This window comes from Caretta caretta, chromosome 2 (genome assembly GCF_965140235.1).
Source record: "Caretta caretta isolate rCarCar2 chromosome 2, rCarCar1.hap1, whole genome shotgun sequence".
Taxonomy (NCBI): domain Eukaryota; kingdom Metazoa; phylum Chordata; order Testudines; family Cheloniidae; genus Caretta; species Caretta caretta.
Window position 1 is genome coordinate 100603401 of NC_134207.1, and position 113016 is coordinate 100716416.

The 113016-nt window shown below is 44.5% G+C and overlaps 3 protein-coding genes across 4 annotated transcripts; 2 read left to right on the plus strand and 1 right to left on the minus strand.

The window, feature by feature from the left end:
- Positions 1-8981: 8981 nt before the first annotated feature.
- CYB5A (cytochrome b5 type A) lies at positions 8982-37477 on the minus strand. Of its 2 annotated transcripts, XM_048840110.2 has the most exons (5): positions 37258-37475; positions 28958-29086; positions 15445-15474; positions 11552-11586; positions 8982-10295 (listed from the first exon to the last, which is right to left on the minus strand). In XM_048840110.2, exons 1-5 carry the CDS (start codon positions 37390-37392, stop codon positions 10217-10219), a joined length of 408 nt encoding a protein of 135 aa, XP_048696067.1. In that variant the 5' UTR covers positions 37393-37475; the 3' UTR covers positions 8982-10216. The 2 variants fall into 2 exon arrangements, with proteins under 2 accessions (XP_048696067.1, XP_048696066.1); XM_048840109.2 differs by lacking the exon at positions 11552-11586 and having other exon boundaries at positions 37258-37477.
- A 12326-nt stretch (positions 37478-49803) lies between these two features.
- Positions 49804-86877, plus strand: C2H18orf63 (chromosome 2 C18orf63 homolog). Its single transcript, XM_075125336.1, has 12 exons — positions 49804-49967; positions 50713-50791; positions 53085-53141; positions 54341-54452; positions 63946-63987; positions 65583-65659; positions 70305-70414; positions 70523-70619; positions 70737-70822; positions 72237-72420; positions 74325-75449; positions 86801-86877. The coding sequence occupies exons 1-12, from the start codon at positions 49834-49836 to the stop codon at positions 86858-86860; spliced, it is 2163 nt and encodes a 720-aa protein (XP_074981437.1). The 5' UTR covers positions 49804-49833; the 3' UTR covers positions 86861-86877.
- LOC142071057 (myb/SANT-like DNA-binding domain-containing protein 7) lies at positions 78176-80328 on the plus strand. Its single transcript, XM_075125337.1, has 2 exons — positions 78176-79102; positions 79690-80328. The coding sequence occupies exons 1-2, from the start codon at positions 78519-78521 to the stop codon at positions 79745-79747; spliced, it is 642 nt and encodes a 213-aa protein (XP_074981438.1). The 5' UTR covers positions 78176-78518; the 3' UTR covers positions 79748-80328.
- Positions 86878-113016: the final 26139 nt, after the last annotated feature.

Genomic DNA, 113016 nt, shown 5'->3' on the forward strand with positions numbered 1-113016 from the left:
CGTCCCACCAACTCCTTTCTTGGGGGTCTGGAGCGGGAGGCCGACGGTGCTTCTGAAGCTCCAGCCACTGAGCGAGCTCCCACTGGGGGCTGTGCCGGAGGCCATGTTGCCCACTGGTACTGTTGGGCCAGCCATGACACACGGTGCCACTGCACCTGCTGTGCCGAGAGTCCCTAGCCAGACAGTCTAGTTGGCGTCGAGGGCAATCCACATGGACTCTGTCCCGAACGGTCACTGGGCGGTGAACAGTGTCAGGAACGTTCCATCAACCAAGACTGGTACTGGGCCGGAGGCGACTGCGGAGATCCGAGCGGCGGCTTGCCTCTGGAGCGTGGGGCCGACATCAATAGCGTTCCGGGCACCGGCATGGACATAACATCCCTGGCCACCTGAAGGGCTTCAGGCGTGGATGGCATCTGGACATCCGGAGAGGCCTCTTCTCAGGACTATATTCACCCCTTAATTACAGCCACTTTGCACTGCCCTAGTGGCACACTGGGACCCTAAAAATGTCAGAGCTTGTCACAGGAGGATGATCCCAACATAAAGGGATTCTCAGATGGCATAAAACCAGCATAGCTGCTCTTAAACCACACATCATATGGGATGTGCAGGGGGTGTCATCCATACTCCGCTGCATCCCATCAATGTCTGACTCCTGTTACTCCCCATCTGGCCACTGGCTTCCAGCGTTATTCAAAGCAGCTTCTAACTTAGGTGGGAAGAGCATAAAGGGGACTTAAAGGCAGCTTCAGACACACCCCTTTTAAGCTGCACTGTGCATTGCTTGGGATGAGGCCATTAGTTCTGTATTTGTGAAGCCACTAGACTGTTCTGTCAAGAGTCACAGAATGTTCTGTCAAGAGTCACAGAAGTTCTTTTCTATCCGTTATCACAATTGATGCAAGTGAATAAAAACCACTTTAATTCTGTTCTGAAAAGAAACGAGAGGCTTCAAGCAGGAAGTGATGCACACAGACTCAAGTCGTGGAGGTGCTCTAGAGCGGCTGTTCTCAACCTATTTACCATTGTGGGCCACATATGCTTTTGATCTGAAGTTAGTTCTGTAGTTTGAAATAGCTAAAAACACGTAAGATCTTTCCACTCACCAAACTCTGTGGGCCATGGCTGCCTGAGTACCAGCTACCCTTTATTACCAAAAGTTCATTTATTCATGTTGTTCTTTTTTCTCTTAACATTAATGCAGGATATTTTACTTTGAAATACAGTTCAACTTTGAAAAGAGACTCTAGAAAAATGGTATGTTGGCACTCTAGATTTACTACATTTACAAATAAAGATATTTTTACTCATTATGAGCCCTACAAACTGCTTCTGAGCTCCAAGAGTCAAGCTAGGGTAATTCTTTCCTTCCTGCCCACCATCCCTAGAATAAGGATTCCACAGGCCTGATTATGCTCTCAGTTTCACCTGCAGAAACCTGATTCTCATCTACTAGCAGGGCCAGCTCTAGATTTTTTGCCACCCCAAGCTCCAAGAGCGCAACTGCCCAAGCAAAAAAAAATAAAATAAAAAAAAATGGTGGCCGGAATGCTCGTGCTTGCTTTGCTGGTGCCTAGAACCCGTCCTGTCTACTAGAGTTGTGCAGGTGTATCTGAGGGCATAATTTGGCCTGGACAGTCTTTATTAATGCTGATTACATGTGAAAAGAGAAGACTCCATCTTAAATTGTGGAGTGCTGGCTGAGTTTGAAGGAATGACAGTCAAGAAAAACTTCTTCTCTCTTCACTGCTTACTTCTGTGCACTCACTACTTCTTCCTGTTTTTCTAAGGGGTTCATTTAAGAGTTTAAGTTTAAGAGTTATCTTCCCAAAGCTATAGAAATGTAACCTAGTCAGTTCAAAAATAACATAGAGCCAAATTCAGCTCTTACAAAAGCAGGTACAAATCTACTGAGGTCATTGGAGCTGTACCTGCTTGTGTTAAAACCAATCAGCCACTCAGCCAGAGGTATTGATTAGCACCACTGGAAGAGGTGGCTGGTTATTTTAGGGACTGAGCAATTCCCATTGACTTTGTTGGACTACTCCAGAGATTTCTGTGGTGCTGTGCCTACTTACACCAATGCTCCGTCCTAGTTTTGCCCTGTACAAATTGTTAGTTAGCCTTTTTACCTTGCAGTGGTTTGCATTTTCCAATTTTCTCACAGCAGACAAAACAAAGATGAGCTTTTTTGGCTACATTGTGTGCGTGAGTACAGCAAAACCACATGGCTCAGGCAAAGAAATGACACAACAAGGGATAATAATATTAATTCTCGAGGCAGGGACTGTTGTTATTCCGGGCACAGCCTCAAATGATGAACTCTGTATTTTATTATTTGGATGTCCCTGAAGACTAATGGTTCTAATCTACTTATGTTTTCCAGCTGTAGAAAAAAAGATGGAAAGATTAAGAAACTCTCAAGTCTTATTACAGTGAAATTGTTAAATGGAGGATTAAGAACAGGTCTGGCCAGTGCTCAGAGTGAACAGAAAATTGTACATTAAATTCCTATTGTGAACTGAGTACCAAATACTTCTGAATAAAGAGAAGTTGGCTGTTTCACCAACATAAGGAGAGGGTCATTCAAAGACTGAATGTGTAATATAATAGGAATGAAAACTAATGTAATATAATATGAAAGACAGGCCTATTTCTGCAGTGCTCAGGTCTTGCTTCAGGTCTTGTCCATGCTAGAAACATGAGCACTACCCCTTCACTTTTGCTTCTGAAACGCCTTTAAATTCAAGATACTGCTCTCCATAATACACCAGGAATTCATTTACAATGGACTACGGATTTAATAATCTTCAACCCTAATCCTTGGAACAAAAGACTAGTAGAAAGTATTGTGAACTGGAAGGCAATGGCCTTGTTTGTCAAGCCCAAGAAATGACTGCCATTTATTTATGTCTCATCTTCAAGAGGGCATTTTATAACATTCAGAAAATAATCTGATTGTATTTTTTATCGCCTTCATTTTTTCCTGCACTACTGTATCACATTTTGCAAAACTTTGACCCTTAGTCCCACCCCACTCTTCTACAGCAGAACCTCAAATATGTGAGCACCAGAGTTACAGACTGACTGGTCAACTGGACACCATGTGAAACCGGAAGTAACCAAATAGGCAGCAGCAGAGACCCGCCCCTTCCCCCCCCCCCACACCCGGCCAGTATTGCATCTTAAAGGTAGGCACAGCTGGGCTGCCTATTCCCACCCCTACTCCCGTGCACAGGGTACCCACTTATAGCTAGGCGTTGAAGACACTGAGATTTGCAGGCAAAGATGTAAGCCCCCCACTGCCAGCCCAAGGCAGCTGGAGCAGCAGCATTGGAGTCTGCACTGCTTTCCTGTAAGTCGTGGGTGGTTTTCACTCCCGCTGCTCTGGCCAGGAAGAGGGGGAGCTGTTTTCACCACCATCCCCTCTTACACTCCCCACCCATGCAGGGAGGGGGACAAGCTTGCCTAACCCAGGAAAGAAGCTGCCTGCAAGGAAACTGCCTAGCTGCCTCTGGAACCTGCCCTGAAGTGTGAACTTCTGGAGCTGGAGCTGCATTTTGTTCAGAGTTACGAACATTTCAGAGTTATGGACAACCTCCATTCCCAAGATGTCTGTAACTCTGAGGTTCTACTGTATTTTCTTAGCCTTTGATCCTGTTGGAGAAAAACTACAGTAAAATCTCAGAAGGCTCTATTTATATTAATGAAATAGGATCCTAACTAAAGACACTGACAACAAGGGAGAAATAACATGCATAGGAGTCAAAAGGGAATTTAATGAGAATCTCAACATGCCAGATGGCAAGGAAAAAAAAATCTGAAGATGAGAGGAAAAAGGAGCAGTACAATGAACAAAACTGACTGACTTTCAACTTAAGAGGGTTTAGCTATGCTGGTTTTGTTCCAATTACCAGAATATTAAAGTATAACTAGGAGTCACAAAATTCACGTTAGCACAGATGTGCCTAGATTTTAACAAGACTACTTAATTGTTAGAACCTCTAATGGAAGATTATAAATTAGTAACTGAATTGTCTTCTATTTGACACTTTAAAAAAATAATTCTAAATAGATGCAAGTTCTAGTAAGAAAGCATTGGTATGCTGGGATGATTAATGGTTTGCTACATAATCAGTAGTTTTAAAAAGTGTACAGGGAGAAATATGTATTAGGTTACTGAAAAATCTTGATTAGGTGACCTTCAGAATTCTTCTTTCCAAAGCAAATATGTAAGGTAAGAAAGGAGGTTTCATCCTGCAAAAGGCTATCCTTTTGGCTTCAGTGGGAGTGGAGGGAGCTCAGCACCTCACAAGATCAATTTCTAACTGCTTACTATTCCTCATGACTATGTCCCAAAGAACAGTTGTTTACACTCTAGGGCCCTGCCTACAAAGCTCTAGACTGAGTGCCTTTCCAGAAAGGACAAGAGTAAAATGGAGATTATTAGCAAGTGGACTAGATCATGCCTCTTTGGATCTGTGCATGGTGATATCCTCCACACACATCTCTCCTCCTCACAAAAGGGGAACTCTGGTGGCAACACTATACAAATTCCTGTGTGTACTGCTGGGATTCATGCAAAACGGGAGGAGGGTAGAACAAGTTGTTTTGGCTTTATGCCACCCTAGGATTCCCTAGGAAACCTCAGTTCTTTTAGGAGAGCTCCTGGCCACTTTGCACTATCTGAGCGATGCAAAGGGGCCAGACAAGAGAGTAAGGATGTGGTACAAAATCTCCAAATTCACCACTTCAGATTCAAATTGCAAACGGAGCAAATCATGAGGAATAATGCATTCAGTGAAAAAAATTTGGAGCTGTCAGGGCAGCAGGCCGGCCCTGTAAACAAATGCAAAAAAATTACCTTTGATTTTTAGCTGTGCACCACTGAAAAGTCCCTGCAAGCAAAAATTGGTACCAACGGTTAAAATGAAACTGTCAGAAGACTAGGGCAGGGATTTTCAGAAGGGCTTAAAGGGTTCAGGTGCTCAACTCTGATTTCCATTAAAGATCAGCTTCCTTTCATTCTCCTGCACATTTTTACAGATAGAATCATAGGACTGGAAAGGACCTTGAGAGTTCATCTAGTCCAGTCCCCTGGTATTTGTCTAACCTGCTCTTAAAAATCCCCAATGATGGATATTCCACAACCTCCCTAGGCAATTTATTCCAGTGCTTAACCACCCTGACAGTTAGGAAGTTTTTCCTAATGTCCAACCTAAACCTCCCTTGCTGCAATTTAAGCCCGTTGCTTTTTGTCCTATCCTCAGAGGTTAAGAAAAACAATGTTTCTCTCTCCTCCTTCCTTGTAACAACCTTCTTTGTACTTTCTTAAAACGGTAATGTCCCCCCTCAGTCTTCTCTTTTTCAGACTAAACAAACCCAATTTTTTCAATCTTCCCTCATAGGTTATGTTTTCTAGACTTTTAATCATTTCTGTCCCTCTTCTCTGGACTCTCTCCAATTAGTCCAAATCCTTTCTGAAATGTGGCGCCCAGAACTGAACACAATACTCCAGTTGAGGCCTAATCAGTGCAGATGGTCTAAAGACTATCACATTTGCTCTTGATTCCAGACTGAATATGCCCTACTTTATTCACCTGCAATTTTACTTTCTTGGCTAATTCTATGATAGCTGAGTAGTCATTCCTTACCGGGTAGTTTCTAAAAGTCAGAATTTAATTAAGATTGCCATTGTTTTTCTTCCATAAACCCTTTAGATATAGATTCAAAAAGAAAGACAGGTAAAAATTCTGACACATATCACAGGTCTACCCAAAAAACACTTCTATTATTCTGTTTACTTTTTGCATCTCACCTTGTACAACAAAAATTTTCAACTCTGCTTCTATAGAGGGACAATTTATACTCCATACCACAGATATGTGTAATTTTCACAGAACAGTGCAAAGAAGGGTTAAAATGCACCAAAACTTAATGTCTCCGTTTCTATTTGTTTTAAGCTTTCTAAAATGTTTTTAAATTTAGTGTGTGTAAAGTGTGACCTGTTCCCCCTAAATTTGCACATAGAACTTAGCTCAGACACAGTAAATATTTGAGTTAGCAGTAATATTTGGCACTTAATGTTGATTGCTTAATTTAGACTCCATATAGGAGATTAAGCTTAAAAACCACCCTCTATAGAATACACAATATGTTAATTTAAAAAAAAAACTGCAACCCAAAAATATTTAATGACTGAATTTCTAGATTTTTTTTTTTTTGAGAGGGGGCATTTTCACAAGGATCTATTTTCAATTGCAGTTTATATTGATACCACAAAGACAATAAGCTTTCAAATAAAAGGGATATTACCACATACTGAAAAGGAGTACTTGTGGCACCTTAGAGACTAACCAATTATTTGAGCATAAGCTTTCGTGAGCAAGTGAGCTGTAGCTCACAAAAGCTTATGATCAAATAAATTGGTTAGTCTCTAAGGTGCCACAAGTCCTCCTTTTCTTTTTGTGAATACAGACTAACACGGCTGTTACTCTGAAACTTACCACATACTGTAAACCATATGCACAACACCTCAGCTTTAAGAATAATTGACACTCGGGCCCTGACTGTCCCCTTTAGATCTGTTGAAGAATCTCTCCACTTATGCAGCACCCTGCCCGCAATTGGCCTGTATCGTAAGGGGCTAGGAACTTGGGAAACATGCATTAGCCCTCTGTTGCTTATTTGAAAATACAGCCTAGGACTATATTATCTCTTCTGTAGAACTAACCTGGGGGCAACTGTTTACAGCATTACTCGAATCCAGCTGAACTACCAGGGACACAGACTATAGGCCTGGGCTCCTGCATATATGCCACATTAGAGGGCAAGCACTGTAGCCCTTCCCCAGGCACCAATGAAATGGGGTAACTTCCAGTAGCAGATCTCCAAATGTTTCTTTTCCCAAAGCTCTTTCATACAGGTTTTTCTGGATGGGCAGGGGCGTGATGCAGGAATTTAAGTTTGACCGCTTTTGGAGAGGCACATTAAACAAACACACACATCATATACATAAACAGCAGGACACATCATTTCAATGAAAATCTCTGCACTGTCGAGCTATCTGAATAAATGTACCCACAAGTTCTTGGATACATTTGGCAGGGTCACAGAGTCAGGGCCATGGCAGCGAGAGAGAGACCGCCTCTGGCACTAGGGCCAGAGAAGTTCTATGCCCTCACCACAACCCCAGGGCTGGAAGAACTCGCTATCCCTGCCAGGGGGAGCTCACACACTATATTATCTTTTAAAGACTTCCAATATGCCTGCACAGCAACATAAGCCTAACCTCTCCTGCGTTCACACACCAATTGTGCTAACTTATGGCTGGAGGGTCCAAGCCTGATTGCTTTCCTGTGTGCACAGTCCCAGCTTGACCTGGGTCCCCAAAATCCTCTTCCTCACTGTGGCACAGAGCTTGCCCAGAGAAGGGAGCAATGCTGACAGGAAGAAAGCAGCTCCCACCTGCCAGGCCATTGGGGGGTGGGGAGGTCATATCTGCCCTGGCTGTGCTGAGTCATGAGCTCTGCTGCTCCTACTCCCTGCAGGTCAGGCACTTGGTCCTGATCTACTCTCTGGCCATTGCTCCCAGGCAAGCACAGCTCGACAGCATGAACTGTCAGGGCATGGAGTAGGAACTAACCCCAAAACCTCACCACATTGAGAAACTAGAGCCATCACCATCACATAAGGCTGCAGATTTTGGGGCTGGTCCCTCTTCACTGCCCAGGAACCCTGCACAAATGGCCCCAGGAAGAGCAGGGGGGACCTAGGGGTGAGAGCGGAGTGGGACCAAGCAGCTACCCTGCAGCGTGGGGTAATGGCAGAGTCCCCAGCTCAGTACAGCGAGGGAAGGGATGATCCAAAGCAGCCTGGCTGCTTCCCCTCTCTGCAGGGCAGCAAGTTGGTCCCGCTCCACTCTCTGGCCCCCACTGCCTTCCCTGGAGCTGCATTGGCAGGGGTGACCAGGCAGTGTGCACTATGAGGGTAGTGAGTGGGGGCTAGCCCCAAAACTTCCCCACAGCCTCCCAGTGGCAGCTCTAGTTCCTCCTTGCTGCTGTGCAGCTTGGCCAAAATAGGAAGAAAAGTTACAGGTGGCTCCTGACTGCCAGGGTGTCCACAGTCATCTCTCCAGCAGCTGTTCTGAGCCAGTAGGTCTACTGTTCACACTTCCTTTAGGACAGCTGCTTGGCCCCTCTTCCGCTGTCTCAGAGGGATAAGGGAGCCCTGGGGAGTGCTGGAGCACACTACACTCCAAGGCCTAGGGATTCATGGTAGCCAGGAAGAGCCAGGCTGGAGTGTGTTTTTTTCCTGGGAAATTTACAATTTATGTCAAACTTAAAAACAGACAAAAATAAATTTAAAACCAAACAAAAACCTTCAGTGCACATCCCATTTTAAAAATGAAGAATTGCAAAGTTTCATTGTAATAGTTGGACAGCCCTGGATAGTGATGTCCTAATTATCCTCAGAACAGGTGCACATCCTGTCAATGTGACTCAGCCTAGTGAAGAATCCAATTCTCAGATTAGATGGCAGGTCAACATAAAGTCTTCTCAAACTGCATTCATTCTACTGAGACAGCCACCAAAAAGAGCTAATTATGCAGTTTATGTGCTCCTTATGAGCACCTGAGTCCCATCAACAGTACCACCAGTTAGAAAACAGGGTGGGCAGTTTTCCCACAATGCAACACATCTGTAAGGCTGAAGTGTCAACACTGGGGGGTACAGGACCCTAAGCACTCTTGGATAGGGTTATTTTGATTGAGGTCTGTACACTGTAGTGTGGATACCAGAGCCCCAGATTCAAGCACAGGTCAGAAAATCCTTAACCTAAGTTAACCAGTGTAGACACTCTAGTCCTGGGTTCTGACACAAGTCAGCTGACTTAAGCCCACTAATCAGAGGCTTATGGTGCTGTGTAGCTTTTTCTGCTGAGTTGGAATTAATACATTTGAGAGACAGAAAATCCAATTTTATAGGAATGTGGAAAGACACTAGGGATGTGCTTTTATTCATGATATTGTACATACGAATAGCACAAGTTAAAAACATCACCCTAGAAAATGCAAACAGCAAGATTCCTCTCCTGAAGAGTTATTTCATGATAAGTACAAGTTGTATGTTCCTTTTTTCCTTAGTACTGAGAATCAGCACAGTAAACTCAGTACAGTAGTTAATCAGTTTCACTTACTAGGAACCATAGCTTTAGGTTGAAGATTTCCTAAAGCTTTAGCTCAAGTTGTAGGATAAGTTACAGTCACATCAGTTCAGAGTTCTGGTTGCTAAAAGTAATATTTTGCTCCACTTAGAAAAGTTACCTGTTGTGGAATTTACATAAAATATTTTCCCCCTAAAAAGCAGAACCAATAAAAGAGCTTTTGAGTTGTATGTTTTTTCAAACTAGACAGGATAATGTTTATATGAGATATCCCAATTGTTTCCTTAAGTTTAATTTCACTATGCTTCAGTGATGCTTTTCCAATAAGCAACTGAATTAAGCACGCTGGCTTTTTTAGGGTAGCACTCTGTACTAGTCCTAAGAGTCAGGAAGGTCTTTGAAGTAGGCCATTGTACAGCCTGACATGTAGATCCACGCATTGTATAGGCTACACTTTACATACATTTACAAGCTTTACTGACCCTTAGACCTACCACCACAGAACTTTCTCCATTTTATTTTTAAATATAAAGTAAAAAAATTGAATTTGTTTCTTTATGTAGAAAGAAAAAACAATTTGAAAGCAGTACTAGACTGAAAGCAAAGAATATAAGATTATGGGTAAAAGGTAAAATGAACATTGTTTTCATAGACACATGCCCACCAATTTTCATAGTTATTTAGGGCTGAAGGATTCATATTAAATTCAGACAGACAGCCTTAACAAACATTAAAGAAGCAAAGTTACAAGTTTCAGGCAGGTACATACATAACATCTGTTGTAATACAGAAATCAGCATTATCTCAAATGGTTCATTAGAGAATAAAACAGTGTTATACAAAAGATAAACACTACCTTTAGCACTTAAGCAGTGAGTAAAAGGTAGAATTAAGAAGAAAGTGCACAGCAGAAAGTTTCCTGGAAAAGTTCAATTTAAAAAATTTCTTTTCAGCTATTATGCTTTTGTCAGGAAGTGTAGTGAGTTAAGATGGCTTCTGTTTTCTTTCCCAAATTCGTCTCTCCTTTTATTGGTTCTCAGTAGCATGCTTACTCTGACATGTAGAAATGATACATCAGGGCCACAATAATTGCTGCTATTGCTGGGATCACCCAACTGGTCCACCAACTAGAAGGAATCACAGTGAGAATTATTTTCATGCAATGTCTAACAGTTGCTAAATTACAGATGAGATTTTACTTGTTATAAAAAAAGTTTACTTTGTAATTCTTTTCCACTCTTCAGTTAAGGACAAGAGAGCCTTTGACTGGGGGAGTGTTTAGGATGGTCTAGAACCAAATGCTGGTAATATGCTCTTGCCAGCCAACATGATTGCATGTACAGTTATAAAAACTTAGACTTTGAAACAAAGTTTGCTGATTGGAGAATAAGATTCCAGCCAAACTTAAAGCCATGGCTTGTCGCAACAGAACAGTGCCATTCACTGAAGAGAAGATACAGGTGAGCTTTCCCAATAAAACTTTTGGTACTTCAGTTCCTCTGTGGGAAGTGATATCGAAGATTCTTGAATCACAGGATTCCTCTAGGTAATGAACAGTATTAATGCATGAAATTCTGGCTGGATTGTGTTGAAATGTGAACATCTGTGCACATTTTAAAATTTTACTACATTGGACCCTCACTAGAACGCATGTCTATATAGCACGAATTCGCATAGAACGCGGACACAGCCATGGATCCCAATTTAATTACTTTAATTGCAATTCATTTTAAAGCGGTACCGCACATGGATCCCAAATCCTGCGTTCTAGCAAGGGTACAGGGTATATGTGCTGCTCTATGTTTATCCCAGAATCCTCCTTATATTTAACTTAGATGCAGCAGCAAAGACTTTTCTGAGTTGATGCTTATCAATAAGGCAGCCAGAGTAGCTAGCGACAGCAGCAGCACTAGTGAGTAAGATCACCAAGCATCTCCTGCATTAGTAGCATACCAGATCTTCTCTAGAAGAAGGTAAACTTAACTTCAAGATGAAGTGTAAAATCTGCATGGTAAGACTACAACATGCCCTGGAGAGTGCTGAGAGCAAACCTGGGATTTACATATGGCAACAACCTTCACATGTCATCCATTCCTAGGGTCTGACTCCATGGGAAGTTATTCCCAGTTATTCCCTGTGTGGACACATTCTAAAATAAAGAGCGTTCACAGAGGGAGTTCATCAGGAATGCTTTCTTGCTTTAAATTCGCTCCTTATCTTACTCCAAATTAACTTCCTAGCATTGATAAGCCCTTAAAATCGACCATCTTATTTGCTAGTAGTTTGAACGGATCAGTATTTTTCCCCCACTTCATGGTTACCCTTCCCTAATTCAATTAAGCACCAGTCTTTTAAATTTATGGCATTACAAGCCATACTATACCTGGAATTAGAGTCCACAGTGGTAAGAAGTGTTTCCTGAAAAACAAAGTCATAACTAAGATACTGAACATGAGTGGCAATTTCCCCCCCACTTCCCCACAGAGGGCTGGCTAAAGGAAATGGATTCACCATAACACTTATTTATATCTTTTCCCAACAACTAGCCAAAGCAAGCCACAAATGCAGCTTTCATGCCTGGATGAAGTCAGCCTTATAGTTAAAAGCTTCAGTAGTAATTTGCTAATCAGAGAACATTCTGATCCCATGTTTCCTGCTGCAATTTATACCTCACTTATAACAAAATGGTTACCTAAAATTGTTGCCAAGTCATTTTTTATGTCCCTCTCTTACTAATTAGTGGTTGCATTAACGTCTGTAGTTAAGGTTATATCAAGACTGTTTACATATTCTTTGTGGCCTAAACTTTCCATGCTTGGTTTCAATCTCAGGTAAACATTTCAAAGGTTTAATTATTGCAGTGGAAAAACAATCATTTTAAGACCAAGACTTTTTGGTTGCCAATAATTCAAACTAAATACTCCAAATTTGTACATAAATACTTCTTATTAAGAACGAGGGTGGAGTGATTAATTCACTTGATTAATTTACATCATATTGAAGCTTTGTGAAACTAATTTGAAGTTTTGTGCTACTGCAACTTTAAAGTCAATAAATTAATTTTTTTTAAATGCCACTACTGTTAGGATGTCTTATTCAAACAAACACTGCTACAGGCAAAAACAAAATATTGAACATATAGCATGTATATAGCTTTACTCACATGAGTAGCCCTATTAACAGTAATGGAACTACCAATGTGCTTGAAGTTAAGCATGTGCATAAGTATTCACAACATCAAGGGTTAACATTGTATTCAACAACTTCATTAGTGACATTAGATTGGTGTCATGTCAAAAGCACATTGCTTTAGTGTTAGATATTTAGGCTTCAATACATTAACAAAGTTACTGTGATTTTGAAATCCGGAGCTTAAACTTAGGCTCCTATAACCCCTGGATAGGCACGTAAGGGTGAGATTTCGAAAAACACTTAAGTGACTTTGGAGCACAAATCCCAGTGACTTCAAACAGCAACTCCTAATGGAGGAGTATAGTCTGGTCAAAACATTTCCGTTTTCTTGATTTATGGTAAGTGCAACACATCAGAAGATAGTGTTGGTTGTAAAGATAGCCTGTGCTATTTGCTTATCAATTTTGTGTTGTTCTCACAGGAAACGAGCTCCCGGACTTGTCGTTCGGCATAGATCTAAAATGTGAAACTTCCTGATAGAAAATTTAAGGAAAACTGAAATCCCACTAACAATTAGGAAACAAGTACAAATTGCTAGTCTTCCTCCTTCAACTAAAACACAGGATGCTGGGGCTGTTCACAAAAGGAATACCAATTCTTATTGAAAGAGTGAACTCTCTCTGTAAATCCTTCAGAAACACAAAGCTTGGTCCCACAAACCTGTATGCACAGAATACACATCTTCAGTGTTTATATTCTTTGATGACATTTTTCAAGTGTGCTGCTGCCCTGTTAACCCAGCCCTTAACAGTTCCTCCAGCCAAACAGGAGTAATTGTGAGAACTCACTTATCCACCATCCCATTTATCTCAGGGACATCTGGACTTCAAGACTTAATCATTTAAAATGCTAACTTGCATTGGCAGTTTGTGTTTTAGTATCTTGTTTTTAAAAACAAAAAGAACTGCAATGCCAAAGTTGCACATTTCAACAGAAAGTCAGAAAATAAAGTTAATGTTCTCATTAAAATCTGCTCAGTGTAGCCGTTAGTTTATGAATTAAACTACTAGTACCTGAAAGTTTGAGTGGTTGCGCAAAGGTAATTCGTAAAGCCATGTGTCTAAAAGCCACTGAGAACTTAAAAATTGGATGGTAACAGACCATGAATCCCAGTGATGATTGAAAACTGGTGATATTCTAAACAAAAAGGTCTCAACTAGGCTTGTAACGGTTTCCATCACTTCACACTAACTCAGACATTTTAGACTTCAGAGAGATATTTAGGATTGTGTATGCTGGTTGTTTTCCTGTGGGTGGTTGTGCTGATTTGTCTATGGGAGAGTAGTATAGATTTGTGGTGAATGAGGGGTTTGTGATGCCATGAGGGGCTGAGAGTCTAGATTGTTGTGTGGGCAGTTGCATTGATTTTTGTCTGGGAGGGTTGTATTGGGAGATTTGTATTGCTTTGTGCAGGAGGCAGTTGGGATAAGTAATCCACTATCTGTACAGTCTCCCCCATACAACCATTGAAATGGCTGTATGCAAATTAACTGTACATTAACTTGGATATCAGGATACTCTAGGAAAGCATTTCTAAAGTGGGGGTCACACAAAGCCCCAGGTGCCCTGTTGGGCTGAAGCCCCAAGGCCTCCCCACTGCTGGGCAGCTGAAGCCCAGAACCCCAAGCTTGCCCCCCTCCCCACTTCTCCCAGCTGAAGCCCTGAGTTTTTATAGCATGTTGGGATGGCCTCAAAGAAAAAAGGTTGAGAATGCCTGCTCTAGGACTCTTGACATGGCATAGATACATGCCTTACTGTAGCTATGCACCACGTGGCTGTAATCTGTAAAGTCAAAATGACGGAAAATTTAAAAACTGGAGGGTAACAGATCGTAAAACCTAGTGATAGTCTGAACAATAGTCTGAACAAAAATATCCTTTGATTATGTTTCTTGCTGTTTCCAGAGCTTCAAGCTGACTCTAGAGACATAACAGGCTTCAGAGTGACACAAAGTGACAATCCTGGAATCTTGTTGTATAGAATACATGATTTAATTGTTAAACATATAGAACAGAGGTGAGCTAATGTTACTAAAGTACTTTTAAAATTTTTAGGGAGTAAGAGGAAATGTATACTTTTTCAAAGCAAATTGGGGGGGGGGGGGGGGGGGGGGAGGCTCTCAAAGTTAATGCTCTCTTTATAATAGCAGCAAGACATCCCTGACTGGGTGGTAAGTCTGCAGGAAACTAAATTTTGGAACAGATAATTATCAAGCAAGATTGCGCAGTTTAATCTAATTGCCTACTGGGCATTCTGCTGCACCTACTACAGGTGTACTAGCATCAGAATCTAAACAAACCCTGGCCCTCATAATTTGCTGCTTACTTCCAACTTGCTGGACCACTTCTACTAATTCCTGTGGCTTCATTTTAATTATAGATGCGTCCATAACAGATGCTTTTGGATGTATGTCCTGTAAATAAAGTAGTACTAAAAAAAATCTGTGGTGGTAATATTCTGTGTTTACCTAATCTAAAATGTTTCAGGGGTTGATAGAAAAGTATAGTAACTCAGACTTGACGCAATTATATTCTAGCTTCAACTTAATTGTTTAGAGGTGTGGTAACTGTCATGCTTGTAATATTTGTGAATTGTGTCCATTTTGCCAAGAGCTATACTGCAAAAGTTGAGGTAATTAGAAACCCTTCAGCTTTGTCCCCAACTGTTCATACAAAACTTAAACAGACAACTTAATAAACTTTTCCTAAAAGTTTAACTTTTACACTTAACACAAGATTATTTTTATATAAAATCTAGAAAAAAATAGTTAATTTGTACATTTGGTGGCACTTTCTATATAGTGAAACAGAGACTGGAATTAATTTCCTATTTTGTTTGGGAGGATTTTTGTTTTGGCAAGAACAGAAGAAAACATTTAGTCAAGAGGAAAGGTTTACTGTAAAGCCACACAGATTGACAGTGAGTCTCAGGGCAAGTACAGTACTTTACTTGAAAAATAAAACCTTAAAGTAGTTTAAACTTGATCTTCATGTCCTTTTGTCTTTAAGTAGGTACACTGTGTGCAAAAAGCCTCAGTGTCCAGATGAAACACTGGATTTGAGATTTCAGAGTGATGACACTTACCGCTGGTTTCTTAATTTTGTCTCTGTCATCCTGCAAGAAAATAAAGGGAAAAAAGGTTAGACAAGAATGAAGTGTATCAAACAGGATTTCTGAGAAGGTCACTAGTTTCAGTTAATGCTGTGCCACTAATTTTCACAGTAGAGACTTATGGTAGTGGAAGGCAGCTGCATGATCTTAAGTTATCTAGTAGGCTGTGGGTCTGGGAACAGAATAGGCCCACTGCTCCTCCTGCATCTCGTAAGAGGCAACTAAAAGGGGGCTGCCTGGAGAGAGACAGGCAAATTTCTAACCTGGCGGAGCCCAAGACACAAACATATGATAAGCAAGTCAACCATGTACATACTGGATTGATCACACCCTGGGTTAATAATGACCACACCATCAGTCTCCCACCAGGGTGGACACGACAAGCATACTACTGGCGTAACCCCAACCAAGAGGATCCGTGGAAGAGATATCGCCACCATAGTCACATGGAATGTAGGGACATTCAGACAAATAGGGAGATTGAAAGAACTCACATATGAAATGGAACAATACACCTGGCACCTCCTAGGAATCTCTGAGGTCTGATGGAAGAACTGTGGAGAGGCACTAACGGAAGAAGGCCACGTACTCTATTACAGTGGAGGACGACAAACATGGCAACAATGTAGGATTTGTGCATAAAGATATCAAGAATTCAGTATTAGGATGCCGCCCAATGTCCACCAGGCTTATTTCCATCCTTCTAAAGTCAGTGCCATTTAATATCACAGTGGTACAAGTCTATGCCCCTACATCAGTATGATGATGAGCAAACTGAAAATTTTTACAATCAGTTCCAAGACATCATTGATACGGTACACAAGAAAGATATCCTGATTGTACAGGGAGATTGGAACGCTAAAGTAGGTACTGCTGCACAGGCAGACTGGTGAGACTGTGGCCCTTCCCGTAATGCAACCACCAATGAGACAGGATTGAGGCTTTTTGAGTTTGTCAGCTATAATCATCTGGTTCTGGCAAACATTAGGAGCACATAAAGCATGCAGGCAATCAACATGGCACACACCTAATAGTCTAAATCACAGCCAGATCGACTACAACATGGTGCAAAACTGATTTAGTTCTGGGATTAACAGAGCTAAAACAAAGAGCTTCCTCAGTGCTGATACTGGAAGTGATCACAACCTTGTGATGCTAAGTTTTTGGCTGAGGCTAAGGAAATTCGGGCCAAAATTCACCAGAACCAAGTTTGACTTGGAAAGACTCAGACTGAAACATTGCAGAGTCATTCCAATGATCAGCAGAAAATTTGCCCTGCTGCTTGCTCTAGAGGACGACGTAGAAGCAACGACCAACAATTTCAACACTAATGAATGAGGCAGCAATGGACATCCTTGGGAAACATCGTAAGACAAACCGATGGGTCATAAATGAAACACTACATGTGTGACATTAGAAGAGAACTTGAGACACAAGAACAGCACTGAGGGAAGCTGATAAATACAGAGCGATTAGCAGAAAGATCAAGAAAGTAATGAAGGTGGACAAGGAGATATGGATTGAAAAACGATGCTCTAAAATTGAAGAGTATCAATAATAAAAATAGCAAACAAGCCTTCCAGGTTGTAAAAGATCTGACGAAGAAAAGATGGACCAAAGCTAAAATTCAAGACAAAGAAGGGAACAGAAGAAAGGGACATCATCAATAGGTGGACAAACTACTGCTCTGATCTATGCAACCACAAGACAAGTGGAGATCTTAGTGTCCGAGACAGCCCAGATTCAACAGAGGAGGAGAACTTTCCAATACAACATGAAGAAGTGCAGATGCTGTGAAATCACTCAAGAATGGAAAAGCTATAGGTATTGACAACATCCCAGCTGCACTGATGAAATTTGGAGGAGAAATAGTAAGATGTACTCACCAAGATCTGCAACAAGATCTGGCAGACCAGTGAGTGGCCCTCCACATGGACACAGTCACTAATCACTCTGACAAAGAAAGACAACCTGCAATTGTGTCAAAATTACCAGACCATAAGTTTAATTAGCCACCCCAGCAAAGTGATGTTGAAAGTCATTGAACAGACTGAAGCCCCACTCAGGGAATATCATCGCTGGCTAGCTTTTGTGTCAGAAGTACCACCACAGAACAGGTTTCAACGTTCATGTTCAATGTGATAAGCACTTACAACACTAACAGGACATTTACCACATCTTTGATTACCTCAATACAGCGTTTGACAGAGTATGGCATGAAGCTATGAGCAACCATGAAGTAGTACAATGTTTGTCATAAGCTTATTGTTACCATTAAAGAACTGGTTTCAGAGTAACAGCCGTGTTAGTCTGTATTCGCAAAAAGAAAAGGAGTACTTGTGGCACCTTAGAGACTAACCAATTTATTTGAGCATAAGCTTTCGTGAGCTACAGCTCACTTCATCAGATGCATACTGTGGAAAGTGTAGAAGATCTTTTATACACACAAAGCATGAAAAAATACCTCCCCCCACCCCACTCTCCTGCTGGCAATAGCTTATCTAAAGTGATCACTCTCCTTACAATGTGTATGATAATCAAGGTGGGCCATTTCCAGCACAAATCCAGGGTTGAACAAGAACGTCTGGGGGGGAGGGGGGGTTAGGAAAAAACAAGGGGAAATAGGTTACCTTGCATAATGACTTGGGCTTAAACAGAGACTGGGAGTGGCTAAGTTAATTGTATCCAATTTGCAAATGAATTCCAATTCAACAGTTTCTCACTGGAGTCTGGATTTGAAGTTTTTTTGTTGAAGAATTGCAACTTTCATGTCTGTAATCGCGTGACCAGAGAGATTGAAGTGTTCTCCAACTGGTTTATGAATGTTAGAATTCTTGACGTCTGATTTGTGTCCATTTATTCTTTTACGTAGAGACTGTCCAGTCTGACCAATGTACATGGCAGAGGGGCATTGCTGGCACATGATGGCATATATCACATTGGTGGATGTGCAGGTGAACGAGCCTCTGATAGTGTGGCTGATGTTATTAGGCCCTGTGATGGTGTCCCCTGAATAGATATGCGGGCACAGTTGGCAACAGGCTTTGTTGCAAGGATAGGTTCCTGGGTTAGTGGTTCTGTTGTGTGGTATGTGGTTGCTGGTGAGTATTTGCTTCAGGTTGCGGGGCTGTCTGTAGGCAAGGACTGGCCTGTCTCCCAGGATTTGTGAGAGTGTTGGGTCGTCCTTCAGGATAGGTTGTAGATCCTTAATAATATGTTGGAGGGGTTTTAGTTGGGGGCTGAAGGTGACTGCTAGTGGCGTTCTGTTATTTTCTTTGTTAGGCCTGTCCTTTTGTAGGAGACTTCTGGGAACTCTTCTGGCTCTGTCAATCTGTTTCTTCACTTCTGCAGGTGGGTATTGTAGTTGTAAGAATGCTTGATAGAGCTCTTGTAGGTGTTTGTCTCTGTCTGAGGGGTTGGAGCAAATGCGGTTGTATCGCAGAGCTTGGCTGTAGACGATGGATCGTGTGGTGTGGTCAGGGTGAAAGCTGGAGACATGTAGGTAGGAATAGCAGTCAGTATGTTTCTGGTATAGGGTGGTGTTTACGTGACCATTGTTTATTAGCACTGTAGTGTCCAGGAAGTAGATCTCTTGTGTGGACTGGACCAGGCTGAGGTTGATGGTGGGATGGAAATCGTTGAAATCATGGTGGAATTCCTCAAGGGCTTCTTTTCCATGGGTCCAGATGATGAAGATGTCATCAATATAGCACAAGTAGAATAGGGGCATTAGGGGATGAGAGCTGAGGAAGCGTTGTTCTAAGTCAGCCATAAAAATGTTGACATACTGTGGGGCCATGCGGGTACCCATAGCAGTGCCGCTGATCTGAAGGTATACATTGTCCCCAAATGTGAAATAGTTATGGGTAAGGACAAAGTCACAAAGTTCAGCCACCAGGTTAGCCGTGACATTATCGGGGATAGTGTTCTTGACGGCTTGTAGTCCATCTTTGTGTGGAATGTTGGTGTAGATGGCTTCTACATCCATAGTGGCCAGGATGGTGTTATCAGGAAGATCACTAATGGATTGTAGTTTCCTCAGGAAGTCAGTGGTGTCTCGAAGGTAGCTGGGAGGGCTGGTAGCATAGGGCCTGAGGAGGGAGTCTACATAGCCAGACAATCCTGCTGTCAGGGTGCCAATGCCTGAGATGATGGTGCGCCCAGGATTTCCAGGTTTATGGATCTTGGGTAGTACAGGTCAGGGTTCCAGGGGTGTATCTGTGCGGATTTGATCTTGTGCTTTTTCAGGGAGTTTCTTGAGCAAATGCTGTAGTTTCTTTTGGTAACTCTCAGTGGGATCAGAGGGTAATGGCTTGTAGAAAGTGGTGTTGGAGAGCTGCCAAGCAGCCTCTTGTTCATATTCTGACCTATTCATGACGACAACAGCACCTCCTTTGTCAGCCTTTTTGATTATGATGTCAGAGTTGTTTCTGAGGCTGTGGATGGCATTGTGTTCCGCACGGCTGAGGTTATGGGGCAAGTGATGCTGCTTTTCCACAATTTCAGCCCGTGCACGTCGGCGGAAGCACTCTATGTAGAAGTCCAGTCTGCTGTTTCGACCTTCAGGAGGAGTCCACCTAGAATCCTTCTTTTTGTAGTGTTGGTAGGGAGGTCTCTGTGGATTAGTATGTTGTTCAGAGGTATGTTGGAAATATTCCCTGAGTCGGAGACATCGAAAATAGGATTCTAGGTCACCACAGAACTGTATCATGTTCGTGGGGGTGGAGGGGCAGAAGGAGAGGCCCCGAGATAGGACAGCTGCTTCTGCTGGGTTGAGAGTATAGTTGGATAGGTTAACAATATTGCTGGGTGGGTTGAGGGAACCATTGCTGTGGCCCCTTGTGGCATGTAGTAGTTTAGAAAGTTTAGTGTCCTTTTTCTTTTGTAGAGAAGCAAAGTGTGTGTTGTAAATGGCTTGTCTAGTTTTAGTAAAGTCCAGCCCCGGGGAAGTTTGTGTGGAAGGTTGGTTTTTTTTATGAGAGTATCCATTTTTGAGAGCTCATTCTTAATCTTTCCCTGTTTGCTGTAGAGGATGTTGATCAGGTGATTCTTCAGTTTCTTTGAGAGCGTGTGGCACAAGCTGTCAGCATGGTCTGTGTGGTATGTAGATTGTAATGGATTTTTTACCTTCAGTCCTTTTGATACGATGTCCATCTGTTTGCATTTGGAAAGGAAAATGTCTGTCTGTATCTATACAAGTTTTTTCATGCAGTTAATAGATTTCCACTCCATACGGCTAAATGCAGTGCCTTGCATAATGACAGGTTTCAGAGTAACAGCCGTGTTAGTCGGTATTCCCACCATCAACCTCAGCCTGGACCAGTCCACACAAGAGATCCACTTCCTGGACACTACAGTGCTAATAAATGATGGTCACATAAACACCACCCTATACCGGAAACCTACTGACTGCTATTCCTACCTACATGCCTCCAGCTTTCACCCTGACCACACCACACGATCCATCGTCTACAGCCAAGCTCTGTGATACAACCGCATTTGCTCCAACCCCTCAGACAGAGACAAACACCTACAAGAGCTCTATCAAGCATTCTTACAACTACAATACCCACCTGCAGAAGTGAAGAAACAGATTGACAGAGCCAGAAGAGTTCCCAGAAGTCTCCTACAAAAGGACAGGCCTAACAAAGAAAATAACAGAACGCCACTAGCAGTCACCTTCAGCCCCCAACTAAAACCCCTCCAACATATTATTAAGGATCTACAACCTATCCTGAAGGACGACCCAACACTCTCACAAATCCTGGGAGACAGGCCAGTCCTTGCCTACAGACAGCCCCGCAACCTGAAGCAAATACTCACCAGCAACCACATACCACACAACAGAACCACTAACCCAGGAACCTATCCTTGCAACAAAGCCTGTTGCCAACTGTGCCCGCATATCTATTCAGGGGACACCATCACAGGGCCTAATAACATCAGCCACACTATCAGAGGCTCGTTCACCTGCACATCCACCAATGTGATATATGCCATCATGTGCCAGCAATGCCCCTCTGCCATGTACATTGATCAGACTGGACAGTCTCTACGTAAAAGAATAAATGGACACAAATCAGACGTCAAGAATTCTAACATTCATAAACCAGTTGGAGAACACTTCAATCTCTCTGGTCACGCGATTACAGACATGAAAGTTGCAATTCTTCAACAAAAAAACTTCAAATCCAGACTCCAGCGAGAAACTGTTGAATTGGAATTCATTTGCAAATTGGATACAATTAACTTAGGCTTGAATAGAGACTGGGAGTGGCTAAGTCATTATGCAAGGTAACCTATTTCCCCTTGTTTTTTCCTAACCCCCCCCCCAAGACGTTCTTGTTCAACCCTATATTTGTGCTGGAAATGGCCCACCTTGATTATCAAACACATTGTAAGGAGAGTGATCACTTTAGATAAGCTATTGCCAGCAGGAGAGTGGGGTGGGGGGAGGTATTTTTTCATGCTTTGTGTGTATAAAAGATCTTCTACACTTTCCACAGTATGCATCCGATGAAGTGAGCTGTAGCTCACGAAAGCTTATGCTCAAATAAATTGGTTAGTCTCTAAGGTGCCACAAGTACTCCTTTTCTTTTTTCATTAAAGAACTGTATGCCAAGGCCAGCAGTGCAGTTCTCAATGGCACAATAGGAGAGTGGTTTCGCACCACTGCTGGAGTCCAGCAAGGTTGCCTTCTTTTGCACACACTGTTCAACATCTATTTGGAGTGCATTATGACTGATGCCCTGGAAGATCACATATGCAGAGTCAGTATTGAGGGGGCGAAAACACTCAGTGGACAAGAGCTGGAGACAGTGAAATAGTTCAAGTATTTGGGGAGAAACACTGATGAATGATCAAAGGCCGAAATTCTGCAAGAACTGTGCAAACAGCAGCAGCACTGACAAAGCTAAAGCCAATTTGGAGGAATAAGAACACCGCCCTGGAATCCAAACTGAAACTGCTGCATGCATTGGTCATCTCCATTTTTCTGTATGGATGTGAGACATGGAGCCTTACAGAAGGAACGGAAAATAAAGATAGTAGAGATGAGATACTTTGGTAAAATCCTGGGCATCTCCTACTTTGACCACATCACTAAGAGGTCTGCAACATCATCACCCAATGCACTGGATCATTTGAAGACCTCCTGGTGAACATGAAGTGCAAGCTGAAGTGGTACAGCCATGTAACAAGATCTGGCCTATCCAAGATCATCCTTCAAGGAACAGTACAGGGGAAGAGAAGAAGAGGGAGACTGAAGAAGAGATGGACTGACAACATAAAAGAGTGGACAGGAATGGACTTTGCGGAGACCTCAAGCACTGACACACAATCCTTAAGGGTGGAGACAATTAGTTGATTGCTCATCAATGATGGTGCCCCAATGACCAGTGCAGTTATGGGAGCGGTGATGACGATGATAACATCATTTGCTTATAAATAATTTCCAGAATGTTTCCTTATTCAACTGAATGCAACTCTCCAATGCATTTCAAAATTCCATCACGAACAGATTCATATTTCCTATGTTCCTAAAAGATACACATTCCTTTAGTAGACTGTAACAAACTGAACAATTACCCTGATTTGATAGCCCCTTCCACCATTCACACATGAACAATACATAGAAGCAAACTAATCAAGGTCCCATGTGCTTTGTGGCATTCTGTTGCAATGGCCTTGAATTCTATAGCACCCTAAGGCAACAGAGGACGTCTGTGACAGTCAGGTTAAGTTTTTAAAAGGCATTTTATAAATGCATAAATTATGAACCACACACAGTATGAAGCCAGTGTTTGTTATACCGCAGATAACTGTATGCATAACAGAATCACAGATGTTGTCAAGTCAACAGAAGCGGGAGATTGGCAGTTAAGTGAAGGACAGCTGGGTCTTTTATGTGACATGGTGAAGCAGTTTAGGGTTAGCACACTGGCTGCATATTTCTACTACAATACCCAAACATAAAATAATTAATGTTGATATTGTCATCTTTGTTTCAGAATCTTCAGTATGAGTTAGTGTGGCAGCTCACCTTAGATTTGTTTTTCCAAATTTTCTCCAGCCTCAGGGAGACATCGGATCATTTTAGTAGTAGTATTACCATAGAAACTAGGAGCCTAGTTATGGACCAGAACCTCATTGTACTAGGTGATGTACAAGTAGAAGCAGAACAAAAAAGAAGGCTCTCAACTCCAAAGTAAATTAAGAGAGACACGAGATGGCTACAGATAAAAGGGGGATTACAAGGAAACAATACTGGTCAACACAATAGGCAGTGGCATCAACACACCAGCGAACCTGAACACTGACCAATTTTTCTGGGCATCAGAGCAAAGGAGAGTTAGGATAGGCAATGAAGGGCCTTGAAAGTAACTTATGTTTGATGTGAAAGAGAAAAGGGAGTCAGTGGAGGGATGTAAACAGGGTGAGATGGTCAAAGCGACAGTGGGCTAGGAAAATGACCTTTGCAGCAGCTTCTGAATGGATATGAATGGGGCACGATTGCATTTGTCTGGGCCAGAGAAAAAGATTGTATTCAGTAACTGAGACATGAGTTGATAAGAGTCTGGAGGAATTTTAGCTGAGTGGATAAACAGGAACGGTTGTATCTTAGCCCTGGTCTACACTACGGGGTTAGGTCAAATTTAGCCGCATTAGGTCGATTTTAAAATGAATGCGTCCACACAACCAACCCTCTTCCATCGACCTAAAGGGCTCTTAAAATCAACTTCTGTACTCCCCCCGGCGAGGGGAGTAGCACTAAAATTGACCTTGCTGGGTCGAATTTTGGATAGTGCAGACACAATTCGATGGTATTGGCATCCGGGAGCTATCCCAGAGTCCTCCAGTGTGACCACTCTGGATAGCGCTTTCAACTCTGAAGCACTAGCCAGATACACAGGAAAAGCCCTGGGAAATTTTGAATTTAATTTCTTGTTTGGTCAGAGTGGCGAGCTCAGCACCACACGTGACCATGCAGTCCCCCCAGAATCGCAAACAAGCTCCAGCATGGACCGAAAGGGAGACAATGGATCTGATTGCTGTATGGGGGGAAGAATCTGTGCAGGCCAAACCCTGATTAAAAAGAAGAAATGTAAACATCTATGCCAAAAATCGCACAGGGCATGGTGGAGAGAGGCTACAACAGGGACACACAGCAGTGATTCATGAAAGTTAAGGCGCTCAAGCAAGCCTACTAAAAGGCAAAAGGAGGCAAATGGTCACTCTGGGTCAGAGCCCCACACATGCTGCTTCTATGATCAGCTGCATGGCATTCTAGGGGGGGACCCTACCATTACCCCACCAGTGTCCATGGACATCTTCAAGGGGGGGGATTCTCACGCAACAGGGAGGAGGATTTTGTGGATGAGGAAGAGGAGGAGGAGAAGAATGTGCAGCAGGCAAGCCATGAATCCATTCTCCCCGGCAGCCAGAATCTTTTCCTCACCCTGGAGCCAATACCTTCCCAAGGCGGGATCCCCAACACTGAAGCCAGAGAAGGCACTTCTGAGTGCATATTTGTAACTACAGTACAGGGTTTAAAAGCAATAGTGTTTAATATTTGCTTTGCCCTGAAGAATTGGGGTGCATTTGCAGCCAGTACAGCTACTGGAAAGGTCTGTTAACATGTCTGGGGACGGAGTGGGAATCCTCTTGGGACATCTCCATGAAGCTCTCCTGGAGGTACTCAGAAAGCCTTTGCAGAATGTTTCTGGGGAGGGCTGCCTTATTTCGTCCTCCATGGTAGGACACTTTACCATGCCAAGCCAGTAGCAAGTAGTCTGGAATCACTGCAGCACAAAGCATGGCAGCGAATGGTCCTGGGATTTGGTCACATTCAAGCAACATTTGGTCTTTATCTTTCTGTGTTAGCCTCAGGAGAGTGATGTCATTCATGGTCACCTGGTTGAAATAGAGTTTTTGTAAAGGAACAGTAAAAGGACCCTGTTCATGTTGGGTTGTTTGCGATTGGCTAAAAGGGCTCATCCCGGAGAATAGCCACGCGGCAGGGGGAGGGGTGAAGGGCTCATCCCAGAGAATAGCCACGCGGCAGGGGGAGGGGTGAAGGGCTCATCCACCCCAAAACCATAGCCCCTCCTTTTAAATGTGAAACCCAAGCAGCATTGCTTGCTATGGGAAAGGATGGCGGTACTGTTTGAAACCATTCCCACATGTTATGAAGGTGGAAGAAGCCAACCCCGCATACCAAAAGGCTTACCATGGCTGCCTAGAAATTGAATTCTGTTGCCCAGCCGTGTGTGATGGTGCCACCATACCAGCAGGCACTCAATATAAAAGGCAAAATGTGACCTTGTAGCTAAAGCACATGTGCTGTGAATTGCTTGATTCACTGTGAAAGTCTCCCTTTTGTTCTCAGAAAGGTATCACATTAAATTTTACTCCCTTTTTATCTCCCCCCAAGTGCAAATTTTTCTATGCTTCCCCTACCATCTCCAACCCTGAGGTTATTGCAGATCAGAAGGTGAAAAAAAAGCACGTGTGATGACATGTTTCAGAGCTCATGCAGTCCTCCTACACTGACAGGGCACAGCTTAACGCATGGAGGCATGCAGTGGCAGAGACCAGTAAAGCATTAAGTGAGCACAAAGAGCAGAGGCAGGAGGCAATACTGAGGCTAATGGGGGAGCAAATGGACATGATGAAGCGTCTGTTGGAGCTGCAGGAAAGCCAACAAGAGCACAGACCCCCGCTGCATCCATTATATAACTGCCTGCCCTCCTCCCCAACTTCCATATCCTTCTCACCCAGATGCCCAAGAACGCAGGCGTGGGAGGCTCCAGGCACCCAGCCAATCCACTCCAGAGGAGGGCCCAAGCAACAGAAGGCTGTCATTTGAACTGTTTTGATTTGTAGTGTGGCTACAATAAGCCATGTGGCCTTGTCATTCCCTCCTCCTGCACCCCAGCCCACCCGAACTACCTTGTCACGAATCTCACTTTTTTTTAATTAATAAAGAAAGAATGCATGGTTTCAAAACAATAGTTACTTTATTTCCTTTGCCAGCTGTGATCAAAGGGGGAGGGTGGTTGGCTTACAGGGAATTAAAATCAACAAAGGGGGCCGGTTTGCAGCAACAACACACATACAGCTGTCACACCGTAGCCTGGCCAGTCATGAAACTGGTTTTCAAAGCCTCTCTGATGCACAGCGCGCCTAGCTGCGCTCTTCTAATAGTCTTGGTGTCTGGCTGCTCAAAATTGGCCACCAGGTGATTTGCCTCAACCTCCCACCCCGCCATAAACGTCTCCCCCTTACTCACAGATATTAAGGAGCATACAGCAAGCAGCAATAACAATGGGAATGTTGGTTGCTCTGAAGTCTAACCTAGTCAGCAAACAGCGCTAGTGAGCTTTTAAACATCCAAAGGCACATTCTACCACCATTCTGTACTTGCTCAGACTATAGTTGAACTGCTCCTTACTACTGTCCAGGCTGCCTGTGTACAGCTTCATGAGCCATGGCATTAAGGGGTAGGCTGGGACCCCAAGGATAACTATTGGCATTTCAACATCCCCAGCGGTTACTGGAGTAAGTCCCTTCTTGCAACTGTTCAAACAGCCCTGAGTTCCTAAAGATCGAGTGCCATGCACGGCCATCCCACATTGATGTTGGTGAAACCTCCCTTGTGATCCACCAGTGCTTGCAGCACCAGTGAGAAGTACCCCTTGCCGTTAATGTACTGGTTGGCAAGGTGGTCTGGTGCCAAGATAAGGATATGCGTTCCATCTATCACCCCACCACCGTTAGGGAACCCCACTGCAGCAAAGCCATCCACTATGACCTGCACATTTCCCAGAGTCACTACCCTTGATAGCAGAATATCAGTGATTGCATTGGCTACTTGGATCACAGCAGTCCCCACAGTAGATTTGCCCACTCCAAATTGATTCCCAACTGACAAGCTTCCACAGGGCTATCGCCACTTGCTTCTCAACGGTCAGGGCAGCTCTCATCTTGGTATTCCTGTGCTTCAGGGTGCGGACAAGCAACTCACAAAGATCAAGAAAAGTGGCCTTACACATGCGAAACTTCGCAGCCACTGGGAATCATCCCATACCTGCAACACTATGAGGTCCCACCAGTCTGTGCTTGTTTGCCGGGCCCAGAATCAGCATTCCACTGTATCAACCAGCCCCACTGCCACCATGATGTCCTAATTGCCACAGCCCATGCTTTCAGGAACGTGTGTCCATGTCCTCCTCACAATCGTCCTCATGCTGGCGTCTCTTAGCCCGGAACTGCACATACTCCAGGATAATGCGCAAGGTGTTTACAATGCTCACAACAGCAGTGGTGAGCTGAGCGGGCTCCATGCTTGCTGTGCTATGGCGTCTGCACAGGTAACTCAGGAAAAAAGGCACGAAACGATTGTCTGCCGTTGCTTTTACGGAGGGAGGGGCGACTGACTACATGTACCCAAAACCACCCTCAACAATGTTTTTGCCCAGGCATTCGGAGCTTAACCCAGAATTCCAACGGGCAGCGGAGACTGCAGAAACTGTGGGATAGCTACCCACAGTGCACCGCTCCTTAAGTCCACAGCATTGAGGACACACTGACTTAATACGCTTGGGGGGACATACACAATCGACTGTATAAAATCAATTTCTAAAAATCGACCTCTATAAAATCGACCTAATTTCGTAGTGTAGACATACCCTTAGAGATGTTATGTAAAAGAATCAGCAAGACTTAAAGATAGCCTGGATGCAAGGAACTAATTAGAGGTCTAAATCAAAGATGATGCCCAGGTTATAGGCCCGAGTGACAGATCGGATGGCAGTGTTTTTCATGGTGATCAAAAAAAGAAGCTGGAGGTGAAGATTTAGAACTCTGTTTTAACAGTTTAATCATTTATAGTCTCCTCATGTTTTCAGTATTATCTTGACAACCAAAGTAACGAAGCATAGATTCTGAAATTCACTTCTGTTCCAATGAATAATGGCACAGATATGGACTACACAAGACCCTGTCCAATTTCAGTTTATATATCCTCTGCAAGAGGTTAATGAAAATTGAATACTTCCTTCAGTACAGTAGATATAAAAGATTTACACAAATTCACAGATATACTATTTTAAAGAATTATATCTTATCTTTAGGGAGATCATGATGTACAGATTGGAGAGTGCAGTATGATTTAGTGTTCTGTAGTGTTATTTGTCAACCTAAGTTAAAACTCCAGCTGTAATGTATTTCAAAGAGGAGATATAAACTGTACCCTTACCATGATTTGATACCACATTATCTGAGCACTTCAGAGTGCTCAACTCTCAGCTTCTGCCTGAGCACGAAAGAGCAGTCTGGCTTCACCCAAAGTTAGCTGCTATGGTGGAATAAGGAGGTCTGCTAGCATGATGGTTACCAGCTCTATTTTTAGTGTGCTTATCACAGAAATGTCTAAACACTGAAAATTGCAGTGACATTAATATTTGTACACTGATAATGTACTCACAGGATGAAGCTCCCCTATAATGAATGTCTCAGACAGTGTTCTGGCATCTGTGGAATGGCCGACATCTTCAAAACTTTCAGTAGCATCTCCTCCAGCTTGTTCCCTTAGGACTTCTTCACCACCTGGATGCTGTGAGAGAATAAAAAATTCAGAACTCATACACCGTTACTGAAAAATCTAGTATTTTCCAGAAGTCACAGAAGGTGGAAGGATTTTTCAGATGTCAAACTGAACGGGGAGACTTTACTGGTTTGCCAAAGTGCCTGAAACCACTATGGATTATTGCTAAAAAGCAGCCAAGTCAGCAAGCTGTAAATTGGACATTCAGCACTCTGTTTGACCAAGGCAGGAGGGGAGGGGGTTTTGGGTGCCACAGAACAGGCAGCTTGACCCCGTGTCCTTCCTGATAAGAATTGTGTTGAAGTTGCTGATACATGCATTTTAGAAGAGCAGGATGTGCCCCAGGGATGACTATTGGGGCCTCAAGGCTGCAAACTCTGGTTAATCGATAATCAGAAGGAATCTCTTGCTTGACCATTGAAAATGCTTACTTAATAAGTTTTCTTTAAGGGACATGTCATTCTATTACTAACGTATAAATAAGGGGAGAAAGTTTGAGGTAGTTGAATTCTTTTTGGACTCTCTCTGGATACATCTTGCAGTCCCACTGACAGACGGAAGATTTGGCCACCGGAAGCCTGCCGCTGTGTCACTTGAGAGGCACACTCAGCTTTGCTAATTATCAAGGGTTGGGGGTGTTTTACTAACCTGTTGAGGACATGTGTAAGTGTTTGAGACTAAGTAAAGTTTAGCTTTAAGTGAAAGCACTCGTGTTGTCCTGTTTGTGCCAGCCATTTATCGGTGGGACGGCCCTGTCTCCCCCGATTTATTTCCTGACACCACCTCGCACAGAGTAAAAGTTACCAAGAGCTTTGGGTTGAAAGAACCCTGGGTAACAAAACCAGACTTTAATTATGAAAAAAAAATGTGTTGGGCATGTTCTAAAGGATATTCAGTTTTCTTCAATATTTTAAAAAGAGCCCCATGGTTTACACACAGTGAAAATAAAATCCTTTCCCTTATTTTTTCCCCCAATTCCCTTTTGCAAAACTGCTTTCTTGCCTACATTCTAAACTATAATTTTTTCATTCAAAACTTCCACTTGGAGGACTACAATTGCTAGAAGCAGCATCTGACATTCCTGACAGAATTAGTCAAGGCATGACAGAAAGTTAAATACATAAGCAAATTAACTTTAAACAATGCTACAACACTTTTCCTACATAGGGATTATTTACACTTCTTATGACAGTTGAAACAAATCCTACCATACTACACGATATGGACTTCAATAATGAGGGCAACAAATGAGTTTTTATTTTATTAAAGCTTTATATATCTTTAGAGTCTCCCTAGTATCTGTAAACCAAAACTAGAAACCTTGCTTTTGAAAATGTTACCTCATAATTCTTATAGCTACACATAATGTAACGCAAAGGAATGCTGGCATTCAAAATGATTACATCTGCTCAATTCTCTCTGCCAATGTGGTTTCACAGCCATATTTTCTTTATGAAAAAAATCTGCTACTGCTGTGTATAAGAGCTATAAAATGCACTAATCATGAAAAAGAGAAGAGTATTCTCTTCTTCGTTATTTCTGAGAACTATAATCAGTACAAGTCAGACCAGTGAGATTTCAGCTGACAGAATCCAAGAACAGCAAGGCAGCGTTAATCTGAAATGCACAATTGATGACACTGTTTTAAAAGCAAAATCAGCGCTCCGATAAGATGTCCACAGGTTACAGGAGAATGAAGCCTTCTACTTATTCATAAGAGGAGTAGCAGAGCCAAAAGCAATACAAGCTTCCTCTCACTTTTCATTTGAACTATACTGGATGTACCACAGGGTTGGAAAGAGAATGAGGAGAACTGTTCTCACAACATCCATTCAACACTTCTCTGCCAATACGGCCAAGTGGACTTGTATGTAATTGATAATTAAGTTACACTGAACCCAAATCATAAACCAGTAAACTAACTGAAAACCTCATCCTATTACCACTCCCCTAAACCAGCCAGTATCTAGGACTAGGGCCCTACCAAATTTACGGCCATGAAAAATATATCACAGACCGTGAAATCTGTTCTCCCCAGTGAAGTCTGTATAGTATAAGGTAAAAGTACAAAAAAAGACCAGATTTCACAGGGGAGACCAGCTTTTCTCAAACTGGGGGTCCTGACCCAAAAGTGGTTTGTGCAGGGATTGCAAGGTTATTGTAGGGGAGTCAGGGTATTGCCACCCTTACTTCTGCACTGCCTTCAGAGCTGGGTGGTGAGAGATCAGTGGCTGCTGACAAGGAGCCCAGCCTCGAAGGTAGCAGTGCAGAAGTAAGGGTAGCAACAACATATCATGCCATCCTTACTTCTGTGCCGCTGCCTTCAGAGCTGAGCTCCCAGCCAGCAGTTGCTGCTCTCTGGCCGCCCAGCTCTGAAGGCAGCGCCGCCACTAGCAGCAGTACAGAAGGAGTCTCTATTTGGGCTCTCAAAACTAGCGAACATTGACAATTTCAGCCTTAATCTCTTTATGTCTTAGTTCCCCAACTATTAAATGGGGGTAATACACCTAATTTCACTGAAGTGTTGTGAAGTTTAATTAACATCTGCATAGTAGTCAGATCCTATGATCAGAGCACCAGAAAAATGCCTATGAGGAAATTATTTTTGAAATCAGCAAAGAGTTTAGGTGATGTGCACTAATTAAAGCCGGAGGCCAAACATTGAATGGGAAGGACAGAAATATGGCATAACAAGCCAGTCACAGAATGAGGCAGGGATGCTGTGAAAAAAATAGTATGTAATCATGTACCATAATGCAAACACACTAGGGAGCCAAATTAAAGTTACATAGGCAATCTAACCTTCAAGCGTTTTACTTGGCAAGCACAATGTTTTTAATGTGGATTCGGGGATATAATTGTATATTATATATATAAGTATGAATTAATAAAAATTAGTGGCAGACAAGTTTCCTCCTGTAATCTAAGTTCAGCCATGCCTGAGCCACGATGGACAGAAAGGCCCTATAGTTGAAGCACAGGAAAAAAAAGCTCTGATTACACACTTGAGCTGCTCTGAACTGTGTGTACAGGCATTATAGCCTGCTGCCCCTGCCCATCTTCTGAAGTTAAGAAAATAATCCCTGCTCACTCTTATCACAAGGAAATAGTTGCTGCTACCAGAGTTTCAAGTAGCGTGGCAGTGCCAAAATGCCCATAAATTGTACTAATTCTCATTATTTTAAATATGTTTATTGTGTAACCTTAGAAGTTCTTTAAAGTCCGATCTATGCTTATCCACAATGACTAAGCAAAAGAGGGAGAGGCTAAACAAGTGCAAAGAGTAAAGATTACACTTAGCAACTGAGCCAAAAAAGGTTAAAAGAGGGTATGCAGAAGAGAGATTACACAAGGCAGATGAGGCACTCGTTACAAATCTGCCCATGAATCAGTTTTGATAACTATGTGGTGAAAGGCCAGGACAAAGGTCTTAATTGAGCACTAAACTTGACTACCTTTAAAATGTACAGTATGTTTAACAAACTGAATCAACAGAACCTGTTGGACAGCAAAGTTACTTGCATAACAAAAAAGTATTCAGAAAGGGTTAATCCAGCTTTAAAGAAATGCTTTGAGTATTTTTACATATACTATGCTTGGAAATAAATAGCCCCCAAATAGAAGAGAAAGCCACTTCAGACAAACATTGTTTCAGAAAACATGAATAGTATTATATCAGCCATTAAGTGAATACATGCTTTCTTGAGAAAGAGGGAAGGAAACAATTAAACTAATTCTCTGCTCAAGATATCAACAAATAATAAAAGGAAATGAAAATATGCTGGCTCTTAACCAATTAGGAGCATGTATATTTATATCCACACATCGGGTCTGATCCAAAGCATGCTGAAGTTAGTGGAAAGACTTCTTAGACTCTAAAAGTAGGATCTCTTATCCACAGCAAGTAACTTAGGCCTTGTCTACATTTAAAAGGGTTTGCCAATACAGATACAATGGAACAGCCCTCCCTAGTAGAGAGACAGCTGATACTAGCCAAAGAGTTCTTTTGCTGGTATAGTTTGAGCCACTTCCCCAAATGTAATAAGTTACACCAGCAAATGGAATTTTTTGCCAGTATAATTGCATCTACCCCGTCATAAACATAAAGGGAAGGGTAAACCCCTTTGAAATCCCTCCTGGCCAGGGGAAAGCTCCTCTCACCTGTAAAGGGTTAAGAAGCTAAAGGTAACCTCGCTGGCACCTGACCAAAATGACCAATGATGAGACAAGATACTTTCAAAAGCTGGGAGGAGGGAGAGAAACAAAGGGTCTCTGTCTGTCTATATGCTGTTTTTGCTGGGGATAGACCAGGAATGAAGTCTTAGAACTTTTAGTAAGTAATCTAGCTAGGTATGTGTTAGATTATGATTTCTTTAAATGGCTGAGAAAAGAATTGTGCTGAATAGAATAACTATTTCTGTCTGTGTATCTTTTTTGTAACTTAAGGTTTTGCCTAGAGGGGTTCTCTATGTTTTTGAATCTAATTACCCTGTAAGGTATCTACCATCGTGATTTTACAGAGGGGATTTCTTTACTTCTATTTACTCCTATTTCTATTAAAAGTCTTCTTGTAAGAAAACTGAATGCTTTTTCATTGTTCTCAGATCCAAGGGTTTGGGTCTGTGGTCACCTATGCAAATTGGTGAGGCTTTTTATCCAACATTTCCCAAGAAAGGGGGGGGGGGTGCAAGTGTTGGGAGGATTGTTCATTGTTCTTAAGATCCAAGGGTCTGGGTCTGTAGTCACCTAGGCAAATTGGTGAGGCTTTTTACCAAACCTTGTCCAGGAAGTGGGGTGCAAAGTTTTGGGAAGTATTTGGGGGGGGAAGACATTTCCAAACAGCTCTTCCCCAGTAACCAGTATTTGTTTGGTGGTGGTAGCGGCCAATCCAAGGACAAAGGGTGGAATATTTTGTACCTTGGGGAAGTTTTTGACCTAAGCTGGTAAAGATAAGCTTAGGAGGTTTTCATGCAGGTCCCCACATCTGTACCCTAGTGTTCAGAGTGGGGGAGGAACCCCCATTAGGGTTGTAATTTTTTCACACTACTGACAGCTATGCTGGTAAAACTTAACAGTAAATCAAAACTTCAGATAGTCATACATACTTGCCAGCCATACAGTAGACAAAATACACAACCCAATGATTTCTTTGTACCTTGACCTGCTAAACATTTACTAAATATAAATGATGTTTCAAAACTTTACATGTCAGTGAAGGTCTTCCCATTTATCTTACTCATTAAATGGACAAACTCACATACCTACAAACATCCCCACTGAAGTGCTCAGTGCTCTGTAGAAGACAAAAAAAGAAAAATAATACTGTACTACACCCTCTTAAATGAAAGTGACAAATGTAAGAACTAGTCAATGGAGATTAGGCTTGAAAGAAATGACTTTTCCATTACAAAGTCATCAAAAGTCAAGTTTCCAAGTTGGGTGAAAATTCTTAGTTTACCTTAATAGCTTAATGCAGGGATCAGCAATCTTTGGCATGTGGCCCGCTCCGGTAAGCCCCCTGGCGGGCAGGGCCGGTTTGTTTACCTGCCACATCCGCAGGTTCAGCAGATTGCGGCTCCCACTGGCCATGGTTCGCCGTTCCAGGCCAATGGGGGCTGCGGAGAGCAGCAGCCAGCATGTCCTTCGGAACGCGCCGCTCTGATATTACTAAAAAAGAAAAGGATGATTTGTGGCACCTTAAGAGACTAACAAATTTATCTGAGCATAAGCTTTCGTGAGCTACTGCTCACTTCATCGGATGCATTCAGTGGAAAAGCTGTAGGTCACGAACGCCTATGCTCAAATAAATTTGTTAGACTCCAAGGTGCCACAAGTTCTCCTTTTCTTTTTGCGGATACAGACTAACACAGCTGCTTCTCTGAAATCTGATATTACCAATTTCAGTAGCTGCATGAAATCTCTTCACCCACAGCATTTTGTTGTCAGTTACACATGGGCCTTGTCTGCACAAGCAAGTATGATGGCCATCATTCACCACAGGTGCAGTTCCACTTGTGATAGCAACAGCAGTAGCTACATTATAGGCAGGTCTCATGTACTCACCACATCTAAGCCTATTCAGATTTATGCTACTTTAATTCAACCCCCATCCCCAACTGGGCAAAGATTTATAGATTAACAAGGCTTGGGTTCTATGTATCATCTAAATTGCAGATGAGATAATTTTTTCTCCTCTAATCTTTTAGTTGATAGTATTTTAAATGTTACCTTCAACAGCAGATAAACCCTTCTTCACACAGAATATGACTCAGTACTCTGTTAAAGGTTACTAATGAATACATGGAACTCAATCCTGCACTTTTGTAAGCCTGAGCATTTTACTTTGCAAGCTTCACATACTTTTATATAGTCCTTAAGTGTCTTTTAAGCCCCCACGTTTCAAATCATAACAATCTGAGTTCTCTATGGCTGTCTCTACACTAGTATGCGTCTCACCAGTAATGCATCACTCATACAGTGGACACTACTGTAGACGTATGACTTGAGCATTTCACATAAATGGTGGCGAAGACAACTACGTTCTGTCTACGCTACAGCTTCTACCAGTAAAGCTGCACCAGCGGTTAGTTAAAGCTACAGGTACTTTGCTGATACAGACTAACAGGGCTAACACTCTGAAACCAGGTACCTTTGTTCTGACAAAACCTTAGAGTACTCGTGCTTTAAATACTTGTGCTTCAGGACATAAGCAATTTAAATTCCAAAGCAGGGTTTTGAAATAATTGGAGGCCTCAGTTCTACAGACCCGCATATTCTGAGCCAAAGTCTATTCAAAGTTACAGTAAATTTGGAATAACTCCCTTGAATTAACTGAAGCCACACCTGTACATATTTTGAATAGCAGAGCAAAATTTTGATCATATATAAATTGAATACTTCACAGTGAATGAACCAAGGATACAAGATGAATGCACTGCCAAATTAGATAATTTAATTTTAAAATCATAATTAAGAAGATTCTTTCAAAAAATTGGTTAGGGAATTTGTACAGTACACAATTGCTCTCTTCATTGCTGCTTTATTAAGTTATTGGAAACAATGTCAATTATGCACCATCACATTCATTCCTAAATAAGTCAAGGGCTCTGAAAAAAGAAAAGGCGTACTTGTGGCACCTTAGAATGACTAACCAATTTATCTGAGCATAAGCTTTCATGAGCTACATCAGAAGTGAGCTGTACAGAAGTGAGCTGTAGCTCATGAAAGTTTATGCTCAGATAAATTGGTTTGTCTCTAAGGTGCCACAAGTACTCCTTTTTGCGAATACAGACTAATAGGGCTGCTACTCTGAAACCTGAAAAAAGAAAAGTGATCATGCAGTTAAAGATTACTCTAACACAAGCCTACAAGCTTAACTGTTGGAAGTTAGTGAGTGAGCATTAACTTTATCACATTAACATTCTCTTAAATGTAACTTTTCCATGCTGTTTAAAGGGACTTTTAAAGGGAAAAAAGGCAAACAGACAGCATTAAAACGCACAGAGTGAAACCAGAGGATATCATATGCCCTGGACATCAAGTTTTCAACACGTCAGGTTTTCAGGAGAATGACTGTGACGTTTTGGGGACCCATGTGTTGAAACCAGCAGGGTCCCGGGCTTCGGAGAGCATGCGCTTAACTGCGCAAAGAATTAGGCAAGGTTATGTTTTTGACCTCTCTACCCCGGCGAGCCGACAAACCTATCGCCCTTTCCCCCTCAGAGGGAAAGACGCTTTCTAGCAAACGCTGCACAAGAACCAACTGCAATTGTCAAGCCCTCCTAACTTGTCCAAACCAACAGCCTCAAAAGCAACGCTGAGCAGCAACTGCCCCCCCCCCACCCCAGTTTAGCCCCTCCTGATCCTCCTCCACACACCGGGTACTTCTTCAAACTGATGTAAAGGGATATCCCCACGTGCTCCCAACGGGGGGACCGCACCCTTCCCCCTACGCGGGGACGCAACCATCTTTGCTCAGGCGCTGACCCCAGAGGCCTACGCGTCAGCGGGACGTTACGATACAGGTGGTCAGAAGTTTCGCCCCCACCCCCCGTCCCCGGCTTGCGAGTGCCCAGCCCGCCCCCAGCACCCCACCCTCCGCCTCGGGGTTCAAACTCTCCAGCAGCCCGGGCGAGCGCCGCCGCCTGCCGATCCCAGCGCGCCCCGGATCCGGCACTCGCCTCCTCCAGGAACTTGGTGAGGTCGTAGATGCGGTGGTGCAGGAGGATCCAGGTGCTTTGGCTGTGGTTGTGCGCCTGGATCTCCTCCAGCCGGTAGTAACGGCCCCGCCAGGCCTCGCAGGCACCCGCCGCCATCGCCCCTGCTCCTCAGCAGCAGCGTGCGCGCGCGCCCCCCCAACTCCTAGCAGCGGCCCTCGGCGGCGGCGGAGTGACTCTCCCCCCCCCCCCCCAGCCCGTCTCGGGGCAGTCTTGTCACCCCGCGCGCAAGCTGATTGGATCTCCGGCAGCGCCCGGCCTATCGGAGCCCGTCTCCCCCGCCTTTCCCCGCCGGCCCCTCATTGGTCGAACGATGAATTAGAGGCTTTTCCCAGTACTACGGGCTGTTTTCTCCTTTAATTCTAAGAAACTGTTGCGTCGCCGTTTGGTTACAACAGGGGCGGGGAAGGGACACAGTCTCGCGCCCTCCGACCAACCCTCCCCCACCAGAGGGCCGTCATCAACCTCGGGGGCACGTGCGGCTGCGAGAGGGAAACGCCCTAAGCAGTACCTAAGACTCTGAGCCCCGCCCCCTTCCCATTCGGCCCTTCCCCCCACTTCCAGCTGACACCTGCCCACGCTGCTGTGTCCGGCAGAGTCCTGTTTTTCACTTCCTCCAAAGGACCCCTCCGCTGGGGAGACCAGAGAGCAAATGTGAAAAATCGGGACTGGAGCGAGGGGTAACAGGTGCCTATATAAGAAAAAGACCCAAAAATCAGGACTGTCCCTATAAAATCGGGACAGCCCCCACCCTCCAGCAAAAGATCTGGCCCTGAGAGCTGCTGCTTCCTAGGGGAACAGTTCCCTGCATCCCACCTACTGTTAATGGGATCCCTGTCTCCAGGACCACCCCCCTCCACAGGTGGTCTCCTCTTGTCAATTGCTCTTGGTGACACCTCACTCCTCAGGCTGCTTTGGAGCTAGAGCTCCCCTTGAAGCTCCCTTTTCCATAGGCCTTGCTGATCTCTCATCTCCCAAGGCCACATCCCAATCATCCTTGTGTACCAGTTCAGTACAGTGTGGTATGCTGACAGTTTGTGCCAAACAGTTCAGTACACCGCATTCATAAAAAATTCCCCTGAAGTATGAGAAGTCCCACTTAACAGGAGAAGCCAGAGAAGGCAAGCAGCGATGTAAGGAGGGAATTCCGCAATGAAATCTGTAAACCAAGAAATCTCACATTAAAAATGGAGAAAAAATGAGCATAACTTCAGAAGAAGTGAAAAAAACAGAATAAATAGTTCAGTATGGGGGCAGCAACCTATTGCCAGTTTAGAAATAGATGTTACCACCAAATAGGCATGTTGTGCAGAATACTACTGCCTAAAATGAAGTCCTATTCTGGGCCCCTAGCTTGAATAAACTGGTTGAAAATGAGGGTAAAATTACATGAAAACATTTTTGTCTGTTTTTCATCAAATTTTTCCAACTATCTGTAACTGTTTAGCTTGGCAAAACTTAAATTTTTAGCCATGCAAATCCGTTTCATTACACTGACTTGTGAATTCTGTACTGATGATTTGATCATCTCCTTAAATGTCATTTTCTTTGCCTCCAAGCCATTCAGTAACCACGTTATGACCCTGGTTATGCCATTTACAACTGTAGCGGGATTGTCACAGCTACACAAATCAGTGAAGTCAAAACTCTTCAGTATCAATTAGCAGTCAACGCTTCAATGAAAAGAGGAAATGCAGTAATCCTAAAATATTGCCACAGAAATATGTAATTCCCCTCCTATCTCATTTTGCTAATTTATTCGGGCAACTTCTATTAATTAAATTCAAGCTATACTTCAGCAACACTAATGGATGGCAATGGCCTTACCTCCAACTTATTATCTACACCTGGCCTGAAGGGAATCCGGCGATTGTAAATTTAATAGTTTCAGCCACGTGGCGATGATTTAACAGTGCCCGGAAGCCCGGCCGTCGCACTGTGCGCATAGTGCAGGCAGCGTTTCGTTTCAGTCTGACGCAGAATGTGCCCCGTGGCCCTTCAGGAAAAATTGGGGGGCTTTAATGTGATTCCTCCTTTCCTGCCAGACATGCCGTGTGGCATGGGACGGCTTGGACTGCAGGGGCGCTGTGTGGTCTACATTGCCCTGGTACCCGGCCTTGGGCGAGGAGAGGGCAAACTCAAATCTTGAAAATTGGCGGGAGAGCAGCGAGGCGGAGCTCCGAAGCGCCACGGCAATGATCTGGGGCGCAAGGTGACAGCCGCAGCAACTTGCTGTTCGCAGGAGGCCGGTTTTCTCGTCATGTGCTGGGCTATATCTACGGCGCATGTTTGGGCCCCATACGCATCTCCCTATTCGGTATATGCTTTGCATAGGGAGGGAACTCAGCGCCTCGCGCTGACACCTGGCCCCATCACCCAGCAGGACGCTGCTGCTGCTGGCGCCCCTCGCAGCCACACTACCTAGACGCTGCTTAGCTGCCCGCGCCAGCTCGGCGCTCACCCCCAGGCGCGCGCGCCCACCAGGCTCCTTAGTCCATCGAGTCCCGAGCGCCCGCATACGCAGCAGCCTCGCGCACCTCGGCGGAGCTGCTCGAAGCCGCGCGCGCTGAAGGCGGGAGGAGGCCGCGGGAGGAAAGGCGCGAAGCGACCGGAGGTGGGCACGCGCGGTTAGAACGCCGAGTCGTACCCTTCCCCCCCCCCGCCCCAGGAGACTAGCGCTGCGCTGAGGCGAGGTTCGGCGTGGGGACAGGGTTTCGGGGCTGCCCTGGCCTGCTTCCGTCCCTGCCCCTCCATCTGACACCCCACCACCCCCGATTCACTTGTCACTAGCAGGAGTGGCCGGCGGCTTGGTCCTTCTCCTCAGCCCCAGGGAAGCTGCTTACCGCAGCTTTATTCCGGGGGAGGGAGGAACAACCCTCCCCCCCCACCCACCCGAACTAACCCCATTCACACTTTGGAGAAAGGGGAGGATCAATAGCCCATCTGATAAATCTCTCAGCAGGTGCCCCCCCTTCCTCATGCTCTAAGTCCGAAGCAAAGCGTCCCAAACGTTGCTCCGGTGGGCTGGAAGTTGCTCTGGGTGGTGGCCAGCGAGGGGCAGTCTTCTCCCCTGTAGAAGGATTTGGGGAAAGAAATAGCTGGGGTGAAATTAAATAGTTGGGGCAAACTAAGCAGTTGTTTGAACTGTATTTGAACGGCATTCTCAAGCTGCCAAACAGCTTCCATCAGTGAACCCTGAGCCACCTTGGAGGTCCGGTGGGGGCAGAGCTTTCCTCTTTGCAAGTGACTCATGAACAAGTGAGTGTTGGGGGAGCGGGGGGGGGACACTGTGTTTTATCTGCAGCTTGTGGTGGTGGCCACCTTTTGGGCCGTGCTTCTCTTCGTATTTGGTATTTATATGGATTATGTGGCCACCTGCAGTTATATTAGGGTACTCTTTTTTTTTAACTGTAATCCAACCACTAGCTGACAGGGGATTGGAAAAAAACATCTCTATTGGCAAGATATACCATAATTGTCTAGTATGGGGTTACTTGTACCTCTCTTTTTTAAGTATTTGATACCAAGAGAGACTGGTTACAGGACTAGCTGGGCCACTGGTCTGATCCAGTAGGGTAAGTTCTATATGCATTGTGACAGGGTCGGGCCAGATGGCTACAGGACAATAATCCTATTGGGATCCAGGAGCTACAGGAGAGTAATTTTTTTTTTTTTGGAAGCAGAAAAGAATTTTATTTTTGTAACACTTACAAAGAATCACCAAAAAGGATCAAGCAAAAACTATGCAACAAAACAAAAGCAAACGCAGGGTATAACCCAGCAGCCTTCAGGAGGGCGAAGTTTTCAGGCTAGCCTGGGCCCAGAGCAGGGGGGCTTCGTCGACACTCGTGGTCTTGCACCCCCTCGAGTTACCTAGTGCCACGCCCAGTGTCACCGATTACTCCTCTCCTGAGAGTGCCTGACAACATGGGCATGGCTGCGGGGTGGGCGGTTTGGGAGTGGAGGGGACGTCCACCCACGTGTGATAGGACCCCTCCTAGGTGACAGTGATGATGGTATCCACAGCAGCAACGGCTGGGGCTGGGGTCTCTCGCTCTTCCCCTCAATCAAAGGGTCAGACGGAGGGAACCAGACGGGGTCACCGAGCAGAGAACCTCGGACAGCGCCCAGCGCTCCTCGAAGGCATCAAGGGAGTCGGTGGACGCCGCCCAGAGGAACTCCGCCCGGATATGTGAATGTACTGAGGATTGGAAAACGGCCCTACAGTCGCAGGACGCTTCATTAGCCAGCCTCCCCTCTCTGGTTTTATAGATGGCTGTTTTAGCTAGGACTAGGAGGAGGTTAACCAGGAGATCCCGCGACTTTGTGGGGCCACGGATGGGGAGTGTGTAGATAAAAATGTGAGGGGAAAAGTGTAGCCAAAAGCATAATAAAATATTCGTGAGGAGCCGGAAAAGGGGCTGCAGCCTGGCACACTCTAAATATATGTGTGCCAGGGTTTCCCTCACGTTGCTAAAAGGGCAAGTATCCGGGATGGGGGTGAACCGCGTCAAAAACACGCCTGTGCTCACAGATCCATGAAGGAGCCGCCAACTAATGTCCCCGACGGGCCTCGGGACCAAGGTGGAATACAGGCTGGCCCACCAGGGCTGCTTACCCTCCAAAGGTGGCAGGAGATCCTGCCACTTTGTATTGGGGCGGGACACCAGGGTGTGGGCGTGAAGGGTGTAAAGCATGAGTGTATATAGATGTTTCCTTGGCGCGGTTTGGAAGCTGACCAGCTGCAGTTCATGCAGCTGGCTCGCAGTGAAAGGCTGAGGGGTTTGTTGGGATCTACAGGGTAGGGGCCCAATTGAAAGGTCCGGCGGGCCTGGGGTAGAGGGTGGGCGGGGTGCGCCCTCGCACAGGGCTCGGTTGAGATAAGCCCGAGCAGCGGGCCTCAAGGCGGCCTTCACCTCCTGAAGTATGCACCGGGGGGTACGAGGTCTGGAGAGCCCCATGCGCCGAGCGAGGGTCAGGGGATCCAGCCAGTCTCCCCGGTCGTAGTCCAGGCGGTCTCCGACTCTCGTGACTTCCACCAGGACCAAACTCTGGCATACCGAGCGGGACTCCGCCACCTGCACACGGAGCTGGGGGTTGTGTAGCAGGGGCTCCGCGAGGAGATCTGCTCCCATGGTGGCCGCCACGGACCTGGTCGTTGAAAACAGTTTCCAGGTCCGGAGGAGGTCCTGGTAGAAGACCGGCCCGGAGAGGTCTCGCGGAAAACCTCTCGGACAAAGATAAAAGAGCTGCCGGTCGTATCGGAGCCCTTGGAAGCGGCGCAGGAAAGTGTGCGTCAATGTGCTCCACGTCGAACTACCTGCACTATAAAGGAGCCTCTGCAGGGCCTGGAGGCGGAAGACACGGACCTGAGTGTGCAGACACTTCAGACCCTGCCCTCCTTCCTTCAGGGGTAGATGAAGAACCCCAACAGGGGCCCAGTGCATTCCTGACTAAAAGAACTCTAGAATCGATGTCCGGAGGTTGGTCAGGAAGCCCGGGGCCGGGACCAGGGTGTTGAGCCAGTACCAGAGCGTGGACAGGACTAGTTGGTTAAGCACCAGTGCTCTCCCTCAGAGGGAGAGACATCGGAGTAGCCTCGTCCATTTCCGGAGCCGCTCTATCACCTCGCCTTCTAAATTTTGCCAGTTCTCTGACGGAGAAGGGTGCGTGGCAGAAAGGTAAATGCCTAGGTAGAGCAGTGGACCCGCGTTCCACCAGATGGTCTGAAGCGCAGGTGGGAGGGAGCTCACCCGCTGTCAGTCCCCCACCGCCAAGCTAGAGCTCTTGACCCAGTTGACTCGGGCGGAGGAGGCTGCCGAATAGATGGTCTGGCAAGCCTCCACTCGCGCCAAGTCACCCGGGTCCTGGACCACGAGGAGCACGTCATTGGCGTACGCCAACAGGACCAGCTGCAGCTCCGGCTCCCGCAGCACCAACCCTGTCAACCTCCTGTGGAGGAGACAGAGGAAGGGCTCGATCGCCAGAGCGTACAGCTGGCCCGAGAGGGGGCACCCCTGCCGTACTCCTTGCCCGAAGCTGACCGGTTCAGTCAGGGTCCAGTTGAGCCTAACCAGACACTCCGCGGAAGCGTGCAGCACCCGGAGAAAACTCACAAACTGAGGTCCAAATCCAAACGCCTGCAGAGTGCCCAGGAGGTACCCATGGTCCACTCTATCGAATGCCTTCTCCTGATCAAGAGACAGGAGGGCGAACGACAGACCATCTGTACGCCCGAGTTCCAAAAGGTCTCGGACTAGAAATAGGTTGTCAAAAATGCTGCGGCCTGGGACAGTGTAGGTCTGGTCTGGGTGGATCACGTCCGCCATCACGGACCCTAGCCGCAGCGAGATTGCTTTCGCTACGATTTTGTAGTCCGTGCTAAGGAGCGAGACGGGACACCAGATTCGTAAATCGCGGAGGTCCCCTTCTTCGGCAACAAGGCGAGCACCGCTCGCCTGCATGAAAGAGGGAGGTCCCCGCCCTGCAAAGACTCGACCCAGACAGTGGCTAGGTCTGGGCCAAGGATGTCCCAGAATGCGCGGCCATGGTCAGCCCATCCATGCCCGGAGATTTATTGGTGGGCATGTGACGGAGGGCTTCCGAGAACTCAGCCAGGGTGAGAGGCAGCTCTAGTCGGTCTCGGTCGCCCACGCTGACCGTGGGGAGTTCCTCCCAGAGCACCCTGCAAGTGCCAGGATCGGTCGGATCTGGGGAGAAAAGGCTTGTGTAGAAGTCACGGGCCCTCCCACACATCTCCACCAGATCCGTGAGGGGGTGCCGTCTTCTGCTAGAAGGCAGGTGACGTGTTTCTTGGCCCCCCTCATTTTCTCCAGGGCGTAGAAGAAATGGGAGCCGCGATCCACCTCCCGAAGGAGGCAGATGCGGGATCGAACAAAGGCACCTCGGGCCCGATGGTCCTCGAGGGCCCGGAGCTCCTCCCGCTTCTCCCGGCATGCTCTGCAGAGGAACAGGTCCTCGAGACTGGCGGCCAGACGCCTCTCCTTCTCTAAGACCTCCCATTCCAACTGCTCTATCGCTGCATTTCTTCATCGGCTGGTGCCCCGGGTGTAGTCACGGCAGAAGAGCTTGGTGCGCACCTTCCCTAGATCCCACCATTGCCGTGCTGAGGGAAAGGCACGCCGCTGCTCTCGCCAGGCCAGCTAGAATTCCCGGAAGGACGTCAGGAAGCCCTCATCCTCCCAACAGGCTGTTGTTAAAGTGCCAATAGGCTGGCCCCGGCCTCTCTGCACAGAGGGAGGCTGTTATGGTGGCTAGATGGTGGTCGGAGAAAGGGGCCGGCCGAATGTTGGAGGGTGGGCTCGTGAAAGATGGAAACGGGATAAATAAATACGGTCCAACCGAGAGTGGTGTGACCGATGGGCCTCCACCCGGACAAAGGTGAAAGTGGAAGTGTCATCTGGGTGGTGGTCACGCCAGACGTCCACTAGGGAGTGATGTTCGACTATTCCTCGGAGAATGTTCGCAGCGGCCGGGCTCAGCTCGGCCCCTGAGCGGTCCTGTTCCTCAAGGGTGGTGTTAAAGTCCCCTCCCAGAACTAAGCACTCATGAGAATCTAGGGTGCTGAGGAAGTCGGACACCCGCTGATAGGATTGCGGCCACTTCGGGCTCGTTGTCGGGGCATAGATGTTAACGAGGTTGACCACGAGCTCCTCCATACAGACTCAGAGATGCAGCAGGTGGCCTGGCATGGCCTCAGTGACCCCTAGCACCTTGGGCCGTAGGTTGGGGGAGAACAGGGTCGCCACTCCAGCTTGTCGAATTGTGAAGTGGCTAAAGTAGACCCTGTCCCCCCACTCCAGCCACCAGCTGTCCTCCGTGGTCGGATCCGTATGGGTCTCCTACAGGAAAACCACAGAGTACCGCCCTTCCCGAAGGTAAGAGAGCACCTGAGACCTGCGGAGAGCCATCCTACAGCCCCTAGTGTTCAAAGTTGCGATAATGAGAGGCGTCATGCGGAGGGCTGGGGGGAGGGTGGGGATTCCTTGTTGGCGGGGGTGTTGCGGCCCCCAGCGGGTTGCGCAACAATCCGTGACCCATCCCGTAAGTGAGTAAACCATCACGGAAGCTGCAGGCCCGCCCATAGGCCGCAGCACCATGCCTTCTTTTCCCTCTACCCTCCTTTATAAGGGCCCTTGTGGCCTGGAGGATTTGATCAAAGTCCCCCCATAGCTGGAGAGCTAGCCATACCCTGTTGCGGGAGCCACGGATGTCTTCTAAAAATTCCCACAACGCTTTTCGCAGCTCATTTGGGGGCGGGGGGGTTGCGATTTCCCAGTTATTCGCTGGTGGGGCTCTTGATGCAGCCTCGTGGTCCGCTGAGGCGGGCAGACAGGGTGCAGACCACCGACAGGGCGTCTGACAGGCTAAAGTTATTACGTCCGTCTCAAGCCTTGGGGTAGAAGGGGATGGGGGAGGGAAAATTGCAGCTCCTAATGGGTCATGGCAAGAAAATGCAAAGGCTGCTCCTTGGGGGGGATCCGCAAAAAAGGGAAAGAAATAACCCCAGGGGCAGCAATAGCATTGCAGGAGGAGGTGGATTGGGCAGGGACAGGGGTGGGGCGGGGTCAGACGCGAGGCTCTGGGCTTCGGGAGGCAAGCAGCTGAAAGGTGGCGCCTCCCGAGCAGAGTCGAGGGTTAAGTGGGGGGGGCTCCCAGTGATACTAGGCGCAGGCTCGGGTAGTGGATTTGGCAGCCACGGCATCAGGTGGTGGACCACCTTCTGTGGGGTGCCCGCCCGGGAAGGTGGTTAGGTGGAGGGAGCATGGGGAAAGGGAGACTGGGGTGAGGTTGCCCAGATCGAGGCCGGCTGGCAGTAGGTCATCCTCTCCCTGGTGACTGGGATCAAACCTAGGGCCTCGATCTCCTCATACATGGAGGAGAGGTCGCCTTCCGCCACCCTGGGGGTCTCCCCTGTGGCGCCCGCTTCGACGGTCGCTTCGGGGTTTGCGGGGGGTTCGGGTGATATTCGGGCAGAAGGGGCTTCCTCAGGAGTCTCGGAGGGGAGGGTCTCCCGTGGAGGGGAGATCCTACCTTCCAATGCTATTTTGTCTTCCCCTCCCGACACCAGTGGATGGATCTCACTCGTGGGCATAGCGGAAGGCTCAGTATCAGTGTCTCCCTTCCTGGTCTTCCGGGGGGCCTCCGCATCGGATAGGTGCAGCGGAGCTCGAGCCTTCCGCTTGCCTCGCTTCCTGTGGACTAGGGTCCAGCCCTCCATAGCATCGTCTGGGGGCTGGTTAGCAGGGGTCTTGTCGGGGGGCAGAGGCGATGGTTTAGGGGTTCGGGGGGGTAACGGTGAGGCAGCATGAGGGGAGGGGGGTTCTCCTTGGGCGGGCCCTCTCCTATGCCCGGTAATATCTTTGCTGCACCCTCCTCCGTAGGCTCTGCTGGATTGTTAACAGCAAGGGCGGGGCTCTCTCTCTTGTCTGGGCGTTGTAGAGGAGGTGTCTCTTGGGCTCGGGCAGGAGCAGCGGTGGATCGAGCAGGAGGAGAGGCGGTTTCAGGTACCGGGCGGCCAGGGGCGTCGGCAATGACGGAGCCGATATCCTGCCGGGTCTCGGGTGCCCCTCCCCGCCAGGCCAAGGGGCAGTCTCTTCGGACATGCCCCGCTGATCGGCAGAGGTAGCACCGGGCCTCTCCTGTGGAATAGTAGACCCGATAGCGGGCTCCCTGGTAGGGGATCAGAAAGGACCCCTCAAGCGCCTCTCCATCACGCGCCACCGACGGCGGTAGAAGCTGCACTTGCCGGCGGAACGAAAGGACATGATGGAGGGTGGGGTCCTTGCAGCCCAACGGGAGAGGACTGATGACAGAAATGGGTTTCCCCAGGGTGGAGAGAGCGGGTAACAGGGCGGCGTTGGGTAGAAATGGAGGGACGGAGGTCAGGACTAGGCAGACGCCCAGGTCCTCTAGCGGTTCCAGGGGAACGAAAACCCACACCCACACCCCCGCCAGGCCCTTCTCCACCGCCTCCTGGGCGGCAGCCTCCAATGCTAAGAAAAAGATGATTTTCCCGTACATTTTGGAGGCCGCCACAATAGCCGTGGGTCCTACCACCCTCGCCAACACCTGCACGTATGTCTCCACGTGGGGCAAGCTGGGCACCAGGAGGCAACGGACGCCATGCTTCCTGGTCATGGTTGGAAAGGGGCCCCGGCCGCTATTGATGGTAGCAGAGGCGGTGGGTGGGCGAGATGAAGAGGCGGTGGGGAGCGGGGGCTGCTACCACCTGGGCATACACCCTGGGGGCCAGGGGAGGGACGCTCGCAGAGCTGGTGGAGGGAACAGCGGGGAGGGACGCCATGGTCGATGACGAGGCCACAGCGGTGGGGGCAGCCCCTGCCATGGAGGGCCTGGTGGTTGTAGCGGGGCCCTTTCCCTTCTTCGCACCCTGGCCTTTCTGGCCAACTGGGGGGGGCTCTCCTAGAATCTGGGGGGGCGGTGGGCGTAATAGCAGCAGTAGTCACCTCGATGCCTCCTGCTGCCGATGCCCCAGCGGGGGCGGTGGCAGGTGTTTTGGCAGAGGCTTGGCGGTTAGGTAGGTGGGGGAGGGGCAGCTGAGGTTGTTAGAGGGGCCTCACCCCTCTCATTCCCTGCCATTGTGAGCAGGGAGAGACGGGGAGGCACCAGAAGGGGGAGGGGGAAGCAGATTAACCACTTCTCCCTACTGGGCTGCAGGCGGGGGGCGGGGGGCAAATGGGTCGGACTGGACGGGGGAGGAAACAGGAGTTGGGGTCAGGTAATAGGGGCAACTGTGGGGTGAACAGTCCGGGGGTGGGCGGGGGGCAGGACGCATGTTTGTCCAAAGAGTCTCGTTTGGTCGGCTGTTGTTTCTGGTCCGGACAGTGGAATTGGGGAAAGCAGCTGAATCCAGAGGCAGATGGCAAGTTGCCAGCAGGGACGGATGGTGGGGGGGCCGTGACCGTTGTAGTAGTGTAGGGGGGGCACCGATGGATCCGGGGGCAGCTCCGTGCCACACCTCCTGTGCCCCTTACAAACGCAGTTAAGACACAATCAGACTCCCCCCACACGAGAGTACAGTTCAAAAGTTATTCAGTCTTATGGTCCCCTCCATGATGATTTGTAGCTTCCCTGGGTGATTTCTCTGTCGGCTGTCTTCTCTCCCGGGCTTTGTGGAGCATTCCAAAACTGCCAAGCAGATAAGAAGAAAAAAATAACCTGTCGGTTAATTACCAGTCCACAAACGAACAGCAAACGGCTGGGTCTGGGGGCTTCCACTTCCCTCCTCTGGGGAGCGAGTCGGCAATCCCTCCCCCCCTCCCCGGGGGTTTCAGCTGGAGCAGTAGCAGCATCCGAGGGCAGGCGTGGGGGGGCTGGCAGCTAGCTGGCAGCCGACCAGCACTTGAACGGCAGCAGAAAAACAGCAAAAAAAAACAAAACGAAGAAAAAGCATCTGGCCCGGTTGGGGAGGGGAACCTGAGACGGGGCAAAAAGTAAGAAAAGCCCAGGCCAGGGGGCTTTAGGAGAGCATAGAAGGCAGATATGTTAGCCCCAGGTTCAGTAGGTCCCTTTTCCCTGGGTAGGGTAACAGGGAAGGTTTTAGAACAATCAGGAACCTTCTGGAGACAATTCTGACAGACAGGCTGATTAGAACACCTGCAGCCAATCAAGAAGCTGTTAGAATCAATTAAGGCAGGCTAATCAGGGCACCTGGGTTTAAAAAGGAGCTCACTTCAGTTTGTGGTGCGCGTGTGAGGGGCTGGGAGCAAAAGGCGCTAGGAGTTGAGAGTGAGAATGCGGACTGTTGGAGGACTGAGGAGTACAAGCATTATCAGACACCAGGAAGAAGGTCCTATGGTGAGAATAAAGAAGGTGTTGGGAGGAGGCCATGGGGAAGTAGCCCAGGGAGTTGTAGCTGTCACACAGCTGTTCCAGGAGGCACCCTAGACAGCTGCATTCCACAGGGCCCTGGGCTGGAACCTGGAGTAGAGGGCGGGCCCGGGTTGCCCCCAAACCTCCCACTTCCTGGACTGTGGGTTCAGAAAAACGACCAAGCTGAGGGCTGCTCTGAAGCTCCAAGGTGAGCAAATCCGCCAATAAGCGCAAGACCCACCAAGGTAGAGGAGGAACTTTGTAACAGCATATATACCGATTAAAATGTGCAACCAACCACAGATCATCTTCTAAGACTTAAAGTGCAGTTTCACACTGACCTCACTTTTCATAAAACTGAAAACTGAGTATCAGGGTGACTGTGACCAAACTTGGTTTTTAAAATCTTTTTTCTTCTATTTGAAATTGTTTTGGCTCTTTCATCCACTGATGGGGAAGTAGGGAAAAGGAGAAGGGATCTGTGAATGCCTCCACCAGCTCGGGATCCCTCTTCTCATGATTTTTGAACACTTGGGTTGGCATTACTGTTTACTTATTCAGCTTGCATGTGACTCTGCTGAGGTCCACAATATCCTAATAATAGTCTCCTCTTTTTGATAATGAAGTAATATTTTTCTTTTATTAAAGACTAAGCTGCTGAGTTGGGACAGTTAACAAAATAAGATGAATGACACAAGACACCAGTCGCTGTTCTTCGTCAGTTTGCCTGCATTACAAAAGCTCTGTGCCATTAAGGTTACACTGAGTTCTAAATTGGCAGAAAATGAGGTTAGGAATACACAGATGAAGATTTGCAGGTAAAGGCAAATAACGGTTGGCATTCTCAGAAGTAATTTTTTTAAAGTATTTCAGTAGTAGTAGTAGTAAACTGTAACAGGATCCGTAAAGTTCCTGACAGTTATGACATTCATACATATTACAGAATACATTTTTTCCCTGTAGCTGTTCTAGTAAGGTACATCATGATTATTTTTTTTTAAAGTCAACAATATTCTTTATAGCTTGTAAAGTGTTCAATTTTAAGTCACTTGTCATGCGTGAACCACTGAATTAGTAAGGGAATAATAAAAGATTCAAAGTTAGTCCATAGGCCTATGCGAAGTTCTGGAACTCTTTGAATGCATCACCTAAGATATTATAGTGTTTTACAGAGGTTGAGGTGAGGAATAAAGTGATAGTACTCTCCCAAAAAGCACACTCACCTTCCCAACATACTCCAGTTACCATGCCTACTCTTGTTTTTGTTTCACATTTACCTTCCCACTTTCTGGGAGAGCGTGAGTGCCAATTCTGAATGTGGATTTTGTTTCTTCTCACTAAGGTCTCCAAACAATGATCAGATAACTGTTTGTGACTGACCAGTCTGGGTGGGATGTGACTCAGTAACTTGAGCTATCCAGTATTTTCTGCTGAACTACTGGAAAATGTAGTTAAGTTTTAGGAAAATGTAACTAAAATAAAGGTAACCTAATGCTGAGATGTCAAGCCCAATTTAGAGGAAATTCACTTCAGAATTAATTTTGAAAAGTTTTGTCTTTGTAGGCAATTGTTATTTCTTCATCAAGATATCCTTTCCTCACCTGTCCCTGGAACACTGAATCAAATTTCAGTTGTAATGGCGGTCAGTAATAAAATTTCTGATACTTACAGTATTTCTATCTGCATATTCCAAGTTGTGTTGTTAGCAGAACTACTATAAGTAAATTGATACAATTTAAATATGAATTGTTAATGCAAAATATGTAAATTAACACCAATAATGAATGTGGCATATTATTTCTTCCATGGAAGAAATGTCACTTTGAAAGGACAGTGGTAAGTAATGTGTATCATCACTTCATATAGAGAAGTACAGTGAAATGTGCCTTAAGTGTTGAGGAGGAGTGAAATCCTGGCCCTACTGAAGTCAATGGCAAAACTGTTGACTTCAGTGGGTCCAGGATTTTACCCAAAATATTTGGCAGTGCTTTGGGAGTGTCTTTTTCATAATGCTTTCTTAACTTTCACTGTAAACTAAATTACACAATTAATTATTTAATGTTAAATACTACTATATTTTATAAAAAGAAAAGGAGTACTTGTGGCACCATAGAGACTAACCAATTTATTTGAGCATAAGCTTTCGTGAGCTAGAGCTCACTTCATTGGATGCATTCAATGGAAAATACAGTGAGGAGATTTATATACACACAGAACATGAAAAAATGGGTGTTATCATACACACTGTAAGGAGAGTGATCACTTAAGATGAGCTGTTACCAGCAGGAGAGCGGGGTGGGTGGGGGGGAGGGGGAAGAAAACTTTTTGTAGTAATAATCAAGGTGGGCCATTTCCAGCAGTTAACAAGAACATCTGAGGAACGGTGGGGGTGGGGGAATAAACATGGGGAAATAGTTTTACTTTGTGTAATGACCCATCCACTCCCAGTCTCTATTCAAGCCTAAGTTAATTGTATCCAGTTTGCAAATTAATTCCAATTCAGCAGTCTCTCTTTGGAGTCTGTTTTTGAAGTCTTTTTGTTGTAATATTGCAACTTTTAGGTCTGTAATCAAGTGATCAAAGAGATTGAAGTGTTCTCCGACTGGTTTATGAATGTTATAATTCTTGACATCTGATTTGTGTCCATTTATTCTATATTATGTATTTTTAAAATATTGTGCCTGGTGTTTTTAAACTATCATTCACTTCACATATTAATGAGCTAGTTCTTATAAAACAAAGATGCTATTGGGCCAGGCCTGACATCTAACACTGGAAAAAATGACTTTATTTAATTTATGTATTCACTTTTTAATGTATTAAAAAGATCTCTCTCATATCAAGATGAATATACAAAATCGAATAAAACATACACATGTTGCTCCTAAACAGCAAAAATTGGACATTGCTGAAAACTTTTCCATGTAATTTAAATTGTATTTTTTTCCTATATAAATACCGGACAGTTTGTTTGTCACTTAAAAAAAAATCTGTCCTCCTTCCCCAGTGCCATGAGCAGAGCCTCAGAAACTGTGGTGGGAAAATATAATGGGACCCTGCATGTCATGAGTTGCACAGAGCTGTACAAAAACCTAGAGCCAGCCCTGTGGGAAGACATTTTCATCCAACTGCATTAATTAAATATTTTATTTTGGTCATTGGTTAAGGACAAAGGAAAATAGCTCTTCCCTGCTGACCTTGAGAATGCAACTATCAGCCAGGGAAGAGACCCACAGCAGCCATCCTGGGTCCATTATGGATCTTTTCAGTCACCAGCCCCACTTCAGGATAGCTGAGGTAGTTTCAACGCAATTTTATTATAAATTTCTGCCATAGTGGGTACTGGTTCATGAGTAGGACTTGTAGACTCTACAATAATACAAAACCCCCACCAATAATAACAAAAAAATTAAGAAAAAACGAGGAGTCCTTGTGGCACCTTAGAGACTAACAAATTTATTTGGGCATAAGCTTTTGAGGGCTAGAACCCGCTTCATCAGATGCATGGAGTGAAAATACAGGAGCAGGTATAAATACATGAGAGGATGGGGGGTTCCTTTACCAAGCGTGAGGTCAGTCTAACGAGTGAAATCAATTAACAGCAGGATACCAAGGGAGAGAAAATCTCTTTTGAAGTGGTAAGAGAGTGGCCCATTACAGACAGTTAACAAGAAGGGTGTAACAGTAGGGCGAAATTAGTATTGGGGAAATTAAGTTTAGGTTTTGTAATCTCTAAGGTGCCACAAGGATACCTCGTTGTCTTTGCTGATACAGACTAACATGGCTACTACTCTGAAAAAAATTAAGACCAATAGATATCAAGGACTGGGCTCTGGAAGAATGGTTAGTACAGAATGTGGTAAGGCTGCACCAGTAATTGTTGAATACTCCTTTTAAGTTCAAAAGGTTCAGATAATTCTTTTGTTTTTCTTTAGATATCTTTTTACAAAACAGGAAAATGTCAGGCTTTTGTACAGAAACATGGAGCTACAGTAAGTGATTCTTCACACTGTTACTTATTCATTGTTGCCAGTACTTGTGATCCCAGTCGTAAAAACTGATATTTTTCATAGTGCTTGCAATTCCCATTCCAACAGAAAATCTCCCCCCTACTTAGATTTTGCACAAAATGTGTATGCCGTGTATTATAGGATTGGCTTACAGTACCAAATAATGAAAAGTACAGAAAACTTTGTGAAGCCCTGTCAATGATCTGTTTTTGTTTTGTTTGCAGTGTATATTGCTACACTGTTGTGCTACATTGCCTGTGATATAACGTTTGCGTTTGTATGGACTTTCAGAAACTGCTAAGTAGGAAGACAGTAGTTATAATCAAAACCAAGTTGTAATCATGCATGTGCATCTTCACTGTGGCCTACTTTTCTTTGTTCTTAGATGTATGACCTTGCATTTGACTGTATAAAAACACCTTTTGTTCAGATGAACCCACCTTACCAAATGATCTATGTCAAATTGTATAACTAATCTGACGCCATCATTATTTACCACTCTAGCATTTTTTTGTCATCTGAAAAATTTATTAATTATTTTATATTGTCTTCCAGCTCACTGATAAAGGTATTGAATAGCATTGGACTGAGAACAGATAGGACCTCACTAGAAACATCCTGTTTGAGAGATCAGCGAACAAGTTTTTAATGCATTTAGTATAGGCTACATTGATTTTTGTCTAGTGCTATTTTTTTTAACATTGTCATGTGGGACCAAGACACATGTCTAAGTATATTATGTTAACACAATTATCTTTATCAACCAAACTTGTGATCTCATCAAAAAACATCCTTGATCTCGGGCTAGACAGGCAACTGGGCTTGATATATGTGCATGTTGGGAATCACTGGTCAGAGTTTGGAATGAGATATAAACAATATCCACTAAAAAGTACTATATATAACTCATTCAGTCATTCCTTTCCCCCCAACCTTCTGACCCTCCAAAAACCCATAATGCATTAGAATGCACCTTAATGTTGTCCAGTAAAATGCAAAAGGCCAAATCCCAATCTGTTGCAGTTCCCAGTTATAATAAAGGGTACAGGTGCTCAGCATCTCTCAGGATCTAGCCCAAAATAACAGTATGATTATCTTTTATAAAACCTTGATTTAATTACTTTAAAATCTACTTATTATATAATTATTTAAAACTTTTTTCCTTTGGTTATTATTACTAGATTGAGGCTCCAGAGAGAATTGGCCCAGCCATCCTTCAACTATGTCTCTGTTACACGCTTATAACCAGACTTGCCCCCAGCTGGAATAAGGCTGGTCATCTGTTGGTACAAGGTATCTTACTCAACTGGGTCAGAGTCTGACCCTTTGACTTTCAGTACTTTATTATTTTTTAAATTATATTTGCCATGCATATGCTGCCTACTCTTTGATTATTAGTCTTACGTTTTTGTTTTTGTATTTCTATGATTGTTTCTTTATCCCAGTTCAGTTTTTTAATGAATAATATAAAAGGACAAGGAATTCAAATTTTCTGTCTCCCCTCTCCTTTGTGTAACTGATTTAATAAGCATTTAAATTGACCATAGTATATTCAGTTAATTTCAAAACCAAATTTTGCAATACAGCAGATTTATGAAAATACTGTAAATAGGTTTCAAAATCAGCTGTTGTGTTTCACAGAAATTGCACACTTCACTTACATAGGATGAAAGTGACATGCTTTACGACCATGCCTTTCCACCAAGTTTCATGAGGCTAGGTGTTGTTGTTCTTACCACCTAACAATGTTTCCCCTACTAACTGAACAAGGTGAGAAGAGTGGCAAATTAGCAAATGTAGAAAACTGGACACCGGTGGATGTGGTTCTAACACAATCACATGCTATTCATCCATTAAAGAAATTGTATGGATTTATTCTACAGTATAAATTGGGATAAAAATGTGTTTTTCTGTTTTAGTTCCAGTCTTACTGTTATCAGACTTTTCTACGTTATTTTGAATCAGTTTTTCTTCATTGACTATCTTCAAAACAGATTTACATCCCTTTAAAACCAGTGTATTCAAGAAAAAGAATTAATATCAGAGGGCGAGATCCTCAGATGGTGTGAAATTGGCTTACTTTTATTGAAGTAAACCTTTAGCACCTACAGTGTTCATTCTGGGGTGTGTAGCCTATAGGAGGAGGATGCTACAGTAGTTTTATATTTCGAGGTTACACTGTATCTTGTTATGTATAGGTATGCTAATGAAGAGTATTCAGGTCGGCTCTTTCCTCCTTCCACCAAGTGCGCTGCATGTGACCTAGGCAGAATGTTTCCACAAGCTTTCCATGGCCAAGGGGCATGGGCAGCTGGTTGGTATGAGGTAGAGTGGAGACAAAGTACGCACTAGCCCTTCTTCAACCAGTGTGGGAAGCACTATCCAGCACCTTTATTCCCAACTCTTCTGGATACTTTCTGAGACATTCTACCCATCTGTTGTCAGTGGCCCCTCCTCATTGGAATCAAGGCCACTATTTGGTTCTTAATTTCATTGTATCACTTAGGGTATGTCTACACTACAAAATTAGGTCGAATTTATAGAAGTTGATTTTTTTAGAAAGCGATTTTATATAGTCGATTGTGTGTGTCTCCTCACTAATGCACTAAGCACATTAAGTCAGTGAAAGTCATCCACAGTACCAAGGCTACCATCTACTTTCGGAGCATTATACTGTGGGTAGCTATCCCACTGTTCCCGCAGTCTCCGCCGCCCATTGGAATTCTGGGTTAAGCTTGCAATGCCTCATGGGGCAAAAACATTGTCACGGGTGGTTTTGGGTGCATGTCGTCAGTCGCCCTTCCCTCTGTGAAAGCAACGGCAGACAATCGTTTCGCACCTTTTTTCCATGCAGGCGCCATACTGCTTTCAGCAGACGGTCCAGTAGGCCTGCAAACAGTCATCGTCATCCACAGCTTCCACTGCTACTTTGCTCTCCTGGTGCTATGAATCCATCTCGCAGGTCCTCTATATGACCATTGTCATCCACCACTTCCGCTGGCACTCTGCTCTCCTGGTGGTCTTGCAAGGCTGCTTCCGCTGCAACTCTGCTCAGCTGCTCTTGTCTCGCCATCCCACGGCAAGCGTGCAGCCCACTCAGCTGTTATGTCCTGACAGCAGACAGTGGAGTAGGTCTGCAAAACTGGTCATACAACCACCGCTTCCCCTGGAACTCTGCTCTCCTGCAGACGCCATACCATAGCAAGCATGGAGCCCACTCAGATCACCGCAGCAGTTATGAGCATTGTAAACACCTCATGCATTATCATGCAGAACCTGAAAAAGCAGGCGAAGTGGTGGCGATGGCAGCGCAGGGATGAGGACATGGACACAGACTTCTCTCAAAGCACGGGCCCTGGCAATTTGGCCATCCTGGTGGCAATGGGGCAGGCTCATGCCATGGAACTCCAATTCTGGGCCTGGGAAACAAGCACAAACTGGTTGTACCACATAGTGTTACAGATCTGGGATGATTCCCAGTGGCTGTGAAACTTTCGCATATGTAAGGGCACTTGCATGGAACTTTGTGACTTGCTTTCCCCTGCCCTGAAGCACAAGAATACCAAGATGAGAGCAGCCCTCAGAGTTCACAAGCGAGTGGCAATAGCCCTCTGGAAGCTTGCAATGCCAGACAGCTACCGGTCAGTCTGGAATCAATTTGGAGTGGGCAAATCTGTGGGGGCTGCTGTGATCCAAGTAGCCAACGCAATTACTGAACTGCTGCTATCAAGAGTAATGACTATGGGAAATGTGCAGGTCATAGTGGATGTCTTTGCTGCAATAAGATTCCCTAACTGGTGGGGCAATAGACAGAACACATATTCCTATCTTGGGACCAGACCACCAAGGCAGCCAGTACATAAACCGAAAGGGGTACTTCTCACTGGTGCTGCAAGCACTGGTGGATCACAAGGGACATTTCACCAACATCAACGTGGGTTGGCCGGGAAAGGTGCATGACGCTTGCATCTTTAGGAACTCAGGGTGTTGGATCATATTAAAGAAGTTCTGTATTAAAATCACAAATGAGTTTGATACCCTGAAATTTAAACTATGGGGAATTACTAATTAAGAGAGGTCTCTTGGGTTTTGGTACTGTTTCTCTCCCTCTGTGTGAAAATTGCAAGCTGTTAATTGTGTTAGTACATTCTAAGGGTATGTCTACACTACAAAATTAGGTCGAATTTATAGAAGTTGGTTTTGCAGAAATCATTTTTAAATAGTCGATTGTGTGTGTCCCCACACAAAATGCTCTAAGTGCATTAAGTGCATTAACTTGGCGGAGTGCTTCCACAGTACCGAGGCTAGTGTCAACTTCTGGAGTGTTGCACTGGCGGTATCCCACAGTTCCCGCAGTCTCTGCTGCCCATTGGAATTCTGGGTTGAGATCCCAATGCCTGATGAGGCAAAAAACATTGTCGCGGGTGGTTCTGGGTACATGTCATCAGGCCCTCCTTCCCTCCCTCTCTCTGTGAAAGCAACGACAGACAATCGTTTCGCACCTTTTTTCCTGAGTTACCTGTGCAGATGCCATACCACGGCAAGCATGGAGCCCGCTCAGCTCACTGTCACCGTATGTCTCCTGGGTTCTGGCAGACACGGTACTGCATTGCTACGCAGCAGCAGCAACCCATTGCCTTGTGGCAGCAGACAGTACAATAGGACTGGTAGCCGTCATCATCATGTCCGAGGTGCTCCTGGCCGCGTCGGTCAGGAGCGACTGGGCAGACATGGGCGCAGGGACTACATTAGGAGTGACTCGACCAGGTCACTCTCTTTAGTCCTGCAGGCAGTCCTATTGTACCATCTTCTGCCGAGCAGCCAAGAGATGTGGATGGCTTGCAGTCCTTCTGCACCGTCTGCTGCCAGCCAAAGATGTAAAAGATGGATGGAGTGGATCAAAACAAGAAATAGACCAGATTTTGTATTAATTTGCTCCCCCCCACCCTCCATCCCTCCGTGAAGTCCTGCCTGAAATACGAGAGGGAGGGATAGCTTAGTGGGTTGAGCATTGGCCTGCTAAACCCAGGGTTTTGAGTTCAATCCTTGAGGGGGCCATTCTGTGTGACAGTTGTTTGTTTCTCCTTGATGTAAAGCCACCCCCTTTGTTGATTTTAATTCCCTGTAAGACAACCCTGTAAGCCATGTCGTCAGTCGCCCCTCCCTCCGTCAGGGCAACGGCAGACAATCGTTCCGCGCCTTTTTTCTGTGCAGATGCCATACCATGGCAAGCATGGAGCCCGCTCAGATCACTTTGGCAATTAGGAGCACATTAAACACCATGCGCATTATCCAGCAGTATATGCAGCACCAGAACCTGGCAAAGCGATACCGGGCGAGTAGGTGACGTCAGCGCGGTAACGAGAGTGGTGAGGACATGGACGCAGACTTCTCTCAAAGCACGGGCCCTGGCAGTGTGGGCATCATGGTGCTAATGGGGCAGGTTCATGCGGTGGAATGCCGATTCTGGGCCCTGGAAACAAGCACAGAGTGGTGGGATGGCATAGTGTTGCAGGTCTGGGACGATTCCCAGTGGCTGCGAAACTTTCGCATGCGTAAGGGCATTTTCATGGAACTTTGTGACTTGCTTTCCCCTGCCCTTAAGCGCATGAATACCAAGATGAGAGCAGCCCTCACAGTTGAAAAGCGAGTGGCAATAGCCCTATGGAAGCTTGCAACGCCAGACAGCTACCGGTCAGTTGGGAATCAGTTTGGAGTGGGCAAATCTACTGTGGAGGCTGCTGTGATGCAAGTAGCCAATGCAATCAAAGATCTGCTGATATCAAAGGTAATGACCCTGGGAAATGTGCAGGTCATAGTGTATGGCTTTGCTGCAATGGGATTCCCTAACTGTGGTGGGGCCATACACGGAACCCATATCCCGATCTTGGCACCGGAGCACCAAGCCGGCGAGTACATAAACCGCTAGGGGTACTTTTCAATAGTGCTGGAAGCACTGGTGGATCACAAGGGACGTTTCACCAACATCAGCGTGGGATGGCCAGGAAAGGTACATGACGCTCGCATCTTCAGGAACTCTGGTCTGTTTCAAAAGCTGCAGGAAGAGACTTTATTCCCAGACCAGAAAATAACTGTTGGGGATGTTGAAATGCCGATAGTTATCCTTGGGGACCCAGCCTACACCTTAATGCCATGGCTCATGAAGCCGTACACAGGCAACCTGGACAGTAGTCAAGAGCTGTTCAACTACAGGCTGAGCAAGTGCAGAATGGAGGTAGAATGTGCATTTGGATGTTTAAAAGTGCGCTGGCGCAGTTTACTGACTTGCTTAGACCTCAGCAAAACCAATATTCCCACTGTCATTACTGCTTGCTGTGTGCTCCACAATATCTGTGAGAGTAAGGGGGAGACATTTATGGCGGGGTGGGAGGTTGAGGCAAATCGCCTGGCTGCTGGTTATGCGCAGCCCGGCACCAGGGCAGTTAGAAGAGCACAGGAGGGCGCAGTGCACATCAGAAAAGCTTTGAAGACCAGTTTCATGACTAGCCAGGCTACGGTGTGACAGTTCTGTTTGTTTCTCCTTGATAAAACCCCCGCCCCTTGGTTCACTCTACTTCCCTGTAAGCTAAGCACCCTCCATTCCTCCCTTCGATCACCACTTGCAGAGGCAATAAAGTCATTGTTGCTTCACATTCATGCATTCTTTATTAATTCATCACACAAACAGGGGGATAACTACCAAGGTAGCCTGGGAGGGGTGGTGGAGGAGGGAAGGACAAGGACACACAGCACTTGAGAAGTTTAAAACTTATTGAATGCCAGCCTTTTGTTGCTTGGGCAATCCTCTGGGGTGGAGTTGCTGGGTGTCCGGAGGCCCCCCCCCACCGCGTTCTTGGGCGTCTGGGTGAGGAGGCTATGGAACTTGGGGAGGAGGGCGGTTGGTTACACAGGGACTGTAGCGGCAGTCTGTGCTCCAGCTGCCATTGCTGCAGCTCAACCATACGCTGGAGCATATTAGTTTGATCCTCCAGCCGCCTCAGCATTGAATCCTGTCTCCTCTCATCACGCTGTGGCCACCTTTCAGCTTCAGCCCTCTCTCCAGCCTGCCACCTCTCCTCCCAGTCATTTTGTGCTTTCCTGCACTCTGACGTTGTTTGCCTCCACACATTTGTCTGTGCTCAGTGTGGGTGGACAGCATGAGCTTAGAGAACATTTCATCACGAGTGCGTTTTTTCCGCCTTCTAATATTCACTAGCTTCTGGGAAGGAGAAGATCCTGTGATCCTTGAAACACATGCAGCTGGTGGAGGGGGAAAAAAGGGACAGTGGTATTTAAAAAGACACATTTTATAGAACAATGGGTACACTCTTTCACGGGAAACCTTGCTGTTAACATTACATGTTGCTGTTAACATTACATTTCGTTCCAAGGTTGCATTTTGCCTCCCCCCACCACATGGCTAGCCCCTCACCCCTCCCCGTGGCTAACAGCGGGGAACATTTCTGTTCAGCCACAGGCAAACAGCCCAGCAGGAACAGGCACCTCTGAATGTCCCCTTAAGAAAAGCACCCTATTTCAACCAGGTGACCATGAATGATATCACTCTCCTGAGGATAACACAGAGAGATAAAGAACGGATGTTGTTTGAATGCCAGCAAACATACACTGCAATGCTTTGTTCTACAATGATTCCTGAGTACGTGCTACTGGCCTGGTGTGGTAAAGTGTCCTACCATGGTGGATGGAATAAGGCTGCCCTCCCCAGAAACCTTTTGCAAAGCCTTTGGGAGTACATCCAGGAGAGCCGCAAATGCCAGGGCAAATTAATCATTAAACATGCTTGCTTTTAAACCATGTGTCAAATATAAAGGGAAGGGTAAATCCCTTTAAAATCCCTCCTGGCCAGAGGAAAAATCCTGTAAAGGGTTAAGAAGCTAAAGGTAACCTCAGTGGCACCTGACCAAAATGATCAATGAGGAGACAAGATATTTTCAAAAGCTGGGAGGAGGGAGAAAAACAAAGGGTCTGTGTCTTAGAATGGAGTCTTAGAACTTAGTAAGTAATCTAGCTAGGTATGTGTTAGATTACGATTTCTTTAAATAACTGAGAAAATAGCTGTGCTGAATAGAATGAATATTCCTGTCTGTGTGTCTTTTGTGTAACTTAAGGTTTTGCCTAGAGGGATTCTCTGTGTTTTGAATCTAATTACCCTGTAAGGTATCTACCATCCTGATTTCACAGAGGTGATTCCTTTACTTCTATTAAAAGTCTTCTTGTAAGAAAACTGAATGCTTTTTCATTGTTCTAAGATCCAAGGGTTTGGGTCTGTGGTGACCTATGCAAATTGGTGAGGATTTTTACCAAACCTTCCCCAGGAAGTGGGGTGCAAGGGTTGGGAGGATTTTGGGGGGAAAGACGTGTCCAAACTACGTTTCCCAGTAAACCCAGATAGAGTTTGGTGGTAGAAATCCAAGGGTAAAATCATTTTGTACCTTGGGGAAGTTTTAACCTAAGCTGGTAAAAGTAAGCTTAGGAGGTTTTCATGCAGGTCCCCACATCTGTACCCTAGAGTTCAGAGTGGGGAAGGAACCTTGACACCATGTATAGTATTTTAAAAGGTACACTCACCAGAGGTCCCTTCTCCGCCTGGCAGGTCCGGGAGGCAGCCTTGGGTGGGTTCGGGGGGTACTGGCTCCAGGTCCAGGGTGAGAAACAGTTCCTGGCTGTCAGGAAAACCGATTTCTCTGCTTGCTTGCTGTGAGCTATCTACAACTTCATCATCATCATCATCTTCCTCCTCCCCAAAACCTGTTTCTGTGTTGCCTCCATCTCCATTGAAGGAGTCAAACAACATGGCTGGGGTAGTGGTGACTGAACCCCCTAAAATGGCATGCAGCTCATCATAGAAGCGGCATGTTTGGGGCTCTGACCCAGAGCGGCCGTTCGCCTCTCTGGTTTTCTGGTAGGCTTGCCTGAGCTCCTTAAGTTTCACACAGCACTGCTGCAGATCTCTGTGATAGCCTCAGTCATTCGTGCCCTTGGAGATTTTTTCAAATATTTTGGCGTTTCGTCTTTTGGAACGGAGTTCTGATAACACGGATTCGTCTCCCCAGACAGCAATCAGATCCAGTACCTGCCATTCGGTCCATGCTGGAGCTCTTTTGCGATTCTGGGACTCCATGGTCACCTCTGCTGATGAGATCTGCACAGTCACCTGTGCTGATCAGCTTGCCACACTGGCCACACAGGAAATGAAATTCAAAAGTTTGTGGGGCTTTTCCTGTCTACCTGGCCAGTGCATCCAAGTTGAGAGTGCTGTCCAGAGCAGTCACAATGGAGCACTGTGGGATAGCTCCCGGAGGCCAATACCATCGGATTGCATCCACACAAATCCAAATTTAACCCAGCAATGTTGATTTCAGCGCTAATCCCCTCATCGGGGAGGAGTACGGAAATCAATTTTAAGCACCCATTAAGTCGACAAAAATGGCTTCGTTGTGTGGCCAGGTGCAGGGTTAAATCAATCTAACGCTATTAAATTCGACCTAAACTCGTAGTGTAGACCAGGGCTAAGACTAAAACTTGTGAAACACATATGGTAGCTCTGGGGTTGCCTCTAAGCTATCAGCTGGTTTGGGTGGATGGAAGAACACAAAGCAATGTTTCTATCCAGCTCTCCTTTTGAGCCTGAGAAATTTGTCTCAGACATTTAAGAACAAGAAGATGTGAGGAATGTGTCTTTTTAGGCTGCAACTTTAGTAACTTAATTCATCTGGGAATTATCAGCAATAACTCATTCAGTGCAGGTTATCATTCCTTTCTCACTCATTTCCACCTATTTGGGGAGGGCTGCCATCAGCCCCCACCCCTCCAACCTTGATTGCAGCCATTGCTGGGACCCCACCAACTTTCCCTCATGTGAGAGTTAAGAGGCTGGGAAAAGGGAGTTGTCTCCTTACTGTAACAGACATTAGGAGCCCCAACCCTGTTCCCCAACTTCTTTAGGAGATGCCTTCCCCTAAGTCCACTTCCAACTTCAGTTAATCAGAGAACCAGACTCCCTATGGAATAATTACCTGCACTGGATACCTGCTACCAGCTACATCGCAACAACTTTAATCTTACTTCTTGGCTGACCCAATCAGGTCCTGAAGGTGTGTGGAAGGTGAAAAATCCCACACTATTCCAGCGAATCTGATAAGGGAAAAATTCCTTCCCAGTCCTGAATAAAGCAACTAGAACAGTGTCCACAACAGACCACAAAAACCCACTTCTACACTTGTCCAATGGGTGGGGCCTACTGATCCATGAGAGAGGGTTCTGTCTGGCAGGACAGAGCATATATACCTTTTCCCTGCTCTGCAGGAGGCCTGTGGCTTACCTTACCCCCTCTGGCCAGCCCTAGCTTAGGTAAAATGCCTCCCTCCCCCTCCCCACCTCAGTTTGAAGGAGGGGAGCAACCGTAAAGGAGCCACACCCTTTTCTTCCCACTTGTCCAGACAAAGTGCCCTGTTACCTAATGAAAAACAATTCTGTATACGGATTCCTTACTGAGAGATAAACATCATGTATATAGTTGTTGTGTTTTCATGCATATGTCTGTGTTGATTTACATGCCACTTCTAATTCAATGAAAAATTCACTGATACAATTTTTTTCCTTTCTGTGTGAGGAGCAAACTACACAGGAACCCTGCCACACAAAATAAATTATGCACTTTGTCCATATCTGCTACATAAAATACTTCTGAGATAAAAGTCTTAAAGTATACTAGGCTTTTGCATATATTTTATAAAAATAATACGTACTTATTTTATTTATTAAGGAAGCAATTTTTTGTCTCAGATGGGAAGGCAAAATGCTGTTGGTAAGTACAATATTGTGTTAATATTGTAAGTGTATTAGACATTAGTAAGACTGTATTAAAGCTTCCATGGTCTTAGTATATCAACCCAATATCATTTCATTTTCTAATCTACAAATAAATTCAATCATATGATACCTGCTGGCAGATTCTTCTTTAAATTATATGGACGCTTTTCAAATTAATTGCACCTCTGTAAGAGAGAGAGGAGTATTTTTATACTATTAATCTTAACCTATGACCATAGATTGAAATAAATGGTTGAAAGAACCTGGTTATAAGAGTTAATTTTAGGCAGATGTAGTTCAGACTGCACACTTGGTATGGCGGTTTGATGAACATAGGTAAAGTAAAATGAGTAACTATGATTAACTGGCTTAAGTTTATACTTCTCAAAACATCAGGCCACAGTGGGATTGTTCCTTAGTATGTTATGAATAAATATATAGAAAGATATTTTATTTCTATATCTCAAATATAAATTTTAAGAATTCAATTTTAAAACATTGGCACCTAAATTTGCACCTGGAAAATATTTTCAGGAGCAGGTAATTGCCAGTGCAAATTGGTATTTGTGCATTCAAGTGACTATTTAGACCAGGGGTGGGCAAACTTTTCGGCCCGAGGGCCACATCGGGGTTGCAAAATGGTATGGAGGGCCGGGTAGGGAAGGCTGTACCTATGCAAACAGCCTGGCTCCCGCCTCCTCCCAATTCCCACCCCCTGACTGCCCCCCTCAGAACTCCCGACCCATCCAACCCCTCTGCTACTTGTTCCCTGACCGCCCCCTCCTGAGACCTCCCCCCCCCCCCACCCCCCCCGGGACGCAACTCCCTATCCAACCCTTCCTGCTCCCTGTACCCTGACTGCCCTGCCCCCTTTCCACACCCCCGCCCCCTGACAGGCACCCTGGGACCCCTGACCCATCCAACCCCCCCTCCCACTCCTTGTCCCAACTGACCCCACCCCCTATGCAACTGCTCCCTGTCTCCTGACCACCACCACCACCCCCAAACCTCTGCCCCATCCAACTGCCCCCTTTCCCCTGACTGCCCCCCAGGACCTCCTGCCCCTTATCCAACCCTCTCTGCCCTCTTACCAGGCCGCTCAGAGCGGCAGGACAAGCTTATTGGAAAGCTTGGGAGGTGGATGAGCGCAAGCCGCGCTGCCCACGCAGCGGTGTGGCTGCAGGGAAGGGGGGACAGTGGGGGAGGGGCCAGGGGCTAGCCTCCCCAGCCGGGAGCTCAGGGACCGGGCAGGACGGTTCCACGGGCCATAGTGTGCCTACCTCTGATTTCGACATACAACCGTGAGCTTTGTGCAATTATGGATGTTCACATACATTTTACAAGTGAAATTTAGTCACTGATATTAAGAATTAGCCAGAAAATACTTATTTTGATTTTTAAAAATTGAAATAAAATTCTTTATACATGAAGAGGAATTCTTCTTACCTTTTGGTACTGCTACACCGAGCATAATGGTTGGAGGGTTTTTTGTTTTTGCTTTTTTAAATAAGCCTCTTGGCTTTACCTTTTCACTTAAGAGACAATTTTATATAGTTATACAGAGTGGTTTTGGTTTTGATTTTATTTCAGTTATGGACCTCAATGTATCAGAGACCCAACTTTGCATCAGTGTAGAGGCTTGCACAATTCGTCTACCGCCACCCCAGGTACAGAACAGTTCTAATTTCTATGGCTAATTTTGTTCATCCTACTTGCACTTTTTTATTGGCTGTATTTTATCTGGGCTGCTTTATTTGAAAAGAACATGGGGAAGCAAGATGTTTACTCCCAATTGCCATTGGACATGCACTATGTTAGCTGCTTAGCCTCATCTTGCACTAAATATATATACCATATATTATTGGATAGGGTTGTACTCATGGGAGTCTGACAGTCATTCCAATCAGAATGTCAGAGCTGTGAGATTTCCCTATAGTTACTGTTTGAAGAGAATTCCAGAGAAAATAATAAGAGCATGGGAAAAGGGAAGCACATGCTGGTAGCACTATTTCCCCAAGAAGAAAAGGAGAACTTGTGGCACCTTAGAGACTAACCAATTTATTTGAGCATAAGCTTTCGTGAGCTACAGCTCACATCATCGGATGCATACTGTGGAAAATACAGAAGATGTTTGTTTTTATACACACAAATCATGAAAAAATTTTCTTTATTTTAATTCTTTATTTTCATTAAACAATCTTCTGTATTTTCCACAGTATGCATCCGATGAAGTGAGCTGTAGCTCACGAAAGCTTATGCTCAAATAAATTGGTTAGTCTCTAAGGTGCCACAAGTACGCCTTTTCTTTTTGCGAATACAGACTAACATGGCTGTTACTCTGAAACCTATTTCCCCAAGGATAGTAGATTTTTCACATGAAACATACATCCATTTGGGACTGCCGGGCAAAGATGTTACAGAACAGTCCTCCTCTGGAGAAGATGATGAATTAGTAGCAATAGAGGCAGATGAAACCGTTGAGATTTAAGCACTGTATCATCCACAAACACCCAAAACCCTGTTTGACACCAGGGTCTCTGACCCCTTCCTTGTAGTCTCCACATAATAGAAGGATGCCTACACACAGTGCATGATGATTACAATGGATGGACGTCTTTATGCCACTAGGTCACCTTATACCATAATGACAGGTTTCAGAGTAACAGCCGTGTTAGTCTGTATTCGCAAAAAGAAAAGGAGTACTTGTGGCACCTTAGAGACTAACCAATTTATTTGAGCATAAGCTTTCGTGAGCTACAGCTCACTTCATCGGATGCATACTGTGGAAAGTTTAGAAGATCTTATTATATACACACAAAGCATGAAAAAATACCTCCTCCCACCCCACTCTCCTGCTGGTAATAGCTTATCTAAAGTGATCACTTGCGCTATATTGATGACATCTTCATCATCTGGACCCATGGAAAAGAAGCCCTTGAGGAATTCCACCATGATTCAACAATTTCCATGCCACCATCAACCTCAGCCTGGTCCAGTCCACACAAGAGATCCACTTCCTGGACACTACAGTGCTAATAAACGATGGTCACATAAACACCACCCTATACCGGAAACCTACTGACTGCTATTCCTACCTATATGCCTCCAGCTTTCACCCTGACCACAACCACACGATCCATCATCTACAGACAAGCTCTGCGATATAACCACATGTGCTCCAACCCCTCAGACAGAGACAGACACCTACAAGATTTCTATCAAGCATTCTTACAACTACAATACCCACCTGCGTAAGTGAAGAAACAGATTGATAGAGCCAGAAGAGTTCCCAGAAGTCACCTACTACAGGACAGGCCTAACAAAGAAAATAACAGAACGCCACTAGCCGTCACCTTCAGCCCCCAACTAAAACCCCTCCAACGCATTATTAAGGATCTACAACCTATCCTGAAGGATGACCCAACACTCTCACAAATCTTGGGAGACAGGCCAGTCCTTGCCTACAGACAGCCCCCCAACCTGAAGCAAATACTCACCAGCAACCACATACCACACAACAGAACCACTAACCCAGGAACCTATCCTTGCAACAAAGCCCGTTGCCAACTGTGCCCAGATATCTATTCAGGGGACACCATCACAGGGCCTAATAACATCAGCCACACTATCAGAGGCTCGTTCACCTGCACATCCACCAATGTGATATATGCCATCATGTGCCAGCAATGCCCCTCTGCCATGTACATTGGTCAGACTGGACAGTCTCTACGTAAAAGAATAAATGGATACAAATCAGATGTCAAGAATTCTAACATTCATAAACCAGTCGGAGAACACTTCAATCTCTCTGGTCACGCGATTACAGACATGAAAGTCGCTATTTTACAACAAAAAAACTTCAAATCCAGACTCTAGCGAGAAACTGCTGAATTGGAATTCATTTGCAAATTGGATACAATTAACTTAGGCTTGAATAGAGACTGGGAGTGGCTTAGTCATTATGCAAGGTAGCCTATTTCCCCTTGTTTTTTCCTACCCTCTTCCTCCCCCCCCCCCCCCCCGACGTTCTTGTTAAACCCTGGATTTGTGCTGGAAATGGCCCACCTTGATTATCATACACAATGTAAGGAGAGTGGTCACTTTGGATAAGCTATTACCAGCAGGAGAGTGAGTTTTGGGGTGGGGGGGTGAGAAAACCTGGATTTGTGCTGGAAATGGCCCAACTTGATTATCATACACATTGTAAGGAGAGTGATCACTTTAGATAAGCTATTACCAGCAGGAGAGTGGGGTGGGAGGAGGTATTTTTTCATGCTTTGTGTATATATAATAAGATCTTCTAAACTTTCCACAGCATGCATCTGATGAAGTGAGCTGTAGCTCACGAAAGCCTTATGCTCAGATAAATTGGTTAGTCTCTAAGGTGCCACAAGTACTCCTTTTCTTTATACCATAATATTCTCCAGCATTACCCAGGAGATAATCCTTCCTTCCCTTTCATCCTATAATAGCTTAGAGCAGGGGTGGGCAAACTTTTTGGCCTGAGGGCGACATCTGGGTGGGGAAATTTCTTGCAGGGTTGGGGTGCGGAGGCAGAGTGCGTGGTGTGGGAGGGGGTGCGGTGTGCAGGAAGGGGCTCAGGGCAAGGGTTTGGGGCAGAGGAGGGGTGTGGGGTGTATGAGGGGGATCATTGAAGGGGTTTGGGGTGCAGGAGGGGTGTGGGATGCAGCAGGGGGCTCAGGGCAGGGAGTTGGGGTGCAGGAGGGGTTCAGGCTCCGGCCCGGTGCTGCTTACCTAGAGCGCTCCAGGGTGGCAGCGGCACACACCGGGGCCAGGGCAGGCTCCCTGCCTGCCTGCCCCAGCCCTGCACTGCACCACTCCGGGAAGCGGCTGGCACCACATCCCTGCATGGCCGCTGGGGGTGCAAGGGGGTGCGCAGTGGGCTCCGTGTGTTTCCCTCGCCTGTGGGTACCTCCCCAAAGCTCCCATTGGCTGCGGTAACCCGTTCCTGGCCAATGGGAGCTTTAGGGGAGGTACCCACAGGCAAGAGCAGCGTGCAGAGCTCTCTGCAGCCCCACCCCCAGGGGCTGCAGGGACGTGGTGTGGCCGCTTCCCGGTGCCACGCCACGGGGGTGGCAATCCCGCGGGTCGGATCCAAAGCCCTGAGGGATCGTAGTTTGCCCACCCCTAGCTTAGAATAACATCTTATGTTCAAAACCATCTATCAACTTTTAGCCATCAGAGCTATCAAAGAAGTCCTATCTGCACAGCGCTTCTCTGAAACCTGTTCCATTTTCTTTGTGATACCCCTAAAAAAGTTGGGAGCAGTTTGGGTCATGCTGGATGTGAGCGTAGTTAGCAAATATATCAGAAAACCATACTTCAGTATTAAGAAATTAGCATCCGTTCTGATAGCCGCCATGTCACCCTAACTGGTCTGGTACAATGAGTACTAAATTTCTGATTACTTCTTTGCTTACAAAAGCAAGCATTTTCAATCCATTTCTATCCTTTAGAATATCTTTTGGCTCTCAGGAGAAAGAAATTCCACCGTTTCCGCTAGCTAGATAACATACTAATCAAAGACAACTTCAAGGTATCAGCCTTGAAAACGACATAGGCAGTTATGATGGAAATTAACATGATGTTTCATTATCAGTAATCAATATTGTGGTCCATAATTTGCTAGAGTCTGAAGATAGACACAACAACTGAAAGGGCTTTTCTGTCACTGCGTGGATGCAAACCATGACAAACAACAGTCTCAGAAAAGAATGTTTCTCCAGGTCTAAGAGTGTCTATGACTTTAGCTCCAGCATGTCTTCTCTCAGAATATCTGGGCATCTCTCTTGATTTTTAGAAGCGGCAAAGGCATAGCTTCTTGGTAGTCTTGCTGAGATCTTTTGCTACCCTGGTTATTATGCTGCAATACTGTCACTAGGTTGTCCAACATTAGAATATGTTGGTTTCTGAGTAGAACTTAAAAGTACTGCAGGGATAGTAAGGATGTTCTTAGTCTGAGGACATTTATTTTGTGCTTCAAGTCCTTCTGGATCCAGTATCCTTACATGTTAAAGTACCTCCAATATGATCCATCAGCCTTTAAGTCTTTTACGTCTTTAGCCAGTTCCTGAAAGTATAGGTTTTTAACGTTTGAAACAGACTCTGCCATGTGACAATGTGAATAAAATTCTAAAATTAGCAGTTTGCAATGGCTGATAAATGAATATTCATGTATAAGTTTTGGTAGTACATTTGAATGCATGTTAGATGTTTTGCATGTTCCTTTTTCATTTTGTATAAATGAAGCAATATTTGAAAATAACAAAACACTTTTTTTTCTATTTAAAGCTGGAAGACTTTGACATTTCAGCAAACATCTTAGAAATATTTGACAACAATAAAAATACAGTCATTCAGAGACACTCCATTTTAAGTAATTGGTGCTATGTCTTGCCAAGGTAAAATTCTATTTAATTCCAACAAAAACAAACAGTTTACCAAATATCTGTGTTTCCAACTATGCTGTGGGTTATATCTAGCATTCTCTTTGCTTTACCCCTGTACAGCATGAAAATGGGTCAGATCATAAGTATTAGCCATGTAATTCCATCAGAGTCTCCTTTTCATTCATACAAAGACTTTCAGATGCACTGGAAGAATCTGGTAGGAAAGAACATGATTACATATGATTTTTTTCCCTTTTGTCTCTTTTTTGAATTTTTTTGTGTTAATCACATTGTTTATAATAACATTCCATCTATATGTGTATTTTATTTTTAGTATGGGTATATCCTTCCAGAGGATCATGGAGAGACAAAAGTATATTGCAGTGTTTACTTCAAACTGATAGGGGAACGGCTCTTTACGTATCCTTTATACATATTTTATTTTGAGTTGGAACGTCTTCTCCTCTACTATGCTAGCCAAGATCCAAACTCTAATCCAAATTGAGCGCCAAATTCACTGCAGTTGTAATTCCATTGAAGTGAATGAGGCTGTCATCAGAAAATATGGTCCAAAATATTTAATTCAGTTCTTCTGTAGTATTAATGAATGATGTCAAATCTGGTCTTCTCTATTTTGCTGGAAATGTTTCTTAAAGGACCCTGAGATATGAATTGGGAACTCTTGTAGGGGCTGGGATGCCAAATCTTTGAGAGAATAATTTTTCTTCAGCCTGTTTTTTCGGTCATATGCGTTAAACAGGCTTTAACAACAAAAACAAAAAAAAGCCAACCAAATAAAAATTTAAGTTTTAGGAAATCTTAATCTGAATAAAATTACTTCACCACACAGGCCCTGATCCTGTTAACATTTACTCTCATGCTTAGAGTTCAGGACATTTTAAGTGTTTTCACAATTGAAACCTAAGTCTGGTTTCACTTCCATAATATCTGTGAAGTTACCTGTTCCTCACAATCATCAAGAGTCTTCCAGGAAAAACAGTCTAGGTGACCTATGACTTTATAATCTTAAAAACAAGCAGAAAAACCCCCTTTTTATAAAAATAAATCTTTTCAGGCCTCCTTGTTATGGAAACAAGAAATGGCACTAACAGAATGTTTTTCTTTGCAGGTCACCCTTTACTAGGGGCATTATCAATTAGTTTAGGCCTCATTTTTCCTTTGCTTTGCAATTTGTGCAATCCACTGAGGAATATGCTCCATATTCTAGCTTTATTTTTTTAAATCCACCCCTGCATCATTGAAATACTGAAAAAATAATAGCATTGCTAATACTTGTTTCAGACATTTTATGTTGCTGCTGAAATAACTGCCAGTAGAGGGTGTTCACATTAATTAGGAAACTCTGATTTCAGAACCATGCTCACAAAGAAAGAACTCAGACTAAAAACCAAAATTCATATTGAGTTGTGCTTTGGAATGAGAAAATAATTAAAATATCCAGAGAAGGAAATGAAGAAAATCAGGAGGATGTTACAAATAAAGCACTAGTTTCTATCACTTTTACTTCTGTTGAATAATACCTTATTTTGCAGGATATTCCATTGATTTCAATGTGTCGGCTCAAGCAATAAAGTACTTCTCAATGGGAATGAAAATGGCTTAATTTAGCCTAATAAGAGTAAAACTTTCAAATCTCTAAAACCATTAAAACTACTAAAATGTTGGTCCCTTTAAAAATAGTAAAGCTGCTTTTTTTTAAATTCTTTTGAAGAAATGTTAGTGTGCATTTAAGCTTTTACTCAAGAAAAGGATAAACAGTTTCATTATACAAAATGCTAAAAGCCATCTTACATAGTCCTTAACACTTATTCAGGTACCCTTTAAGTTGCATAAGAAGCCAACCAGTCCAATATTTTACTAGAGTAGATTTAGAAGGCGTGTTAAACTCTTTTCTTTCTGACCTAAAGTCTAAACTTCCTCATCTATGTGGATTTCCAGTAAAAATGACAAGTAAAGCATTGTATGCCACAAAGGAACTAATGAAACATCCCATGCATGTAAGAAGTTTTATGTTTATATTAATATGTATATTATTGGGCACAGTGTTGTTCATGACAATACGTGCTCTTTCCCATGTGAATTTTCAGAACGCTGCAAGAGTATAAAAGTATTTCTCACCATGAATAACTGTTAATACTTGTGTTTTTCTAGTTAAATGGGTAGCCTCACATATTACTGTTCATATCATAACTGTATAAGAAGATATGGAAGTGATATGTTGCCAAATTACCAGTTCTGTTGGAATCTAAGGTTTCCTTTTCCTGAATTTTTTATCTTAACTCTGCCACCATAAATATCACAACAATATTTTTTCCTTTTGAAAAAGAAAATTAGAGAAAATAAGTAGTCTAGACTTATTATTGCAAGCATTTAAATGGTTTGAGTCAGGCTGAAGTTCACACTTCAGAGGTGAAGAGGATGGGAAGGAGCAAAATTTACAACTCTTTTAGAATAATGGGCTATATGAAATACTATTTTCAGCCTTTTCTGACCAGTAGCACACGTGCTGATTATCTTGTCAGTGAAAGAAGGAAAAACTTAATTTTTTAAAAACAAAGAGTAGAATTTGAAGAATGCAGTAGAAATTGCAGAGTTTCGAAAATGTTAAGAACTGGTGTCTGAGTGAGGCTCCTGTTTCTCTCTTTCCAGTAGCTGCAGCCCCTAATGGAGAAAGTTAGGATGACTCCTCCTTATTTCCCACAGTTTTCACAGGCATCCAGGCATTTCTTTGTTATGAAAAGTCTAGATGTCTGTGTAAGTAACTAGAGACAAGGAGGACAGTCAGCCAGCTAGCTCTGTGTGGGCCACTAGAAATTGCTTTGCATTCCACAGTTTTAGAAGTACTACTCTAAAATGACGACTAAGGATTAGGTCTTCCCTGTCTGAGAAATGTGGCAATCCAAAAAGTGCCTCATCAACCAATTGTAGCTCATAAGCAGAGAATGGGGAAACTGGATCCAGTGCGTTTTGTCCCTCATCCCTCAAAACTGCAGAAATCTCTAAATACAAAAACCACACAATCAGAGTTCTGTGAGGTTTTGGGTGGTTTTTCAGCCTGGTGTGAGACAGAGGACATAGCCGTAGTATTACCGTCTGTGATAACTGTGCAATTAAGGAGAATGTCCTAATGGAAAATAATTGTAATCAGAGCAAAACTAATTTTGAATAGCAGCTACTCCTCATTTAAAGAGGGGGTTGATTGAACATATCTGCTGATTAGGGAGTCAAAAGCATCTAGGTTTCCTGTGGCACAATAGGAGCTCTGAGGAGCAACATAGAGAAGTTTGCTCTGCATGCAGATGCCATAATATCCTGAAGGGTGGAATTGGATCTCTCCCTATGGGCTCTAGACCCTTTTCCTCAAAGAGGATATTGTAGCAGAAACTCAGTGTGGCAAATCACACAGAATTTTCAAAGTAGTTTTTCCCTTTCAGTGGATGTTTTCCATGAGAGGGAATAAAATGATCCGATATAACAGATATGAAAGGGGCACATTACTGAAATGGTTTCTCCACTTGTATTTGTAACAGAAAAATTCCCCTGGTGTCTTTTATTGTTGCTATGTGATGTTAAAAGGTTGCTGGGTTCCATTTCAGTGGTGGGTGAAGTAATCACTGTATATAGCTTGTGGCATGCTTTTTTATTCTTGCTTGAAAGGATATATATTGTGCAACATATTTGCCATTTTGACAATCAGATATTTGCATACATATTACTTTTCATTTATCAAGCTGAAAAAAATCTTTCCTTAAATGTCTTAATAGCAAGCATACAATGTTCTTAATTCTAGGTTGTTTTTAAAAAAATAGAATTATAAAATAACCAACACAAAAATGTGTACAGTGTATGTTGTATACAGGCTAAGTTATTGTAGCATTGTAAACTAACTCTCTTCATTCAGTTGAATCAGTTTGGCAACAGCTGTGTGTTTCAGGGAGTAAATGCCAAGCCTGCAAATCTGACCAGCAAACCTATATGGAAGGTATCTCTGACTCAGGCACCTCCAAGAGGAGAGACTTTGCAGCAGAGGTCTTCACAATGCAGTTCAGGCATGAGCCACAAGATGGAGCTTTTGATCAATCAGCCGAAACAATGTACTCTCTCAAATCTCATTCCATGTCCAGAGAATGCTGTTGCTGAGGCCATGAAGAAAACAGTGCATAGTAGACAGCAGCAGCAGACTCCAGGAGCATCAGGGGTACCAGTTCACTCAACTGAATCCTTAAGAATGTCTGAGAATTCATGTGTGGATTCTCAAAAGAACAATGCCACTAGAATTATACCTATTTTCAAAGGAAAGTTGTTGCAAATGGATGTAAAGGCCACAAGAGCCAATGAAGGAAAGAAAAAAGTGAGTGTTTTACGGCATTCTCCAAAAGTAGTTAGAGATGTCACTGTGTCTAAATTGACTGTATGCAACCTCAGTGTAAATCAGGTATACAAACCTGTCCAAACTGTGTCATTCAAAAATCCTACTAATGGCACTGATGCTCAGAGAATGACTGGGAAAGCAAGTGTAAAAAATGCTGGACCTATATGTGACCAGAAAAAAGAAACTGGTAAGCAGCTGACAAATTCGGCTTTTTCTAATAGCCCATCTTCAGGTAGGAATTCAAGTAAAGGCAAACCTGAAAAGCTAAATTCTTCTTCATTATCTGCTAGTGACAAATCAGTGCTTCAGACATCAAATGCTAATCTAGGTTTGAAAAAACCTGCACTACTCAGTTCTACTACAAAAAAGGGGGGAAAGTTATCAAATCAAAACACCACAAAAATACTTGGGGAAAGTCACAGTTCAAAGAAGGTACAGATACAGATTTCTGAGTCAGACAAAGAAATTGCAAACACCAGCGTATCACAGCATCAAACAAAAAGCCCAACTGAAGGAGCCGGGTTAAATATTCTCAGATTGGTTTTAAACAGTACAGTGCACAGAGCCAAAAGAGAACATCAACAATCATTAATACCACCAAAGGAGTATATCGCCAAGACAACCAATCACCATTCACAAGTCAACTGTGAGCAGGTACAGTAAATAATTGGTTTCACCTATACTAGTTCTCACCAATTCTGTGTGTGTGTGCGTACGTGCACTCGCTGAGGTAATTAGACTATTCATTGCATTTGATGCTGTATCTTAGTTCTTCCAGATAGTATGTTTCTAATATTTGCGGTAATTTGTATTAAAGTCTTTAACCATTGCCTCCTGTTACAGTAAAAGACTGATTTGTTTTATCATCTGAGCTGTATGCCCTTGTAATTGTGACTTTCTGAAAGGAAGGGTAATTCCTTTAAATTTCGTTCCAGAGTTTTATTTAATGGGACTAACAAAATTTATAAACAAGAATATGCTTCCATTTTCTGTGTGTCAGTCTGTCTTCACACAAAGTTGTGTACCACAACCAGCTATTGGATGATATATCAGACCAGCTCAAGTATGTGATCGTATCACCTAGTAGCTGTAGACTACAAAATATGTAAGCCCAATGCTTTTACACAAGCTTGAAACTTTAGCAGGTTCAGTTGTTACAACACATTCATTGAAAACCTTTGCATGTATAATAGCTATTTAGATTACAAGTTAGTAGAAATTAGGGTTGTCCATTAATCGCAGTTAACTCATGAGATTAACTCAAAAAAATTAATCACGATCAATTGCAGTTTTAATCACACTGTTATACAATACCAATTGAAATGTATTAAATATTTTTGGATGCCTTTCTACATTTTCTAAGATATTGATTTCAATTGCAACACAGAATACAAATTGTACAGTGCTCACTTTATATTATTATTTTGATTACAAATATTTGCACTGTAAAAATGATAAACAAAAGAAATAGTATTTTTCAATTCACCTCTTACAAGTACTGTAGTGCAATCTCTTTATCGTGAAAATGTAGTTTACACATGTAGATTTTTTTGATACATAACTGCATTCAAAAACAGAACAATGTAATACTTCAGAGCCTACAAGTCCATTCAGTCCTACTTCTTGTTCAGCCAATCGCTAAGACAAACAAGTTTGTTTACATTTAAGGTATTTACATGCCAGATATGCTAAACATTCATATACCTCTTCATCCTTCTGCCACTATTCCAGAAGAAATCCTTCTTCGCTGACTACGCTGGTTTAAAAAAAAATGCATTAATTAAATTTATGACACAATTCTCCTTAAAGGAGTTCGTTTCCCGCTGTTTTACCTGCATTCTGCCATATATTTCATGTTATAGCAGTCTCAGATGATGACCCAGCACATGTTGTCCATTTTAAGAACACTTTCTCTGCAGATTTGACAAAAAGCAAAGAAGGTACCAATGTGAAATTTCTTAAAGATAGCTATAGCACTCGACCCAAGGTTTAAGAATCTGAAGTGCCTTCCAAAATCTGAGGGCGACGAAGTGTGGAACATGCTTTCAGAAGTCTTAAAAGCGCAACACTCTGACCTGGAAACTACAGAACCCGAACCACCGAAAAGGAAAATCAACTTTCTGCTGGTGACATCTGACTCATGATGAAAATGAACATGCATCGGTCCACATGGCTTTGGATCATTATCTAGCGGAACCTGTCATCAGCGTGGACACATGTAGAATGGTGGTTTAAGCATGAAGGGACATATGAATCTTTAGCATATCTGGCATGTAAATATCTCGCGATGCCAGCCATAACAGTGCCATATGAACGCCTGTTCTCACTTTCAAATGACATTGTAAACAAGAAGTGGACAGCATTATCTCCCGCAAATGTAAACCAACTTGTTTGTCTGAGCTATTGGCTGTACAAGAAGTAAGACTGAGTGGACTTTCTAGGCTCTAAAGATCTACATTGTTTTATTTTTGAATGCAGTTATTTTTTTGTAGATTATACTACATTTGTAAGTTCAACTTTCATGATGAATGCAATACTGTACTTGCATTAGGTGAATTTAAAAATACTCTTTTGTTTTTTACAGTGCAAATATTCATATGTATTTTTGATTACAAAGTGAGCAGTGTACACTTTGTATTCTGTGTTGTAATTGAAATCAAAATATTTGAAAATGTAGAAAACATCCAAAATGTTTAAATAAATGTTTTTATTATCGTTTAACAGTGCAATTAATCACGATTAATTTTTTTAATCGCTTGACAGCCCAAGTAAAAATGCAAGTTGTTAACAGCATTTGAACTTTGTGCTGAATGGCACACTAAAAATAATTTAAATAGAGTATGATACTTCCTCTTAAGTTTTAATAAAACAAGAAGTGGTAAACTGAGTTCAGTGCAATAACAGTGATGAATTTAGCACCAAGTTTTTTAAGACGTTCAAGAACGTAAGTTGTGCTTTGAATCTCCTAATTTTGCTTTTAATTTGTATCTACAAAGGCTTTTAACTTTAAGAAAATTATCCATACATTCTGTTACACTGTCTTTACAAGATATAGAACCTTTTATTGCTGCTATTTAAGAATGCTCTTCACCATAAGAGAATAAAAAGATGTTTTATCCTAAAAACTCCCAGGAGTAGGACACAGGGTGGTATTTTCCTTCCTATGATTTTCTTAATCTATAAATATGAATTTGGTAGACGGTAATTCTTTCTCAGCCTGACTTTATTATTGTTGGGGTTAGTTGGTTTGTTATGTGGGGACAGGGGGGATGATGAAGGGGGTTGGGCAGAGAAGGGCTCTTGCATATGTCCTGTGAGCACAGTCCTTAATTTATGTCTTCTGTCTTTTAAAAACAAAAGTCTCTAGGCCCTGGTCTACACTAGGACTTTAGGTCGAATTTAGCAGCATTAAATCGATGTAAACCTGCACCCGTCCACACGATGAAGCCCTTTATTTCGACTTAAAGGGCTCTTAAAATCGATTTCCTTACTCCACCCCTGACAAGTGGATTAGCGCTTAAATCGGTCTTGCCGGCTCGAATTTGGGGTACTGTGGACACAATTCAACGGTATTGGCCTCCGGGAGCTATCCCAGAGTGCTCCATTGTGACCGTTCTGGACAGCACTCTCAACTCAGATGCACTGGCCAGGTAGACAGGAAAAGAACCACGAACTTTTGAATCTCATCTCCTGTTTGGCCAGCATGGCAAGCTGCAGGTGACCATGCAGAGCTCATCAGCACAGGTGACCATGATGGAGTCCCAGAATCGCAAAAGAGCTCCAGCATGGACCGAACGGGAGGTACGGGATCTGATCGCTGTTTGGGGAGAGGAATCCATGCTATCAGAACTCCGTTCCAGTTTTCGAAATGCCAAAACCTTTGTCAAAATCTCCCAGGGCATGAAGGACAGAGGCCATAACAGGGACCCGAAGCAGTGCCGCGTGAAACTGAAGGAGCTGAGGCAAGCCTACCAGAAAACCAGAGAGGCGAACGGCCGCTCCGGGTCAGAGCCCCAAACATGCCGCTTCTATGATGAGCTGCATGCCATTTTAGGGGGTTCAGCCACCACTACCCCAGCCGTGTTGTTTGACTCCTTCAATGGAGATGGAGGCAATACGGAAGCAGGTTTTGGGGACGAAGAAGAAGATGATGATGATGAGGTTGTAGATAGCTCACAGCAAGCAAGCGGAGAAACCGGTTTTCCCGACAGACAGGAACTGTTTCTCACCCTAGACCTGGAGCCAGTACCCCCCCGAACCCACCCAAGGCTGCCTCCTGGACCCAGCAGGCGGAGAAGGGACTTCTGGTGAGTGTACCTTTTAAAATACTATACATGGTTTAAAAGCAAGCATGTGAAAGGATTACTTTGCCCTGGCATTCGCGGTTCTCCTAGATGTACTCCCAAAGCCTTTGCAAAAGGTTTCTGGGGAGGGCAGCCTTATTGCGTCCTTCATGGTAGGACACCTTACCACTCCAGGCCAGTAACACATACTCGGGAATCATTGTAGAACAAAGCATTGCAGTGTATGTTTGCTGGCATTCAAACAACATCCGTTCTTTATCTCTCTGTGTTATCTCAGGAGAGTGAGATATAATTCATGGTCACCTGGTTGAAATAGAGTGCTTTTCTTCAGGGGACACTCAGAGGAGCCCATTCCTGCTGGGCTGTTTGCCTGTGGCTAAACAGAAATGTTCCCCGCTGTTAGCCACAGGGAGGGGGGAAGGTTGAGGGGGTAGCCACGCGGTGAGGGGAGGCAAAATGCGACCTTGTAACGAAAGCACATGTGCTATGTATGTAATGTTAACAGCAAGGTTTACCCTGAAAGAGTGTAGCCACTGTTTTATAAAATGTGTCTTTTTAAATACCGCTGTCCCTTTTTTTTTCTCCACCAGCTGCATGTGTTTCAATGATCACAGGATCTTCTCCTTCCCAGAGGCTAGTGAAGCTTAGAAAGGAAAAAAAACGCACTCGCAATGAAATGTTCTCCGAGCTCATGCTGTCCTCCCACACTGACAGAGCACAGACGAATGCGTGGAGGCAAATAATGTCAGAGTGCAGGAAAGCACAAAATGACCGGGAGGAGAGGTGGCAGGCTGAAGAGAGTAAGTGGCTGCTGAAGACAGGGCTGAAGCTCAAATGTGGCGGCAACGTGATGAGAGGAGGCAGGATTCAATGCTGAGGCTGCTGGAGGACCAAACCAGTATGCTCCAGTATATGGTTGAGCTGCAGCAAAGGCAGCTGGAGCACAGACTGCCACTACAGCCCCTGTGTAACCAACCGTCCTCCTCCCCAAGTTCCATAGCCTCCACACCCAGACGCCCAAGACAACGGTGGGGGGGCCTCTGGCCCACCAGCCACTCCACCACAGAGGATTGCCCAAAAAAAAGGAGGCTGTCATTCAATAAATTTTAAATTTGTAAATTTTAAAGTGCTGTGCTTAAAGTGCTGTGTGGCATTTTCCTTCCCTCCTCCACCACCCCTCCTGGGCTACCTTGGTAGTCATCCCCCTATTTGTGTGATGAATGAATAAAGAATGCATGAATGTGAAGCAACAATGACTTTATTGCCTCTGCAAGCGGTGATTGAAGGGAGGAGGGGCGGGTGATTAGCTTACAGGGAAGTAGAGTGAACCAAGGGGCGGGGGGTTTCATCAAGGAGAAACAAACAGAACTTTCACACCGTAGCCTGGCCAGTCATGAAACTGGTTTTCAAAGCTTCTCTGATGCATACCGCGCCCTCCTTCTAACCGCCCTGGTGTCTGGCTGCGCGTAACCAGCAGCCAGGCGATTTGCCTCAACCTCCCACCCCGCCATAAACGTCTCCCCCTTACTTTCACAGATATTGTGGAGCACACAGCAAGCAGTAATAACAGTGGGAATATTGGTTTCGCTGAGGTCTAAGCGAGTCAGTAAACTGCGCCAGCGCGCCTTTAAACGTCCAAATGCACATTCTACCACCATTCTGCACTTGCTCAGCCTGTAGTTGAACAGCTCCTGACTACTGTCCAGGCTGCCTGTGTACGGCTCCATGGCATTAAGGGGTAGGCTGGGTCCCCAAGGATACATATAGGCATTTCAACATCCCCAACAGTTATTTTCTGGTGTGGGAATAAAGTCCCTTCCTGCAGCTTTTGAAACAGACCAGAGTTCCTGAAGATGTGAGCGTCATGTACCTTTACCGGCCATCCCACATTGATGTTGGTGAAACGTCCCTTGTGATCCACCAGAGCTTGCAGCACTATCGAAAAGTACTCCTTGCGGTTTATGTACTCGGCGGCTTGGTGCTCCGGTGCCAAGATAGGGATATGGGTTCCGTCTATGGCCCCACCACAGTTAGGGAATCCCATTGCAGCAAAGCCATACACTATGACCTGCACATTTCCCAGGGTCACTACCCTTGATATCAGCAGATCTTTGATTGCGTGGGCTACTTGCATCACAGCAGCCCCCACAGTAGATTTGCCCACTCCAAATTGATTCCCAACTGACCGGTAGCTGTCTGGCCTTGCAAGCTTCCACAGGGCTATCGCCACTCACTTCTCAACTGTGAGGGCTGCTCTCATCTTGGTATTCATGCGCCTCAGGGCAGGGGAAAGCAAGTCACAAAGTTCCATGAAAGTCCCCTTACGCATGCGAAAGTTTCGCAGCCACTGGGAATCGTCCCAGACCTGCAACACTGTGCGGTCCCACCAGTCTGTGCTTGTTTCCCGAGCCCAGAATCGGCGTTCCACAGCATGAACCTGCCCCATTAGCACCATGATGCATGCCTTGGCAGGGCCCATGCTTTCAGAGAAATCTGTGTCCATGTCCTGATCACTCACGTGACCGCGCTGACGTCGCCTCCTCGCCCGGTATGGCTTTGCCAGGTTCTGGTGTTGCATATATTGCTAGATAATGCGTGTGGTGTTTAATGTGCTCCTAATTGCCAAAGTGAGCTGAGCGGCCTCCATGCTTGCCTTGGTATGGCATCCGCACAGAAAAAAGGCGCGGAATGATTGTCTTCCGTTGCTCTGACGGAGGGAGGGGCGACTGATGACACGACTTACAGGGTTGGCTTCAGGGAGCTAAAATCAAAAAAGGGGGTGTCTTTACATCAAGGACTATTTCAGGCAGGACTTCACGGAGGGTTCCAATAAGAAATGGTGCACCTAAGTTATTGTTCTTATTGGAACAAGGAGATTAGCCTGGCCTCTGATTGATACATGGCTAGATTTACCTCGCTGCACCTTCTCTGTGAGTGACTGCAGTGTGACCTAGAAGAATGAGTCCCCTAGACGGGGAGGGGGGAAGCAAATGAATACAGAACAAATCTGATCTATTTCTTGTTTTGATCCACTCCATCTATCTTTTACATCTTTGGCTGGCAGCAGACGGTGCAGAAGGACTGCATGCCATCCACATCTCATGGCTGCTCGGCAGAAGATGGTACAGTACGACTGCTAGCCATCCTCATCTCTTGCCTGCCCGGCAGAAGATGGTACAGTACGACTGCTAGCAATCTGTATCGCCTGCCTGCTCACCATAAGACGGTTCAATAGGACTGACTGCAGGACTAAAGAGAATGACCTGGTCAAGTCACTCCAAATTTAGTCCCTGCGCCCATGTCTGTCCAGGCGCTCCCAGCCGACGTGGCCAGGAGCACCTCGGACATGACGATGACGGCTACCAGTCGTACTGTACCGTCTGCTGCCACAAGACAAGGGGTAGCTGCTACTGTGTAGCAATGCCGTACTGCGTCTGCCAGCATCCAGGAAACAGGGTGACGGTTACCTGAGCGGGCTCCATGCTTGCCGTGGTATGGCATCTGCACAGGTAACTCAGGAAAAAAGGCGCGAAACGATTGTCTGTCCTTGCTTTCACGGAGGGAGGGAGGGGGGCCTGACGATATGTACCCAGAACCACCCGCGACAATGTTTTAGCCCCATCAGGCATTGGGATCTCAACCCAGAATTCCAATGGGCAGCGGAGACTGCGGGAACTGTTGGATAGCTATCCACAGTGCAATGCTCCGGAAGTCAACTCTAGCCTCGGTACTGTGGAAGCACTCCGCCGAGTTAATGCACTTAGAGCATTTTCTGTGGGGACACACACACTCGAATATATAAAACCGATTTCTAAAAAACCGACTTCTATAAATTCGACCTTATTCCGTAGTGTAGACATACCCTAGAAATATGAAGCACTGGGCTATTAATGCCTCACAGACACAGGTTAGCTGCTAGAGTGAGAATGTACATCAGTAAGAAAGGGTACATATTGACAGTGGTCTATTCTTTGGACAGTGAGTGATAATTTATCTGTATAATTCACATTGGTGTTAGTATTGTTAGAAGTTACAGGTCAGGGTGGATTGTAATGGTGAGATTCAGTGGCCAAAAAAAAAGTCAATCAGAAGTCCTGTCATGATAACCATTACAATAGTACTGGAGTTTTAGATAATAAGGGTATATCAACTTTTATATTTTAAGATGTTGACAGTGAATGATCCCTTGCATTGTGAAGCAGTGGCCTCAAAACAGATTTACTCAAAGATGGAGACCCATTTGAAAACAACTTCAAAGAAAAGTTGTGGCAAAAGAAGGCAGGTAAAAAACTCACTAACATCCAGACACTTAGTGATGAAAAAGACAATATGTACTTTTTGATTTTAGAATATTGACCAGTTAAAGCAAAACCGGGAATACAAGAAATCCCTTATGGCCTGGAAAAAGTAAAACTTCTATTTCATTCCTGTCTTTTCAGAATTTTTTGGCCAACTTTTAAAATTTTGAAAACATACTCCTTCAGAAATTAAATATGTAGTAACACTAAGAAGGTTAATAATATTTAATGTAAATATTTTATTTTAGGGTATATGAAAATAACTTTTCCGATTCCACATTAAAAAATCTTGTTAGGAAAGACGCTCACAGTATCATACCACTTAATTCTGGGATTTATTAATCCACTTTATAATGGTCCTATAAATGAGATTCTTTTGACTGCATGAAAGCTTTTCCTATTTGCTGAAGTGTATGCCAATTTAGAGCATACTTTTCTGCATATGTATTTTACTCTGCTTAATCATAATTTAAAAAAACTATTGCAGAAAATGTGGACTTTGTCTATTTTAAAAACCAGTACATGTAATTACAGTGGAGATTGATTTATTGATTAATTTTTTGGTTCCATACAGTCATTTCTGTTTGTGGATAATTCAGGTGTGTTACAGATTACCACCATCTCCTTGATCCAAAGTATTGAGACATTTAAATTGAGGTGCATAGGTATCAGCTTCATTGATCATGTTAGCACTGCATAAGTATCCACACAGCACTAACTAGGTATATAGTAAATGCTTTATTACATTAGATCACTGGTATATTTTGTCCAATATTCCATCTTCAACGGTGACTAGTAGCTAATTTTCAATTGGAAGGTGCAAGAATTCCTGAAATGGCCAATCGGGACAGTTTTTTCTTCCTGCCCCAAGCTGTTAGTAGGTGGCTTATGCCCTGCAATACAAAATTTGATCCTTTATTATTTGTATAATTTATTTTAATGTAACTACGGATGCTCTCATTAGTTACATAAATGTTTCATCATTTTTAATCCTATTGAACTCTTGGATTCAGTAATATCCTGTGGCAATAAATTCTATAGGCTAGGTATGATTTGTGTAAAACATAAAGTATTTCCCTTTACTGGTTTTAATTTACTGTCTTTCAGTTTCAGTTTTAATCCACTTACTCTTGTAGTATCAGAAAGAATCAATAGGAGCACGCAAATAACTGCTAGATACCATTCATAATTTTATGTACCTTATATCCCCTTTTATTTGTCTCCTCTCTGAATAAAACAGTCCTAATCTTTTCTCTCTTCTAATGGAAGTCTTTCCATAACTTTTAACCATATTCCTGCCTATCTCTGAACCTCTATTTCTACTACATCTTTTTTTAATATCTGATAACCCAAAGGGAAAAAGTGTTAAATGTGAGGGAATACTATCCATTTATATTGTGGTAAATATTTTCAGTAGTATTTTCCATTCCCTTCTTTTTATGTTTTAACTGGTAGTTTGCATTATGAGTACTTGCAGACTGGTGGGCAGTTTCACCAGCCAGGGAACAGAAATAAGGTCCAAACCGCAGTCCTTTTAGGACTCTTTTATAATTAACACAAAAAATAAATGGACTTAAAAGCACTGGACAATAATTCCCCAAATGCTTTCCGCCACTTTAGATAGCCAGGAGAAAAGGTGCACCCTTCTTCTTAGCTCCCCTTTGACTCAGCTTTTCCCCCAGCCACCTTTCATACTCCACTGGTTGCAGCCCCGTTAACCCTGTAGAGGTTGCAATGCCTTTACCTTTTCACGCCACCATGGCACATAAATAATCGTGTCTTTTTCTTGAGCATTTATAGTTATTTCAGAACCTAGAAATGTGCATGAGTAGTTCAAATTATTCCTTTTAATTTACATTTGTCAACAGTAAGTGTCATCTTCCATCTTGCTGCTCATTCACTTAGTTTTGTTGGGTCCCTGTGGAGTTCATCATAGTGTTCTCAGGTCTTGACTATTCTAAATAATTTTGCGACATCTGCACATATTACCCCCTTATAATTTTTCATTTTTTCCAGATAATTAATAAGTATATTAACCACTGGTCCGACTGTGTGTTACCCAGGGTTTTCAGAACCCCCAACACTGGTAACATAACTATTTCACTTCAGGCAGCATCAGTAGAAACACAGTGATTCTGTCTGATCAAGGATTAAATGCAAGTAAGCGTGCTCTTATCTAAGCAGTTTATGAGATTTAAGCACTCACAGACATAAGCAATAAGTTTAGAACATCTCAGATATTTACCTATATTCTGAGATGTTATTGAATAATCAATGACAAGTCAGTGCTGGGCAAACGCCTCCCTGCTGGGAGTAAACATGTCAGGAAAAATGTCTGTCTCAGGATAGCTCCAGAGGACTGCTCCCAAGTACACTCTATTATCTAAACAAGTGGCTCTTAACCTGGGGTGCACGCACCCCCTGTGTGGTGCGAGATGCCCTTTCTGGGGGTGCAAGACATGCCAGATTTTTTTAGAAGGTAAATCATTGAAAACACAAATTAAGCACAGGCACGTAAGTACAACTACTTTGTTTAATCAAACCTATGTATTTATTACATTATACATTTTTAGCAACTACTGTAATATACAAACAAAAAATATATCTAGGTTTAAAGAACTGACCTACTTCAATGATTTTTGTTAAGAGGTGCAAGAACATATTTTGAGAACCAAAAGGATGCAGGCTGCAGTAAAGGTTAAGAACCACTGATCTAAACTTTTTGTAACTAACTTCTACAAAACAGAGGTCATAATGACCCTTACTAGATCATCACTTTTCCTAACTTTCAATAAACTTTTAATAGCTGAGGCATCTAGACTCCAGGTTGTCCGTCCATATATCTTCTTTCATTCTTGGTTATTTACTTTTTCTTCCTCCCTCCCATTCTGAGTAGCAAAACTGCCAGCAGTTATGACCTTGCTTCTGAAAGCCTGTCTCCAAATTAACCCTTAACTATGTGGTGTTCTATTTCATTAATTCATAGTGGCTGAGTGCACTTAATATGCCCTCAATCCAGGCCAACATGTGTATCCCTGGGAAATCACTTTTAATCTAAGCACCCATCCTCTGAAAATTAGGCCCCTTTAAGGTATCTGAAATTGGGCACTCAAAAGTCACTAGTTGCTCTTGGAATGCTTGGCCATTACTTTTGATCCAACATTTAAAAGGATATTTTCAGCAGTTTGGGTTTTAATTTAATCTTCCGTTACATACTATACATTATCCCCACATTTTGAACATTGCTTAATTGATCTATGAAATGTATGCTTATTTTCTAATTCCTGTACTGTTCAATCAAAATTTCTTATTTGCAGAAATGACATTTGTTAGTTTAGCTGTTGGCTTAGTGTTACTCAGCACTGAGTGCATTCATTTAACTTGCTTTATTACTTGTTAACAGGAAGAAGGAGGAGGTTATTCAAAGTCAAAGAAATCCAAAACAAGTAAGCCTGCTATCTAGAATGTGGATGTAGAGGAGCATGGAAAGAAAAATCAGGTATTTCTGTGTTACAAACTTGAAAGATTCTTCTCTTTAATAAAAATAATACTCTGTCATCTCCGATTCTTAAGGATCACAATTACTCTATAAACTGTCTGTACAGAGATTGCCTTACATCAGGGGTGGGCAGACTTTTTGGCCTGAGGGCCACATCGGGGAATAGAAATTGTATGGCGGCCCATGAATGCTCACAAAATTGGGGTTGGAGTGTGGGAGGGAGTGAGGGCTCTGGTTCGGGGTGTGGGCTCTGTGGGGTGGGGCTGCAGATGAGAGGCTTGGGGTGCAGGAGGGTGCTCCGTGCTGGGATTGAGGGGTTTAAAGAGCAGGAGGGGGATCAGGGTTGGGGCAGAGGGAGAGGCTCAGGGATGCAGGCTCCGAGCAGCGCTTACATCAAGCGGCTCCCGGAAGTAGTGGCATGTCCCTTCTCCGGCTCCTACGTGTTAAGTGGCCCCTGACCCTGCTAGCGCCAGTGCAGGGCCATGTGGCTGCTTCCGTGAGTTGCGTGGTGCTGACTCTGCGCCCTGGAACGGGGTCATGCTGCGGCTTCTGCGAGCCACGTGGTGTGGCCCCTGACCTGGTGCCCCCGGCTGGAGCGCCGGAGCGGGGTAAGCCCCAGACCCTGCTCCCCAGCAGGAGCTTGCGGCATGGCTTAAAATGGCTTGCGGGTCAGATCCAGCTCGCGGGCCGTAGTTTGCCCATTCCTGCCTTACACAATAAGAAGCTGGATGCTAGGATAAAATACTAACATACAACAAAGCCAGAGTTCTTGGTTTCTTCGAACACTTGCAGATAAGTAGTCTTTTCATTTTGCTTGTCTGGCCTTTCCTGGCAAACAAGCTCTATATTGAATTATAAAAGATTCCTACCCTTAGATGTGCTCAGACTTGGCTTAAACTCACATATGATTGGATAATTTTTCTTTTCTTTCTTTCTTTTTTTTTTTCCTTCAAACCAAATGAAACCTAGTTTCTGTGCATTGCTGAGTGCAATTTTTAACCTAAGTTATTGTTAAAATCACAGGACCATATCCAGCTGAAGTATTGTGCATCATTTCCTGTAAGGGTGAGCATGGTGGCTGGGCACTTGGGCAGCGATAAGTCCTAATAAAAGGATAAACTGACCAGCCATGCAAAACATTAAAGATTATACAGTTCCGCAATCAGAAGACTGAGATACCAGTGCTCAGAATGTGCGGGGTTTATGTTAGTATTAGTCCTTCAGAGAAGAATATTCTTCCTGTACATTAGGGATGCAGAGAGCATGTTAGAAAAAGGACAGTTTTACTCATGCAGCCAGTTAAAAGTTATCAACCAAAACTTACATGAGGGAACAGACTCTGTGGTTAACAATCTTAGAAGTAAATGAGGTTATAGGAGTCCAAAATAAAAATATCAAAGTAATAAAAAAAAAAGGAAAGGGATCACATAGGTCATGGCTGGACCAAAAGTACAGTGTATACATCATACAAACAAATGGGAATATCAGGGTCTTAATAAAAAGAAATATACATAAAGAATGTTTCCTTTTTAATTCAGTTTCTGGTTTCAGCATAAGTGACAACAGGTAGCCAGCCAATCAATCTCTGTCAAGCAGTGCATTTCATGCCTCTTTGTTCCCTGAGGTGGATGCATTCCTTGAAATGACATGAACACCCACTCTTTATTCTGCCTGGGAAAAGCTCATTCCCTAGATGAGTGTACCCTGTATGTGTAGTGCCTTCATATGTCAGGTCCTCACCCAGCCCAGTATTTAGATGTGATATTTGATTAGTCGTTTTCCCCTGAAAAGGGACAGAGTAGTTCAGCTTCAAAATCAGGCAACTGAGGCATGACCCCACCAAAAAGGAAATCTGTCCTAGAAGATTCAACATCCTGGTCTGTAGTGCTGAAGTCTGTGAGTGGCCCTGAGGCCTCACTCAGGACCAAAGATGTTTGCTCTGAGATGTGAGATTAGCTTTGTCAAAACTTTGTACTGAAGCTGATTTCAGCTTTTTATTATGTATGTACCAGTAGGGCCCAGCTTCTCCAAGGAGGATCAGGGCCACATTGTGATAAGTGCTCTATAAACTTTGTCCCAATTTGTTTAAAATATAATGATTTCTAAGTATCCTGTTAGTGTGGATTCTTTCTCAGTTCTGGGAGCTGACTAATCCTTGTCAATGTAGTGATGCCAGAGTCTGGGCCTAAAAAGTTTTGGTCTACAACCTCTTTTTATAGTATACTGTCCTGTTGTTGTGCCAGTGTTGCACCCATATTCAGCACTTACAAATGCTTGTTTGCATTTGACATTTGTTCTCTTGAGATTTACTCCTGAGCTTTTAAAGTTTACCATGGGGCAATATATTGAGATGAGATGTTTTTAAAATAAAATAATTGTTGTCTTGCAGGAGGAGGTTGGCTTCACAACTTATCACTATATAAACATTTTTATTTACAATTTCCTTACAGAAAGGGGATAGTTTTTTCTGCTGAATAAGAGCCAAGATCCATAAACTCCAGTACCTGTCACAGAAAATCACAGATGTTTCTGATTTTCTTCTCACTTTTGTATTTGGAAATCATATCTCCCCTAAAGTCAATAGAGTTACATTGGTGTAAGACCAGTGTGAGAGGAGCATCAGACACAGTATTTAATAATCTTGTCCACTATATATAATATCACTTTCTCTTGAGAGCGGGACTCAGGCCTTTCTTTGGGACAATAGGAGAAGTTAAAGATTAAGAGTGAGTTAAATTTAACTTGGTTGACTTTTTATAGTTTACCTAAAACCTGTATGACCAAAAATTTTAACAGTGATTTATAGACCACTTCAGCTACTTTTAATTCATTTTCTAAGGTACAAATTAAATTGGGAGCTGTTCAATATTCCACTTAGTTTTTTATAGAAGGAAGTGAATTGCAATTGTTTTCTGAGTCATAAAACTGCTGCTGAAAAGGAAGTTGGGCTTGTAGGTAGGTCAGGAATCATTGAATCATAGAATAACAGGGTTGGAAGGGACCTCAGGAGGTCATCTAGTCCAATCCCCTGCTCAAAGCAGGACCGATCGCCAATTAAATCATCCCAGCCAGGGCTTTGTCAAGCCTGACCTTAAAAACTTCTAAGGAAGGAGATTCCACCACCTCCCTATGTAACGCATTCCAGTGTTTCACCACCCTCCTAGTGAAAAACTTTTTCCTAATATCCAACCTAAATCTCCCCCACTGCAACTTGAGACCATTACTCCTTGTTCTGTCATCTGCTACCACTGAGAACAGTCTAGATCCATCCTCTTTGGAACCCCCTTTCAGGTAGTTGAAAGCAGCTATCAAATCCCCCCTCATTCTTCTCTTCCGTAGACTAAACATCCTCAGTTCCCTCAGCCTCTCCTCATAAGTCACGTGTTCCAGTCCCCTAATCATTTTTGTTGCCCTCCGCTGGACTCTTTTTAATTTTTCCACATCCTTCTTGTAGTGTGGGGCCCAAAACTGGACACAGTACTCCAGATGAGGCCTCACCAATGTCAAATAGAGGGGAACGATCACGTCCCTCGATCTGCTGGCAATGCCCCTACTTATGCATCCCAAAATGCCATTGGCCTTCTGGGCAACAAGGGCACACTGTTGACTCATATCCAGCTTCTCGTCCACTGTAACCCCAGGTCTTTTTCTGCAGAACTGCTGCCGAGCCATTCGGTCCCCAGTCTGTAGCAGTGCATTGGATTCTTCCGTCCTAAGTGCAGGACCCTGCACTTATCCTTATTGAACCTCATCAGATTTCTTTTGGCCCAATCCTCCAATATGTCTAATCCCTCTGTATCCTATCCCTACCTTCCAGCGTATCTACCTCTCCTCCCAGTTTAGTGTCATCTGCAAACTTGCTGAGGATGCAATCCACACCATCCTCCAGATCATTTATGAAGATATTGAACAAAACCGGCCCCAGGACCGACCCTTGGGGCACTCCACTTGATACCGGCTGCCAACTAGACATGGAGCCATTGATCACCACCCGTTGAGCCCGAAAATCTAGACAATCTAGAAGGTTCTTAAAAGAAGGAGGGGAAAGAGTTACAAGTATAAAAGGAGTTAGAGCAATAACTATATTAAAAATAGCAGAACTTATGTTCCTAAACTGCTCTGTGAATCACACTTGATTCTCAAAGCACTTTCTGTTCTTCTGCAGAAATCTGCCTTTTCACATGGAGCTGGTTTTCTTCCTTAGTTTTAGTTGCTGAATTTCATTTAAAGAAGCTTAAAATATATTAAATACTTTCAAAATATTGCTTTTCCATTGAAGCAATTGCTACAGCTACCACAGGGATATTATGTGATGACAAATGGGAGAGGAGGGGATTCACATGATCACAAGTGGAAAGGAAAGTAATCTCATCAGTAAGGCTACATTTTAGTCACGGGTATTTTTACTAAAAGTCACGGACAGGTCATGAGCAGTCCATGACTTTTACTGTATACCCCTGACTAAAACTTGGGGTGGGCAGCCAGGATGCTGGAGGTGGGGGGGCGGCCAGTGGTGCATGGCCCAGGACCCCCATTGGTGCTGGGTGCCGGGGTTGGCAGGGCCAGCAGGCTCCCTACCTGACTCCGCACCTCCCCTGCAGCAGCAGCAGCAGAGTTTGGGTGTGAGAGGGGGCAAGGGGTTGAGGCACAGGATGGGGTGAGGTGCAGCTGGGGGCACTTACCTGGAGGGCTGCCTGAAAGCTGCGACATCCCCCTCGCTCAGCTGCTAGGCGGAGGCGTGGCCAGGCAGCTCCGTGCACTGCCTCCACCCAGAGCGCTGGCTTCACAGCTCCCATTGGCCAATTACTTACTGCTAAATTCGATTATCCAGTCCATCTGCCCATCAATGCAGGATTTTTATGATTTAACATTAAATATGTAATTACTAAAATACATCAATTTTCCCCCTTGATGCCATTTTGCAGTCTCTTATTGATACTGTTACCCCTTTTGACCTAACTGGCTAGCCAAATTTGGGGTGTTGCAGGTTATTCCAGTCATAGTGACCAACATTTTCAAAGTAATTTAAGGGAGATTTGGGTTGGGAAGCCCTGGAGGAGTTGGAGAGTGAGCCTGCACCACACTCACCTTGCAGCAGCAGCTCCTTGTCTCACAGGGCTGATCCAGCTCCCCACTCCGTCCCCTTCGCTCTGGCTACAGTATGCACTGCTGAAAAAAAGGCTGTTGTATGCCTTTCTATTAAGCATTTGCATCTTTAGAAACATTTATTGCCAATGGGATCTTCAATCTTACTGTGACTATTTCAATTTTGTATTCTGTAAAAATAATTGCACCTTGTATGCACAGATTCTTCCCTTCCACACTGAGCTAATTAGCAAATTAAATCTATATATGATTGTTTATTTCAATGCTTTTAATCCTTTAGTATTGCCCTAATTCTTCTTTTAGAAATGTATGCAGGGGGACAAAGCTGTCTATATTAAACTGTCATTGCAAAGCACACAATTTTTAGAGTGCAGATGGAGAAGATTAAAATAACTTGCTCTTTTCTGAGAGCATTGTGGCCCCCAGACAATTTCTGGTATGAAAGCTGGGGGAGGGAGAAGGAGGAGGAAGTCCCCCAAACCCTTTATAATAACTGACTAAATCTCAGTGTCACAGTTCTGACTCCAGTCCAGAAGACGTAGGCCCTCCAGATCTGAGTCAAACCTAGCTTCACTCTCCTTTCTGACCTTCTCACCCCAGGCCCACCCGAAGCCCCTTCTCCCTCCTTGTCCAACACTGAGCCCGGTGCAGGGGAAAGCGTCTGACATCTCCACCCGCAGTATGCCCTGCTTTCCCCAGCTCCACTCCTCCTGGGCTGTCCGTGTCTCTCTCATACACCCACAATTCCTACCTTAGCCAATAGCAAGCCAGCATCATTCCAGTTTCACAGGGTATGTGCCAGTGGGGTCACTTACTGTTGAGCCATGACAAGGTTAACCAAACCCACAAGAAAACAGTAAAAAAGTGCCATACAATTGACCATTATAAGGTGCTGAAGAGTGGTTTCTTCATCTCCCTTCTCCCACTTTTCTATACAGTCAAGTGTGCCACCACCCTACCTGGTCTCCTCTGGTCTAGTGAGCCTGAGTACAGTGCTGTTCCACAACCAGTGATCCTCCATACAGCAATACAACAATTGGTTGTAACCTTTATGTGGGACTGTTAATCATTTATTAAATATGCACTCAAAATAGATCTACAAAGTAAAATAAAAACAAACATAGATACCCATCCACCATAGTTGTACAAGAGCACAGAACTTCTTTATTCTCATTTTACATAATGAGAAATTGTAATTAGTACATTATAGATTTTGACTTCATAAATAGAATCCAAACTAATATTGGAGCAGAAATAGTGACATTTGCTTGTAAGTTGACTGTATAGTTCTGTTTTGTAAATTGAACTTTTGTTTTGTGTTTTTTTGAGTTTGAATCCTCAGAAGAGGATTTAAATTAAGGATTGAAGCTCTAATGGTATTGGTTCTGATTCTCTAATTCTGAGGTGCAATTCAGACCAGTGAGAGGGTGTGTCACTACTTGTCCTAACCCTGAGTGCCTTAAAATGCTCTGCTGTTGTAGCTCCATGTCTGGACGTTCCCAGCTAGCATACAAGCATACACTGAGTACCTGTGTGTTGAGCAGCCGTGGTTGAGCAATTCTGACTACAGCAGCCTGCTTGTTACACCACAGTCACCCTCTGGTCTCCCCCAGGCTTTGATACTATTAGTTAAGTGACCCCAACACACCCTACTCCCAATTTCCCTGCCAACTAAACATGGATCCATTGATCATTACCCTTTGAGCCCGACAATGTAGCCAACTTTCTACCCACCTTATAGTGCATCCATCCAGCCCATACTTCTTTAACTTGCTGACAAGAATACTGTGGGAGACCGTGTCAAAAGCTTTGCTAAAGTCGAGGAATAACATGTCCACTGCTTTCCCTTCATCCACAGAACCAGTTGTCTCATCATAGAAGGCAATTAGATTAGTCAGCCATGACTTTCCCTTGGTGAATCCATGCTGCCTGTTGCTGATCACTTTCCTCTCCTCTAAGTGCTTCAGAATTGATTCCTTGAGGACATGCTCCATGATTTTTCCGGGGACTGAGGTGAGGCTGACCGGCCTGTAGTTCCCAGGATCCTCCTTCTTCCCTTTTTTAAAGATTGGCACTACATTAGCCTTTTTCCAGTCTTCCGGGACTTCCCCCGATCGCCATGAGTTTTCAAAGATAATGGCCAATGGCTCTGCAATCACATCCGCCAATTCCTTTAGCACTCTCGGATGCAACTTGTGCACGTCCAGTTTTTCTAAATAGTCCCGAACCACTTCTTCCTTCACAGAGGGCTGGCCACTTCCTCCCCAAGCTGTGCTGCCCAGTGCAGCAGTCTGGGAGCTGACCTTGTTCGTGAAGACAGAGGCAAAAAAAGCATTGAATACATTAGCTTTTTCCACATCCTCTGTCACTAGGTTGCCTCCCTCATTCAGTAAGGGCCCACACTTTCCTTGGCTTTCTTCTTGTTGCCAACATACCTGAAGAAACCCTTCTTGTTACTCTTAACATCCCTCGCTAGCTGCAACTCCAGGTGTGATTTAGCCTTCCTGATTTCATTCCTACATACCCAAGCAATATTTATATACTCATCCCTGGTCATTTGTCCAATCTTCCACTTCTTGTAAGCCTCTTTTTTGTGTTTAAGATCAGCAAGGATTTCACTGTTAAGCCAAGCTGGTCGCCTGTCATATTTACTATTCTTTCTACACATCGGGATGGTTTGTCCCTGTAACCACAATAAGGATCCTTTAAAATACAGCCAGCTCTCCTGGACTCCTTTCCCCCTCATGTTATTGTCCCAGGGTATCCTGCCCATCAGTTCCCAGAGGGAATCAAAGTCTGCTTTTCTGAAGTCCAGGATCCTGTATTCTGCTGCTTTCCTTTCTTCCTTGTGTCAGGATCCTGAACTCAACCATCTCATGGTCACTGCCTCCCAGGTTCCCATCCATTTTTGCTTCCCCTACTAATTCTTCCCAGTTTGTGAGCAGCAGGTCAAGAAGAGCTCTGCCCCTAGTTGGTTCCTCCAGCACTTGCACCAGGAAATTGTCCCCTACACTTTCCAAAAACTTCCTGGATTGTCTGTGCACCACTGTATTGCTCTCCCAGCAGATATCAGGATGATTGAAGTTGCCCATGAGAACCAGGATGTGCATCTAGTAGCTTCCGCGAGTTGCCGGACGAAAGCCTCATCCACCTCATCCCCCCAGTCTCGTGGTCTATAGCAGACTCCCACCACGACATCACCCTTGTTGCTCATGCTTCTAAACTTAATCCAGAGACTCTCAGGTTTTTCTGCAGTTTCATACTTGAGCTCTGAGCAGTCATACTGCTCCCTTACATACAGTGCAACTCCCCCACCTTTTCTGGCCTCCCTGTCCTTCCTGAACAGTTTATACCCATCCATGACAGTACTTCAGTCATGCGAGTTATCCCACCAAGTCTCTGTTATTCCAATCACATCATAATTCCCTGACTTTGCCAGGACCTCCAGTTCTCCCTGCTTGTTTCCCAGGCTTTGTGCATTTGTATATAGGCACTTGAGATAACCCGCTGATCGCCCCTCATTCTCAGTATGAGGCTTGGCTTCCTCCAAGCCAAGCCAGTCGGACTTGGAACTGAGTACCTCAGCATCAGTGCAGAGTGCTCCTTCCACCATTCAGGATTCCTGGTACTATTTGCAATGCCTGGTGCCAAGAAAGAAGCATAAGAAGCAGCTGGCTAAGAGGGGACATTCCTCAACTCCAAGGAAGGCGAGGCACGGGGAACAGAGTGGAGTGCGAACTAAGTCAGACCACTCCTCTGCTTCAGTATCACAGGCAGCACTGCTGACTATGGCACGTACACAGGCACCGTTGACTCCAGTCCTGGATGAGACATCAGCATCGAAAGGACAGCACAGCACCAGCACCAACATGGTGCCATCTGCTCCAGAGGTGTTTGCTGCAGCCAGAGACCTGCTGGTACTCTCTGTACTGCTGTCGCTGGCCGTACAAGAGGCAGTAGCAGCACTGATAGGCAGGAGGGAGCATCTAGCCCCCAGCTGCTGTCTGGTTCTGGATTCCATGGTACTGTCTAGAGGGAAACCGTCCTTGCTGGCCCTGGTGCAAGCCTCCCCTCTCCAGCACTGGTAGGAACTGCATCTCCATGGTCCCTGGAGGAGGGCTCATCATTGGATTCGAAGATTGGGTCATACTCCTCTTATCCGAGGGGTCGCCCTCGTTATCCCTCCAGTCATCCCTACCCCGCTGTAGACCCTGGCACGGGAGTGCCATCAAGTGCTTGGCTGAGCGATCACTAGCCTATGCCAATGCAGTGGCCCCTTTGGAACCCGTGGGGATTGCCCCTGGTGCCAGGACCCCATTTGAGATGCTATTACTTGGTGGCCTCCAAGAACAGGTTGCCTCCTTCCTATTGGGGAGCACCTGACCTGGACCTTGGGGAGTGGAGGCGCAGCGCAGGCGGGGTCCTGGGGGAAGAGGCCGAGGGGGAGCTGGGCCGAGGGGTGGAGCCAGTGCCCCCCCCCATTTCTCAGGAGCTTCAGGCAGCTGTGCTCCAAAGGCAGCAGACCAGAGCACCTCCAAAGGGAGGTGTGCCACATCCGGCATTTCTTGCCTCATTTTGGAGGCTTAGCCTCCCCAAGCCTCTTATACCCACTGCCCATGCACAACCCCCTTCTTCCGTCTTTTGGCATTGGCTGGAAAAAAGGAACTGAGGGGACATGGGGTTGGCCGGACCCTTTATACCAGTGCTGTGAGTGTCCAGCACCAAACAAGGTGCTGGTTTCTCTTGTCGTCCTAAGTGAAAGATAACTTGGAGTTCTGTGCCCCTCTCTTTTATAGTCCAGCAAACTTTTGAAATGTATCCTTCTCAAAATTTAATGCCCCTGCTGTGAGGAAAGGTGCCATGGCATCTGATGGAGAAGGTTTCCTGCTGGTTTCTTCCCCACTGATGCTTTCTAGAATGCGCATTGATCTGTCCCTGCAGCCTCCGATATGCCAATGAATGGCCACTTGACTGTGATTGCCAGTTGTCTGTGGTTACACATGGAAGGAGGCTCTGGCCTTTTCTGTGTGTTGAAAATAACCTGTTTACCCACTTCCCAGACTTATCTGGATCAAACACATTTTAGTAACATCATATAGAGGGAATTCATAACTTCACACATACATGCATTTTACAATTATATTAATAACCAGTGTGTTATTAGCTTTCATATTTGTACAAACATTATTACAAAAGCATGTAAGGTGTGAATACAGAGGGGTCTAGGGTCACAAATGGGCTTTGTGATCTCTGCTCTGTTTTCTTTATTGTCCTGGTACAAGATAAAAAAATGAGCATTAAATACCTTTCTGTTGCAGTTCAAATACAGGACAGCACAAAGCTTTAAGCAAGCAAGCAGACTGGTCTGCCAACAGGCTGGTCCTGTCAGCTTTCCACCTCTCCTTTATTCTTTCTCCCCCCCACGCTTTACATTCTCCAACAGATAAAAGGAATACACTGGCTTTGTTTAACATTCTTATTTACCAATTTCTATCTACCGCATTCCTTGCTCTCAGGCCTTGAGCCCAGTCCTGGGCGGCTTCCCACGGTTCATGTCATCTGGGCGAGATTCCAAGGTTCATGCCCTTGAGAGGAGCCGTGTGTGCACTGCTCGTACACAACACTCCGGGTGTGCCCTGAATGTTGCCAAGTGCATGAACCTTGTATGAATGCTACATCCCCTCCTTTTTTGTTTCTTTGTGCTCAGCCATCTCATGGTAGCCATCAGTTTGCTTTTGCAAGCCAATTAACTCCCTGACAAACAAGGTCATAACTCGTGGAGCCTGCCTGGGCGGGTCTCAACAAAGCCTTAACAAAAAGGAAATACATTGCACACAGCAACAGCAAAAAATAAGCCCAAGAAGGTAAAGTGTAATTGGCCGGGCCCCAATTAGCCATGCTAGAGTACTGGGAAGAGAGGTTCGCATAAGCAGCGAGCATCATCTCATTCCCTATTTCCTCAGGGTGACAACATACTGGAATAAGGCACGTACCTAACAATTCTTCAGCTGCTACAAAATCAGATAAACGAAAGTGGGTAACATTTACTATTAAAGCCTATCTTTCCCATAGGTTATATGTCATTCGGGTCCGTAACGGAGGAGGCGCTCCCGAGTCAACCCCTACAGGGAATAGCAGGCACATAAGGCACACAATTAATACAGAATTAGCAGTGATTTGGGCGAGAATGGCCACAAACAGAGTCTCAGGAGTCTCTGGCTGTTGGTTTGCTGCCAGTCTTCATTGAGCCACGGCGACCAATGCTTTCACTGCTCCCCATGTCATGGGCTGGCTTGGGACGCTACGTCTCCTCCGTCTCCTTCCCGCCATTGTTGACCCGGGAGGCACCGCGTTCTCCTCCAAGGTCAGCTGAAACTCCGGTATGGGGTTCGACAGCCCCGGGTGCCACGCCATGCTGTTTCAGTTCTGGTCGCACACACCGGGCCGGAACCCACAACGGTCCTGCAGGGAGAGACACAGCAGCATATCCCCGCCCCCAAGTAATTAAAGGTACTGGGCCCAACCATTGCGGATCGGGCAGCTGACGGTAATAGACACATGGTCTTTCCAGTAGCTCGGACTTATGAAAATGCCAATCCGCGGGGGTCTGCTGATCTGTATTCAGTATTAAATTATTTAAAGTAAACAAAAGGACATGCAATTGTTGCTAAATGTCTCCTAAGGTTCGGAGACGCAGCTCCCCTTGTTTTAATTGTTTGTCAAGCAAGGTTTTTAGCGTGCGATTTGCACGTTCAACAATAGCTTGGCCTGTGGAATTATAAGGGATCCCGTGTTTGAGACAGACGTCCCATTGGGCACAAAAGGTGGAGAGGGCTGTGGAGCAATAGGCTGGGGCATTATCCGTTTTTATCTGGCTCGGGTGACCCATAACAGCAAAACAGGCTAGCAAGTGGTGAATAACTTTGGGAGTGGCTTCCCCACACTGTGGTGTCGCCCAGAGGTATCCCGAATAGGTATCAATGGAAATATGTAAAAACGAATGGGGCGGAATTGTGGCACGTGAGTGACATCCATTTGCCACAGCTGATTCGCTGCGGTACCTCTGGGGTTAACGGCATAAGAAAAGGTAGGGGCAGCAGCGGCACAGTGGGGGCAGGAACGAACAATAGAACGTGCATGATCAGCAGGAATGTGAAATTGTCGGGCCAAAACAGAGGCAGACTGATGAAAAAAGGAATGGCTTTCAATGGGGTCAGAAAAGAGGGAATTTACCTGACCACGTAATGCGCGATCGGCACGCGCATTGCCTTCAGTGAGTAGCCCAGGCAGAGGGGTATGACTGCGAATATGAGCAACAAAATAAGGGAAATTACGAGTGGTGATGAGATACTATAAGGACAAAAACAGGCGAAGAAGGTCCGCATCGACCTGAGGGGTAATGAGGGCAAGGGGTAAATGATCAATTACCTGATAAACATAATGGGTGTCCACAATTACATTAAAGGGACAATCAGCAAAAAGTTGAAAGGCCAAAATAACAACAGCCAGTTCTGAGTGCTGCGCGGAATGCTCAGGCAGCGTAAAACGAGAATGCCAACAAGGGGGGGTCACCTAATTGATAGGTGACAACACTGCGATATGGAGACCCATCAGTAAAAAGAGAGATAGCTGAAACAATAGGTCGAGAGCGACTAAAATGATGTACGATTAGTGGCACCTTTTGTGTGATCACCAACCGAGGATCTTTTGGGGGATTATAAGAAATCTTTCCCACATAATCACAAAGAGCAACCTGCCAGGCCAAGGAGGTGTAGTGCAAGGAATCAAATTCACTACGTGATAAGGGGAAAACAATGGCAACTAAATCAGTGCCCGTGAGTTGCACTGCACGGTGGCGGGCTTTATGAACAAGGTCGGAGAGGGCATCTAAATAAGGATAAATATTCCGAGGAGGCGTGGAAGACAAATATATCCACTCTATGATAGAGACGGCTGTGTCTGTATGAGGTACAAACAGAGCCGCAGTAGGCGTATGAGGGGTGGCAAGGAGAACCAACCGCAGGGGACAAACCTCAGTGAGTCTATCCACAAACTGATGACTCAACACTGCATTGATCTGTCGAATGCAGGCAATGTGCTCCTCAGTGATGGCAATAACTGCGCCCGGGGTTAGGGGTTGGGGTTGGACCACTTCAGGCGAACAGGGGCAGCATAGGTTTGTAAAACCTTATGCCCGAGATATTGGTAGGGATAAGAGCGTTGAATTTTTTCTGGTGCCACTAACAGGCCATTTTGGCCAAGAATCTGAGACAAATATTCAAGCTGTTGTGCCATGACCTGGGGACCGCTAAGCAAAATATCATCCATATAATGGTAGACCTTTAGTGTGGGGTATCAGGCACGAAAAGGGGCGAGGGCCCGATCCACAAAAAATTGACACAAGGTTGGACTATTTTGCATTCCCTGGGGCAAGACTTTCCACTGATACCTTTGAGAGGGTTGCTGATTATTATATTCTGGCACCGTAAACGCGAATTTTTCGTGATCTTGTGAGCAAAGGGGGATTGTGCCTATGGGTTGGATGCATTTATTTATTTCCCTTAAATCGTGTAACAGCCTCCATGCACCAGATTTTTTTCTTAATAACGAACACCGGGGTGTTCCAAGGACTAGTGGAGCTCTCCAAGCGCTGTGCATGCAAATGTTGTTGTACAAGCGAATGAAGCGCTTTCAGCTTTTCTAGGGGGAGAGGGCCACTGGTCAATCCATACGGGCTCTAAGGATTGCCATACCAATGGTAATGCGGAGGGCAAGGTGGGTGGGGGAGGGTTTTGGGCCATTATATATTAATATCGAGGGTGGTGTCTAGCTTTACAAGTAAGTCACGGCCCCAAATATTGAGGTGAACAGGGAGCACAAAAGGGCGGATTGTAGCAAGGGCACGGCCTCCTGGTTTAGAGACCGTGACCCAAGACAAACTTTGGTGCCCGGGTTTGCTACCCCCAATCCCCGACAACTCTTTAGAAGGAACTGTTGGCCAACTGACCAGCCAGTCCTGATCACGAATCACCATAACGTCAGCTCCAGTGTCCACCAGCCCTGTAAAAGGAAAATTATTTAAAAGAAGTGTTAACTGAGGTTTCGAGGGGCGGAGCGACATTGTTAGAGCAACAAGTGGAGAGGACGTGTCGTGAGGCAGTGACTGAGACAGCGTCGATCCAAAGCTGCCTCCGCCCCGGGCTCAATCTTCTGCGGCTGGCACCTGATAGAGGACTAAAATCAATTGTGCAATTGACCATCCACGTGGGAGCGACTGCGGAAGATGGGTCCACACCTGAACCTTAATAATGCCGGTGTAATCGGTGTCAATGACCCCTGGGATAACAAAAAAACCCTGTTTCCCAGCGTGTGAGCGAGGGAGAACCAGACCCACAAATCCGGCAGGGAGAGGTCCAGTCACCTATGTAGGTATGGCGCAAACTTCCCCCGGCAACTGAAAATCAGCGTCCTCCTGCATAATCAAATCAAGCCCTGCACTTCCGGCAGTCGCCGCCCTCATGGAGTCTATGGATTTTAAGGCAGAGGAACAGTTGTCTGAGTGGGGAACACTCCCGTTTGTACCTGGGTTCGGGGGGGACCCATCGTGCGGTTTCCCGACCCGCTACGACACTGATTAGCTCAGTGATAGCCCTTCCGACACTTGGGGCACTTTTTTGAGGGGCGGGTGGGCGCCGTCGATGAGCGGCACTCCCGCTGAAAGTGCCCCTCCTTACCACAGCGATAATAACGCTTCCCCTCCTTCCCGCTTTTCCGCAGGGCGGCAGCCAGAACTCCAGCTTTATGTGCTTATGTGCCGATGTTTTGGCACGCCCGCAGCATGTCCGACAGCTCTAGAACGCCAGCGGCTTGTGCCACCTGGAGAGCATGGCGGCAATCCTCGTTCGCATTTTCAACCGCCATTTTTAACAGAATCTCCTGTGCTGCCGCAGGGTTATCCACCTGTCGGAGGATAGCCTCCTGCAATCTGTTGGTAAAATCCATAAAGGACTCTGATGCACCCTGACGGATACTGGCAAAGCTTTTGGTAGGTCTGCCTGAATCTGGGACCTTCCGGAAAGCATGCTGGGCGCAGGCAGAAATAATGGGGAAGACGGCCTGAGGGAGTTGAGACTGCATCTGAACAGTAGCAAACTGGCCCTCCCCTACTAACTGCTCATAAGTGACACCTTGCGCTATATATACCTGGGCTTGGTGTTCCGCCATCTGCCGATACTCACTAAGCCAAATGACATACTGACTGGGCGTCAGCATCATGCACAACAGCGCCTTCCAATCTTCAGGGACCAGGGTGTACCCAGTACCTAGCCCTTCAATGAGACCACGTACATACGTGCTAGTCAGGCCGAACTCGCGAATCGCTTTCTTTAAGTCTCTGATCACCGAGTAAGGCAAACTGACCCAGTTTGCAAGCTGGTTGCCCTGGCCATCATCCTGCCAGGTCACCGGGCAAACTGAGACCAGATCAGCTAATTCCTCTGCTGTAAGATCTGGGTGAGTCTTCGCTGCGTGAACCATTTGTTGCACCAGCGAAAGCCCCTGAGCAGACGCGGATGACCCCCCGGGGGGCCCCGGAGCATGGGGCCCCACGGGAGGACGGTGACCACTCACCGGCTCCAGAGGGGAAGACAAAGGAGGCAGCAGTAATTGAGGCACTGGGGGCGAAGCAGGGGGAGGGATGGCTGCAGGAGCGGACGGGGGTGGCGAGATCGGCAGCCCCTCTATTGGTGCGGGAGAGGGTCTTTCCGAGGCAACACGCTGTGTTACATCGCCAGGAGGGGGGATGACTGCAGGAGCGGACGGGAGTGGCGAGATCACCAGCCTCTCTATTGGCGCGAGGGAGGGCCTTTCTGAGGCGACACGCTGTATCGCGTCGCGGCAGAGGTGCCAGGCATGTAAAGCCTGCACGGGTGCCCGAGGCTCTTTGTCCAATATCTGGCCCAACCGCTCCCAGTCCGCTAGCTTAAGGGTTCCGGCTTCAGGGTACCACGGGCATTGGGCACTCACCTCCTGTAGCAGGAGAGTGAGTTCTCGAGTGGGGCAATCATGCTGAGCCTTACGCAGCAAATACTGTAGCTCATTGCGGTGTTGCACTTGCAAAGCAGAGAGGGAGCTTCCCATACTTACCACAACGAAAAATACTCACCGGGATCCGCGAAGCAGATGAGTGAAGCGTCTGAAACCCTTGCCGGGTGAGGTGCGTGCTGAGGGCCCCACGTTGGGCGCCAGTTGTTGCGGTTCAAATACAAGACAGCACAAAGCTTTAAGCAAGCAAGCAGGCTGGTCTGCCAACGGGCTGGTCCTGTCAGCTTTCCAACCTCTCCTTTATTCTTTCTCCCCCCCGCGCATTACATTCTCCAACAGATAAAAGGAATACACTGGCTTTGTTTAACATTCTTATTTACCAATTTCTATCTACCGCATTCCTTGCTCTCGGGCCTTGAGCCCAGTCCTGGGAGGCTTCCCACGGTTCATGTCATCTGGGCGAGATTCCAAGGTTCATGCCCTTGAGAGGAGCCGTGTGTGCACTGCTCCTACACAACACTCCGGGTGTGCCCTGAATGTTGCCAAGTGCATGAAACCTTGTATGAATGCTACACCTTTCAATACTACTGAGTGACTGTTCAAATTTCCCCTCTTGACAGTTCAAGATAATGAGTCTCAAAAATGGATTTGGACGTTTAGTTAATTATATGGGGGAAAAATCCCATTATTTTTTATCTAAAACTTGTCACTTTCAAGATTAAGTATTAAAATACCTGCTTGCAAATTTAAGCTTTCCTCTAAACCATTTGTCAGTTTAAAGTCACAATCCTTGTGACAATTATTTTTTGCTCTTTGTCCAACCCTCCAGGCCTCTTTCCTTCTTTACTAAAACTTACAAAATGTTAAATAAGTAATTCTCTTTGTCTAGATAATGGCTTGAAACGAAATCACCATTATCTTTCTTGGGGGACTAATCACATTTTATGTTTGATGCCAGAATCCTTAACTCTCATGGTTTCTAATGAGTTTTATTTCCTTGGAACGAATATCACTATGTAAAAGATTTATCTAAATCCAGTTGTTGATAGCCTTCTCCAGCAAATCACAAAAGAGATGGATATCTGCCAGAGACATTTGTGTAATTGTATCTGAATAAATGTAACTAAGATGAGACTCTGTATGGGTTTTTACTGTATAGATTATTACATTCTTTCTCCCCCAATATGCTTTTTAATAATACTTTGAACACTTATGTATGAAATAGAAGAAAATAAGAAACTAGTATCACAATCCTAGGTCCTATAATTTTTTGAGGCATTGTAGCTCAACATTTACTTGAGGTGAACACACTCTTTCACCTTGGGACTGATTCTGTTAGAGTCTAATGTGAGCATTTTGGTATAGCTTTGTCAAGGGGGTGTTTTTTCTTCAAAACATTTTGGATTTTGTGAGGATTCTATTTAATCAGCATTTTAATTTGTTTAGGCACAAGACAGAACAGATGTCATTGTTTGCATTTGTCTCATTGTGTGGAGAGGAACTTTTCTGCCAGAACCATAAGAAAGTTTGTTTGTTTCCTTATTTGTTTTCCACCTCAATTTTTTTTCTTTTTTAATGATAAAGAGTCATCAACATAGTTTTAAATTATCTATGCCAGTTCCCAAAAGTAACTGGGCCCTTGAACAGAATCTGACCTATTCACAAATTTAAAAACTAGGACCTAAGTAAGTCCACAGAACTGGAAGCGAAATTACATTTGTGACTGCTGAACATTAGAATTCAAAAGCACTTTTCAGATACTGCAGAACAGTCATCCCCACACAGTTCTGACTACATTTGGTAGTGTAAGTTTCTGTAGTGAAACAATTAGACAAGATGGGCTGCAGAATGGTTACATTTCCTTTCTGCTAAATTATCAGTAATTGTTATATCTGACTTAGTTGCTGGGAGCTGTTACCCCAAAAATGTTCTTTGTTTCCATACGCTTACATTACAGTAGATTGCATTAGAGGTTATTTTCAATTGTTTTTATATTTTAAAAAGTGCATGCTCTCATTTTGTGTTTTCTATTATGTTACTTTAAATCCAGACCAATAAAAGTTATTGTAGATCCAATTTGCTCAGTTTAAAATAACTTATAGAATAATTCACCACTGGTAAATTGTCACAAATATTTATCAGCCCCAGGGGGGAAGAACTATTAGCCCACCTGTATTAGTTAATATATGTTTGGGTGTGTGATGTTGAAGAGAAGAAAACTGTTGCTGCTTTGGTGGGGATGGGGACATGGGGGATGATGATGATGCTATTGAATGGGATGTAAAAGGCTAGGAGAAACAGTGCTACTGCTCCTGCTTTACCTGGGGTATGAAGGTGCTGAAATACATTGGGCGGTGCGTGAATTGCTGGTTCAGGGAGGCTAGCCCCCAGCACCGCCTCTTCCATGACCCCCTCTTGCTGGAGGCCAAAGCTCCCCACCGCAGCCGCTGGCCCCCGCCCCAGGGTAGTGCCCCCAGCCCAGAGCACTGGGCGGGCCTCATGGCCCCAGCCCCAGAACACCAGGAGGGTGAGTAGCATGGCCCCAGCCCCGTCGGCCCCAGAGCACTGGGAGGGCAGGCAGCACGGTCCCAGCCCCTTCTCCCCCAACTCCGGAGCCCTGGGAGGGCAGAGCGGCCCCAGCATCAACCCCAGCCTGAGCACAGGGCACAGGGGAAGAGCCACCCGCAGAGTGGGAAGCAGAAAGGGGACTGAGGGTGGAGCATGGGCGGGGCCTCGCCTGACTGTTTGGGGAGGCTCAGCCTCCCCCAGCCTATGATACCCGCTGTCCAAGTGAGTCTCACTTCCTTCTCCCCACCCCCAATTATGGAGTGGGGCTGCAAGAGGCCACCTCAGTTTCTTCTTCTAATGCCCTTATCTGCCATGCCATCATCAGCTGGGCAGAGGATTCTCTGTACTTAATTGTAATCAAGACTGTTGGAATACAGAGCCACTAGACAAGTAGGGCCACTGCAGTTAGAGCCAAATAGCAGCTACGTGGGAATAGTGGCCATAGTCCCCAAATATGAAAGGGACAATTTCAGTTAGCCCATACAATGATTTATTCATCTTGGGTAAGCAGGCAAATGGAAACAGGTTGAAATAATCAAAAGGCATAAGAAATTAAGAATTGAAATAGCATTAGAACCTCCCCAACTTGACAATTGCCAGTTTTTATTGCCTTCTCTTCACAGTTCTTTAGTCAGTTTTCAATTACTATGACCATGCTTATGTCTAATTTCATATTTAAAGTAATATTTCATGGGGACTATATCAAATGTTTTAATAAAGCTCAGATATATTACATATACTAAGTTTACTTTGTACACTAATATTGCAGATCAAAAACATGATTTAGTTTGTCTGGCATGATAACTTCATAGATCCATGATGCTTATTTTTCATGGTTCTGTTTTCCTCTTGATGTTCACAAATGTAAGCCAATGTGACTACTCACATGCTTAAAATTAAGAACATGCTCAAGTACCTTGCTGGACTGGGGAATAAAGTTTTACAAATTATCCTCTAAGTACTTACAATCAATCGGTACTCTTTAAATAATTAGAATAATACAATTAATACATTACAGAAATTTGACAGCTTAATTACATGATAAAAAGCCCAGTTTTTCTCCCATGGAAGTCAATGAGATTTATGCCATTTATTTCAGTGGGAGGAGGCCCAGTCCAACTTTGATTGTGTACTTAATATTTGGTTTTTAAAAACAGTCAAATTACATACTGGGATAGCTGTTTCTGAGCCCTGGGAAACTACAGGGTAATTAATTTGTATTTAAATTGATAATAATTTTAACAGTTTGGTCACAGCCCTGAATAAGGAGCAGCACATAGGTCCAACCCCTCAGCAAGATCCCTGGGAGCAACTGTGACTGAGGCAGGACACTTTTTGACATCCTTTGTGTTACTGGGGCCAGGGAGGAGGAAGCAGTTTACTGCAGCCCTGAAAAATGTAGTTTGTGGAGAATCCATTCCATGATCTGTGCTGGTCTTTTAGAGTACCGAGTATAGCAGCCAGGTCAGGAGTCCAGTCCAGGTGTTGTTTTGGACTAGAGAGTTCAGTTAGCTACAAAGGGAGAAGCTGTATGCATTGTTCTGTGAGCTCTACAATTAAACCAGTGGTCTGTGGAAATTGACTTTAAAATTATATACAGAAGCCGCCTCCTAAATCAATTAGGACACAACAAAAAGGGTGCAGCTTACTTCCCCCCCTGCATCCAGCCAGTTCCTGGGGAAAGGAGTTAGATGGCTTACCCTACTTCTTATCCCCTCTACCTCCTTGGTGGGGGGGATGTTATTGGAGAGAAGAAGAGAAACAGCTGCTATGCAGACCTTGTGCTCCATGCAGAACCACACCCAACATCTAGTCCTAATGCAGGCAAACCTTACTTCCCTTCACTATGGCAATAGGACTCAGGACAATCTAATCTTATGCAGTTTACCCAATTGATCAGAATGGTTCCAAAAGAGCTTTTGAGACTATTGTTGGAGACCCCAGGGCATGGCCACTAGTTAAGTCGAGGGGATGGAAGGCCATAAGGATCGAGGAAGTCTCCCTGCTGTAGGCCTAACAGCTTCTTTTCAACCCCCCTTAATAGAACTCAGGCCTGGCAGGTCTGAGTAAGTTCTTTTGCTCTTAAAATAATGTTGCAGTTGTAGATAATGCCTTATAGTGTAAGGTTTGCTGACGCCAAGTTAAAGGTAACAGGAGAGACAGCTACAAGGCCAGACAGAATGTGCTGGTTGTTTAAGTTGCTAGGAATGCTTGTTAGAGGTTGCAGGAAATAAACATTGTTGTAACCCATATAAGGAAGGCAGAGCATTTGTGCAAAGCTTTGATTGGCTGATGTGTAGTGCAGTAGCATTAAGGAATATAAAAGTGTGTGTAATGACCTGCTCTGATGTGCAGGATTTGAGATTTCTCTCCCTGTACCTTTCTTTGGAATTCCAAATAAACTTTTCTGCTTCTCCACCCTGTTGTGTTTATTGGGTGACGCACACTGGGCAACGAACCCCTGCTGTTTTTTGCCTCTGGGCACTGGGTGCCGGCAACACTAAATATAGCTTCTTGAGAGCTCTGATTTTTTTTTCTTGGAGATTTTTCACTTTTGTAAAAATATTAATAAAGAAAACAAGTGCATATGAAAAACAACATATAAGATCAGTTAAGTTTGTTCACATGTAGAAATTTTCAAGATGTTTAGACCTTAATGTGTCTTCTTTTGTTGTAGTAGGAAATCCTAGCTCCTGGAATCAAGCTGTTAACTTCAAGAACAATTTTAATTTTATTACAGCTTGACAGCAGTCCAAATATATATCTGTACATACATGCACAGCATATTTTATTACAGATGTTAAAAAATGTGCAGAGTATGTAGAGTAAGTAAAATCCTGTTTTAGTACAGACAGTTCACACTAGCCAGCAGCTTTTGGTCACTCCTGGTTGCCAAATTACGTAACTGCTGATATATGAGGGATAATTTCCATTTTGTAGCCTAGATTCCCATGTCAGAATCCATGGGACATAATCCCATTTTCATGTAAGGGGACAGGCTGCCAAAGCTTAATTGGCTTTAATTGTGTTGCCGTAATTAATGACAGCATAGTCCACTATTTAAATAAATGAACTACTTTAAAAATACTTTAGAAGTCCTGTCTTGCACATTTACTAAGCAACTAAAGTATTAAATCAGAAGGAGTTATGCCAGTGTGCTAATTTAACTAAAACATATGTTAGCTCCTTTCACTGAAAGATCTGATCCTCTAAGCACTTGTGCATGTAAGTATGTTTAGGCCCCTTGAGTTCACTGAGACTATGCATGAGTCAAGTCAGTCATTTGATTAAGTGTTTGCAGGATTGGGCTCTAACACAATAACTTGCTGTTCAAATGCACTAGTCCAGAAAATCTGTTTTTCCCTAATTATTGTACATTTATATCATAGCATGAGTATTAGCAAGCATAGACCCTGATCCAGAAAAACACTTACAATACGTGTGTAACTTTAAATAGTGAGTAGTTCCATTTCAGTCAACTGGCACTGCCCACATGCTAAAAGTTACAGATGCGCTTAAGTGTTTTGTTGAATCAGAATCATAAAGAACGGATTAGCCAGCTGTAAAGCTGCTATCTAAAAAGCCTTCTGTGATTGCACAGTCCAAAAGGATCAGATATCTGTTTAAATTCTTATACAACACCAATTGCCATAGTATCGGAGCAGTAATTTTTTACTGCATCAGGACCTACATATTTATAGGATATTTTAAAGCTCCTGTATTTACAATTTAAAGAAGTGAGGCAAGTTTCCACTCATGGAAAAAGAACTACTTTAATGTGCCATAGGTGTATAGAGGGAAATCAGAAATAAAGAATAGTGCTGCCTTCCTGCAGTGCAGTTTGTAGGTTCCTGTCTATCCTTGTAAGTTTGCAACCAGTAGTGTAAAGTCATGTATGATCTGTACAAATTCAAACACTTATCAGTTGATGGCTCTCTGTTGTTCTTAGTATTTAAAAAAAATAGAAGACTTGTCCTCAATTATGATTCAGAATTTCAAGGCTTGAGTTCCCATGAGGGAAAATGCTTTGTAGGCTAGTAAAAGTATCAAGTTTTACATCAAATCTCATATCTCTTTCAGGGCATGTGTTACCTTATGGCCACATGCACACCTTGCTTTGTCCTAGTGGTTTTCAGTTTTATATGACTAACTAGATATTCTGCCACTGAGGTTTTTTTTTTTTTCATTTAAAAAAGGAGAGCAATAGAATCAGAATTCTGCAAATTTAAAAAAAAAAGAAGTAAATGCACTGCTGTAATGGAAAACCCATCGCTCCAAATACATGGGTCAGCTTGAAATCAGCTATATACATCTTCATTAATTCCCTAGTTAGAGACATATAGGCTATAGCTACACGTTGAGCTAGGGGTATACACGTCTCTCACTGAGAGAGCATACTAAAAATGGAAGTGTAGCTTCCGTAGAATGGGTAGCAGCAAGCAGGAGCACAAGCATGCCTGGAGGCAATGGGTATGTACTTAGGATGGCTCGTGCCACCACTCACTGCTGCCTGTGCTACCACAGCTACACTACTATTTTTAGTACACTAGCTCCATGAGCACTAGCATGAGTATGTGTACGTGAGCTGGAAATCACACGCCTAGCTCAACATGTAGATTAGATAGATATTAACCTGTTAGCTAAAGTAGAATAAAGAAGTGTTCAGCTGATCGGAGTTTTAAAAATGTTAAACAGGTTTTTAAATTTTGAAAGGTGTTGCAGCAGAAAACTTTTTTTCTGCTTTGTAACTTAAACACACCTAAACTCATTTTCTTTTTCAAAATTTGTCCACCCAAAAAAAATCTGTTTCTGGGATGAGATCTTATGTACAATGTTTCAACTTCAGATGAATTTTTATAACAGATTATAAACTGTTAAAAAGAAGAATATAGGATGGTAATACTGTCAGGTAAATAACTAGAGCAGTATAAATTCAGTGGGGAGTGAGGTGGAGTGGGGTGGATGATGCTCTTCTGGTGAACCTGGTGATTCCTTTATATAAAAGAACATATTTATCCATGCCTTCTTAGCTAGATTCCTATCCACCATGTTTACTATCATATCAAGTAATGAGGTGACAGTAAAAATATGCATCATTAATTTTTAAGACAGGCAATGTTAAAGAAAACTATCAGACATTCACAGTGTAATAGACCTGTTGGCCACATTTTAGCAACATATAATTTTTATTTTCAAGTGTCTGAAGAGTCAGTTTCTGTTCAGGTCTCAACAATACTCACTTTATAATGCAGTTTCACACAGTACCTCAAGGAAATCTGAGGCAAAGCCTAACTTGTTCAAATCAGCTGTAAATGCTTAATGCTGCATAATGGAGCAGAATTCTTAGAACAATAATCCAGCCTCCTTTTAATGTGGGTAGTATTAAAAAAAATACTTCATTGCAAAAAAAGTGCATTTTATTGTTTCCCTTTGCATAAAAATTGAATAAATATTTATGTAACAATTCACTATTTTATTGCATGAATTATTAATATTCATTATGTTAATTATAAATGGCCACATCAGCTAGATGGCTCAGTAAAAGCTGGAAAGCCAGGTAATATCATTGAACATATTCATTATGGACTAGCTTGCGATTTGGACAATATTTGAATGCTTGCTCAGACAGTGTGCCATTTTACACTGATTATTGTTTGTATTAAAAAAGCACTTTGAGGTCCCAACCTAGATTGGGACTACGTTGTATTAGACACTGTACAAACACATAGGCTACGTCTACACTACAAATGAGGAGTGTGATTCTCTACTCATGTGGACATACTCGTGCTAGCTCTCATCAAGCAGCGTATCCACAGCAGCAGCGGCATGGTTTAGCTGTGCCTCTGCTACACTGCTAATTGTACTCGCACTAGCATGATGAGAGCGAGTGCAAGTGTATGTACATGAGCAGGAGAATCACACTCCTTGCTCAGAGTGTAGACAAAACCATAGTGAGACAGTTCCTGTCCTGAATAGCTTGCACACTAAATAGACAAGTCAGCACAGACTGGTGAATTGATCATCCAAGAACACACAACTGGTCAGTATCAGAACTAGGAACAGAACCCAGGTCTCCTGATTCCCAGTCTAGTGCTCTCCACACTAAACCACACTGCCTCTCATGTTTACTATTACACCACTAATGGAACAATCAGTAGTATTTAATTCAGTATTATTTCCGTCATTCCTCTGTCCCACAATTTTATGGATGCTCTGCCCTGAACAGTTATGAACGTGTATCAGAAAGAAGTCCATACTCATCTGTTTTATAAAACTTCAGTATGATTAGAACTCCACCCTGAATGGTGCACTTTGGGAAATATGCTATAGAAAGTAATTAATGTGGTTGGCTTTCATTTCATGGGCATCAAGTTTGGGTCAGGATCTATTTGCATAGAGTTTGGAAGCCTCATTCTGTTGCTGATATGAACACCATGCCCATGAGCAATCACTGTAGTGCAACTGGGTGTCTCCTAAAAAGAGGTAATAAGATTTATTGAGCATGTAAATTAAATTACTATTCTTTTTCCCAGCAAGATCATGGCCTTTTCAGATTAATGTCTTAATTTATAGCCATACTAGCAGGACTGATTATATCACCTTTATTTATACCCTTTATTTTGAAAAAAATAAATTTTTTTGACCCAGAAAAATCAGGCTGTGTACGTAACTAATCTGTGTGAATACATGTTCCTGTCACTTTTACCCTCATGCTCCATTCCCATCATCTCCTTTTGTTTATTATACCCACTTGTAATGTGTTATCTTATTAAAATTAAACTGTAAACTAGTCAGGGCAGAGACACTTATGGTCCCATACTATAATTCTTTGTTCAGGTAATTAGAATCAGTGGGAGTTTTGCTTGTCTAAAGACTGCAAGATAAGTTCCTTATTGTAATGGGCTCTTTCATTGTGCCTAGAGTTTGTGATTTCACACAGAGCTAAATTCTTATGCCCCTTAATTTCCCACTTATCAAAATGGCTACATTAACCTAAAATAAATGTCCCTAGAAATCAGAATTGTATGTTACAAAAATACTCCCACAGCTTGTTTGAAAGGCATGTGAATATTCCTAACATACAATCAAAACAAAACCCAAATGACTTGAAAAGGATGATGTAACATTCTTTACTTTAGTATGCCAAGATTGAATTTATATCTGCTGCAGGCAGTCTAAGAAACATTTGATTTACTACCAGTATATGCTGCAGAAAAGGTATAGCACATTACTCTTTTTGTAACCTTTTTGTTATGTGAAAAGGGCATAATTGTATAATCGGACAAAGTCTTTAATTATCTTAATTGAGTCATTTACAATAATTCAGTTACATACATAGTGCTATAGCTTTGTGTAGTATGCTAAAAGAATAGTAGTTAGATAACTGTTTTTAACTATTAGAA

Bases quoted from the DNA above. Each gene is read 5' to 3' on its own strand.
- LOC142071057 (XM_075125337.1), top strand. From the start codon at position 78,519: ATGCAGAGCTCATCAGCACAGGTGACCATGATGGAGTCCCAGAATCGC. The intron at 79,103-79,689 runs GTGAGTGTACCT...TTTCTCCACCAG, and splicing joins AGGCGGAGAAGGGACTTCTG to CTGCATGTGTTTCAATGATC.
- C2H18orf63 (XM_075125336.1), top strand. From the start codon at position 49,834: ATGAATGACACAAGACACCAGTCGCTGTTCTTCGTCAGTTTGCCTGCA. The intron at 54,453-63,945 runs GTATCTTACTCA...TTATTTATTAAG, and splicing joins TGGTCATCTGTTGGTACAAG to GAAGCAATTTTTTGTCTCAG. The intron at 63,988-65,582 runs GTAAGTACAATA...ATTTTATTTCAG, and splicing joins GGGAAGGCAAAATGCTGTTG to TTATGGACCTCAATGTATCA.
- CYB5A (XM_048840109.2), bottom strand. From the start codon at position 37,392: ATGGCGGCGGGTGCCTGCGAGGCCTGGCGGGGCCGTTACTACCGGCTG. The intron at 29,087-37,257 runs GCGAGTGCCGGA...ATTCTCTCACAG, and splicing joins TCACCAAGTTCCTGGAGGAG to CATCCAGGTGGTGAAGAAGT. The intron at 15,475-28,957 runs GTGAGTACATTA...ATTTTCTTGCAG, and splicing joins TTATAGGGGAGCTTCATCCT to GATGACAGAGACAAAATTAA.